This window comes from Micromesistius poutassou (assembly GCF_964030765.1).
Source record: "Micromesistius poutassou genome assembly, chromosome: 10".
NCBI lineage: Eukaryota > Metazoa > Chordata > Actinopteri > Gadiformes > Gadidae > Micromesistius > Micromesistius poutassou.
In genome coordinates, this window is record NC_140280.1 from 7,413,250 (window position 1) to 7,554,143 (window position 140,894).

General features: G+C 44.2%; 14 protein-coding genes across 17 annotated transcripts; 9 read left to right on the forward strand and 5 right to left on the reverse strand.

The window, feature by feature from the left end:
- Window positions 1-22,159: 22,159 nt before the first annotated feature.
- Window positions 22,160-28,141, forward strand: LOC311353910 (actin-binding protein WASF3-like; the record flags this gene model as incomplete). The annotated part of the gene is made up of 8 exons (XM_084473706.1): window positions 22,160-22,292; window positions 23,421-23,555; window positions 23,970-24,123; window positions 24,396-24,513; window positions 25,060-25,244; window positions 26,284-26,502; window positions 26,983-27,293; window positions 27,990-28,141. The coding sequence occupies 8 exons, from the start codon at window positions 22,160-22,162 to the stop codon at window positions 28,139-28,141; spliced, it is 1,407 nt and encodes a 468-aa protein (XP_084329832.1).
- A 1,032-nt stretch (window positions 28,142-29,173) lies between these two features.
- On the forward strand, window positions 29,174-37,534 carry LOC311353949 (V-type proton ATPase catalytic subunit A-like). The gene is made up of 15 exons (XM_084473735.1): window positions 29,174-29,244; window positions 30,268-30,367; window positions 30,674-30,802; window positions 31,155-31,369; window positions 31,636-31,773; window positions 31,979-32,130; window positions 32,694-32,856; window positions 33,459-33,567; window positions 33,957-34,079; window positions 34,195-34,309; window positions 34,538-34,601; window positions 34,751-34,954; window positions 35,133-35,227; window positions 35,544-35,715; window positions 36,537-37,534. Exons 2-15 carry the CDS (start codon window positions 30,286-30,288, stop codon window positions 36,627-36,629), a joined length of 1,854 nt encoding a protein of 617 aa, XP_084329861.1. The 5' UTR covers window positions 29,174-29,244; window positions 30,268-30,285; the 3' UTR covers window positions 36,630-37,534.
- Window positions 37,535-41,090: 3,556 nt separating this feature from the next.
- On the forward strand, window positions 41,091-45,453 carry zdhhc23a (zDHHC palmitoyltransferase 23a; the record flags this gene model as incomplete). The annotated part of the gene is made up of 4 exons (XM_084473707.1): window positions 41,091-41,225; window positions 41,667-42,269; window positions 44,283-44,450; window positions 45,174-45,453. The coding sequence occupies exons 1-4, from the start codon at window positions 41,107-41,109 to the stop codon at window positions 45,451-45,453; spliced, it is 1,170 nt and encodes a 389-aa protein (XP_084329833.1). The 5' UTR covers window positions 41,091-41,106.
- A 3,714-nt stretch (window positions 45,454-49,167) lies between these two features.
- On the forward strand, window positions 49,168-50,836 carry LOC311354038 (lipocalin). The gene is made up of 6 exons (XM_084473829.1): window positions 49,168-49,256; window positions 49,802-49,941; window positions 50,044-50,123; window positions 50,329-50,442; window positions 50,525-50,626; window positions 50,748-50,836. The coding sequence occupies exons 2-6, from the start codon at window positions 49,802-49,804 to the stop codon at window positions 50,765-50,767; spliced, it is 456 nt and encodes a 151-aa protein (XP_084329955.1). The 5' UTR covers window positions 49,168-49,256; the 3' UTR covers window positions 50,768-50,836.
- A 207-nt stretch (window positions 50,837-51,043) lies between these two features.
- Window positions 51,044-58,464, reverse strand: LOC311354162 (zinc finger Y-chromosomal protein 1). The gene is made up of 7 exons (XM_084473959.1): window positions 58,267-58,464; window positions 56,420-56,516; window positions 55,689-56,003; window positions 55,101-55,250; window positions 54,537-54,656; window positions 53,980-54,123; window positions 51,044-53,882 (listed from the first exon to the last, which is right to left on the reverse strand). The coding sequence occupies exons 2-7, from the start codon at window positions 56,484-56,486 to the stop codon at window positions 52,510-52,512; spliced, it is 2,169 nt and encodes a 722-aa protein (XP_084330085.1). The 5' UTR covers window positions 56,487-56,516; window positions 58,267-58,464; the 3' UTR covers window positions 51,044-52,509.
- A 461-nt stretch (window positions 58,465-58,925) lies between these two features.
- Window positions 58,926-61,227, reverse strand: LOC311354088 (diamine acetyltransferase 1-like). Its single transcript, XM_084473884.1, has 6 exons — window positions 60,883-61,227; window positions 60,706-60,757; window positions 60,539-60,622; window positions 60,303-60,404; window positions 60,080-60,120; window positions 58,926-59,714 (listed from the first exon to the last, which is right to left on the reverse strand). The coding sequence occupies exons 1-6, from the start codon at window positions 60,946-60,948 to the stop codon at window positions 59,544-59,546; spliced, it is 516 nt and encodes a 171-aa protein (XP_084330010.1). The 5' UTR covers window positions 60,949-61,227; the 3' UTR covers window positions 58,926-59,543.
- A 951-nt stretch (window positions 61,228-62,178) lies between these two features.
- Window positions 62,179-65,114, reverse strand: prdx4 (peroxiredoxin 4). The gene is made up of 7 exons (XM_084474730.1): window positions 64,852-65,114; window positions 64,176-64,293; window positions 63,967-64,083; window positions 63,424-63,546; window positions 62,522-62,652; window positions 62,346-62,380; window positions 62,179-62,267 (listed from the first exon to the last, which is right to left on the reverse strand). Exons 1-7 carry the CDS (start codon window positions 65,060-65,062, stop codon window positions 62,217-62,219), a joined length of 786 nt encoding a protein of 261 aa, XP_084330856.1. The 5' UTR covers window positions 65,063-65,114; the 3' UTR covers window positions 62,179-62,216.
- Window positions 65,115-65,361: 247 nt separating this feature from the next.
- Window positions 65,362-72,320, reverse strand: LOC311354597 (pyruvate dehydrogenase E1 component subunit alpha, mitochondrial-like). Its single transcript, XM_084474408.1, has 11 exons — window positions 72,205-72,320; window positions 71,707-71,775; window positions 71,422-71,595; window positions 70,936-71,062; window positions 70,488-70,579; window positions 70,177-70,269; window positions 68,363-68,518; window positions 68,107-68,178; window positions 67,925-67,992; window positions 67,414-67,522; window positions 65,362-66,629 (listed from the first exon to the last, which is right to left on the reverse strand). Exons 1-11 carry the CDS (start codon window positions 72,250-72,252, stop codon window positions 66,465-66,467), a joined length of 1,173 nt encoding a protein of 390 aa, XP_084330534.1. The 5' UTR covers window positions 72,253-72,320; the 3' UTR covers window positions 65,362-66,464.
- A 15,925-nt stretch (window positions 72,321-88,245) lies between these two features.
- LOC311354800 (uncharacterized protein) lies at window positions 88,246-95,812 on the forward strand. Of its 4 annotated transcripts, none has more exons than XM_084474653.1 (10): window positions 88,246-88,330; window positions 89,374-89,436; window positions 89,616-90,302; window positions 90,628-91,287; window positions 93,705-93,823; window positions 94,031-94,136; window positions 94,251-94,323; window positions 94,649-94,741; window positions 94,981-95,137; window positions 95,335-95,812. In XM_084474653.1, the coding sequence occupies exons 2-9, from the start codon at window positions 89,396-89,398 to the stop codon at window positions 95,104-95,106; spliced, it is 1,905 nt and encodes a 634-aa protein (XP_084330779.1). In that variant the 5' UTR covers window positions 88,246-88,330; window positions 89,374-89,395; the 3' UTR covers window positions 95,107-95,137; window positions 95,335-95,812. The 4 variants fall into 4 exon arrangements, with proteins under 4 accessions (XP_084330779.1, XP_084330781.1, XP_084330780.1 ...); XM_084474655.1 differs by having other exon boundaries at window positions 94,649-94,726; XM_084474654.1 differs by having other exon boundaries at window positions 94,652-94,741.
- Window positions 95,813-96,051: 239 nt separating this feature from the next.
- Window positions 96,052-100,726, forward strand: LOC311354119 (uncharacterized protein). The gene is made up of 5 exons (XM_084473915.1): window positions 96,052-96,132; window positions 97,213-97,317; window positions 97,689-98,506; window positions 100,105-100,168; window positions 100,531-100,726. Exons 2-5 carry the CDS (start codon window positions 97,222-97,224, stop codon window positions 100,582-100,584), a joined length of 1,032 nt encoding a protein of 343 aa, XP_084330041.1. The 5' UTR covers window positions 96,052-96,132; window positions 97,213-97,221; the 3' UTR covers window positions 100,585-100,726.
- Window positions 100,727-101,105: 379 nt separating this feature from the next.
- On the reverse strand, window positions 101,106-107,840 carry LOC311354033 (lipase member H-like). Its single transcript, XM_084473825.1, has 10 exons — window positions 107,639-107,840; window positions 106,872-107,239; window positions 105,610-105,718; window positions 104,595-104,696; window positions 104,415-104,504; window positions 104,041-104,208; window positions 103,519-103,608; window positions 103,089-103,197; window positions 101,817-101,990; window positions 101,106-101,638 (listed from the first exon to the last, which is right to left on the reverse strand). The coding sequence occupies exons 1-10, from the start codon at window positions 107,694-107,696 to the stop codon at window positions 101,545-101,547; spliced, it is 1,362 nt and encodes a 453-aa protein (XP_084329951.1). The 5' UTR covers window positions 107,697-107,840; the 3' UTR covers window positions 101,106-101,544.
- Window positions 107,841-110,396: 2,556 nt separating this feature from the next.
- Window positions 110,397-115,852, forward strand: LOC311353947 (choline-phosphate cytidylyltransferase B-like). Its single transcript, XM_084473733.1, has 8 exons — window positions 110,397-110,632; window positions 111,772-111,871; window positions 112,600-112,716; window positions 112,950-113,101; window positions 113,254-113,332; window positions 113,932-114,074; window positions 114,714-114,902; window positions 115,250-115,852. The coding sequence occupies exons 1-8, from the start codon at window positions 110,546-110,548 to the stop codon at window positions 115,523-115,525; spliced, it is 1,143 nt and encodes a 380-aa protein (XP_084329859.1). The 5' UTR covers window positions 110,397-110,545; the 3' UTR covers window positions 115,526-115,852.
- Window positions 115,853-116,088: 236 nt separating this feature from the next.
- Window positions 116,089-124,602, forward strand: LOC311353948 (palmitoyltransferase ZDHHC20-B-like). Its single transcript, XM_084473734.1, has 13 exons — window positions 116,089-116,373; window positions 117,468-117,494; window positions 117,850-117,947; window positions 118,257-118,377; window positions 118,728-118,797; window positions 118,927-118,959; window positions 119,660-119,780; window positions 121,403-121,535; window positions 122,452-122,578; window positions 122,826-122,912; window positions 123,065-123,144; window positions 123,567-123,610; window positions 123,715-124,602. Exons 1-12 carry the CDS (start codon window positions 116,256-116,258, stop codon window positions 123,605-123,607), a joined length of 1,056 nt encoding a protein of 351 aa, XP_084329860.1. The 5' UTR covers window positions 116,089-116,255; the 3' UTR covers window positions 123,608-123,610; window positions 123,715-124,602.
- Window positions 124,603-127,027: 2,425 nt separating this feature from the next.
- On the forward strand, window positions 127,028-132,589 carry LOC311354187 (organic solute transporter subunit alpha-like; the record flags this gene model as incomplete). Its single annotated transcript, XM_084473985.1, has 8 exons — window positions 127,028-127,103; window positions 127,710-127,861; window positions 128,267-128,340; window positions 128,948-129,106; window positions 130,567-130,678; window positions 131,385-131,531; window positions 132,012-132,117; window positions 132,426-132,589. 8 exons carry the CDS (start codon window positions 127,028-127,030, stop codon window positions 132,587-132,589), a joined length of 990 nt encoding a protein of 329 aa, XP_084330111.1.
- Window positions 132,590-140,894: the final 8,305 nt, after the last annotated feature.

Below are 140,894 nucleotides of genomic sequence, written 5' to 3' on the forward strand. Positions count from 1 at the left end.
GAAAGAGCGAAACAATGAGGTATAGGCCGACCACCATCTTAATAACGTTAGTAATGTTCGAGAGCAAAGAGAGGGAAACAATGAGGGATAGATCAACCCGCCATCTTAATAGCATTAGTTATTTTAGCAAGGAAAGTGAGCGAAACAACGCGGGATACATCAACCGCCATCTTAATAACGTTAGTTATGTTAGCGATGAAAGTAAGCTAAACAATGAGAGCTAGATCAACCGCCATCTGGATGAAACTATATTGAATTATGTATGAATATATTTAGTTTGTATTCCCAAGTTTTAGTCTCCATTTAAATCTAATCCATTCAAATACAAGTACGCCATTCATGCTTTGAATGAATACTGATGCCTGCACCAAAGTGAATTGAACATTTGTATGGTGACGAAAACAACCATGCCACCAGTAAGATAAAATAGAACAATAAGCTCAAGTAACACCTCAAGTAGTTATTGAAGAGCATTACACACACACACACACACACACACACACACACACACACACACACACACACACACACACAAGTTGCATGTGTGTTTTATCTGTCTTTGTGTCTGACTACGTGTGATCAACAATGCTTCTAGAAAGTAGAAAGTCACAGTTCACAATTAATGACAATCACCCCCCCCCCCCCTCCCCCCACCTAGCCCGCCCCGACCAGCTCACCCTTCACCCCCAGATTCAATCCGGGCAGGTGCAGCCCATCAGAAAGAGAGAGAGCAAGAGACAGAGAGAGATCGAGAGACAGGGAGAGACAGTGAGAGAGAGAGGGAGAGAGAGGGAGAGGGGCGTCCCACCTCTTCATGCTGGCTCAGCTGGGGAGAGGAAGGGGGCCGATTGATGGGTGCTCTCCAGAAAGCCATCACCTGCTCGGCCCGCCCTGCCAACCCCACCACTCCTGCCAAAGAGAGGCTGTGTGAGGGTGCCCCCCCCCCCCCCCCTCCTCCACACAGCGGCCCCCAACACTGACCCCCAAAACCTGGAGGGAGAGACACACACACACACACACACGGAGAGCGACAGAGATAGACGGAAAGAAAGAGAGAGATAGAGATGATAGACGGCAGAAAGAAGGATGTGAAGTCTCTAACCTCGCAGCCTCCATCCACCACTGCAACTCGGTCCAGCCTTTTTACCCCCCCCTTCTCTTCTCTTTCCTCCATCCCCAGTGTTGTTTTTTCAGAGAGTGAATGCGGCTGACGGCGGCAGCAAAATGTACATTTGTCATGCCCATAGAGGGGCTGTGCAGTGGGCTGGAAGAGGCTTTGAGCCTGTGTGTGGACAGGGGAGCCCGGGATGAGGTGGTGTGCATTGATGGGCGTTGTGCCCCTCCTTGCCTCCCCCCCCCCCCCCCCCCCCCCCCCCCCCCCCTCTCTCTCCCTCCCCCGCACCCCCCCCCCCCCCTCCTCCACCCTCCCCACTATTGTGGCCCGTGAGTGAATGTATCCTCCCTGCTTACAGCGCTGGAATGCCTCCTCCTCCGCCGCCTCCTCCTCCTCCTCCTCCCAGGGCCAGTGTGATGGATGGGGCCTTGTATCGGCCACTCTCCTGCTCCTCCCTGCTCCTCCCTCCCTCTCCGCGACGGCCTTTCAGCCTTTCAGCACATCCTTTTATCCCCCGGCCAATAAAAGTCAGCGATGCTCCATCAGCTGTTGTGAGGGATCTGAGGGCCCTCTCTGATTTTATTTACCAGGAGCGTGTCCCGTATCAACAGGCGCAGAGGGGCCCTCTCTCTCCTCTCCCACCCCCAACACCCCCCCCCCCCCCTCCCCCCTCGCATGCGGCATGCATGCGGCATGCGAGGGGGGTGTGTTGGGGGTGGGAGGGAGCAGGTGGAGCGGAGCACGGAGGAGTCGTCGACATACACATTTAGAAAGTTATATCGGGCGTATCCTCCCGTTTTTCTTTAAATGTAAAGCGGGGGTGTTATTGTTGCCATTGTTGCTCTGGGTTTGCCATTTGATGGATATATATATATATATATATATACATAGCCATCTTTTGAAGATGCCTCCTTCCTTGAAGCTGGTCTCTCGAGTTGTGTTGCCGGCTTGGCGTTAAATGATCCCATGAATTATGCATGTTCAGTGCATAAAACATGCTAAATGGGCTTTATATGCATGAGGTTTTCATTACGGGACAACGAGTAGTCCATCTTTGCCTTGAGTCTGGTGGTGACTGCAGTTCAATTACCATATTGCCACTTCTGAGTGCAATTAACCAATTAGATGGGAGAAACACACAATATGATTACTGCAGATTAAGGGTTAGCGTTAAATGTTTGAATGGGTGTTAATGTTAAGGCATAACAATCCAAATTCACAATAATAACAAAAGAAAAAAACAATGACCCAATTGGTTGCTGCGCTAAATCTGGTAGCTGTATTTTTTTCACCTTTATTTTTAACCATGAGAGAAAATGGATTCATAATATATGTTAGAACACTGACCAGAATGACAAGCCGTTTAATATAACAGAAAACATGAGGATATCATCAGGTGACACGGAACATATCAAAACTGCCTCAAATTTCAAGCACAACAAATTCATCAAAGAAGGTATAATTTTAATTGCTTTTCAAATGTTTGATTCAAGAAAGGAGGAAATGTTAAAAAACATTTCAGTCATAAATCACCCATGTCATAGATTTCACCATGTATTGCAGAACATGGTTACACTCCACTCTTTTCTGGTGCTCCCTGCTGTAGGATTTAAAGCATAACATACGGGTGTCAGATACAGAACACCAACAGCATACCAACATTGGACAACAGGGAGCACTATACAATCCCCCATGGGGTACATCAGATACCCCTACTCATTGTGTAGGTTACATACAGTACAGAGCAGAACCAAAGCAGGGGGAGGCTGGGGTGGTGGTGTAGGGTGGTGGAGTCTGTGTGCGTTTAATTGGACTGTGTGAGCTGTCAGCTGATAGAAGACAGATCACAGTGCCATGCAAGAACTACCTACGGCCATTCTTTGCTACTTGCAAACAATATATAACTATAAATATACATTTTAACTTTTAACTTTTTAAAAACTTTTTAAGTATAACAGAAGTTTCCAGTTGCAAAAAGTAAGAAAATATTATGACTTAAATATGACAATATATCTTGATACATGAGATTCATATCTGTATATATTGGCAGAAATGTATTTTGTCCATGCAGTGCGTCATATAAAGTTAGAGTATGGCTATTTCAAGTGAGAGTAGGGCTGTTTAAAAAGCATTATTCAGTAGGGTGTTACATAAGAAGTTTCAAGCTGTAATAAAACAGGGAAAATTGCTCATTACTCTTCTAGGGCACCAGTCAACCCCACTCCACAGTCCACCTAAACCACCCTCTAAACATACCATCGTCCTCTTACATCCCAAACTCACTGCGACTGTTTTAGGAAAACCACAACAGCCTTCAAACACACCTGGGCCGTTCCTTTACATGGATATCCACAACAGCCTCCAATCCCACAGTACAGTTCTGTTACATGGATATCCACAACAGCCTCTAATCCCACAGTACAGTTCTGTTACATGGATATCCACAACAGCCTCTAATCCCACAGTACAGTTCTGTTAAATGGATATCCACAACAGCCTCTAATCCCACAGTACAGTTCTGTTACATGGATATCCACAACAGCCTCTAATCCCACAGTACAGTTCTGTTACATGGATATCCACAACAGCCTCTAATCCCACAGTACAGTTCTGTTACATGGATTTCCACAACAGCCTCTAAACACACTGCTGTTGTTTTATCTTGTCTAGATCAGCCTCCACATAATGTACGCACGGTTTGGATAAAAGGGTCCACTGAATGTCAGATATCTAATTATATTCATCTATAAACCTCCAAACCACTGGCAGCGATCACTGCTGAGTGCACCTCAGCATGCAGACCATTTCACTTAAAATAAAATAAAACAATGAAGAAATATTTATTATCCAATATTCAACCACATTAAATTGATCTAATTGGTAATGTTTCCTTCTCAACATTTCAAATTGACATTGCACCATAGAAAATATTTTGAAAAAAATTCTATGCAATTATTTGCTTAAAAAAATACTACTTTATTTTATAAAAGGGTATGGATATTTCACATTTAAACAGAAAAATAGGGAAAAATAAAATGTACAGTCAAGTTTACAGTAAAGCATACAGTAGAGTAAATTGTACAAAATTGAAGTCTCCGGTCTGATAGTCTTTTTTGCTTAGGAAGTTTCCCAACTGAATGAAGTGACCCAGACGAAGATGGCAGCCATGATAAGAGCTGGGCTATTTCTCTGAATGCAAAGGGAAGGTAATTGAAGGCCTTCTTTCTTATCTCCTTTAGGGATCACTGGACCGTCCTTTACGAAAGGAAAGGAGATAGTGCCGTCCCCCCAATTCCTTGTGGCTGCAGAATTGTAAGCGTCATGCCGTTTTTCAATCTCACATTATTATGCCAATGCCACAAAGCACAAGAGCAAATAAGTCTTATTCGTTGACATCTTCATCACTCTCTGTGTTCAATCTAAACTCCATAACACATAAAGTATGGGGAAATAGAATGAGTGAGAGAGAATGAGACACAGAGAGAGAGAGAGAGAGAGAGAGAGAGAGAGAGAGTGATGCAGCGGGCACCCGCACTCAGTTGCCCAACACTCTTGACAAACACCCAAGGCTCGTGTGCTGAACTTGAACGTGACTCAGGACAATGGTCAGGGCTTTAGCTGGATTAGAGCCTCCTAATCCCACTTGACAATGTGCTCCCTAATGGCTGGCGACACAATGATGGAAGGAGTTCATTCCCCAAGATGGCTACTTAACACGGCCACCTCTGTGGCACTGAGGCTGCTGACTCAAACTCACTCTTTAAGTTACACACTCTGTTTGTTAACCTGCATATCAGTTTTGGTTTGGATACACACTGGTCTGGGAAGAGGAAACACCCTTGAAAAGAGATGTCTCATGTAGCATTGATTTGTGATAAATGATTCATTATGATGGACAGAAAAGGAACTCCTTGGAGTTGATAGATATTATAATTATGTAATGAAATAATGATAATAATATTTCTCAACCCAAAGGAACTTGTACAGACACACACAGACTTACAAAGACATACACTAACACACACACACACACACACACACACACACACACACACACACACACACACACACACACACACACCGATTTTTATATTTCAACTTCATATATATATATACATATACATGCATATTTTGGCATAGAGCGTGTACGGATATCATTAAATAACAATGTACAAGTTCAAAAATGCACTTGTAAAGCAGTTTATGGCATTTGTTTACTATAAAAAATATTAATAATAATTTGAAAATAATAAGCAATATTGAGAGAAGCCTGAGTTCAATCTGATGGTGATAAAGGCTTTCACTTTAGTTATCATATCATATTGATATTGCTGATATAATGGTTCATCATCTTCTCAATCAGTATTAACTCCACAACACAACGTCAAAATCCATTTAAGTACTTAAGTCTGAGGAGGAAAACTTCAACTCTTTTCCGAGATCTTGTTTGACATCTTAAAAAGCAGTTTGGAACTGTGTGTAAATGTTGCCTTTGTGTGGTGGATGTTGGTGAGTCCAAATGTTCCTGGTGGTAATCATTCTCAATACAAACCTCTCGAAGCGCCGGGGAATGGCAGAGGCATTAAAAACATTAAAGGGAAAAAGGGCAGTAATGAATTTAGAGGAAAATGGACATTAATGGCGTTAGCATTACTCATGTTCCAGATAACAAATTATTGGAAATTTGACAAGCACACCAAATTATCTCGTGGTGGCCGTCGGGAGCAGGTTGAAGTTCTCTCTACCTGCGGGAGAAAGACAATTTCTGCTCATTTGACTATTTTTAACAATAGAACCGACCCATTAAGAAAAATTAATGTCATTATGAAGTCTCTATGAAAATGACAAATAACAGCGTTTCGAGCAGCTTTAGGGGCTTTTGACAATAATGAAATTCGCTGTACAGGTAGTGAAAAGAAACACTCCAAGTAATTATTTTCTAGTAGCTTGTTTGTCTGCCATCCGTTCATTTGCTTTCAGCTCAATTATCTGACTCTGTGAGCATGTGGAGGCGAACAGTGGCTCGTGGGCCGCCGAGCGAGGGCCCTAATTGGCCAATTACCGTCCCGATTCGAGGCTTTTAGCTCCGCTGGAGAGTGGCGGAAAAAAACCTGCGCGCTGCGTAAAACTATGAGGACCCCAAATGCACGCACGTACACACGCATGAGCTCGCGCACAAATACATGCACACACACACACACACGCATGCGCTCGCGCACAAATACACGCACGCACACGCACGCACGCGCGCACACACACACACGCTGACTGTTTAAAGCCAAACAAAAGCCTCTGCTTCGGTGTTCAGCATGGAATATATTGCAGAGGTTTGTTGGAAGAAGAAGAAGAAGAAGAAGAAGAAGAAGAAGAAGAAGAAGAAAACAAAAACAGCGAGGGTAAAACAAAACCAAAAAATGCACAACATGCAAGTTTGCAGTTTGACAAGTTTGACAGTTTGACAACAATCAGTGGCACGTGTGAAGAGACACACATGGACGATGGTAGGATTAGGGTACACTGCTTTGGTGGTGTAGGAGGGTGTTCTAGGATAGGGTGGTGTAGAAAACGACTATGGTGGTGGAGGACATGGTGGTTTAAGACGGTGTATGATAGTTTTGGTGGTAAAGTAGACCGCTAAAGGGTGTAAGGGTGTACACTATAGTGTCCAACATCACCCTAGTATCCTACAGCACTAAGGTGGTGTAGGATACTATGTTGGTGTAAGACACTTCTAGGGTGTAGGAAATGACCTGGGGGGTGTAGGACACTAGTGTGGTGTAGGACACTAGGGTGGTGTAGGACACTTCTAGGGTGTAGGAAATGAACTGGGGGTGTAGGACACTAGGGTGGTGTAGGTCACTACTAGGGTGGGACATTAGGGTGGGATGTTAGGATGGTGTAGGACACTTATAGCTGGTATGGTGTGGCAAACTTCTAGGGTTTAGGAAACGATAAGGGTGTAGGGCGGTGTAGGATACTATGGGTTAGGATACTAGGGTGGTGTAGTATGGGTAAGGATACTAGGGTGGTGTAGGATACTATGGGTTAGGATACTCGGGTGGTGTAGTATACTACGGGTAAGGATACTAGGGTGGTGTAGGATACTCAGTTGGTGTAGGATACCATTAGGATGGTTTAAGCAGGTGAGGGTAGATACGTATTTCTCATACAAACATTCTCAAAGATCTGCGACCTGGTAATGCTCTTTGTATGAGAAAGATGAATTCAGAGATTGACTCAGTCATTTCGAGTTGGACAATGGATTTGTTGTTTAACCATTCAGAGGGTAAAGCCTTAAGACAGATTGTTTCATAACAATCCCTGCAGACTATCTCTAACCGTTTTTTTGGTGACCTGCAAAACAACACAACTGTCCCGAAGCATCACTAGGTTCATAATGTGTCGTCTAACCAGTGTTCAGCAAACTCAAATCAGGTTCAACTCACCACCTTTATAATTTGCAAACATCAACCCTGGTCCATGCCCCTCCAGCTCACCCACCTCCTCCTCCTCTTCTTCCTCACCCTCCTCCTCTTCCTCCTCCTCCTCGCCAATTGTCCCCCCCCCCTCCCCCCAACCCCCACCTCGCTGCAACATTCTGCCAGGCAGCCCGTGGATCATGGAGCTGGTGTTAATTAAAGCCTCTTTCAGATCATTTTCTTGCTCAAGTGGCGCTGCAGCAGTACCCATTAGTCAGAAAGCTGCGTTATCTGAATTTCCAAATACAGCTCGGCGTTTATTAAAGTGAAATTCATCCGTTGATTCTCCGCTTCCCTGTGGCCCCCGTGTCCCCCTCTCTCCCTCTCACGGGGCCCACCTGCTCAGAGAGTCCTGCGGGCCAATTACACCCCGACGACCCCGGCCACTAAACAGCCAGGTAATTGCGTTAATAAAAAAAAATTAACAGCGGCAGCATGAGGATCATTATGTAAAAATACCCCATAATGAAGCATTAGCCGCGATTTCATTTGGATTAAAATCAGCCGTCGCAATTCCGGGGTGACCGCGTGACGGCTAAAAATACCCACTACCGACATGTTTAATTTCTTGCTCTTTTCATGCGGCTGATTGCTACTCAGCTCGGCAAAGTCTTCAAATAGAAATCCTTTAAGCTTGTAAGATGTTGCGCAAACACACTTGATGAAGTGCTGAGTGTTTGACTCCGAGTCAGAAGGACCCGGGATTCGATCCCGCACCTGCCCACCCGTATGAGGGATTCATTGAGCAGCACGGCTGACTGCGGCTCTGCTAAATGCTAAACAGAAGCTTAATAATGAGTGTAATTAGTGCTAATGTTTAGTCCCCTCGAGACAGGCCCATTCCACTGGGACATGGAGGCAACAGGGTCAGCTAAGCTACCCTGAAGTATGTTGGGATAGGCCTGCCGCCTTGCTCAGGGAGCTTTGGAGCAAGGCTCTGAAGGAGGATTTATACTTTCGAACAGGTTATGTAACAATCTTTAATCTGTCGCTAAAATGACTTGATTAATATCAATGAAGGACAAGGAAAATGTCACTGAGCCGGACTTTCAGCTGTTCTGACTAACAGCGTGGATTATATTGTACCTGTATAGCCTACCACCGATCAACACGCACACGCACACGCACACACACACACACACACACACACACACACACACACACACACACACACACACACACACACACACACACACACACACACACACACCTTGCAGACTATCATTTCGGAGAGAGTAAATAAAAACCTACATCAAGCAGTAATGCAGCTGTGATGTACATGTGTGATGGGAAAAGCACCAGAGATGATAGATTCCCCCCCCCCACACACACACACACACACACACACACACACTGGGCTGGTTTTATCAACACATCAGCCGGTGTTGCTCTCTGAGCAGCAGCATTTTAAAGCATTATCCTGATCCATCCCAACTGCCGCTAGACACCATCGCAGCAGCCTGTGTCCTAACGTTGAGCGGGTCAGGGGGCTAACCCCTATCTGAAGAGCCCGTTCATACTCCCCCCACCCCCTCTCTACTAATGGACACCACGTCCGCAATTTGGTGGATTTCATCCCGGGGGGTTTGAGATGACAGAATGTCTGTGTCTATCCTGCGGAGTTTGGCCGCATTAAAAGACTATTGTGTGAGAGACGCCGCGGTGGTGGCTGTGTGGCTGTGTGCGGGCTGCAGGTGACGGTGGGAGAGGAGGGTGGTGTTTGGCTTAAATGCTCCGTTTATTTGTCACCCTGATTTAAAAGGTTGATTCAATATGAACTGTGGACGCTGGACCCCGTGGTTCACCTGAGTTAGTTAGTTTCTGAACATGTTGAAGAACACCACCTCCATTAGGTTTGGAAACATTTAAAAATGCATCTTCGTTCATTTTTAAATTGTTAAATGAACAAAGAAGTTGGACAGCACAGTAAAGACTGCCCTTCTCTCAGAGCAAATGCTGCTTCCTCATCTGCTCTCTCTCTCATTGTTTACTACATCTTTACAAACATTACACCCAACGTTATTGTTAGGTTTTGCCAAAAGTTGGCAAAGGTTGATGCAATACTAAATAAGATTCATCACAATAGTCGTATGACCTTGAATGGTCTATATTGCGACACCTTATGGCATTTTCTGCAAGTGCAGGTTTGTTTTTACCGAACTTTTTTCGATTAATACTTAATAATGGCAACAGAACGTCAAATATTAACTATTGCCAAACCCCCTAATAAGAATAGGCCTACATAGCTGTAGGCTTACATATTAATTCGATAACAGCTATTTTGATTATAGCTGTGAGCATAATGTTTGAGAATCCGCTGAGACAATATAAGAACAAGTGGGAAATCATAAACAATTCAGAGTGCAACTACATTATCGTGCAGCGATTTACACAACTGCAAAATGTCCTGCACTCGAACCCAGCACGCTGGGTTCAAACAAAGCTTGCAAAACAAGAGCGAAGCGTCATAAACAACTTAAAAGGCTTGGAATTAATTAATCAATTATTAACCCATGTAATAAGGTAAACAGAGACTGTCCTACCGCGATGTTTAGCTTTATGTCATTAAAGTGAGTCAATTAAGGACCAAGTCCAGCTGCTTCTCGCTATCAAAAAAATCAGGCTGCAAATGGTTGAACATAACGTTATGCATATACCTGGGAGACCAGACACACGTGGTATAGACTTAAGTATTATTATTATTTCAGGTATTCTTATTCAATTATAATATTAATAGAAGGCAACATAAAGCAAGCAATTGTCCTCATCGATGCGTTTAATTGGTGTGCCTCGAGGAAGCGTCGTATATACGTTTAAATAATAATCCTAATAATCAGAACAAACACACGCTTCAAGGTGTTGATTCAACCCAATGACTCGATTGGAATCGGATCCGATAAGCCAGTGATTGCATTAATCAATGTAGGCCTAATAATGTACAATACCATAACGAGTTATCTATAAATAGCAGTGGGCCTACTATATATATATATAAAACATAGACCTATAAGCAAGACCTACAATGCAGATTGTCTGGTACCTATCTCTAACATCATACATCTCTACAATTACGGTGGCCGATCAGAAGATTTTAATAGAAGATTAGAAAAAAGCAAGACCAACCATTTAATATTTAAATAAATCAAATCTTGAATATAAATAAATATATAGCCAATTAGTAATGCAAAACAACAATGAATCCCATTTTCTCTTCTGTCGCACAATGTTCTGTTTTGGGCATTTCAAGAAATCAAATAAAACTCATAAACACAGAATTAGTCCATATGCAATATAGATTGAGTCTATATCTTTATCTTTATATAGTATTTATAGAGCAGTATGATCACATTTGAACTACCTAACTCACAGATCAAGAATAAAAGGAAAAAATGAATAATCACTAATCACTTTTTTGTTTTTTTACCTTATTTATCATCAATGTAAAATATATACCAAAATAAATCAATTGTTTCCCTTGGGTTATCACAGACTAAGAACGTTCTTCCTTGTCTCTATGGACCAGACCCTATTAGTGTTTACAAACTCAGAGTTAAAAAGAAAAAAAAACATTTAGAATGAAGTCTGGACCCCGAGATACCCCCTGCAGAGAGCCCAGTGCCCCCCATCCCTCCGCCGCCCCATTCACCACCAGCACTAAAATAAACACGCAAAAGACCACATTGTCACCCACAACCGAAACTGTCGCTGAAAAGATCTCTAAACCGTTCTTCATCGGCGGTGGACATCCAGCCAGAGGAAGTTGAATCCGAAACCCTAATTAGGAAGTAAGGGACGTCAGCGCTGAATGCCCCCCATGGGTTCCAAGCTTGTTTTTTTAAAATCAGTCAACCGTTGCACAATTATCCACCTGCTACTCCCAATGATGGACTGTTTTGTTGGGGGGGGGTGGTGGGGGGGGTCTCCTTCCTTTAAACAGAGTATAAATGGCTTTTCAATGTAAGGCACGGCGCCCCGGGACATGCCGTCCGCTGGCCACTGGGGTGCTGAATGGAGCCCCTGAATGACCCGGCTCCAGGTTGGTGAAATGTACCCTGTGTAAACACGTCCTCTTCTTCCCCAAACACAGAGCCACGCCGATGCCGAAACAGATGGCAGAGAGTGGACGAACAAGAATAAGTAAATAACATGGCAGAGTGTGTTTACTTGTTTTTGTTGAACCCTTGCCCGTATCATTGGTTCTTTTGCACACCACAGAGCCAGTAGCTACACATTTAACACTGCCGCCGCCTCCCCTTCACCCTTTGACCTTTCCATTCATGTCACGGAGCCACGCCATTGGCTGAGCGACGGCTGGTGGCGTGGGTGGGAGGGAGGAGAGGAGGGGAGTGCACACCTGTGGAATGGGCAGGTGACTCGGGGCCCTTTCACACAGCTCCACCCCCATGGCTGACATGAAGGTTTAAACCCATTGAAAGAAAAAAGCCAAGATTAGTGTTTCTTTATACTGGCCTGCGTCAAACATATTAATCTTTAGCTGTTCATCTGACTGTGAATCTTTTGGGAGGGCTGTTTCTAAGGACCAGTGTGTGCACAATTGACAGAGCCAGCATTACAAAGAGACTTCTTCACATAGATACTTTCCTCCAGGATGCTTGTTTTTGTCATTTCAAAAAACATTTCGAAAGTCTTTCTATATATTTTTAGCGGCATGAATATTGAAGAAAAATGTTTGGAAATATCCCGCATTTTCACAACATCTAAGTTAAGCTAATAACAATAGCTTCCCCTATTGAAGTCTCAGTGAACTCTCCTTTTGAATACTATATAGCCGCAAGAAAAACAATTCCATTAAGCCCACAATCCCCAACAAAGCCCCACAGAGGACTGGGAGTCCTTAGCCCAAATAGAAAACCAATTGTTTGGAATGGAGTTGAGTGGACTATATATCGGTTTATAGAAACTCTGTGGCCGGTATTAAACGCAGTTCTCAAGGAAGGAAAATGGAAGACAAAGGGCGGCAGAGTGGGGTGTTTGCCCAGGTCAAATTGTGTCAACCTGGGTTACATTCAGATGAGTGCACCGGTGGAAACCGGCTTGAAAAAGGCTTGTGCCGGGCCCGGTTTAAAGAGAGACCACCGGCTTTCATGTCACGTCCTTGATGTGGTTCTGTCTCCGTTCAGCCATGTAGTCTCAGCTGACAGACACACTGCTGGTCTGGACACCCTTGATTCCTTTCCAGATCTGTCCGATGGTTGTGTCCCAGTGTGTGTCCCTGTGTGTGCGACGGGAAAACATGCCTGCAGCGGTGGAGGGCCACGGTTTGTGCGGTTGTCGGTTGCAGTCGAAGAGTCACGATATACTCTTCAACTGATTTATAAATGAATCTCCACAGACCAAGAGAGTAAAAGAAGAGTTTATTCTGCCTGCCTCATCGAACAAAGCAGCTTGTGTCTCATTTGTTTGACTATGGTTTGGAACCACAACACAACAAGAGAATTGTTTTGAAGAGGGTGCAAAGGAAGTTTATTAATGTATTCAACAATTATCTATTAATCCTTTAGCAGTACCTGCTCAGAATATCAAAGAGTACGTTGGGGTAAGGGCATCTTGATCAATGATTTTTGCAGGTAGTCCACGGACATTTGGGATTGAACCCAGAACCTTTTCATCTATTGGTGTAAGATATAGAACTAATGGTTTAACAAGATGGTTGGAACCTAATCGTGCTGAAAACAAATGTGTATTTAAACTGGGCGAATTATTCAAATTAATTGCTTTCACATCTGTGAATAGAAGTGTAGAGGATGTTATTATGTAATTGAAATGTGTTCTCAGATAGATCTACAGTCCTGAGGGACGTTTAGCATAACCCCCTGGATCATTTGTGTGGGATTATTCATGACATGCAAACAAGTATGGCTTCACTGATTCATTCAAACTGTGTACAGTGACATTGTACTTACAGCTTACATATAGTACACATATACAGGTATGTTCTTTACTGCTTCACCAGGGATAAATTTTATCCGTAGGACGCACAGCGACATCTTCATTCACAAACACATTTCCTCTTAAAGAAAAAGCAGCATCTTTTCTTTCAAATTATAGGCACACACAATATCTCACCACATACACACAATCACATTCTAGCTAGATATATAGATACTTTATTGATCCCAGGGGAAATTCAACACGTCACATTCTGGCCATCCACACGCCTTGTATATCAGCTTCAAAACAGCAGGCACGATCAGTAAAGGACACACATAAACTGATAAGCCAAAAATGCATGGAAGTAGAGGTCCAGAGGTCTACTTCAGCGCCTCTCTGCATCCACAGGTTCTATCCTTCCAAGAATAATAAAAATGTCTTTAACCTCAGCAGAGAGACGGAGCTTAGGGTATAGGAAGGGGGGTGTTGCATATAGAGATTATGGGGTTAACCAGCTAGGTTTGGGCTTAAACCAGAGCTTTTAGGTGTTATCGACGGACCCCTGTGGTAACTGAAGCCAGCTGCATGCTTGTGGTGAATATGTTTTTCACAGCAAATGCATATAGAGCTCTAAATAAACATAACCAACATTTTGAAAAATGTACTTGATCAACAAATTTATTGAGTCCAGACTATTCATTAATACATAATAATATAAATACATATGCTATTCAGATTGTAAGATGAATTGTATTTATGTGCTTTAATTAGGTTACTGGGATTCCATTTTTGAATTACAAGGATATTTAAGTGTTGAATTACATGTGTAGGCCTACTTTAATAATGGGTTATTATCAAGTAATTTATATAAAAACGGTGATGTAAGACATTTCCTGCCCAAATCAAAGCTTAGATATATAATTTATATTAGGCAATTATTATATATATATATATTATATTATATATTATATATTATTATTATTATTATTATTATTATTATTATTATCTTAATAATCCTCCTGATGGTAAACTCTTTTTCCAAGTCTGCTTCTTCTTGTGTGACACAATTTAAGCTTTAACAATTAAAGTAGGAAAAACGATATGTTTAACCGTATTTAGTTCTGCTGTAATAGTTATGGACTTTTGACAGCTATCCAGGATTTCAACATCGATGCTTTAAATCCACCTGACGCACAGAACACACACACAGCTTCTAAAGTTAACCCAATAGTCCACCTTGTGGTCGTTTCATACTACTGCATGTTTGCGTGTCTAACGTCGAAATGTGTTTTTATGTTTTTAGTATTTCTGGTGTAAACATAAACACAAAGCACAGAGGAGGCATTACACAGACTGTGATTATTTGATAATTTAGCTATAACCGTTTTATTAACAGCACAATTCTTACCAAATGTTTGATACCTAATATATCAGATAAAAAAGTCTTTCATAATTTGTACATTTAAACTCATCACATTTGCAGAGTGTATTTAACAGCTGAATATGACAACATGGTTTTTAATTTCTAAATAAATTAAATCTTACTCCCAGGAATTTCCTTTTCTCCCATTTCAAGTAAATGTGCTCATTATCATTAGAAATAACAAGGCTACTTGAGTATCTCAAAAATATGTGGCAATACATGGTAGATGTTATATAAAATTAAAACAAATTTTTAACATTAAATACTTGTGTGCAAAGTGTAGTGTATCCTTTGTTGACATGTGGCAGCTCGTTAAATGAAGTGATTTGATAGTCAACATGACCTCTTTTGTAACCTATTTCCAAATGTATCAAAGTGTCACTCTCTATCACAGATCAATATCTTTTTACATTATGACTGTTGTTGATGATGCTGAACCTTCTGCTTCCTCCTACAAACTGTTATGTACATATATGGTCGTAAGGACGCAGGTACTCACTGTCTATGTGACCTCTTCCGAGAGGTTGCAGGGCCAGAGATAAGGGCGTCAATGGGAATGTTTAGAACCGTTGCAGCAACACTTCACCTATGTATAATGTTACATTATCATTGAAAGTGCATCATGTGACATTTGTATGGTACACTGTGTTAATGTGATGCTATGAGTCCAAAGCACTATAGATAAGCCTGACCCGGGGCCAGACCGCCATGAAACCAGGCAATACAGGATCCATCCAGCTCTTATTAGCCAGACGGATCCTCATATCATATGCTGCTAATGTGGGAGCAGCCATGTAAAACAACGCTGAAGGCCAGTGGTGATGGGTTTTAATGCCATGCTAAGCTAATCCACCGGCATCATCTGATCCGACTCATTTCAACTGTAACTGCAGGATACTGTTTGTGCAACTCAGGTCACCGTTGCAGTCTGAAAGAGCTTCACAGCCGATATAAAAAGCAGAGTAGTGGGAGAAAGCAGAGTAGTGTAGCTCCAATAGGGAAGCCAAAGCAAAGAAGCCCTATAACAACATGGTACCAAAAGTAAAGGTAAAGTAAAAGTGTATCTCAAATCATGAATCATCATTAGAATATTGCAAAACATATTTATCTATTTTGAATATCTGTTCTGTTCACGTCAAATCCTTGAAGGCCCCCTGGGGTCTCAGATTGTGTGTGTGTGTGTGTGTGTGTGTGTGTGTGTGTGTGTGTGTGTGTGTGTGTGTCGGGGATCCACTTCACTGATATAATGTGCTTGTTTAATGCGTAGACAAACACACATACACAATGAGATTCCTTTACACACGCACACACACACACACGCACACACACACACACACACACACACACATGCATTTAGACACTCATTAGCCCATACTAATACAATAAGTGTCAGCTCCCATTACACGGTGCCTGGGAGGATGTCAGGATTGGACATCGACCAAATCTCATCACACAGAGGGTGACAACACCCCCACCCCTCCCCAGCCCCCCTGAAAGATTTTTAATCTTCCAGTCACAATGTTGGATTGTTTTACCCCGCGCTCGTTCGTTTAAACCCAAAACACGAAGAATGCACCCAGACGCGGACAGATTATCATTCATTATGAATTATTAGACTCATTCATTTACATTTTCCTTGAAGCGCAACGTTGTGATGCGTCGGGCGGATCCTTGTGTTAAGTGGGGAGGGGAAAGAGGGGCAGCTGGTTAAGGATTTAAAGCCCCCCTCCCTCGCTCCTCTCTTTCATGGCCATCCTCTTGTCTCACCCGTGAACAGCACACACACAGGCTTGTAGCAAATCTTAATTAAGACCGCTAATTCTGCATGCAGTCGCACGACCGGCGCTGTGGGTTCACGTGACGCGGCGCTTAACACCGCATGGGGGCACGGATCCTCTGTCCCACCATCTTCTGCTGGTGGTGGTGGTGGTGGTGGAGCGGTGAGGGGCGAAGTTGGAGATGGGGGAAGGGATGTGGTGGAGGTGGAGGTGGTGATAGGGATTGCTATTGTGGTGGTGATGGTGATGGGCTGGTGGAGGTGGAGGTGGTGTTGGGGGTGGTGGTGAAGGTGGTGATGGTGATGGGGTGTTGGTGTTGATGGTGGTGGTGGGGATGGGGTGGTGGTGGTGGGGATGGCGGTGATGGGTAGGTGGTGATGGTATCGGGGTGGTGGTGGTGGTGATGATGATAGGGTGCTGGTGGTAGTGCTGGTGTAATTTAGTTGAAAATAAGAGTATGTTTGATTTTGCAAACAGATATTCTAAACTAGCAGGAGGTAAGCGCCTCCATTCATGTCCATCTCTGGGGGAGGTGTACACGTGAGCATGTGGTAGATAAAACGTGCACTCTCCTCTCTACACCAGATGCCCTGATGGAAGACCCCTGACAGACGGGTCCAAAATGAGCGTGACGTGCACTGCGTACGACTGACAAGGAGGTCATCGTTATCTCCCCATGCTTAAGCTAGCAATACATACATAATCAACTAGTTATACATACATAATCAACTAGTTATACATACATAATCAACTAGTTATACATACATAATCAACTAGTTATACATACATAATCAACTAGTTATACATACGTAAGCAACTATTTATAAATACGTAATATACTAGTTATACATATATAGTCAAGTAGTTATACATGTGTAATCAACTAGTTATAAATATGTGTCGCTAACAGCTATAAATAGATAATTACTAATGATAAATAACTAGCAACAATTTTAGAAGTCAGTCAACAACAAACAACAATAAAAATTTCTGGCGATCGTGTTCATGAACTTGAATATGTAAAGTCTGAACACATTTGTTAAGATTCAAAGCAGATGCCATGCACAGCACAGAAACAAAGAAGAAAGAAGAAAATATGTGCAAAGTATCGAATATGTTTACGGCAGGATCAGGAGCCTATGAACTATTCCCCACGACCAGTGATCGATCTACACTCCTGACACCGACCGCTCCATCACTAAACCACACATCACAAATCACACTTATGAACCTCTGTCTCTCGGTGGCCTGACCTTTGACCCGAGTTCTTCCTGCGTGACAAAGGTGTCAGTGATGGTGAGTTAAACAGCAAGGGGGAGGAGGAGCAGGAGCAGGAGGAGGAGGAGGAGGAGGAACCGTTTGGACCACAGGGTACGGGCTAATCACATTAGGGTGCAGGGGGAGCTCCGGGAAGTAGACAGAACCGTGACCGCCGGGCCAGTGCCGCACTGCCACGACTAATCCCTTTAGGACGCCACCACGCCTCCGACGCTGGGAACGAAGAAAACTCTTTCCCAGGAATCACTTCACCTGTATGGTAACACAGGGAGGGGGTCACCCTGCGGTTGTTGTTGTCACCCTGTGACGATGAGCAGGAGGGAACACAGTCCCACGTACATCGTGATTTAGTGTGTTTTTGTTGTTTTCGCTTTGTTTTTGATGATCTTCTCGAGGCCGGGGTCGCACGCCAAAAAAATACACCAATCACCAACCTGAGTGGCAGGGACAGCCAGATGATCACACTGAGATTGTCTCTCATGAGCAGCACTGTTCTAGTGAAGCCTCTACTATCAGTCCCATCAAACGGTGAGAAGGTGGGGAACGACGGAGCGAGGGAGGAAGGAAGGAGAGGTTGGGGAGCTACAGAGAAGGAGGTGGGGGGGGGGGGGGTGTTAGTAGCAGGATAGAGCCTTCTTCATCTGCTATTGTAAGTGCACCCGAGTTCAACCTTAATGTAAACCTTGGCAGGCAGCAGATGAATGGGATGCTCTCTATAAAAACCCATCCTGCTGCTTAATCCGCCAGATGGCCCCTGGAGCTCCACAGCGCTCCAGAGACCGGCCACTGACTGGGAGGGGGTGGGGGGGGGGGGATGGTTCCTCCTTGGGTGCCTGGGGGGGGAACCTGTACTAGAAAACCCCTAACTCACCTTAGCAACGCTGGGAGAGGGCCGTCAGAATAGATCCATCAAGCTTCTCCTTAAGCTCATCCCTTCATCCGTGTCTCTCCGTCTCGCTCCCTTTCTCTCTTTCCCTCTCTCTTTCTTTCCCTCGGTCCCTCTTTCTCCCCTCACTCTCCCCCACTCTCCCTCCCTCCCTTTCCTTACGGGTGAGTGGGTCTCATCTGTCTTGTTTCTTTAAGGGTGGGTTGGGGGATTAAGTGGAGTGGTAAAACCGTGATTTAATGATCTTTCCATGGACTTGTTCACCACTGAAATGCATGAGAGAAAACAAGACGAGCCACTGGAGGAGTCACCCCCTCGGAGGGCGGGATCCGAGGCCATGCGAGGCTTTTGATAGCTTAAGCTCGGGGTGCTTATTTTTCACGCTGCCATGTGATTCGCTTTGGTGTTTTTGGTGCTGGGAAAAACCTGGGAGTGGTGGTATGTCCCCTTCAATAGGGGCTGTGGCTGGAAACAAAGGGCCCCCCGAGCAAACAATGTGATAATTAGTATATGATAGCTCAATAACGATAACGCAGCGGGAATGTTAATGAAGTTTAAAAACACATGGGAAAATGAGCAGATATAAAGGACTATATTAAACAGATCAACACCCCTCCTCGCCATTTTAAAGGAATTGTAAAGAGTGATATACATACATAAACATGAACACACAAAACCATTGTCCCGTTTTTTGTTTGATACCCCTTTTCAATGTATGAAGAAAAACAACATTTGTTTAAGAATACAAGCAATTCCTCCATCCCATTGTGTTTTTGCAGCTTGTATATGTGTGTTTTTGTATGGTGTGTGTTTGTGTTTTTCTGTCTGTGTGTTTTGTATCGTATTCACATGCTGGCTTCATTTCTCGTGAACAAGCTGAGCTAAGGACTATTTTAAAAAATAACCCGGGCAAAGGGGTGGGAAAGTTTCTGGAAACCTGTTGCTTTCCAATAACAGAAGGAAAACCATTCCTCACAATTACCTCACTTACTTAAGCCAATCATTGGCCCAGTTGCCATGGTAATTATGGAACGGTAGAAAAGTATGAATCTGCATTACTACACAGTATTTTTTACAGCTAAATGAAGCCACAATAAGTTGAAAACAATGTAGGCAGATATTTGTTTTGAGGGAGATGCACACTAATAGTCCAAACAGCATTGTTGTGGGAAAACAAGTAAATGATACAATGAGGCCAGTTAGCACCTATTGGGGTTAATACTTTTAATCTGTTCAGAGATTATGGGATGTCAGACGTGAAGACCACTGTGCTGTGGTTCAAACCCATTATCTCTCTGAGAGGGGGCCTCACCCACACACACTCTAAAGAAATGACTAATCATGGTATGATGGTTGGATAGCAGTGGTGCTGTGGGCCTAGAATATGGGCCTACATTCACGGGTATAGACCTAAATGAGTAAACCCAAGTATTCTTCAAAACCAATCATGTTGTCTACTGCCGAGCCAAAATGAGTAAAATTGGGATTTGACAATACTTGTCAGACCATAATAAAATGTGTATTGGTGATGTAAAACAGGAATACTGATGGTTTGTTTAAGTGCACTCACAGAATTGAAAGCTGTCTGACTTACGCACTGGTGTCAGTGTTAGCATAACCATGTACTTACATAACGAATGGTTTCATAGTGAGCTAGGGGGTTAAGCCTATAGATCTAGGCTACATAACCCCCCCCCCACTCCATCCATCCAGATGAAGCCATCTGTTAGTGAAAACATGCCATGCAGTTAAAGTCATTTGCTAAATATGACAGACCAGGTTCAGACATGCATACAGAAAGGTCAGAAAGTAAAGCTTAATTTTTGGATACTACAAAATTTGTAACAGCAAACAGCACCTGAAGGGATGATTGCAAGAGATGCGTGTAGGCCTACTTTTTTTCAGGGATATTAACCGATCAGCTTTAGTTGTCAGTTAATAGTTGATCACTAGTCGATAATCATAGTTGATCATCTTTACCCTCCATTCGATTTGTAATAGGCTTAAGGATGCATCAATAATATAGCAATATCATTTTTGTAATTTACTTGTTGATCATGATAAGATTGCCTACATAGGCAATGTCATTTATAATTTATAATTTACCTCGTTGCATAGTAGCATTTATTTACCAAATAGTATCATCATTGATTAAAAAGAGGACTAGTGACGTATCCACAACACGTGGCTTACCTACTGCGCTTTACTCAACAGCCTGACAAGATTGCTGTGTTGGACGTGATTGGACGACAGGAGTAAATCTGTCTGCCAAATCCCTTAGCCAAAGAGCTGCTTTAGCCAGGACAACGTTATGCAGTGTGCAGCGTCCTGTTTAGGACGAATGTATTCAATTCACAAGTAGGTTACTACAAACAGGGCACGAATTCGTATGTTTTTTTTAGTTTGGAAAGTTTTCGCTACGACGTTAGAGAAGTACGCTCACTAATGAATTGTTCAATGGTAGCTCGCGGCGATACGCTTTGCTGTTATTAATCAGTCACAACCTACAGTGGGACAGGAGACATTAGAAAGACGAGCGGTGGATGTTAAAATGAAGAGGTTATATAAAAGATGCTACGGGAAGTAAGACGAGGAGGTTGATCATTGAAGGACTTGATCGTCACTGCCGCGACACAAGGTAGGTCTACAGGAGATAACTGTGTGTGTGTGTGTGTGTGTGTGTGTGTGTGTGTGTGTGTGTGTGTGTGTGTGTTCGGATTCATGCAACAGCTGTTGTAGGATAGACTACAACTACCGCAAAGACACTTCTTGCCATCTGTATATTTTGTATCTCTCTCTCTAAAAAAACAACAACCAGTGCTCTATAAGTACAGTAATCCTATGAATTGACTTGAATTAACTAAATGGACAGTTAACAGTTCATTACACGGAACATTCCTTCAGCTGCCACTCATTACCCTGGTCGAGTTGGCTGCTTGATATTCATTGTATTTAATCATGAGACACACATTCATCCACAGTAACAGACACTAAATACAGGTCATCAAGGAGCAGGCAGGTGTTAGACCTTGTGCATGCAGGCATCATGTCCATTAGTTAATGCTCTAATATTAACACTCTGGCAGATTATCCTGCCCCCTAGCACTACTGCTGTTCGATATTGGTGTTATATTATATGTGTGTCATATGTGTGTTCTAACCTCTTAGTGTGTCTCTCTCTCTCTCTCTCTCTCTCTCTCTCTCTCTCTCTCTCTCTCTCTCTCTCTCTCTCTCTCTCTCTCTCTCTCTCTCTCTCTCTCTCTCTCTCTCTCTCTGCCAGGCGGGGTGGTCGAGATGTGAGGGGTTGTTATGCCGCTGGTCAAGAGGAACATCGAGCCGCGCCATCTCTGCCAGGGTGCCTTGCCCGAGGGCATCGGCGGGGAGCTGGAGTATGTCACCAACAACTCCCTGTCTGCCATCATCCGCCAGCTCAGCTGCCTCAGTGAGTTCCACTGTCTGATGGCCTCCACAGTCCTACCGCACAGACACCAGAAAATAACAACCATTATCCACCAGGTGTTGACTAAGTGTCCCCGTTACAAAGGTGGGGCAGGATTGTCGTTTTTGAATACCATGTGGCGAATGACAAAAACAAACACACCTTGAATTATCTTTATGGTTAATATCTTGTGTTGAATTGATTAAATGGATTTGGGTGCTGCTGCTTTGTGTTTGATAGCTAATTGGACATGCAACTTATATCCTAAGTGAATTACAAATGAGGCTGAGAAGAAACAAATTCAAAAGACGTTCAACAGGGTGAGGGTGATAAATAGGAACCCTATTTATTAGTGCCAAAATAATGTATTTGTATTAAGGGAAACCAAACCATATCTGGTTCAGGAACACTGTTGTTTACTGTGTGTGTGTGTGTGTGTGTGTGTGTGTGTGTGTGTGTGTGTGTGTGTGTGTGTGAGAGAGACAGGATTTAGTGAAGTTAGAGGGGCTTAGGATTTCGGGTAAAGCTTTAGAGGAGAATAAAGCCAGTCAGGAGTGCATAGACACAGACCATGATTCTACTGTTTGCCTCACTTCCAGTCGGTTTTGGGCAGCATGGTGTAGTGGCTAGGAGGGCCACTTGTCTCCGTAGTGGCTAGGAGGGCCACTTGTCTCCCTGAAGACAACATTTTCTGGGTTCCATCCCCATTGTCTGCAGTGCTGCACCCAGTAGGCATCCCTGAGCAGGATAGCCTAACCCCTACCTGGTTCGTAATGAGCTGATTTAAAATCCACTTGATTTTGATAAAAACATCCGCTAAATAATGAAATGGCACTAACTCCAAACTAGAAGACCATCTGTAATCCATACATTACTGAGGAATGGGCTACTGGAACACATGTGAGGATTCAAACAAGCAACCCTTCAGTCCACATATGATAAAATACAATCTAAATAAAAGCTGAAACATCCTTGATCCATGTTAATTTAAATGAATTGTATGTTTGTATTGTATTGTATTTTGTATTTTGTTAGTTGTTAAACAAACTAAATCGTTAATTGTCAACATTGACACTGACACTGAATTCCATCATATTCTATCTAACTTATTTATATTTCCTCTGGTTTCAGGTAAACATGCAGAGGATGTTTTCGGAGAGCTGTTCGACGAGGCAAACACCTTCTATGTGCGCGCCAACTCCCTGCAGGACCGCGTCGACCGCCTGGCCGTCAAGGTCACCCAGCTGGACTCCAGCGTGGAGGAGGGTGGGTCTGGGGGTCCGGGGCCCTAGGGGGCTAGACGGGGGTCTGGTCCCTATAGGGGGCTGGCCATGAATGGCTCAGGGTGACTAGGCTGTTTGTCTGATTCCCGTTCCAGCTAACCTGTAAACCCATGAGGTCTACAGGTTAGATGACCACAATCTAACCTGTAGACCTCATTGAGCAGCGATTCCCTTACCACTGCCTGCACCGTGATGACGTTAATGACCTTATAGTAGGATTAAGAAAATGTAGCAAATAATTTAGAAGTTTTCAGACATAAACCTATAGTTCTTTATGATACACAAACCTCCTTCAATAGGCACTTTTTATGCAACCAAAAATCAAGATTTTACATTTGAATCTTAATACGTTAAAGAACGTCACTTGTGTTATTGTGTTCCTCTCTGTGCACCACAGTGTCTCTGCAGGACATTAACATGAGAAAAGCGTTCAGGAGCTCCACCCACCAGGACCAGCAGGTGGTGTCCAAGAGCAGCACACCCAGCTCCGTGGACCACCTGTACAGCGCCAGCGAACCGGCCCCACCCCTTGGCGGCCTCACCGCCTACAGGTAACGCCTGGAAACTGTAGTAATGTACCGGAAGAGAGTAAGAGAATGTTTTAATTAAGAGAATTGGTGGTTCCAGTGGGAATTGAACCCCTTACCCTGGCAGTATTAACACCGCTCCCCACCATTTGAGATGGGGAAAGAATTTAGATGATTCTTCATGAGAATCACCTGTCTTTATTCTTTCACACCTTCATACAAATTAACTATCTCAGTGAGCAGTGAGGTTATATGTAGTCTATGTGGTAACTGCAGTTCTGTGAACCCTGCTACAGAGAGGACAACGTAGATGCCATGAAGTTCTACACGGACCCCTCGTACTTCTTCGACCTGTGGAAGGAGAAGATGCTGCAGGACACGGAGGAGAAGAAGAAGGAGCGAAGGAGGCTCAGAGTGAGTCTCTTCCTTTAACTCAGCGCTCTCCATCAAGCAGCTTGGTTTTTTATAACTTTACTGTAAACATGACAACAGCGTAAGAAGCATGAGCTTTTTGTGTCTTTATGGTGATAATAATGACATGGAATGACATGTTATATCTCCTATGGGGGATTAATTAAGTTGTATCGTATCATAACATTGGACTGCAGGTTGGAATCTAACCTGTGGCCACTACGAGGTGCATTGGTTACGGGGTGAGTGGGTTTAGCCACCGATACCAGAGTGGGACAAAAAGTTGGATGGACGTGATTTGAACGAAAATGCCCCAAAAGTTTAAGTATTGTTATTGGGTGGAATGTGTGATGGAAACATCAGACCCCCATGGAAAGGGTGCGTGTTTCAAGACCTCAAGTTAAGGTCTTTCAATTGGAGCCAAGGCCAAATCATTTCCCCATTGGTTGCTGAAATAGCTGTATGATGTATGAAGTGGGGGAAAACAATCTAATAAGCAGATAGAGGATATCTTCTAACAAGGACATAACAAGTGTCTTCCCTATGAAGGAGCAGAAGCGTTTCGTGGACAGCAGCACGCTGCAGCGCGAGGCCAAGAAAGTGCGGAAGGCAGGGAACCGCCGGCAGGAGTGGAACATGATGGCGTTCGACAAGGAGCTCCGCCCGGACCACCGCCGTGCCCAGAGCCTCCGGCGGGGGGCCTCGTTTGAGGGGTCTCTGTCTCCAGAGAGCAGGCATGTCTTCTGTATTCTTTAGGTGCCACGGAGCCAAATCAATTAAATTAAATTATGAAAGGAAACGGATAAAAGCTTTTAAAATAAATCTGCTTTGTTTAGAAATGTGAGATAGTGATATACTTAGATCTTTGTGAGCCATGTCGTGGCAATTCCCTTTAACAGAGATTGCGTCTAGGCCAGATGAGATTCCCACTGCAAAAAAGCACACAATACATTGGAAAGCAACTATCCTAGGTTTAATGCATGCATACATTAGACTCCTCTCTAGCAGAGTGAGTCCAGAATACAGTTTGACAGAGTTATTTATACTGTTTCAGATCCTCCCCATATTGCAGCTGTCAATAATCAAATCAAGTAATGTTTGCCCAAAACACAGAGTTGCCTGTGTTCTTATCAAGCAGAAGAGTGCTTAAGAGGATGTCTTCTCCCTTGTGACCGGTTTACCCAAGTACGAAGGTTAACACTATTGGTTGACTCTAAGGAAGGTAGGCCGGCGACCCATAGAGAAGGGAAGGTGGGACCGCTGACCACAGCACAAGGGCATTGATTCCAAGGAGGAAGGTGGGACAGCTGACCAGAGCACATGGGATAACATTTTGACGACATCACTCACTTGTGAGGTGGCTGAATCAAACACAAAAGGTCAATGAATAGTCGACTCTGGGGAAAGGCAGGATGGCAAGACAATACGCGAGAGGAAAGAACAAGGCCTAAGTTATAAAAACAAACAACATGTAGATTTTTCCATCACAGCCACTACACTGAGAATACATATTCTATCATTATATATGTATTTACAAATTATTATCCTGGTCATGTATTTGTATTTATTTAAGTTTTTACATGTTACAATGTAAATGTTTTTTTACTAAATGCATCTATCTCTCCTGTACTGCAACATTATACATTGAGCCCGAACCATTTTAGGAATTCCCCAAAACTGCACATTTCATTCTCTGAGGTGGTTAAAGCAACATTATTTCCCTCTCAAGGCAGTCAAAGTAAGTAGCGTTTCTTCCTGTTCCTGACTATTCAGACCGGACCTCCCAGACTTCCCGGTCCCCCCCTGCCCGCCGCATGCCACCCATCATCCCAAGGGGCATGGCTACGTGGCGGCCAACCACTCACCCCCAGCAGAGCACGAGTATCAAAGCATCGAAGCGCACTACGGGGATGGGGCTCTGGGATACACCAAGAAACGAAGTCACTCGGCTGAGCCAATCAACGGCTTTCCTCTGCCTCCTGTGGACTACAAGTACGGTGGCCGGGTTGAAGGGTTTTGGGCGATGGCTATAGAATCGTCCTAGTTGTAGATATAACAATGAATTATTTTTTTGTTTATTTTAATGCACTATATAAAATATTACATTTAATGAAGTGCATTTATCAAACCGAAACACTGGGGGAAAAAAACAAAAAACAAAGGAAACGAGATGAGTTGAATTGAAGTTTTACATATGAACTCTTTTGTTTGTACGTATATATATATATATGTTCATGTTCATAATGACAAACTAACCCTGTATCTCTACCTGTCTAAACTAACCCTGTATCTCTGCCTGTCTAAACTAACCCGGTATCTCTACCTGTCTAAACTAACCCTGTATCTCTACCAGTCTAAACTAACCCTGTATCTCTACCAGTCTAAACGAACCCTGTATCTCTACCTGTCTAAAATAACCTGTATCTCTCTACCTGTAGAACAACGTAACCTGTGTCTCTCTCTACCTGCCAGGTCAGAGTTCCCCACCAGCTCCAGACACCCACCCTCAGGTCCCCCCATCCCCTCCACCCTGACCGCCTTCGCCTCTCCCGTGGGTGCTCTGCCCTCCACCCCTCACGTTGGCCCAGGCTACTCCCTCCCGCCCATACCTGCCCCAGGTAGTCGCCTGGCCATGGCTCCGCCCCCTCCCGGACCCCCACCTCCTCCCCTCCCACCGGCCCCTCCCCCCCACATGGCGGGGTATGGTAAGGGAGGCTCGATGGCGTTGGACTCCAAGCCCGGGGGAGATGCCAGGAGTGACCTGCTTTCAGCTATACACATGGGTGAGCGGGATAGGAGAAAAGCTATGTGGAAGAAGGCTCTGAGTCAATCCTGGAAGTGATATCGGTTTACCAATGGCTTGCTTTGACAGAGCATGTTTTAAGAGCCAGATGTGAATATTATATTATATTATATTACATTATATAAGATGTGCCTCATCATCCTAGATACACAGGATGTAGGCCTACAGAAGTACAGGGCAGTTGCAGTAGGCTAATACAAATTGAAATTATTCATTCTTAACGATGTGCAAATGGCCAGTAATGATGATGTATAATACACATTATATGACCTATTGGATTAGATCAGATTATGTGTTGGACAGGAATCCAGTTGAAGAAGGTTAATTTTCGACATTGAATTACATATTGGATTAGATTAGATTATGTGTTGGACAGGAATCCATCTGAAGAAGGCTTGTTTTAGACCTTATGTTACACAATGATTATTTTATCTTATTATACTATGTGTTTGACAGGAATCCAGTTGAAGAAGGTTCATATTAGACATATTACATATTGGATTAGAGTAGATTATGTGTTGGACAGGAATCCATCTGAAGAAGGTTCATATTAGACATATTACATATTGGATTAGAGTAGATTATGTGTTGGACAGGAATCCATCTGAAGAAGGTTTGTATTACACATTCTGTTACACAATGTGTATTATATTATATGACATTATGTGTTGCACAGGAATCCAGCTGAAGCAGGTTCAGGAGCTTCAAGAGCAGCACAACAAGCCAGTTGGGAATGACGTGGCGACCATTCTGTCCCGACGCATCGCTGTGGAGTACAGCGACTCCGACGATGACTCTGAGCTCGAGGACAATGATTGGTCGGATTAACCGATCAACTGAACCTTGGGGTCTAACGATCTCGGATCCACCGACAATGCTAAAACTGAACTTCTGGGCGAAAGCCTTGCATGTAACGCTTGTCTACAGAACCCAGCCACCCGGCAACAAACAGGGTGTATGTGGCGCCATCTGGTGGACTTATTCTTAAAAATTGTATGTTCTTCCAAAATGTGATAGGTAGTAGGCCTACATCGTTATTTATTTATTTGCTTGTTATTTATTTAAGTCAGTTTATTTCAAAGCTATGTGGACAAGTTCAACTTGTCAACTATTTCAGGTTTTGTATCTTTTGTGTGGTTAGCAACAATAAATGGTAGCTAGTGTCAGTTCATACATGTCTGAATGTTTTGTTCTGATTGTATATGGATATATGAATGCTGTTCATAAATATAAATCCTATATAACAATGGTTAGGCCCTAGTTCTTTCCATTCAGCCAAAGGAATAATTCAGGTAGAATCGGGCCTTATCTGGCTCATTTTATACGTTTCAAATGTCAGACCCTATGATTCTAAATAATTATTAATTATTATGATTTTATGAAGTGTTTTCTGTCTTATGAAGGGGTGACTTTAAGAAAATGTTTAAAATTGTCTGAACCTGCCTCAAAACAGTTCAGAATAAGGTTTAGCAAAGATATGCATCGATTATTACAATTTATGTAAATGTATTTATTTAATATTGGTGTCATGACCAAAGTGCTCAAAAATATGAACGATCGAATGCATAATAAATCAATAAAAGGTATTTAATTGTACCGTGCCATTTCAAAAAGGCCTGAATAATGTCAAAATGGTCAGCTCCCCTAACTTATTGTGAAAATAAAAAACAATTTATTCATAATAATATACATATTCAAAAAATGGTGTATTGTAACCTGCATATTAAATTAATGCAAATTAAAGAGTCGATGTGCCTGAGTCCCATTCTATGTGCTCTTATCTATGTCCGAACCGTGTTCCGGACGCCAGTCACATTCTACTCACCGCAGCTCTATGTCTGACAGTTTAGCTCTTATTGTGAAGCTCCTCCCCATTCCTGAATCATCTTCAGTACGGTGGAAGCAACCTGGACCATTCACATCAACACAAGGTATGTGTGTATCAAATCGCTATAATTCTTATTTTGTTTAACATTAACTGCCTCACATTCTGCCGTTGTTTGCCGTTTATTCTTGAAGTAATCTGAATTAGCAATCGATATCTCGAAGCTATCAAGTGAGTGGCTAGCTGGTCACATGACCCTCAAATCACTCAAATCAGCTTTGCGACTTAAATACAACCACGCTCATTACGACCAACGAGGTAAGCTAATGTATGAATCACTAAAGTTAGCTATATATTGTTTGTGTGCCTTCATCTCAAATGACATGGTACTGTTCTTGCAGTGGAAGAAGAAAGTCGCCGTACCTTGTCCTTGACTTGCTCGGCTACTGTACAGGCTGATCGTAGCGTAGCGCTCGTGGGTCGTTTGATTGGCTAGTTGTAATTGCACTACGTAAGCACATTAAAGTTGTAAGACGTAGAAACATTAAAGTTGTACTACGTAGGCACATTAAAGTTGTAGTAGGCCTACGTATTATCCAATTCGCTTGTAGCTTGAAATTAGATCGACATGTCTGTACTCATGATTGTATCTCAATGATTGTATTAATGTTATCAATAAAATCGAATCCTATAACTGAGATATTGCGCAAATAAAGACTAACTCCGTAACTCTCCCCTTTGTCACATTTGGTCACATGTCATGTTTGGTCACATGTCATTTTTCTTTTCACGTTAAACGGCTTTGTTATCTTAGTTATCTAAAGATCTTAGTACTTAAAGTACTGTACTGTACTTACTTAAAGTACAGTAAAGTATGACTTTTCGTTTGACAGACGAAATAACCAAAAGCACGGTAAGAACACATCAAGGAACCTCATTTGTTGACACTTGGCTATTCGATGCTGTCGTAGTGGACAATGTCATAATTTGGGAAGTACGTTCTGGCATCTTATGGGTCAGTACAGGCCACCTTAACTTCTGTTGCTTTTGACTCTGTGTTGTTGTTTAGTATTTTATGTGTCTGTCACAGTCTGTGTCTCTTAAAATGCATTTTCTAATCATCTGACAGTGAAAAGTTTGGGTCAGGATGGACACGGCTAATCTCCCCATGATCAAGGATGAGGAGAGGGAAAGCCAGTTTGGATATGTACACGGCGTTTCCGGTCCAGGTGTGGAAAATGTCACTATTACACTATTGTTATTGTGCACTATTATTACGTGTGTGTGATTTGTCCTTGGCAATAAAACCAGTCGTCTAAATCATGAATCTAAAACACCCTGATAACAATTTAAAACAGATGAAGTGTGTGTGTGTGTGTGTGTGTGTGTGTGTGTGTGTGTGTGTGTGTGTGTGTGTGTGTGTGTGTGTGTGTGTGTGTGTGTGTGTGTGTGTGTTGTTTGCCTATGAAAGGTACTTGATGTTTTGTAATGTTCTCTTGTCATCTCTCTACATCCATTGCTGTTACCCTGGACAGTGGTGACAGCCACTTCAATGGCGGGAGCGGCCATGTACGAGCTGGTGCGCGTGGGCCACAGTGAGCTGGTGGGAGAGATCATCAGGCTGGAGGGGGACATGGCCACTATCCAGGTCTACGAAGAGACTTGTATCCCTTACTCAAAACGTCTTTTGGTGTCCAGGTCTGGGTCATTGTCTAGATGTGATCCTGTGTCCAGGTCTGGGTCATTGTCCAGTTGTGAATCTGCGTCTAGGTCTGGGTCATTGTCTAGTTGTGATTCTGCATCTAGGTGCCTGTCTTTCTAGGTATTGGTCTTTGTCTAGATGTGATTCTGTGTCTAGGTATGGGTCTTTGTCTAGATGTGATTCTGTGTCTAGGTGTGGGTCTTGGTCTAGTTGTGATTCTGTGTCTAGGTGTGGGTCTTGGTCTAGATGTGATTCTGTGTGGGTCAATGTCTAGTTGTGGTCTCTTGTTGTACCTCCTGAACCTGGTGTCACAGCGGGTGTGTCCGTGGGAGACCCTGTCCTCCGCACGGGGAAGCCCCTCTCGGTGGAGCTGGGCCCGGGCATCATGGGCTCCATCTTCGACGGGATCCAGCGGCCGCTGAAGGACATCAACGACCTCACTCAGAGCATCTACATCCCCAGAGGGGTCAACATCGGAGCCCTGAACAGAGACATCAAGTGGGAGTTTACCCCCGGTCAGAGCATCAGAGTAAGAGAGGGATAGACACACCTCGCACCTTCACATTCAGTTAACTGAATAGTGGTCTTCAAACACTGGGTTGCGACCCATAAGTGGGTATTGGTGGTATTGAGGACCAATGGGTTGTGGGCTGGCCAAATACTCTTTATTTTGTCCTGTCGTTTATAAGGATATTTGGTTTTATTGTATGTTGTTGTTACGACCAAATACTCCTTCAGGGATGAATAACGTAGGCCTACCTGTCTAATCTTTAACTTTGATTTCTCTATCTCTAGGCTGGCAGCCACATTACAGGTGGGGACATCTATGGGACAGTGTATGAGAACTCGCTCATCAAACACAAGCTGATGCTCCCTCCACGGAACAGGGGGACCGTGACGTATGTCGCACCGGCAGGAAATTACGACGTCACTGTGAGTCGCTTCTTTCAAAATAAAAGTCCCCTCTCCGTAAAGTTCGTTTATGTAGGAAGCTTATGAAGCCCTTTCAGACTAGAGTTGTGATTAACTAATATACAAATAATAATACATCTTTATGAATACATTTTTTTCTGACTCGTTTCAGTTGACTAGGCTCCCAACAAGACGGTTGTTTTTTGGTTCTGTCTTGTTTCGTTAGGATGTGGTTCTTGAGCTGGAGTTTGAAGGCGTGAAGGATAAGTTCAGCATGATGCAGGTGTGGCCTGTGCGCCAAGTCCGGCCAGTAACGGAGAAGCTGCCAGCCAATCACCCACTGCTCACCGGTCAGAGAGTGCTTGACGCTCTGTTTCCGTGAGTAGTTGTGTTTCGTGGACATTAATAAAAAAACAAAAATATATATTTTGCTTAATTCCAGATAATACTGTCTACAGATGGTTAATCTACAGATGGTAAATAAATAACGTCTAGAATGTGTTCTGTTCAGTTTCACAGTTGGTTCTAGTTTTGCATAACAAAACCATTCTAGTAGAACTGCTCATGTTTAAAATTTTGCCTTAATATGTGTTCCGGAGTGTGTGTATCTCGTTGACTTTTCTAAATTGACTTTACTTGATGGGTAGAGGGGGGACAGGGGAAGTGTATCCCTCTGACAAAAACTTGTATACCTGATTGAATATTGTTGGCCTTTAAACGCATATCTGAAAGAATCAAGCAAATAATGTACTGTACTGCTAAATAACGATGCACTGATTTGAAGCATGAATTACAATTTTAAATATCACTAAAATGTAAACATTTAAATTCTATGAAATCCCTTTTAAAATCTTACAAACTGTGTAGCCTTATATTGACCTTAGTGGACCTCTACTGATAACTTCTCATTCGCATATGCTGATCCTAATGTCCTGCTCCAGGTGTGTGCAGGGCGGGACCACGGCTATCCCCGGAGCTTTCGGCTGCGGCAAGACGGTCATCTCTCAGTCCCTGTCCAAGTACTCCAACAGCGAGGTCATCATCTACGTGGGCTGTGGAGAGCGAGGGAATGAGATGTCAGAAGTACTACGAGACTTCCCTGAGGTGGGTCGAAGAACTGTGGATCTGAGACCAATTTGGCTGGGCCTCCATGAGCTATGTTCACCTTGCGGCCATCTTGGCTCTAATTCAGCATCCAGTTTCCACAAAAGAAAATGGCTACTAAGGAATACGTTTGTATCCACTGGATGAGATCGCCAAATGACACCTATGTGTCATTTTTTTTTTTTTGAGTCACATCTGTGACTCAAAGAATCATAGGTTTCATGGTTGTAGGACAAAATGGCATGCATTTGTGGATATATATTCACGTATTCATTTGGTTAACGGTTCACAAATGTTGACATGGAAAATGTATTGTTTGCTTTTTCCACATATTTTAAACCGGTTCATCTGTTGAAAAAGGGTTTATTCACTGAGTGCCGCGGGACTATTGATTAACCAATCAGCGGCACAGGCAGGACTAACGCTTGTTGAGCATTATCAAGCTGTACGTTGGAACCAAGGAGGAGTAAAAACAACAAAGTGGAGTGTTTCACGCATCAGTGACTGTTGACTTAAAAGTATCAAATGGCAAATGACACATGGCCAGTAGGTAAATCCTCGTGTCTTATCATGAAAGTGTGGTTTGTGTTGCTTCGCAATAGCTGACCATGGAGGTGGACGGCAAGATAGAGAGCATAATGAAGAGAACGGCCCTGGTCGCCAACACATCAAACATGCCCGTAGCCGCCAGAGAAGCATCCATCTACACAGGTAACGGTCACGGCCCCTTTTAAGATGCTCCTGTTTACACTATTGACGCTAGGATTAAAAAAAATTCTTCCTCTCATTACGCAGATAGTGCACATACCTTTTTTATACATATGCACATTTAAATAAGTTAGAATCCACCATTTTTGATTAAATCCGCATACCTGCACAGGTAGAGGCGGCGCACGTATTAATTTCATCAAAAGTAAATCTATTCCACAATTCTATATAACGCACATAATGTTGCATATAGTATACTTTTATACAAACTCTACTGCACTAACTTGCTTTGGATGAAAGTGTTTGTTAAAATGCTAAATATTGGGGACCTATACCAAATTTTGGGTCAGTAGGCCTGCTGGGTTGACTCTGTTTTTGTGCTGCGTCCGCAGGCATCACCCTGTCTGAGTACTTCAGGGACATGGGCTACAACGTCAGCATGATGGCCGACTCCACCTCCCGATGGGCCGAGGCCCTGAGAGAAATCTCCGGAAGACTGGCTGAGATGCCCGCTGGTGAGTGGAGCTGACGGGTTGAGATGTTTCAAGAAGATTTTAAATGGACTGTTCTTTATTATCAGTGTGTTTGCTAATCCTCCTGTATGCTACCTTTTTGTGCCGCGGTGAACAGACAGCGGTTACCCGGCCTACCTGGGCGCGCGGCTTGCCTCCTTCTACGAGCGAGCGGGGCGAGTCAAGTGCCTGGGGAACCCGGAGAGGGAGGGCAGTGTCAGCATCGTCGGAGCGTGAGTTGTACACAGTATTGTGTTGTTTTTTTTCCCCATCTTGCTGTTTGGTTACAGCTCATCTGTTCAATGGACCAGCCTGCTGGTTTTAAATGGATATATGAACGAAATCAATGGCTGCCATGCGTTGTATATTGCATACAATCTATGGATGTAATGTATTACATCCATGAACTTTATACAGTATAAAGTTGTGAGATGTTCCTCCACTCTTTTAATTTCTTGCAGTGTATCGCCCCCCGGTGGTGACTTCTCAGATCCTGTTACCTCAGCAACCTTGGGTATTGTACAGGTGCGTTGCGAGTTACTGATTTAGTAAGGACTTGCTTATTTTTTTAACATGCATTAAACCACACATTAGAGTTAAGGTCACGCTATTATTAAATACAAATGGAGATGGCAAAGCCCTACATTGTGGTTCCATTCCCTCACCGCTGCCAGGTGTTCTGGGGTCTGGACAAGAAGCTGGCCCAGAGGAAGCACTTCCCCTCGGTCAACTGGCTGATCAGCTACAGCAAGTACACGCGGGCACTGGACGACCACTACGACAAGCACTTCCCTGAGTTTGTGCCGCTGCGCACCAAGGCCAAAGAGATCCTACAGGAGGAGGAGGACCTGGCCGAGATTGTACAGCTGGTCGGCAAGGTAACGGCCCCCCTCGTATACAACGGAGAAACATTGTTGATTATAGTTGAATCCAAAAGTTTTGGACCAGATGTATCATTGATTATGTATTGTGTTTTGTTTTGTTTTTTTACTTTAATGTGTTTAATGTAAAGCTCATTGACTCAATTTCCGCATTTACGTTTTTGTGTTTGTTCAGGCCTCCCTTGCCGAAAGCGACAAAATCACTTTAGAAGTGGCTAAACTCATCAAGGATGACTTCCTACAGCAGAATGGATACACACCTTATGACAGGTAAAACACCTGGCTCTGCATCTCCCACACCTGCCTCATTGACTCACTTTACATAGCTCATCTGCACATCTGGCACACCTTGTGACAGTTAACCCCTCTGCCTTGCAAAAGCAAAGGGCGTAACAACATTTTTAGAACAATTAAGATCTGCATTATCATATGGATTCATGTCATCAGTCATGGTTGAAGGTTTTGCGGACTTTCATAGCTTTATTATTGCTGTGCATTTCATTTGAAATTACAGTTTGATTTTAGATTTAAATAATTTAAGTGTGGCACAGTAAAAATTCTCTCCTCTCTCCTGCTTGGGGCTCAGGTTCTGTCCGTTCTACAAGACGGTGGGCATCCTGTCCAACATGATCGCGTTCTACGACCTGGCGCGTCACGCAGTGGAGACCACAGCGCAGAGCGACCACAAGATCACCTGGACCATGATCCGGGAGAGCATGGGAGAGATCCTGTACAAGATCAGCACCATGAAGTTCAAGGTCTCTGTGCTGTGTCCTCCCCCTCCCTGGACCAGGAATTTAGTGGTGTCTTGTCCTCTCCCTCCCTAGACCAGGACTTTAGTGGTGTCTTGTCCTCTCCCTCCCTGGACCAGGAATTTAGTGGTGTCTTGTCCTCTCCCTCCCTGAACCAGGACTTTAGTGGTGTCTTGCCCTCCCTGGACCAGGACTTTAGTGGTGTTGTGTCCTCTCCCTCCCTGGACCAGGACTTTAGTGGTGTTGTGTCCTCTCCCTCCCTGGATCAGGACTTGAGTGGTGTCTTGTCCTCTCCCTCCCTGGACCAGGACTTTAGTGGTGTCTTGTCCTCTCCCTCCCTGGACCAGGACTTTAGTGGTGTTGTGTCCTCTCCCTCCCTGGACCAGGACTTTAGTGGTGTCTTGTCCTCTCCCTCCCTGGACCAGGACTTTAGTGGTGTCTTGTCCTCTCCCTCCCTGGACCAGGACTTTAGTGGTGTTGTGTCCTCTCCCTCCCTGGACCAGGACTTAAGTTTATTGGGATTATTTGGATTTAAGATGCTGTGTTGTTGTTTTTTAACCTCCACTCTGGATCTGATGTTTTAGCTTTTAATTGGTTGATCAATTTGATCAATATCAAGTGGCGAGTCATGAGTGTGACTCCAGGCTGAAAGGTACTGCGTTCGATTCTGAATGTCTATCTGTCTGTCTACTGCTATGTCTGGAGGTCTCCTTGAGTATGGCCCAACTCTGACCTGCTCTTTTAATGTCATTGATCTGAATTTACTGTAAATTGGATAAAAGCATCTACATAATGACTAAAATGTACATTTTATTTTTTAATTGCAGGACCCGGTGAAGGATGGTGAGGCTAAAATCAAAGCAGACTACGCCCAGCTCCTGGAAGAAATGCAGAATGCCTTCCGTTCACTGGAGGACTAAAGCTATTCCTCCTCATCTTTCTCAGTGTAGTGTGTGTGTGTGTGTGTGTGTGTGGTACATATCAAAGTGGTCCCTCATACAACCCCCACCCCTAATCGACCAATCAGTACTCTGTGTTTCACACCCTCAAAACATTCTGTTTAATTGACATATCGACTTAGAATCGGTTGATGTCACAGCTCTTCCTGTGTGTGTGTGTGTGTGTGTGTGTGTGTGTGTGTGTGTGTGTGTGTGTGTGTGTGTGTGTGTGTGTGTGTGTGTGTGTGTGTGTGTGTGTGTGTGTGTGTGTGTGTGTGTGTGTGTGTGTGTGTGTGTGTGTGTGTGTGTGAGACATATCGAAGTGGTCCCTCGTACAACCCCCTTCCCCCAATCGACCAAAAAGTACTCTGCTTTTCACACCCTCGATACATTCCGCTTTATTGACATATCGTCTTAGATTTGGTTGATGTCAACCCAACCGTCGATTGTGTGATTCCAAGGATATGGGAAGGGAATCAACAAGATCATCTTCAAATGGTGTTGGGTCTTTTTCTGTGTTGGACTTATCCTGACAAGATCTGTCTGCTTGGGAGTCATCATGAGTTAAGTTGCGATCACCCCAATCAATCAGATGGTAATCAATGAATGGTGTTACCTGTACTATACTGGCAACTAAAAATTGGACCAGCCGGTGTGACTAACACACAAAAATAATCGCACAGCGAACTCAACAGTACAGATAAAGGGGTAAAGGGATGGAAAAGCCCATATTTATCTGTTGTCTTCTACCTCCCAGGAGTGATGGTAATATTGTCTTGGTTTGCACTCTTATTGTGAAAAATGTAGAACAAATGAGATTGTCATGCTGTTCAGTTTACGGTGTTTTATTGTATAACGGTTTACTTTGAACTATAAATACATTGATGTGGAAATTGCGTCTTCTTACTGACACACATACATACTGTACATACATATTTATACATTTCCAGTCACTAGTCTTTTTAACATTTATTTCTTGCCATCTTAAATTAAAGTTAGATAAGATTTGGGAATTATACAAATTAAAGAAAAGGTTAGGTTGTTTGAACATGGTTCTAGCCCTCACAGACCACAACTCCCAAGAACTTAAACAGGGCTCCATTTCACTATCAGATGTCATGTTGAGCAGCCATTTGTGAAATCAAAAGGGGAAAGGGGTCCACTCAGACGCATGATCGACAGATTAACTCTATCCTACCAGTTCACACAGTCAATCAGTAAACTCCTTCCAGGTGTTTGTGATGTCACAAAAACGTAGATAAAGTAATGACTAATCCAGCTGACCCCTGGTGGTAAAACCGGGGCCCTTTTTAAATAGTTAAAAGTGGCCATCTTTGAGTGTACATGTGATCTGACTTCTGTACCCCAAAATATTTTGTTCACACTTAAAACTATTGTTTTAAAGTTGGACATAGAACATTGAAACAGGAAAAACTCTTTTCATTATTTTGAAGGCTTTTTTTTTTTTATGAATCAGTACAATGGCATCAGAAAACACACCAGTCGTAGTAGTAAAAGGCCCATATCAGGACGGTCTTGGTCATTTTCCAATAAAGGAAGCATTCTAGTGGTGGTATGAAAGCAAAAACCGACCAGTCTACGAAGAGCATCCTCCGAGTCCTCACTTCTGCGGCTGGCACCAGCTTAACCAGCCAAGGAGTGGTCTGCTCTAGTTTGATTTATTTCTAATTTTTACAATGGATGCCACATGGTGAGTGTATGAATGCCGTTACTGCATTACTCCTATCAAAATACATAAACTCTCTTTATCCATGCTTCCGGGGCTCCATCAGAGCTAATGGATGCTCTCTCAGGAGCTGGGTAAAGCCTCTTCCTCCACATTGATTTTTCTTTTTCTTTGGATACCATCATTCACATAGGACATTAGCAGATATCACCTCTGACTACCTCTACTAAAGCGCTCTCAACCCTAAGCATTTTTAATTGTAAACCAGATGTACTCTCAGGAGCGTATTCAAATTGTACATGCACAAAAGGCCTGGTGTCTCTTGCACAAGGTTGTGTTGATAAAATCTGTTCATGGTTTTTAATATAATATTTCTATTTATGCTATTGCTGGTCTCAAGTGTATGATTAGATTATGTGTTTTTGTTCCCTTGGGCAAAGGAAGCGATTGGATCTGGTAGTCAAGTGCCACAAAATAACCACCCACTGTCTCAGTTAAACAGTGCATGGAAATGGACTTTGTTGGTTCAACTGCTTTTCCTTCTGATAGTATACTTTAAAATATATGTATTTATGATTAGGTTATAATGGTAGCCTTCCATGGTTTTGATTGTTAATTAAGATACATTATAAAATAAAAACGTGCATTGTTAAACCATGTTCCACTCTATGTAATGCATAATGAACACGCTTTAAAAAAGTATTAATTCATTTTAAGCACTGAATTATGTCAGGGGAAAGCTTAAGCCTGGGTCTTGCGTCTCATCTCACACACACACACACACACACACACACACACACACACACACACACACACACACACACACACACACACAGACGCATACACACAGACGCATACACATACATACACACACACACACACACACACACACACACACAGACGCATACACATACATACACACACACACACACACACACACACACACACACACACACACACACACACACACTTCTAGAGTGTTCTCATAGAGGTCAGGTGGATCTGGGGAGGAAACTTGAGTCAACAGGGTGGGGCCTCCCACTCTGGGTCTCCTGGTCTTCACTCTTCCCCGTTTCAGAGTGTCTTCTCATGTTCCCAGCGTGGATCCTCATCTCATCTCTGCCACCACCACCACCACCACCACCACCGTGGAATTACAAAGACTCGTGGACTCAGGACAACCAGACCCTCACACACACAGCTGTGGAGGACTCCAACTCAACTTTGGCATGGGATTCGGCTGTACCTATATTTACCAGTTATTATAAAGCCAGAAATCCTCAATAGGAATACCGACGGGGTGCTGGGAAGAGCCCGAGCACGGCCGTGGCTCAACTCACACTGTTGTATGACAGCTGACTCCTCGATGGGCGCGCCAAAGGAAGGTGGAGAGCAATGCGACCACAGACCAAAGCACTTGTTATCAGGAATCCCAGTTATGTAGCCTGCCCTTCTCAAAGTGTCTATGCAGTGTTAGGAGTCCTTCAGCGGTGGCTTGCTATAAGACAAACATCACCTCGTCTCTCTGCTGCAACCAGGGGAGAAATCTGGCTTACTTGTGTTCCCAGCTTGGATGATTAAGACATAATTACATTAAGGCTGTCGACTTAAGAGCCTTCCGCTGTTAAAGAAGACTTGATTTTGTTGTTGGGAATAGCTTGTTAAAGAAGAAGATGAAGATCTGACTTTTTCGGGTACTTCACTCATCGGAGGTGTGCAAACCTGAATTAAGCCTCATTTGCGTATAAATTAAAAGGTGAGTGAATTTTCTTTAATACTTGTATCATCATATTGTGCATGATAATGCACTTTCTTTGTATAGCACATTTCAGTATGTGGCTTTAAATAATCAAGAAAGTGCTTAAATTCAAATAATATTTTAATCATGTATCTTATTTTATGGACTTGTATAGAGATCTTTTATGCTCAACGTAAATAGTTATCTCATCATTATATAGACCCAGGGTCGTTAGCCCAGATAGTGTTCCCTGTGGACACAGTGGCCTTGTTTCAACAAATGAAATAAGTGTTTAGGGAATTAATAGATCAGGGAAATAATCCAATTATGAAAGAAATATGTGAATATGTAATCACCTACCAAATAACACCTGGACAATCTAAAAGGGTTTTAAAGAGGACATGGCAACACACATGGTTTGTTATTTCAATAGCTATCCATTTCGAGCATCCACTGTATGTTATATTTTGCACAGATGAGTCGGAGTGCTACAAAATGTGAAAGGGACTTCCGTGTTGCTACCAGTGTATGTAGACTGTTCCCCTAACAAAGCTCCCCCTATGGCCATCAGAGCATGGCCGCACATGGTATGTGCTTGTATATACTTTTTATTTAGTCTCTTTTCTTTTATTTTGTAGTGTCGTGTGCACCTTTTCTTAGATGTTGTGGGATACCTTTACGCAGACGTTCAGTCTCATCAGTACACAGAGAGCATCAATCAATAAAGCTGCAGGAAGCTCATTGATCAGCCAACTTCCTTTACCATTACAACAAGGACCATTTATCATTCCCCTCATTCCTTCAACTACTTAGCGAGGCAACAAGGGGGGCAACTGATTCATCGCATGTAGCAAAGTTACATAAATCTCTGTATCCTTTCCAATTTTGCCAAGTCAACAGTATTAATATTGTGTTGAACACCACTGAGTATCGCTGTATCGTGAACAACATCGTAAAAGTCACGTTGAGCCATGTTGAGCTGTATCACAAGTCTGTTGGCAGGTGGCTGCAAGGCCGCTCCTGGGTGATCCATCATGAAATGGGAGAAGTTGAAGCCCCCAGAGCCAGACGACTCCATGTGCTGCTGCGAGTGTGACTGCCACCAGTATGGATGTTACTGCCACTGTGAGGACCTGGACGAGGCCTGCAACAGGTGAGGACTGAGGAGGCGCTGCTTGAATTTTGAGGCCTTGGAAGTGGCTCTCTTTAATGAGGTTCATCTCCTGATAACAGTTTCCTGATAAAACTGAAATAGTCTTCTTTGGCGCAAAGGCTCAGAGACAGAAAGTTGCTGCTCAGCTCAGTTCTCTGTCTCTGGAGAACAAAAGTGAATCCAGAAATCTGGGTGTAATCATAGATGGTGGTCTACATTCGAAGAGCCATATCAATCACATCACAAAATCAAATGGAAAAATAAGAACTGGACAGAGTAACTAGAGAATTCAGAAGGACGAGACACACTATGTAAAAAGGCCTTGAACCTTGTCAAAGGCAATCAATGATTGTAATGTCCCTCCCCTGGGTCTTTCACCTGCTCAAACTAGTATCAAACTTTTGGCAACCTCGTCAACACTGTCTTTGTCTCTCGGCCCAGGTGGCTGAAGGGTCCTTCCGAAGGCCACAGGCCGTCTGTGCTGAACGCTGTGATCGACAGGTTGGAGGTCTCCATGGTTCCCGCCCTAGTTTTTCTCCCGCTGCTGCTACGCCTGGCGGCCCTCCACGTCCTGCTGGGCGTGGTGGTGCTCAGCACTCTGCCCTGCCTCCTGCTCTGGTACTACTATGCCACGCATCGCCGCAAGAAACGCACCCTCTTCTTCCTCACCCTCTCCCTCTACTCCCTGGCCTACATGTACTACCTCTTCCTTACCGAGATCCTGCCTCGGGGGGACGTGGGCCCCAACCAGGTGTTGGTCGTGACGGCCGGGGTGGTGATCACCATTGCCTCGCTGGTTCGTACCAAGAGGGGGCCGGGGTTCGTGGTGGCAGAGGCGGTTCCGGTGGTGCCGGACAAACGTAGCACTGAGATGAACAGAGGTGGGCATCCTGAGGTGAGGAGCACAGGGGAGGAGCCGCAGGCCCTGGTGGTGAAGGGCCAGGGAAGCAGATGTGCGGTGTGTAAAGTGGTACGGCCACCACGTGCAGGACACTGCCGGATCTGTGGGTCCTGCGTCCAGAGACTGGACCACCACTGCATCTGGTGGGTTCTGAGAGATTCCAAGTCCTGCTTTAACGTGGGATGGTGTTAATGTGTTTAGTGTAGTGTGCATGCCTTTCCCACAAGAGGGAGGTGTTCAATTCCCTGGTGGACTAGTGCTCAAGGGTTCAGATTCCAGGTCCTTCCTCTGCCTGCTGCTGCAGGACTCACATGTCATGTATTTGATATTTTACCTCGTTAGTAAAGCGGCAATCCCTGCCTGCTAGGCTAGAGACCAGGGTTCGATTCCCCAATGGGTAGCTCTCATCGAGATTATTAGGACAAACTGCACCCCTGTTATTTTCCAAGAGGTAATATTTACTATTCCTATTTAGTTTCTTTGGCCGATGCTTTTATCCAATGTGAATTACAGTGCATTTCAGCATCTTGCTCAAGGATGTCTACATGTTAGGCTGTGGACATTGGGGATCGAACCCAGAACCTTGGACCTGGTTGTCTTATGTCGCTTTTCCACTGACAGTACCAGCTCGACTCGACTCGCCTTGACCCGCCTTTTTTGCGTTTCCATTGGCAAAAAAAGTACCCGGTACCTAGTACCGGGTACTTTTTTTAGTACTACCTCCGTCGAGGTTCCAAGCGAGCGGAGTAGGTACTTTTGTGTGACGTAAACAGGCTGCTGGCAACTGATTGGCCAGCAGCTGTAAATGGGAATAATCATTCAAAGTTAAGTTGTGTCCGGTGTGGTTGGAGTCCACGGACCCGCTCCCGAGGGGGACACTGATCAGCGTTTCACCCTGTGTGTCGCTCCTTTCCCGGGGCTAGGCTGTGCGTGGTTGTGTGTGTCCGGCGTGGTTGTGTGTGTCCGGCGTGGCTGGAGTCCACGGATCCACTCCCGAGGATCAGCGTTTCGCTGTTTTGTTTTACTGTGCATTCACACCGCACATTGAAACGTGTCGCGGGGCGACATGTTTCAATGCAAAGGTACGTAGAGACGTGTATCGGGCGAAATTTGTCGCAGCAAAAACCTGCAGCAAGATTTGATTGACGGCGCGACATTTTTCCCTGTCACAGGTGAGCGCGTTCACGTGGATTTGCAGCGCGACAAGTTTTGCAGAAGTTGAAATATTTTAACTTCTCCGGGCATTCACGTGAGACAGCCAATCAGCGTTCACTCCCTGTGGGTAACGTGGGTGAAGTAACGTAAAACAGCCAATCACCGTTCAACCGGCTGGGCCAACCTTTCGTTGCACTCCGCAGTGAACCGCAGCTTGGAGAAGAAATTGATTGTTGCCGTTTGTGACTCCCGGAGCTCTATATATAATATATGATATTATATATATAATATATAAATATCTATATAATATAATATATACAATATATATAATATCATGGCACAAAGCGGTGTGCGCCTCTGGATTATTATTATTAACCCATAAATGACGGGCATTCCGACGTCTCTCCCTCTTCCACAACAGGTACAGACACGCAATGGTGGTGATCTCGGCCATGGTTGATGAGACTGAATTGGCAAAATTCGCCCCGCGACACGTTTCAATGTGCGGTGTGAACACACAGTTATGCACAGCGACAGATTTAGATTTGTCGCGCGACAACATTCGCCTGTTCGCGCGAACAGGCGAAAAATGTGTCAGATTCAGATTTCCCGGGAATCGCGTCTCCCGTGATAAAAAATGACGACCCGCCCATGTTGGAGAGGTTCTTTTCTACGACCCGCCCACATTGAAGAGGTTTTTTTTTAGATGGAAACGCGACGTGCCTGGAACAAAACCGAGTCGAGTCGAGCTGGTACTGTCGGTGGAAAAGCGGCATTATGCTACCAAATTATACTTTTTATACAGTAGAAACAAAATGTATTTAATTCCACAGAATCAAGACAAATAGGTCAACAACAGCATTAATTTCTCAAGTTCTTCTCAACAAACCTGTGTATAAAAGTGCATGAGGTTCAGTGGGTGTGGATTCAAGTTCACCGGTCGCTGTGTTGTCTTGTGTTGTTGTGTATGTGTGGTGTGTCTATCTCACTGCGTACCGTAGGATAAACAGCTGTGTTGGAAAGAGCAACCACCGCTGCTTCCTGTTCACCCTGTCTGTGTTTTTGTTGACCTCCGTGTATGGGATTACTATGGTCCTGCACAGCCTGTGTCCTCACCAGCACCTTCTCACTGCCCTGCTCTACTGCCCTGGTGTCTACAACCAGTACAGGTACACTGTACTCTATACTCAACCAGTACAGGTACATCATACTCTATCACTTCCAGCACCTCATCACACACCTACTCTACTGTCCTGGGGTCTACAACCAGTACAGGTACACTGTACTCTGTACAGGTACCCCATACTCTATACAGGTACCTCATACTCTATACAGGTACCTCATACTCTAAACTGGTACCCCATACTCTATACAGGTACCTCATACTCTAAACTGGTACCCCATACTCTATACAGGTACCCCATACTCTATGCAGGTACCTCATACTCTAAACAGGTCCTCTATACAGGTACCCCATACTCTATGCAGGTACCCCATATGCTGTACAGGTACCCCATAATCGATACAGGTACCCCATACTCTATACAGGTACCCCATACTCTATACAGGTGCCCCATACTCTATACAGGTACCCCATACTCTATGCAGGTACTCTATACAGGTACCCCATACTCTATACAGGTACTCTATACAGGTACCCCATACTCTATGCAGGTACCCCATACTCTATACTGGTACCCCATACTGTATACAGGGTCCCCATACTCTAAACAGGTACCTCATACTCTGGCAGGGATCCAGATGTTTGCAATACGTAGAGATGCATGAGCACAAGAAAAGTCACAATGCTCCAGTCCTACTCCAACAGAACCAGCATCACCAGGTCAAAGGTCCGAGGTGCTGAACCTCTCCTGTTGTGTTGTTCTCCCCAGCACGGCGCTGTGCTTCACCTGTGCCTGGTACAGCAGCATGGTGACCATGGGTCTGCTCCACCTGCTGTTCTTCCAGGTCCTGAACATCAGCTTCAACGTAACGGAGCGTGAGGCCCAGGTCGCCCTGCGCTATAAGACGGGTCGCCGCCATCTGTTCGGCCTGGTGGTCGACACCGGCGAGTACTACAGGGGATTCTTCCACAACTGGCTGGAGTTCCTCACCATGACGGACAGCGCTGCGAGCGGCTGGGCCCCAATCAGACCGGCTAACTTGGTCTGAATCAGGACCTCAGGACCATAGGTTTTCCTCAGTGTCCGTGAGCAGGTCTCAGATCATGGCAGCCACTGCATTTCTATAGACTTTTAACAAACAATGTATTCTTCCACTGTTCAATTGTAGAGGATTCCTTTTTTTATGGATTTTTTTATGAATTTGAAAAAAAAACTGAATTGCTTTAATCTAATCTGGCTGCAACCATCTCTATGACGTCACCTAGATACCACCATCTCGAGGTCTTCCACAATATAATATGTTTGTCATTCAAGTTCTGCTACCTTGTAATTGAATAGAATAGACTAATACAAAAGGCTATGTATAGCATGCATACAATACTAACTTTTCCGAAATAATGTCAGAAAAAAGTTTTGTTAATCCGGTTCCATATGCAGTAATTCCCAGAATAGAAAAGCAACTCTCTGCAAATCATGTGCATAAATAATTGATTCATACTAGATGGATGCATGTCATGAATATAGACACTTATATGTACCTCCCATACAATCATAGATCTCCATTAAGCATTGAATAGGATTTGAGTCAAAATCGACCAACTATGCCCTAGAGACTATGCTATGCAATGCACCTTTCTGCAACAACCCTTTCTACAACTTTGCTTAATTTTTGCTTTTTACATTTTCTGATACAGTTAAATATCTTCCTTTCTTTGTATACTATATGTACTACATATTACTGTATATCAGAATCAGAATCAGAATCTTATTTATTGCCAAGTATGTTTACACATGCAAGGAATTCTTTTTGGTGTGGTGGTGCAAAAACAAACAACAAACAAACATAGTGCAAAAAGAGAAGACAGTGCAAATAACAAACAAATATAGTGCAAAAAAGAGACGACAGAATGAGGTAATAACAGAATGAGGTAGTATGATGAAGTATAATATCAGACAAAAATGAGTGCAGTTGTAGGGACTTAAGTGTGTTGGAGGGGGTGAATGAGAGTCAGTGTCATTGAGCCCGAGATCTGTTTAACAGTCCAAATGCGGATGGGAAGAAGCTGTTCTTGTGGCGGGAGGTTTTAGTTCTGATGGAGCGCAGCCTCCTGCCAGAGGGAAGTGGCTCAAAAAGTTTGTGTCTGGGATGAGATGGGTCAGCCACAATCTTCCCAGCACGCCTCAGGGACCTGGAGTCGTACAGGTTCTGGAGGGATGGGAGGTTGCAGCCGATGACCTTCTCGGCGGTACGAATGATACGCTGCAGACCACTCCTGTCCTTGACAGTGGTGGCAGCGTACCAGGTGGTGATGGAGGAGGTGAGGATTGACTCGATGATGGCTGTGTAGAAGTGCACCATCATCGTCTTTGGCAGGTGGAATTTCTTCAGCTGCCGCAGGAAGTACATCCTCTGGTGGGCTTTTTTGATCAGGGATCTGACGTTCAGATCCCATTTAAAGTCTTGGGTGATGATGGTACCCAGGAAGCGGTAGGACTCCACAGAGTCGACTGGGGAGCCAAACAGGATGACAGGGGAGAGTGGGGCTGGGTTCTTCCTGAAGTCAACCACTATCTCCACTGTCTTTAGAGAGTTAAGCTCCAGGTTGTTCTGGCTGCACCAGGTCACCAGATGGTCAATCTCCCACCTATAGGCGGACTCGTCCCCGTCTGAGATGAGCCCGATGAGCGTGGTGTCGTCCGCAAACTTCAGGAGCTTGAAACATATGTATATGACATTACTTAGTATATATATTACTACATACAACTTACTGGTAGTACGTAATGAGATGCCTTTGAAACAATGCCAATGCAAGCCTGACCTCTGGTGGCAATGTCTGATGTTTATATCCATCTCTTGAGCACTTACCTCTCATTTACTGTAAAGTACATTCGATCAAAATAATGACAAGAAAGAAATGTCATACTCATTTCCGTAATAGGAACCACATCCATGTAAAGCCAAGATCAGAGTGTGATTATTAATAAAGAAAGACAAAGTATTAACATAAATGTATTGGAAAACAATGTCTTTAGAACATGCCAGGTTTGAGTTTGACCTTAGAGAAGAATGGTATAATCAATATTATTATTGGTTATGTAATGTTATGCCCCACCCACACACAGTTTTCTTATTATTTGATGCTACCCAATTAACTCCCTTAAATGTAGATCATAAAATTCACCTAGCAGCCATCTAGGTTCTAAAGGCTACATCAGTGGTGGAACTGAATGCAGAATGAAATAAAAAAGGCTGCATGGTGACAAAGGCCCATAGACAGGGGCAAAGTGTTTGTACCTTATCCCGGTTATGTTGGCAGAAGTGCCCGGAAGGAATGACTGCATGAGTGTGGGTGTGTGCATGTGTCCACATCTGTCAACTGAGATTCCAAGAGGCAATGGAGTTGGGGGCCCTCCTTAATGGAAACATATTTTGACACCTGATAACTGCACAACAGGCCTCTGTAGCTTCAAGAAAAAACACGCATGTGTACTTTTTATAATGGACTGCACGTATATAATATATAAGTGTTCACGACTAGGGTTGTTTCAACCCCGGAGCTATGCAGCGAGAAGAGCAGCAGTCATCAGGCTAAGCTTTAGGTGATTTATGACCTTTGACCTTGAAAATGTGTCAGCCTTATAACGATCTCAAACTAAAAGTACAACTTCACTCATTTTATGCTCAGTGGCTCATATCGCTAGTCGCCACATTGGTAAATACACAAAGGAACCAACACAATGGGGGATCTAGGATACTTATGAAGTTAGTTAGAAAATGTGCAGTCATTTACACAGGGGACACAATATTTGTAATTCTGTGATTTTGCATGATTTTTCAACTCATTGTTAAAACCCTGATTTTAACAATGTTTAAGATAGCATCAAAAGATTAGTGAGAGACCAGCACCTGCACCAGAGACGAAAGGTGATGTTATCAATCTTCATAGATAGACAGGTAGCTCAGGGCACATTACATATCTACCTGGCAACAGGCCCAGACTGGCACTCTATAGGGTCAATATCCTCTGAGATGCCTGGCTCATCTGCAAACCAACAGACTTTGAAATAATAAATAATACCTTTATTAAGTTGGCATTGTTAAAAAAGTGGATATACACAAATCCAAAGTGATTAAATACACACACAAATATGCATGCACATGCACACACACACATAAATATACAGAAATACACTCGCTCACACACACACACACACACACACACACACACACACACACACACACACATAAACACAGACATACAAACATGCACACACAAAAATACAAATACACACGCACACACATAAATACACACACTCACACACACGCACAGCATACGTGACCATGCTGTTTACATTTGTTTCTGCTGACAAGTGAATTTGTGTTGTCTATGTCAGGTCAACAGAAGCTAGTGGAACACACCACACACACATTCTGCAATGTTTACCACTTCCTGTTTATCACCTTCAGCTGCTTTTAATGATTAGTCGCCATAAAATACCTCAGGTATTTCAACTCACATGTGGAGAACATTACGTAACAGCCACAAATGGGCTCAATTGCTCTGCACGTTTAAACCCATTCCCGCTCTGGGCTGTGTGTGTGTGTGTGTGTGTGTGTGTGTGTGTGTGTGTGTGTGTGTGTGTGTGTGTGTGTGTGTGTGTGTGTGCGCGCGCACTCCCCTACTGTACTATATATAGGGGGTGACCCGCAAACCCTAGACCCAGAAATCGTATTCAGACAGAATCGGCATAACTATGGCAACAGCGTTGTTGAGTGTTTTTGGGATACTGCTGTGCTCCCTACTTGTGACCTCTGATGTTGTACCTCAGGACAACTTTAACATCCAGGCGGTAAGACACTTAGTTACTGTAGCTGATAATCAATAATATTAACCAATTTATGATCAATTTAAACGCATCTAGCTTCCTAGGTAATATGATCCGGTGATGAGGCAGATTGAATACTTTTGTTGTCTCGTTCTACTTTATTGTATCACGAACAATTAGATCCTATATTAATAGGCATTATTATTGTATATACAGTAGTATATACAGTGCATATACATATAGCAATGTTTTTTTTCTCTTGAACTTACTTGGCATTCGTTAATTCCATAATTTCTTTAGGCTACTTTGTTTGGATGTGCTCTTACACCTTAATTTGATGAAGTCCATAGCTAATGATGGAATCGTGACGAAACCAGGCCGTTATTTCTGCTAAAGTCTTGCTTATAGGCTAGTTATGCTTCTGCGCAGAGAAAAAATAAAGACCAATCACAAGGCTGAATGCTACATTATCTTTGGCTGTGAATTTAGATCATATGGATGAATCATTTGAGGATCATGTTTGAGTAAATATGTAACCCTAACCCCACGGGTGTGTCTGCATATTAAAGATGGCGGGGAAATGGTATTTGATCGGCTTCGCCACCAACGCACAGTGGTTCGTTGACCACCGAGCCAGCATGAAGATGGGCACCGCCATGCTGACCCCTACCGCCGCCGGGGACCTGGACATGTCCTACGCTAGTCTCAGGTAGTATAGTCGCCTAGCGACTATAATATAAATATACTCAATTAATAACTTTTTCTAATAATATAACCTAATAATATGAGCCTATTATTTATTAATTCTCAGATCTGACGCATCGTGTTGGAGAATGAGCCACCTGGCAAAGAAGACAGACGTTCCTGGAAAGTTCGTGTTCAAGAGCGAGCGTGAGTCTCCCTCACAAATACACGTGCATGCATCCACACGCACGCACACACACACACACACACACACACACACACACACACACACACACACACACACACACACACACACACACACACACACACACACACACACACACACACACACACACACACACACACACACACACACACACACAAAATCCGTGTTATTTTCCCCTTCTGCCAGGCATGGACAACGACAACGACATGCGCGTGGTCGACGTCAAGTATGATGAGTACGCGTTCATCTACACCCTCAAGACCAACGGCGGCGTTTCCACCGTCCTTAACAAATTATACGGTAAAACATTCCTCAATTTGAACAAAATCTTTCATAAGAGCACTCACAAAACAGTTCACTAAACTGATGTCTGCCTTGACAGGCCGAGGAACCCAGCTCAACCCCCAATTGTTGGAAAAGTTCAGGCAGTTTTCCCTGGAGAACGGTATTCTGCCCGAAAACATTGCCATCCTCCCTCAAAACGGTAGGCTACCCCAAATATATCTCCGTCATATATAACAAACATTAGTTAAATGCCAATGTCAATCCAAAATCAACAAAAGGCGTTTTACCTTCGTTTTACCTTCTTTTTCTCTTCTTTCTAGGGGAGTGCCCTGAGCCCTGATCGCTGCCTTCTTGGGTTACCGCGAGAAGCATCTTCTCTGCATGTGGCGCCGAGACTACTTGTTGCCCCACTGACGCAGATTTACAATTGTATTTTTACTTGAGTGAAAAAAGTAAAATAAAAACTATTTGGTGCACATTCGTTGTCATTTAATCAAAAGATGGGTTTAAAATGGATCACAGTCACTAACTAAGACTAAGTAACATAATTTTTTTTTAGCATTTTGAGGAATATAGCCTATATAATTCATTTAGACCTACAAGTTATTACAAAGCTTGCTGATGTGATATATAAAATATTCCAACATGCAGGTAAAATACTTGGCTTTTATTACCTTTTTTCTTAACAAATACATTGAAGTACATCGATAACAACACAGTTTTGATTTTGTTTCTGTAAAGTGTTTTACATCTACACACTTTTTACAGAGTTGTGTACAAAACAATAATTTACGTCCCATAGAAGTCTAGTTACATGTAACTATACAACACATTGTAAATGATGAAATAAATATAAAAACAAAAAAAAGTCACAGGTGAAATAAAAAGAAAAGCCATAGTACAGATACATCATCAGACCCTGCCGTCTGACGCTGAGCCTAACAACACGGTTCCCTTTCCATCGACAATGGTCAGTTACTCGGACATGAGTTCAGTTTGTCTCTTTAATTAAAAACGTTGCACCATGTTTACCGTTATCTAACCCTATTAAGGCCCGACAGAAAGAAATCCTCACAGATGTGGTGGGTCGTGACATTGTCAGCTCCCACAGACAGATACCGCTGCTCGTATCACCCACTCATTTTATTGCAGTATAAACATCAAAAACAAAAAGGAAACTTTTTTTTATTTGATAATCCCCCAACACCACTGGTTATGGCGTCATTTAACCACGACGGGGCGTGAGAATGGGAATATTAGTGTAATGATTGAATATAGTGATACCCAAGTCCTGGAGCTGGGCATGGACTGGTTGATTTACTATTGTTGACAGTTTCAGTATTTCACATCACCAAGTCAATCCTAAAACAAGATGCCATGAACGTTAACTAGTATAATAATTCATTTTTGTACGATCAGTGCCTTTTTATATATTTTTGCGACACATGGGAAGGAAAACGTTAGACAAATAGTTGGAAGCCGATGGAAGCACAAAGAAATTACCAAATCATTACTGCATCCATCATCGTGTTACAAAATAAAAATTGGCAAGTGCTTTTGAATAGGTTTTTCTCAACCATAAACATGAGGTCTGGTTGAGTGAAAATGCTAATGTTTCCGCGTGAAACATGTATTTTTTACGACGGCAGAAATAATCAGGACCAGTGTGGTTTAGAGCAGTATGTTACCTGTAAAACAACCTAAAAAAAACAGGGTGTATCTACAAAATGAGGTTCTCCGCACCTTGCATGTGTCATGCACACTGACAGACATGCACCCCGAAGTGCAAGCCTCACAAGGACGACCCCCCCGCCCCCCCCCCACCACCCACCCACCCCCCGGCCTGTTCTGTCAGATGAGAGCCCAACGGTATGTACACGTTCACACATTTCTGACGACCAATTGTCTGACGGAAGGCTGGTTTAGAAGGAGCAGGAAAACAACAACAACGAACGGACTAAGTGCAGCGCCCCACAGAGCGCCGGAGGGAGCTGCAAATCCTGGAGGAGGAATCCGAAGGGTGGCAGCTCCCGGGCTACCGGGGGGGGTGTGTCCTTTACTGGCGTACCGCGACTGCGTCTGTCACTCCTGCACCACGTCCTTGTGGTGCCGCAGGATGTGCTGGTTCTTCTCCGAGGGCCGGCGGAAGCCCTTGGAGCAGATGTGGCAGCGGTGCGGGTAGTCCTTGGTGTGGATGGAGATGACGTGGCGCTTGAAGCCCGACGCGTCGCCCGTGCTATAGTCACAGTACTGGCACTGGTAGATCCTGCACTCCTTCTGCCCCTTCCCCATCACCACGGTCACACTGCTGGCCAGGCTGGCCGCGCTCACCCGAGCAGGCGGCGTCGACGGGGGCACCGCCCCGCCCGACCCCCCGCTGGCGGCGGCCGCCTTCTTAGGCGGGGCCGGCGGGGGGGAGTGGGGGGCCTCCACCGTCCTCTTGACCTCGGCCTTTTCCGGTGACTGCTGCTGCTGCTGCTGCTGCTGCTGCTGCTGCTGCTGTTGCTGCTGCTGCTCCTTGGTGTGCACCGACAGGATGTGGCGACTGAGCACGAAGGGGTCGGCGATCTTGAAGTTGCAGTGGCGGCACTGGTGCAGCTTCTTCGTGCGGTGCGACAGCGAGTGCTTCTTCAGCTCCGACGGCCGGTGGAAGCCCTTGCCGCACACGGCGCACTTGTGGGGATAGTCTTTGGTGTGCACTGAGATGATGTGGCGCTTCAGGTCGCTGGAGTTGGAGCTCTTGTGGTCGCAGTGGTCGCAGTGGTGCGTCTTGTTCTCCTCGTGCGTGAGCGCGTGCTGCATCAGCTCCTCCTCTTCGGCGAAGGTCTGGAAGCAGCGCTCGCACTTGTAGGGCATCTCCTTGCTGTGCTTGGTCTTGATGTGGGTCTTCAGGTTCGACGAGTCCGCCGACTTGTAGTCGCAGTACAGGCACGAGTACGGCTTCTCGCCCGTGTGCGTGCGCATGTGCTTCTTGAGCTCCGACGGGTGGCGGAAGCCCTTGCCACACTCCACGCAGATGTGCGGGAAGCTCTTGCTGTGCACCGCCAGCAGGTGGCGGTTGAGCAGGCCCTGCTCCGCCGTCTCATAGTCACAGAACTTGCACTTGTGCATCTTGTTGGCGGGCGGCGGCGAGGCCGGCTGGCCCTTGGGCTCGCGGTGGTGGTGCTGCAGACGGTGGGAGAACAGCGCCGCCTGCTGGTGGAACTCCTTGCCGCACACCTCGCACTCGAATGACGCCTTGCTGCTCAGCGTGTGCACCTCCATGTGGTTGTGGAGGCTCACCTTCTTGTTTGTGGTGAACTCGCAGTCGGTGCACTGGTACTTCTTGCGGGTGAGCACCTCCTGGTGGTGGTTCTTGGTGTGGCGCTTCAGGAACCCCCGCGACTTGAACTTCTTACCACACAGCATGCAGGGGTAGACGGTGAGGGGCTGGCCGTAGGGCCCGATGATGATGGCTGCAGCGGGGCGGAGGCGGGGGAAAGAGACAGGTGAAAACGTGGAACATAAGCAGACACAGGCAGACATTCTGGTTGTCAACGGCAGCAGCCCTACCTGTCTGCACCTGGCGGGGCTCTGACCGCCGCCTGTTCTTGCTGCGCTGGCGGTTCAGGTCGTCCACGCCGTCTGACTCGTCAATGTGGAGCAGCGCGCTGGCAGCTCCGTTGCGGTTCTCACAGCTCTCGCTCTCCTCTGCGCCTGCAGCACACACACACACACACACACTTGATATTTGTATCTTTGTTCACAAAGGACCAGTCACTCTACAATATAAACATTTACATATGTTTTACTCATAGGATGCTATCTCTCCTATCATGTATAAGGATGTAGAAAGCAAGCTGTGCTTCCTCCAGATAAGGCACACACACAACAAAAAGACATGTAGCTAATTTTGAGTAGTTTAGTGTCTAGTCTCTTTTGACTTCCAGCCGAAAGCTACTCGGTTTGATCCCCACGGTCAGCATTCTACCTGTAGTTCATCCCAGAGCAAGATTTCCCGAACCCAAACCTGCTCATTTATTTTTATTTATTTTTTTTATTTACTGAAAGTCGCCTTGGATAAAGTGTCAGCTAAATTACTGAATAGTAGATTCTAGTGGTTGACATACTATGATTTCCATGGTGGTGGGAGTCGCCCACGGACATATAGACCATCTTCTCTCTGATTGGCTGGTTGCCTGTTAGGGCCATGCTCTCCGTGTCGCCATCGCTGATGTCAACAGATTCTCCTGCAGAAACAACACTCAATTAATTCTCTGGTGGCTGAAACAGAAAATGACTTCTCAATTATACTCTCATGGCTCAAGAAATACATCCAAAATTATTATTCTGAAGAAAAAATAAAGACGACTTGATTATTTCTCTAAAGAACATCACATAATGCTCATACCTTATCCAACCGTCACCACCAATAAACACCACATAATTGAATGAATAACAATATCACTGTTGAAAACTACATTAGACAATAAATATAGACAATAAATATCAATGGAAAATTGGTTCAATTTTCGAACCCTGACTTAAAAGTTTAGGTGAAATTATCATTCTGTGTAGCGACACGGCCAACGCCTACAGCCTAGGCCGCCTCACCAATGCTACTTTTCACCCTACTTCTTTACCAGCCTTTCAGCAGTGTAATTCAAGCTGAAGCGTGAGTTTCCGGCGCTCACCCATGTCGTCCTCCCCAGAGTCTGCCTTGAAGATGTAGACCTTGATGACCTCCTGGCCATCCTCATCCTTCTCCACCTCCTGATCCTCCACCGCCCCCTCCACCGTCACCTCTGTCCCGTCGTCAGACACCATCTTACCCGCCTCGTCCACTGGGTGAAGGGATGGAGATAGAGAGTTTAGAGAGTGTTGAAACAATGGCAGGGCCTTCCTACCCTATTGACTTAACTGGGTTACTATAGATGTACAATGTCTGGTTAGCCAGATACTAAAAACTGCCTTCGGACAACAAAAGTCTAAATACTAAGATCAATTACATTTTAATTCCAGACTTTCGACTTATATTTCCTACCATAGTATGGTGCGATAACACTTGGGATAACAAATTGACCCAATTAATTAAGTACTCCCTATCCATTATTTACTGCAATTAGGAAAGTAGGGAAATGACTTGGCAATCAGTCAATGGGATTAAGCATGTCGTCGTGGCTGTTTATTGCCTTTCCTGTTATACCTCTCTATGCAACACTGTCACACAAGCAACGTTTCAAAAACACACTAATAAAAGCGGTCTGAAAAATAAAACCTACATGATATCATCAGGTAGTCCCCGCATCCGTCCTGGTCGTCCTCCTGCTGTTCGTGGTCCAGACCATCCTCCATGGCAACGCCCTCCTCGTCCTCCTCCTCCTCGCCCTCCAGGGCCATCACGCATGTCTCCACGGCAACGTCCTCGTCCTCCTCGCAGTGCACGTAGTCGGACACGACGTCCTCGACCGCGTCCTGTATCACCAGCTCCTCGGAGGCGAAGCGATGCACCGCCATGCCCTCGCCCTCGCCCTCCGACACCAGCACCGTCTCTTGAAGCTCCACGACAAACTCCTGCCCACCGCCACAACCCTCATCTGGGGGGAAGAAGGGGAACAGGGAGGGGGTCACGAACAGGCATCCACACGTATCGGACAGGGACTACACACTAAGATATGCATTGTGTGAATTGGCTTAAAGGGGACATGTAATACCACCAGGTGTGAGTGTGATTAGCCATTACAAGACGTTTTGGAAATGTGCCGCTTCTGACATCACAGGCGGGTGTGTCCACCTAGATGTACGACGGATAGATGAACAACGTTTTGCTACAGTACACTGGGTAGGCTGGTAGACGGATCTATCCAGCACACATCTAGGTGGACACACCCACCTGTGATGTTAGGAGGAGGAGGAGGTCTGATGGCAAACCCCACCACCTTAACTAACACATTTTCTGCGGGAAACCCTGTACAGTATAGTAACAGTATGTAGTAGCAGAGTGAGGTTTTACCCGATCCGTGCAGGATTATTTTGGGCTCCTGAGTGTGTATTGCGAGCCGGGCGTCATCCTCATCCATTGTCCTCGCACTGCATTTGTCTCCGGAGGGCTGAGAACGAGTTAACATTTGTTTGAGCATAAAATAACACACGTCCACTGCACACACAACAACCACACCAACAACAGCCGCCTATCTTCAGACCTCATGACTTAGCGCACAATGATTTACGATTTGTTTTCATAATCAGAGACGATTGCCCTCAAAGAAACTATGGAGGTAGCCTTGAGGTGAGCAGAAGGGAGCGAGAGGGAAAAGCAGCACGTAAACAATGAGTACACAATCAGTGAGTGCACTTTAGATAATGGTATAGATAAATCAAACAATGGTCACCCACAAGATGAGGTTTGATCTGCGTGTGATTGGACAGATTTCACAACATTGTTTCCATGTTTGTTGTAAATGGACAAGCACTTCGTGCCTCTTGCACTTGTTAAGGCGCTAAGGCCTTCTACCAGTGAAAGTAGTGCAGACATAACGAAAGTGTACATTACAATTGATTGTTTTTGGTGTGATGAATAGGTGATCTAATACTGAGTAAGAAAAATAGTTTAAGTCTATATATCTCACACACTAATGCCAAAACATGCACAGCTAGCACTACTACATTGTGAAAGCATTTATGATGGACATTTAACATAGAAAACTGGAAAGCATTTATGCTGCATGATATGAAAGAATACAAAAACATACAAAACAACGTGTATGGGAGTGAATTGTTTTAATACCATACAGCATGATTTATTATGAAACAAACTGTGCGTCTTGTAGTGCAATGCTGTAACCATAAGCTAACACAGGCTTTATTATTTCTGCGGCAGGGGGAGTATTTGAAAACGAAATTGCCTATAGGGGACAATGCCTTCTCAAAGCAAAGACATTGTCCTGCTTGTAGCCTACATTTACCCAAGGCAGATGCGCGACAGTAAGAGAGTAAAGAGCGTTGTAAACAATGGTCTTTTGAGAGACAGTTGTATTGAGAAAGGGTTTTGAGAGAGGCCGGCGGGGTGCCATTTAATTATCGCTGCAAGAACCATCCCCCACCTCCAGGTGGGAAATGACAACGGTGTGTATCTGGACTGCGCACAAGCGCGTGAGCAGCCGAACGCAGTGCAGAGATGTATGAAAGATGCTCGCGTGCTTTTTAATAACGGCGCTTTAGTATTAGCATGCTAATTAAAAAATAGGGCATATAGCATTCAACGTGTATCGTAGTCTATCTACCTAAGCGAAAATAGCGCTAATTATGGGACGGCGACAGAAAACCTATAAACAAAATAGGTAATGCGGGACACCTGTGATGATATTAAACTGCATTTTCTCCCCGGCATAGTTCACGTTTGTATCCAGCAGCGCACTTACCCCTCATGTGACCATATACTGTGTCTGTTAGCACGGGTGCAGGGACGCCTTTTGCACGACTAATGTCCGACACTGCCGTGGTCCGTGCGCCATTTTTTAGCAATAGCCAACAGCAGCATGTAATTAGATAACGGTGAAAACAATACCCGTTTTCAAGATATAAACCATTGCTCTGTGCATTACACAGCTTCCACGCAAATATTTCATTGAATTGCAATCACAGAAACGTACAAATTCCTGTTTCGAGCGGGCTAAATAGCTAGCTTAGGCCCCCTCTGATGGTTACGGCCTCTCACTAAAGGCCTGGGCCTAAAGAAGGCCCTGGCCTCTCCCACAGAATAAAAACAAAGCGTATACGATGTCTCACGGGTACCCGGAGACCAATGTGCACAAAGGCCTACAGTGGTCTCTAAATAATGCGAGAAAAATACATGCATACCCGTTTTATGCGGGAAGGATGGCCTCTACCCGCTTCTCGGTTTCCCTAGGCCGCCTTGTTTCCCCAGACTCGGGCAGGATTGGATCGGGAATTTGGTATCGTCAGGGCGGGCCAGAGAGAGGCAGAGAAGGAGGGGCCGATTGTTTAGGGAGCTCCACTGAAACTCGGACGTCTAAAGCCAAATATTCTCATGCTACAGCCCCCTGCTCCGCCGGCTCCGAGGCCGCCGTCAGCACTACACGTCACAGCCACAAACTTGTAGGAAAATGCGGAAGGGTTGTGGAAAACCAACTGGTAGCCACCGAGTTGAAGGCCATCATTTTCAAACCGGTTTTTTCACCCTCCCCAAAAAAGTTTCAACATATAATAATCTAGTCACGTTTAGCCAGGTAACTTGGCCTAAAGCACAAATCCTAATTATTAATAGCATATGTCCACCATTTGCAGTTTGCCTCTTCCAAATGTGTCCGTTAAATGATTCCATACAAATCTTATTAAAATATTATCTTATATTGACACATTATCCTAAATATCCCCAACTGACAGATACACAATCTTGTACTCATATTCTATTTATATGTTCAATTTAAATAATATAATCGGCCTGTCCACAATAGTGGGTGAACATTTCAACAAATAAAATGCCAGTAAGTCTTGGGTTTGTTTACATCTCTTTAATGAAGTCTTAAAATCAATATTTTTCTTTTGCAAAAAATCAAATATTCCATTACATTAAAAAAAAAAAATGCAAATACATAGCCTAAGTATCAAGCAGACACAACTGAATATGTTGAAAACAAAACAAACGACAGATCACTCTGAACAGTGTGCATTAGACATGCATCCAAGCAACAAAGGTCAAAGTTAATGTTAGTTTTAAATCAGGCATATCACCCAAAGGGCAAGTTATTTTATATATTCCATTCAGCTTTAGTTATTTTTAGGATTTTATTAATGATTAGATTACATGTTGAAAGCTGCAGCATACTAGTTGACGGTCTAAACACAACATAAGGGTTAAAAATAGTGTCATAGTATAATAAAACACATAGATTAAGTGCCATTGAATATTACATTTATACTAGCTATAAAAGCAGTTTATACTCCCTTTCCATCATTGAACATTTCCCTTCTTAGATTATGTTCCACAGATACCATTTTCAATGGTTACACATACAGAAGAAAAAACAACAACTTTTGCCTAATGCAGTTATTGTAAGCCTGGCAAATCACTGCAGGCATCAACTGGATTCTAATCAATCATGTTGAATCATCTCTTATTTTGGGGCAGTCATCTTCTTCAGGTCTTCCTTTTCAATGGCGAACAGGCGCCACCCCTCCTCTTGTGACAGGTCGGCGGCTCCGCGCCGCTTGTAGAACTCGATGGACGGAGTGTTGGTCGCGGCCACGATGAAATGCATGCTGCTGCAGCGGGTCTTCACCGCAGTCTGGACAACGCACACACAACACATCTTTAGCTTGGATTTATACGCCATATCTGTGCAATATCCAAGTATTTGAGCCACTCAGTTCAAGTGACATATATCTTCGTATATTTTTTCTGCCACTTCATAACTATATTTCATATGCTCATTTCTCTTCATGTTTTTACCCTCATTATTTTTTTTGTATTTATATTATTATTTACCATCTGTTGTAGAGAGTTTGTGCCAATTTCCTTCAGGATTGATGAAGTACTGTACGGTATCAATTAAGAATCTGAACATTAACTAACATTAATGCTAGCTGAGTAAGCTCAGAGTTGGTTACATATAATCAACTATTGGTGGCTTATACATGAAGGCCATCATACCTCGCTCAGGAGTCTCAGGATGTGGGAGCCCATGCCAAAACCTGTTAAATTCAAAATAAATGTTAGTAATCACACACAGGAAATGTAGTTTTCAAATTAGCCGAAGTACAGTAGTCAGTGTAAAGTGGCCATCTACATAGAGCATGGAATCTGCTACTAAACAGCCCTAACCCTAACAGGGATCCAGTGAACTCTGCACTGTAGGTCTATATCATTAACTCACCTCGAAACTCCTCCATGACATAGAAATCCTCTAAATAGAGAAGCTTTCCAATCCAAGGGTCATACGTGAAGTAATACATGGCAAAGGCCACCACAGTGAAGCCTAAAATAAGAAAGATAGAAATGCTTGAACTCAATCAACTGGTTTATTTTCGACGTTAGGTTATTAGGCCTACATCAAAACAGCAGGTATAATAATGTATTAGAGAGGGGAAACAAAAGTGTGTATAGGCCTACCTTCTGAGCTTTGCTTTTCTTTGGGGACTTCGCCAACAAAACAGTGGTAGAAGGGGTGCTCGCCAAATCCGTCTTCGAGCAGTTCTGTTAGAATATTCATAGTTAAAGCTACATTTCCATGCTGGGCCTTATTAATCCCAGGCAGATTTAACGAGGAAGACACGCACCTTTCTCGGTTAGGATGACCTGTTCTTCCATTTCTTCATATTTAGCAAGTTCCTTAGCAGATCGATAGATCGAACGTCACAAACATATACAAACATTAACCTATTATCTAAGAAGTCCGTAAAAACTCTGTATTCGTCATAAACATCATACTAAAACAGAAAACGTATCTTAATTACCTTGATCATTCGCAATATATCGGACACGTCGTTGGGTTCGGCCTTTCGTAATATGAAGTTAGCCATTTTCTCTTTTTACCTTTTTTACCTTTACTGATAATTCCTCTAAACGTAAAAATGTGTAAAACTTGTTTCTTCATTCGATCCTCAGGAGTTCAACCCCCGACAAAAAGAGAAAAAACAAATAATATGGAATTACATGGGATCAGTGCGTGCTGCGCTGAGCCTTCTCCGAGGCGGACTAACAGACGTTCTTCCTGTTGACCAGAAAGCAGAAGCGGACTCATTAGCATGTACTCCTCTAGTACACTGCGTACGGGTGATGTGCTTCCCCCTATACTTCCTTATCTTTATGTTGTTCACGCATTTAACCTGACCGCTGACGAAATGTGTTAATGATTCACCAGACCTTGTGAACCGGTTAATCGTTTCTGAAGAACAAAACTCAGTTGAACTCTGCGATTCAATTGAATCTAAATGTTCCCGTTTGATTAAAAAAAAAAGTGTTAACCTACTTTTTGTGGTCTATGGTGGTTATGAATGCCACACATTAGAATAATAGATGTTATGCAAGTAAACACTTTAAGATTATCAACATAATCTCAGCTCTTTATGACGTCACCTCCGGGGTTCTAATAATTAACATAATCCGCCTAGAAAGCGCGTTAACTGTCATGTGAGGCAAGTCTCTGACCGGTGATGACACGGTAATAAAAAGTTGTCATGGTAATTGTGTCAATTTCATAACTAAACGTATATAGACGCTAACATCGTTTCCTTTCCATTTGTTTTGTGTGCAGCTATAGTTATTTCGGAACGAGAAGCTCCATGCATGTGTACAGAATATTATCTTTCGGGAACTATTATTTGACCGTTTATTCAGATACTCATGGTATCAAATTCATGTCATAAAGTAAATTGATTGGGTAGGACGTGTGTCAAAGGGTAATGTTACAATATTCAAGAGTGATTAAGAGGACCTTGGAAACCGCAGAATCAGCAGTGCTTGCATTTCTGTGAACAAGAAAGGCTAGAATGCTGCTTCCTGATTACTCAATTTTTTTTGAATAAACTCATCTTGAAACCGATGTTCCTCAACTTCCTCAATCCATTTATTACAATATTTATATGATCATATGAGGAGTTTAAGCAGTGCATTACAAAATACCCAAACCAAGTTTTCCCATGAGCAAATTTTCAGTTTCTTTTCTCTCCGATGTTCAAGTGCTCATTTGGCTGTTGAAATGAAAAGATAGAAAAGGTACATCTCTCTTAGTAAATACAACAAAGTCAACATCTTAGGAGAAGGGGTTTTATTTTGGGTCGCTGGTGGCCTAATTGAGTTTATCAAAGTATTTGAGCTTTCCAGAGGGGTCCGGAATGATCTGGGAAAGAGAATGAATCAATTAGTACACAAAGAAAGGCCCAATGTACAGGCACACACACTTAATTTAGACACTTACCGTGTCACTGCCTGGTTTCCATCCCGCAGGACAAACTGAAGAAGACACAATATTAAAAAGTTAGAGAAAAGTGATCTGAAGTTAACAACCAAATAATATTAACACATGTTATATAAAAAAAAATCATCCTGTATTTTAAGTGGTTATATTTTTTTTGCAGGATGAGGCTGTGGTACCTTCTCCGTGCTTGTCTGTGTACTGGAAGGCCTGTACCAATCGTAGAGTCTCGTCCACAGAGCGTCCGACAGGGAGATCGTTCATGGTGATCTGTCTCAGCATTCCCTTATCGTCGATGATGAACAGACCCCTAGAGCACAACACACCGCCACTCAAAACTAACCCACAACATGACCCTGACAAGACCTTCTACATACATGTGAATGTCTTGATATGTATTTCAAAGTAAGTGTTGAAACAAGCTAGCTTGCTGTGTGTTAGCCCTTTATCTACTAGTGGTCAATTCCCTTAAATATTGAAACTATACAGGAAGCCACGTTTATTCGATTGTGGATTGCCGTTTGCTCCCATCTAGTGGATGGGTTTGAAACAAGTGATGTATTTACTTCACTAGTGGATGAATTTAGCCAACTTCTTGACAGAATTGTTTTTGACACCAACTAAAGAATGTGCATATCCATGAACTAAAATGCTAATGAATCTCCAACGTGCTCATTTCCAGTTAAATGATAAGGAGATAGCCGATTAATCAAACAATAATTTTTTGTCTATAAAATGTCATAATAATAGCGAAGGCCATCACAAGTTACCAGAGTCCAAAGTGATGTGTTAAATGTGCTTGCTTTATCTGACAATCAGCCGTGAACAAAATCAACTATTCTTTTTAAAATGATCCATGAAGCAAATTGAATTTAAGCAAATTTAACTACTACAATAAACAGCAAATGTTTGCTTTTTTACTTGATAAATACCTTAAATAATTATCAAAATTGGATTGGATTCAATTTATTTTCTGTCATACCTCAGTGTGTATATGAGGGTATCCTAGCCCCAGTGATGTCATACCTCAATGTGTATATGAGAGTATCCTACCCCCAGTGACTGTGTGATGAGGTCATACCTCAGTGTGTGGCCCTGGTCCTCCAGGAACACGCCGTAGTCTTTGGCGATCTGGTGTGTGAGGTCAGACAACAGGGGGATCTTCATGTTTCCAAGTCCGCCCTGCTTCCTGGGCGTGTTGATCCTTTTAATACAAATAATTTGTGGTAATTGGTAAATTGATAGGAAAAAGTTACCAAATCATAAGAGTCCAATGGGAACAATTCATTAGGCAATCGACAGATCGATTAGATAGATTTCTAATCACTTTGGGATAGAATAACATTTAAGTATTTCATCTTCATCCTGCTCATCAATACTTGTCCGAAACCTTAAATGATTCCTCTTTCTACATCAGAAGAAGTAGACTTTGAACAGCAATAGTCAGAAAGCATCTGATAAAGCTACCACTGTTCCCTGTCAGTAAAACATTGGCTACATTCCCATTTGTCATAAAGTTAAGTTAAATGAAAAATAGGACAGCGCCTGAGTCCACCTTCTAGAAATATATGATTCAACAACACATTACATTTTTATTGGGTTTTAATGTATAAGCCTGTTTTACCAGGCCAGGTGCGTGAACTGGGAGTCAACGGAGCAGGCGACCACCTCCGCGTTGATGGCATGAAACTCATGGACGCGATCACTGAACGCAATGATCTCAGTGGGGCAGACAAATGTGCTGGGGAAGAATACAGGATAGTTTTGCATTAGGACTGTCCTGTGAATAAGCAGAAGTTAGAATGAAAGCCGTGAGTGCAGAATCCGACTCACAAGTCCAGGGGGTAGAAGAAGAAGACAAGGTATTTTCCCTTGTAGTCTGTCAGTTTCAGCTCTTTGAATTCACCGTTTATGACAGCTGTTCCTTCCCAGTGTGGTGATGGTTTGGAAACTTTCGGAGGGAAAACATAAAAAAAGAATGCATTTATAAAAATATCAGCTATGGGACATTTACAGAATTTCCACCAGTGAAGCAATGTAATTCATAACTTTTCATTTTCAACGATTTACCTCCTTATTTCTGTTAAAAGGAAAGAAATAAAGGCTACATGAAAACCTAAATTTTAACTTAAAATTACACCGCCCATAATGGAGATGATCTTTGTTGGTGTACCATTACCCGAGTTTTGTAGAATGACGTGTCTTCTCACAGCCATATGTATAAAAGGTAACCTCATAACTATGGCCTAGCAAATTAAACGATAAGCACCCAGCATTTATATTGTATTTTCGACGATGTGCATACATTGTTTACAATTAAGACAGAAGTTACTGAGATTTTCGAGCTGTTTTTCGCTATTGTTCCTTATGGTGCACTGCTACTAACGGGTACATACATGCCCTAGCACCGTGCAGCAGCTGCTGCAGACAGCACCATTCCTCATGGGTTATACATCATAGGCATCCCATAACTAGCTTGAATGGATAATGAACATTAAAAAGCGCTTACTTTTAGCTTTGCTGAGGTGCAGGGAATGATCTGACACAGGGACACGGAAAGCTTCCCCCGGGTAAACATGTCCTCCCGCATAGTTGTGGCATTCTTGCTCCTTTTTGCCGTTAGCTCTCTCTTCTGCAGAATTAAATTTGGCAATGATGAGAAGGCCACAAAGCGTGTAAAAAAGCCCCCTCATGGTGCCCGGATAGCCCCTCACTTCCATGGTGCCGCGGTTACAACAACACGTAGTCAACCGTCTGGATACTGAAGGCAAAGCGCACACCGCCAAATGTTTTACAACTTCTTCCGGTATTGCATTTCCAAATAAAAGTCGAGAATTGTATGAATTATACTGATAGGGGAAGTGTTTTTAGGATTCATTGTAAGTATTTAGTTGCAATCGCAATGTGAATACTTGACTTTGAACAAAACCATTACTTTGTAACTTGAGTTTAACACAATTTGTAGAAAATATGTCATCTCATTGAGGTTCCAGACTAGAAAACAAACATTCACAATGCACACCTTTCAAATGTATTTTATTTTCAGGACATACATACGGTTGATAATAAAACATGGTGTTCAATCAATGCAACATTGCTTCTTGCTGTGACATCTTAACCGTAACAGCGTATGTGACCATATATTATCCATCCCAGTCCAAAGAACAATGCTAATATTTTATGGAACGGCATTAACTTTTCTTTTAATAATTTAAACTAATAGGCGTCCCTTAAATCCGCCGACATGTGTCCCATATATTTTCAGATTAAAGTTCAGATGAAGTATTCCAATAAAATATTCATCTTCAAACCATGACAATGGTATATAATGTAGTTGTAATCGTCTCTTTAAAATGGGAAATTTTTTGAAACAAAAGTCTTGCTAAAAGGCAGCATATGGTCACAATAATCGACTTACTGAAGCTCATATAACCCCCTCAGTCACTAAATGTACATTTTGTGACATAGTGTTGCACAAATATTCTACAATGGTGAACAAGTTGGGAGTGTATGAAATCGAAATCAAGTTCTGAAAAGCAACTACAGCAACACTTCCGATTTGGCAAAATGAACCGATAAAAGTAAACTTTATTATTTTCCCTTAATTGCTCAGCCTCCATTTGACCATTTCCCCTAAGGAGGAAGAGGGTTATCTGCTGATTGAGTTATGATCTAGAGCTTTGGTACTGTTATTGCACCATGGTTTATTAACTAACTTGAACTGAAATAGTGACTTAACCTCAACCATTCATTACAATGACTCCTGCACCAGTAGCATCAAACCTCATCCGAGTACTTTATCTTTAGATACAACTTTCCCCTCCTTGACAAATTACCCCAGTGTTTAGATCGGCAGCATCATGGCCGGTTTTAAGCTGAGAAATCCTCATCTCAACTTCAAAACTGTCTTGACACTCAATACAGACTTGTGTTCATTAAAGGCTAGCTAAGGCCCCATCATTGACTATGAAAGTCCGGACTGGTCGTGTAACAAATATGTAGAGAATTAATTTTGAAGGATGAGTGGCTGGAACAAGGCATGTGACTTGAGAAAGGTGTTACTTTATCAAGATAGAGAGCGATAGACAGAGGAGAGAGGAAGATGAGGAAGAGAGAGCTCCACTAGCTGATGGACTTGAGCTTGCTCCAGATGTTGACGCCGCGTACGTCCATGGGGGGTTCTTGGTGGAAGATGTGGTTGCACAGCTCCTCCAGGGGGGGCTCGGGGTCTGTGGTGGCGAACTGGGCCGCGTCTTCGATCTCCTTCCTCACAGACACGTCGATCTCCTACACACACAAAAGAAAGAAAGAAAGAAAGAGGAGGCCACAGACAGACAGGGTTAACAGTAGCCGTTGTGTCAAACAGTCGGTCCAATAGTACACATTGTCAAAACGTAATTATATTTATATGCTACATTATATCCATTCGTTTTTTTATTTAGTTTTGCACACGCGCAAACAAGTTGAAATGTATCATCGGGACTAATAAATTGAGCCAAAACTACAATTAAAAATATTAAAACAACATAAATAACCAGTATGCAAAAGAAGCGCTCTGTATTGGCATAACACACTGACTCTTTGCGACATCCGTGGCCATGAAAGTAGCGCCGTCTACGGCTTAACTCACAAGCTCAGACAGGGGGTCCAGCTACAGTGGACAGCACTTTTATTAAGTCTAGGTTTCAGTCAAGCCTTTGCTTCACATTGTAGGAAATATGATGACATGCAAGGTCTATGGCTGCACTCGCTTGGCTTTACATAATGCTTCGGTTACACCATTTAGTCATTGAAAATTGCTCTTGCTCATCTCCCATTAAACTGTTAACCTATCGTTTTTGAGTCACATGATTAGGGCATAAATCTGCCAAAAATGACAGATCATTGGGTACATCTCGCAATGTGGGTTGAATAACCTGTGTTTAGGGCCTTCTCTATGGCTCAATCATAGCCTTTGATCACTCATCGTCACAATCAGACGATGGTTCACTTTTGGTAGTAAACCATCACACAGGGACACCATTGTAAGACTCTTAACAGTAATGGAAGGTTAGGGAAAGTCCCAGGTTACCTTGAGCTCATCTACACTGGCCATGTTGTTGCTGAGCATGCGGTCCTTCAGCATGGAGATGGGGTCACTCTTGCTGCGCACTTCCTGGATCTCGTCACGGGTACGGTAGCTGTCAGAGAACACACAAAGAGGGCAGTGACTTAGGGTTAGGAGGCAATATCAATCAAGTTTCGCCATTTATACAGATTCGGTGCATACCAGTGAACCCGTACATGTTGATAAAGTGACCATATTAGAGTCATGGTGCTATTTGTACTATGATCGTACTAGAACAACAGATATAGTACCATTATCGTCACATTTTACAGTAAAAATGTGCATCGCATTTGGAATATCCTATAAATAATTTGCAACTACACATGGCAATTGACATATTGCTACTCTCTAACTCATCCTTAAACATTTGGTAAAAAAAACAATACTGTTCTAAACACTAGAATTGGCTATTGAGCTAATACTCGCCACTTTGGATACTGCTGAAGTAGTCAATATGGAAGAGGTGGCTCCTTACCTGACACCTGGATCACTCATGCTGTGTCCATGGTAACGGTAGGTCTGCAGTTCCATGAGGATGGGACCCTGGTAGTGAGGTAGAGGCAGATGAGCTCAGTGCTGACAGGTCAGATGTCTGATTGATGACTCAACAGTGCATTACTGAAATGTGACCGCTAAATAATGAAGTGAATCGTTTACCTTTCCGGCTCGACAGTGATCGGCTGCGAATTTCGTGGCCTCCCGGACACAGAGGAGGTCCATACCATCCACCTTAGAAACAAAAGAACAACTAACCATATTAGAATCATTATTAGGGGGAAAACATTATTTTAAGCTTCTCTTATTATCTATATATTTTGTCAACATGTATTTCATGGCTAATCAACGTCCAAGCTGGTGGTAAAATAGGGCCCCTTGAATAACTAAACCAGCAACAGATGAGAGCAGTCTTTACCCTCAGACCAGGGATGTAGTCTCCTCTCTTGTAGTAGTCGGTGCTGGCGGAGGAGCGCTCCACTGAAGTCCCCATGCCATACTTGTTGTTCTCACAGATGAATATGGCAGGCAGCTTCCACAGAGCCGCCATGTTGTACGTCTCGAAGATCTGACCCTGTGACGTGAAGGATCTCAGTATTAACAGATCAGTTGGTTAATACGTGGATTCCCCTTTGCTGGCTGCACCAGTAGAGTAGGAACTCAATGATCTATTCTTAAATGTTAGGGATGGAACAGTTCTCATCACGGTTTTGGGTTCGGTAAGGTACATTTTTGGGAAAGCAGAGCATGTCTATAGAAATCTTCAATATATATTAAAGGGTTCTCCCCAAACAATGCAACAGTGGCCCACAGCCACCATCCATCATTTAAAAATCTGGGTGTCGCGACAAAAAAGTTTATTACCATAGCAGACTGTTATAATTAGTAGGTAGACCTTTTTCAATATAGGAGGGGGTATGCGAATAGTTGGCTAATTTTTTTAGACATTTAGCAGGCGCTTTTATCCTAAGCAACTTACAACGTGGTAGAAAATAGAAAGGGCATACTGCACATGACAAAGTAATGTATGTAATGTACACTCATGGATGGTACGTGACCAAGGACATACCAATACTGCGATAAAGCGGCGAAAAAAGGGGTGCAAACTAATTTGTTAGGGTGGCACCAAATTAAAAAAAAATGAATGGCACCAGTGCCACCAGTAGAAAATGTTAGTCTTGAGCCCTGCCAGGACAACGACTTCACACCAGCTGTGTGACCTAACCTTAACCTTTTTTCCACCAATAACTTTATTTGAAGGCTGCGCATGCCTTTGACTGAAATCTGTGAGGCAAATGAAGCGAACAATATATACATGCCCAGAACCGTGACTAGGGAGCCCAATGGTTCAGATTTTCCCTTGAACCATTCCAGGGCCTGAATTTTAGTGCAGGATTGCGCATCATTTAATCGATTCCTACAAATCGATCAAATATGATGCGGGCTGTGTGAATGAAGCGTTTCAGTGTATAGAACAAATGTGGCACAATTCAATTCAGCAGAAGAGCTAAAATGCACTACCGAGCACCAATGGAGAGAATTTTGAGTGTCGTTTGGGCGTAATCCCTGTGGGTTTTTTTTGTGTACGATAATGTCCTCAAAGCCCATGCAGTGCAATAAAGCGATCTAAAGTGGGGAGAGAAAGGCTTCCTCAGCGGTCCAACTCGCCCAGGTGAAGCAGAGTTACCGGCTGGAACCGGGGTATCGCTCGGTTCCAGTCGTTACAGTGTTTCAGATTTGAGTATAAACCGCTAGAGTTGGACTGCCGATTGTCCTAGTCGTTCACAGCATTAGATCTCTTTGAGTACTCAGTACTCAAAAAAAGTCTCTAAAAAACGAGCTGTGCTTTAATTCACTCAGTGTAAATAGAAGCACAGCTCGGGCCTTTTTTTGGTGTCAATATACGTTCGCAACTTCCTAGTCATAAATAATAGTAATAAATACAACTCCATCTGGTTATATGCTGCTTCTCCAATCCCTTTCCTGTAAGAGCTTGGCCATAACAGTTCTAACAGAATATATCCACGGCTGAAATATAACAACGGTGAAATGAATTCCTTGATTTGCGTAAATGACAGTAGTATTCTGTATTCTAATTCTGATTAAATGCATTGGCCCTGTGCTATTTTCCCCATATAGCCTGATTAATCTCCATATGAAAATGAATTACAATTTCAAACTACAGTGGTTTAAAGACTTGTCGTTAATCAAATACGAGTATGTGAGTCCTACCTGGTTTGCAGCTCCGTCTCCGTACAGAGAGACACAGAGCTCGTTCCTCCCTTGGTTTTTACAGGCCAGAGCTACACCGGCTCCCAGTGGAACCTGGGGTGGACAGATAACATCCAGATTGACCATTTACGCACTGAGATTATACTTTTAACAAAAGAGACTTAAGAGTTGTATATATAATCAATATATCCTCAAAGTAGTATAAATCGCAAAGTACTATTCAACATTATTATTATCCTTATTAATTAATAAATGAGTCAAAGTGAACAATACCCCAACAATTTCAGAAGCAGGTTATGTGAAGTCCTTACCTGAGCTCCAACGATACCGTTCCCGCCATAGAAGTTCTTGGTGTACATGTGCATGGAGCCCCCCTTGCCCTTAGCAATACCTCCTCTCCTGCCTGGGGGAGGGAGACCGAAGCATGGGGTGAAAAACCATCATCGTCATAAAAGGGGCCCCATCTACAATGCCTCCTCCCATCTACACAACACAGGCTGTATAGAAAATGGCCATTTAGCCTTAATAATGATTCTTCAAACATGTGAATACTACACACACACACACACACACACACACACACACACACACACACACACACACACACACACACACACACACACACACACACACACACACACACACACACGCTGGATAGGGGCATGAGGGCACGAGGGGAGCCGTCTCATCTGGAAGACAGTGTGTGCCATCAAGACATCCTCTGCTGGGTCCGAGGTTCCATTGCCAGTAACAACCTACCGGTGAGCTCGGCCATGATCTCCCTGACGGTCCCGCCCCTGGTGAGGGTGTACCCGTGGGCGCGGTAGGCCGTGATCAGGTGGTCTGTCAGGTTGATGCCTGCTTCAATGCCCACTGCACACGCCTCCTACAGGACACGTTACAACACATGGTCCATATTCAATATGTCTTAAAGATCAGAAGGCTAATCCTGCATATTTAAATAAGACCATAACTCTGCTGAGTAAAGCTAGCTTGTGGCTCTGACATTTCCCAAAGTGTGATGCACATAATCACATAACATAAATAATCACCAAATCAAATTTGAGAGCGTTGCCATTTGCTAAGAATCTGTTTGTCATGATATCTAATCATGTATTTTACAAGAGCCAGTGGCTAACTGGATATGGAATGGAATGTGGAGTACTACCATAACCAGAGTGTCCACTTAATTAGGATGTTAAATGTTGTATATGCCGTTTATAACTAGTACAGAGGAAACCTCACCTGTCCGTCGTACAGGTGGCAGAAGCCTCTGATGATCTTCTGCTTGTAGAGCTGGTCGGCCTTCAGCTCCATTCGCCTAATGGTCTGCATGGTGCGGTAGTACTTGAGACCCTCATCCCGGGTCATCACCACCTCCGTAGCCGGGGACTCGTCCAACTTGTGGACGTCACATTTCTACTCGTATGGGGGGAGAACCAAAGTTATACGAGGTGCATGATGAGAGTTGATCTCGGATTTTACGACGATAATAATAAAGCTTCAGGGGAAGCTTGTTCGGATGCGCACCTTGATTTCAAAGGAAGCCTGCTGGGTGAAGTCGGCGTAGGTACGGGCTGACGCGACCGCTGCGGTCCCCTGACAAGTGAAGGTTAGGAATGCTTTAATAAAATACTTGAATTTTTCCACACAAATTACCTCTAGTTAAAAAGCAGTTGTATTTAACATGGGGACAAGATACCATACACATCCCCGTTGACAGCGTGTATAACATTATTATTACTACCACGTCCAAGTCTCGAATATGTATGCGGTTTTAACGAAAATAAAGGGTATGGAAGACACGGTGTACAAAGACAATGTCAGTGGAGTGTCATGTGAGTAAGAACGAGAAATAACACAAGAAACACACAAAAAAACCATCCCAGCAGCCGGTGCAGACGCTAGCCCGGGTAGCTACAGTCCGGCCTCTGGTAGATATGACAAGGTCAGAAGACCTATGAACACCGTAATTTAGGCACAAATCCCATTCCCATTCAACCACAGGCCTTGTGCAGAAGTACATACATTCCTCTGGACGCATGTCCTCAGCACTGTGGAGATATTGGTCAGCATCTTCCTGTCGCGTCCGGAGCCACAAGTCAGAACTTCACTGGTCTGTCGCTCTGTCCTTCTTCTCGGGGAACCGTTTTCCTGTTGTGCTTGTTCTGACCTCAAGACCAGTGTTGCCAGATTGGGCCATATTTCCCCTCACAAACTGGCAACCCTGGCTACATTGCGTTGGAGCCAGGGTTGCCAGATTGGGCGGGAAATCTGTCCCAAGCTGGCAACACTGCTGGAGACAGCGGCTGGGATTAAAGCGACGCCCCATGTCGGACGGGAGGTTCGCAGCATCCAAATGCGGCTGCAGCGGATCTGATTAATGTGATGTAGAAAAAGGCTCGGCGTCGACAAATGCCCTTGTATATTTATAATACGACTCTACTAATATACAATCATTTGATACTCGGTGTGGAGTCGTTTTTGGAGAAATGACATAGCTGCATATTTAAACAGGTTGTTTTTTTTGTGCGCATTACAGACACAACGTAATTTCGGAACAACCCCTGGTCCCCCCCCCCCCCCACAGAGCATCCCTCTCTTCATCCATACACACACACACACACACACACACACACACACACACACACACACACACACACACACACACACGTCTTTCAGCGTGTCGTAGACACATCCACATCCGCGGATTATAATGACATTCAGTGAGGTTTAATACCAACGTTGAGATTTGTTTTCCTCCTCGTGAGATCCCTGGATGCACAATGGCAGCGTGATAGCGTTACAGCGTTACAGCGTTATAGCGCAGATCGCCCAGGCGCTGAAAAAGCCGGAGCTTGCATTTCACCGACGGCTGGAGACGCTGCGGTCTGGCAGTATTCCCTTTATTCTGGGTGGAATCCACCGGTGACAGCATCCATGGCGAAGACAGTGACTACATCACCGACACTCATAACAGGTTGGCCTATACCAAAAATATTGATCATTCATATTAATATGAATTTTATCCGGTGATAGAGAGGGGTATGTTTTGTGTTTGATATGCGAATGACGCACCTCGCACATGCGTCTTTTTTACACTCTCAAGCCTTCACATAGAGAACCAAAATGTAGCCTACTGCTTAATATCGTTTGTTAAATTTGCTCAATACTTTCATTGTGATTACATACATACACATTATAAAGGTTGTAAAGGTAAATATTAGCAGCGCAGAATTCAGTTTCTCACGACCTCATGCCGTGACGAATGTTTCTTGTACCCAGACGTTTTTAAGTAGGTTACAGTATTAAGATGATTTCTGTGGCATATGGCTTCGTGTGGATGTAAATGAGGGGATTACACTAAAGATTGTCATCTTTTGTTGCCTTGTAGACTGGCATTGGAATCTCAACTTTTAGTCCATTTACTACTCTGGCCTATGGTTGGAAAATTTATTTTTAAACATGTAAAGTTATTTTATAACATGTTTAAAATGTATAGTTATTATGTATGTCCTTCAGTTACAAATTAACCAATATAATTAGTCTGAACGTTTTTTTTGTGTTTGTGTCTGCGTTTGTTAGAGTTGTGTGTTAATGTGTGTGTGTGTGTGTGTGTGTGTGTGTGTGTGTGTGTGTGTGTGTGTGTGTGTGTGTGTGTGTGTGTGTGTGTGTGTGTGTGTGTGTGTGTGTACGAGTGCCTGTGTTTATGGTTTATGTGTGACTGAGTGAAATCACTTAGCCTTCCCAATCGAAACCTCTCACGCTACTTTTATCCTCATCATAGGCAGAATTCTGCAAAATTGAGTTTTAGGATTTTCCTCTATCAATGCTGCCTCTTCTCCCTCCCGCCCCAGGTGACCCGATGACCCCAACATCACCCTGTCTCCTCCCCGACAAGAAGTCCCACAGCAGCGGGAACAGCTCTCCGGCCCGCGTGGGCTCCGCTGGAAAGACAAGTAGGACACACTCTCGCAAACACAGTCTCACACACACACACACACACACACACACACACACACACGTAAACTCTCTCTCACACACACACACACACACACACACACACACACACACACACACACACACACACACACACACACACACACACACACACTGTTGTATATTCAGTGCATTCAATAATCTCTATCATTAGTTTTATGAAACAATGCACATTTGGTAGAATAGACCACATTATTATTATGTCAGCACCGATACATCTGCCTATTGTTCGATCACTGCTGCAGTAGCAAAAGCCTTCCATAGCAACAACAAACCGGGATTCAGCATCTATCCTATAAATATCACGCCAAGGGCGAATTGCACTTTCTCTGCACCTCACTCTTCTGTTCGCCCTTGGTGGTCGCACCCCCCTAAGCCATTTCGATCACAGAGACGGAGGGCATGTAGTTACTGCCCTCTGCTGATGATGGGTTGGTACTGCACGCCAAGGCCGTGGCGCTGATGTCATACATACGTTACCGAAAGCTATGCGTGTTTTGCCCATGGACTTATTACCGTACTCTTCTCTCTTATTTGTCTCGTCAGCCCCATCCACAGAACGGAAGCCACAGATCAACGGGCATCCTTCACCTTTACATCTACCATCGAGCCACAACAACCATGATACACTGTGTAAGTCCGAGGACAGATCAAGCATATTCAATCTGTTCAAGTTGTTTTAAATGTTTAACCTCTGTACGTTCGTCTAACGTGTTGTGAATATCTTCCAGTGGAAGGCTACCTGAAGACAGATGACCGAATGCGTTTGGCCAAAGAGAGACGTGAAGAAAGAGAAAAAACCCTGGGTTAGTCTGTTGATTATTTATATGAATATTAGATTACATTATAATTGTTTAAAAAGGGGGCTGTAGGTCACATTTTAGAGCTTTCATTTCAGTGTGAAGAGAAATGAAAGAGTGAAATGATCTGTGAGAATATTGGTTTCTCGTTGACGGAACCCGCCTGAAGATCTCGATGTTAGACATTGTCTCTCTACAGCGGGGCTCACATTGAACACATAGAAAGAGAGTATAAAGTGTGCAGTGTGTTGGTTTCAAATATCTTGCATCCCCCCCCCCCCTCCCCCCTCCCAGCGGCGCGGGACCAGCTGGTGAAGGAGAAGGAGCGGCGTGCGCGGCTGCAGTACGAGCGCACGGTGGAGGAGCGCTGGAGGAGGCTGGAGGAGCAGAGACAGAAGGAGGAGCTAAGGAGGTCCGCCGTCGAGGAGAAGAGGAGGCAGCAACTGGAGGAGGAAAAGGTTTGTACACGGGTCAGCATTAGCAGACCCTTTGACTCCCAACGGGCTTACAGCGAATCCAGATACAAGTCATCGAGGGGGGCCAGAGAAGACCTCCAGATACCGGATCATGTACCGGATCATGGGGGATGGAACCCAGAACCTTTAGGTTTGGAGTTGAGCACCCAACGCACTACACTATACTGATACTCAGTCCTTTCACAACACCCCAAGACAAGAAAATAATAGAATACGGTGCAAAACAACACAGTTCACAATATAGTACACAGTAACACAATACTGCGTAAAACACCACACCACACCTAATTCAACAACACAACACAACAGCACACAGGCCATAAAGGCCGGATGTGTTCGCTTCCCAGGAGCGTTTGGAGGCGCTGATGAAGAGATCTCTGGAGCGGAGCCTGCAGCTGGAGCAGAGGAACCGACGCTGGAACCGAGGATACCCTGTTACAGGGCCAGGTAGGACTGCTGGGGGGTGGGACTACTGGGTTACCCTGTTACTGGGCCAGGTAGGACTACTGGGGGGTGGGACTACTGGGTTACCCTGTTACTGGGCCAGGTAGGACTACTGGGGGGTGGGACTACTGGGTTACCCTGTTACTGGGCCAGGTAGGACTACTGGGGGGTGGGACTACTGGGTTACCCTGTTACTGGGCCAGGTAGGACTACTGGGGGGTGGGACTACTGGGTTACCCTGTTACTGGGCCAGGTAGGACTACTGGGGCAGGTAGGACTAATGAGTTATCCTGTAACTGGGGCAGGTAGGACTACTGGGTTACCCGGTTACTGGGCCAGGTAGGACTAGGTGTGTGTGTGTGTGTGTGTGTGTGTGTGTGTGTGTGTGTGTGTGTGTGTGTGCGTGCGTGTGTGTGTTTGGAGAGCAGAATGCTTACTGCATACAACAGACTGCTGAGGTGCGCATGAGCATGAAGGAGATTGTCAGTGGAGGGAAGGTTACCGCCACACCGCGGGGCTCGGTGATGTAGTGATGTGGTGCTGCGCAGCTACTGCACAACTGTACACCTCAGGCAGCCAACCAATCAATCAATACGATCCATTATAAAGGAGTAATGATCAAGGAATGCTACGCCGTTTCGTCAGGCATTTACCATTCAATACTGGAAATCAAAGAAAAAGTCAATTCTAGTACAAATTATTTTTTGAACACACATTTTTCCTTTTTTATTGGCATTGCTTTCCTGTTTCAAGATATGGTATTCATTTCCAACAAACACGGCCCTTCATGAGTACAAAGTACTCTGTGCTAGCTCAGCGCTAGCGGTATTCAGACTCAGCACTACATCCCCGTGTGGTATAGCATGTCAGCCCAGGTCAGCTATTCCGCGGCAGGACCACAGGTAAAGTCTTTTATAACCTCTGCTGTCTCTGCTTTGCTCTGCTCCGTCCAATCCACTGTAGGTGACAGTGATAACCCACCCCCTCTCTCCGCTGCCTCCGCCCTCCCCCATGGCATTGCCTCCCCCCTTCCTGCTTCCAGCGAATCTGGTAAAGAAACAACGACCCCCCCCCCCAACCCTGGCCCCCAACCCATGCAACCCCCTACCCTGGCCGACCCCACTCCATCCGCTGGTCTCACCAGTCTCCCCTCCTGCTCTGTCCAGAAAATCCCATTCCTCAGTCCAAATCCCAGCTTGCTCTTTTTTTCCCATGATGCATGTTGATAACCAACTTTTCCAGGGGTTTGTTATCATCTGTGGAGGATAAGCTGTGGAAGTGATGCTGTGTTTGATGACATTGTGTGATTTTGTTGTTGTATCTGTAGAGTCGTCGTCTTGTAGGCCGGATTATGTGTTCTGTGAATATTGTAGTCTTCACCTCTTTGGTACTGCGATGGTTGTCTCTTGATGGTGGTGGATTATCTCATCTGACCTTATCTTAAAGGGGAACACACAATTATTATATATTTTTTAAAACACCTGTATATATAAGAAAAAAATGTATGAGCCAAGAGTGACAGTTCCCATTTAAGAGGATGTGCATCACAGCATAACTGCGGTAAACCACTAGCATTATAACAGTGTATTAACTAACTACTTGTACTAACTCACTTTTGTGTTCTACTTCCTAAACACTGCCTTTGTCCACATTGTGCTCTGATTATGAGGCAGAGCCATGACATCATCCCCATCACCTTAATCTCTCCAAGGCACCATTAGGCTGTCTATTTAGGCCATGGACACACTAATGCGGATACTTTTTAGAGCTCATATTTTTCTCTCAGTTTTGACCCTTTGTCCACAACAGCATTTTCATCCACCAAAGTTGTTGTGTGGATGAATATGATTATTATGAAAACACTGGTATGGTGTTTCAGTGTAGGCATGTAGTGGAAGGTTTTGAAAACCCTGTTGCTGTTTTAGTGTGGATGGAAAGTGATGGAAAACCTTTGTCAAAATAACAGTTTTTTATATTTAACACGCCGGTGTCGTGTTGATATGGTCTTAATGGAGACATAAATACCTCCAGTCTGAGTTTGCAAATGAACCAGTAAGAGAACGGCGGGGGGCAGGTTGGACGGAGGTGACAGATTTCCATCTCCCACCACTTACACCAGTATTTCCACCCAAAGCACCTCTCCAGCCCAAACCCAATAATCAAATGGCTTGGTCAAGCATTTTTCACTTCAGCACCGACACACATCCTCAATTAGGACGAGAGGGAGGTCAACTGCCAAACTCAGATATCATAACCAACACTCAAACTCTTCACTTTGACTCTCGATATCCAGCAATCCAATTTTTTCCAACTTTTGCTTAAATTCAAATTGTATTTATTTATTATTATTTGAACATAATCAACACTGTGTTGATTGTGTTGGTTATGAACATTTGGACAGCCTTGGTAGTTGAACACTAACCTGGTCCAAAAAATAAGTACTGTAGAATTAAGGCAGCATGATGGTGTCTCTGTCTGGCCGTTTCTGTTGTGCCTTGGGGTGTACGTGGCTGTGAATGTGTGTGAGTGTCTGTGAACCGTGCAGTCCATGTGTTGTGCTGACCTTTTCATTGTGGCAACGAGGTGAAAAAAACTGTCCATGTCGTTGACTTCTGTTATTTAATTGTTCTTGGTGTTGGCATGTATGTTTTCTGCACTTCATCGTAGCCTAGCCTAGACTTGCCGAGCACACAGGCAACCGAATCATTAGCCACATTATCAATGTAAATCGAATAGTGGATAAAAAAAAAAGATCCTCAGCTTCCTGGTAGGCTCATTTCCTATAAACATTACTGGCTTTTTTCTTCCTGGCGAGGCCTATAATTACCTCCCTCTGTCCAAATCAGATTGGGGTGTGCTGTAGGCTAAGCTGGCCCAGCAAGATGCAGCATCAGCTAATGGTGTCTTCACCCAATATCCCCGGTCTTCTGATGATATCTTAAAAGTTATAAAAGTTCAATTCTACTTAGACAGAGGTGACCTCTGGCACTTTAACCAAGTATAATCTCCTTTCAATGTCGATAGTTCTGTGCATCTGCCTTCACAAACATATGCCACTCATATATATTTCCAAGTGGACACAGGCACACCAAATAAAGGGACAAGTAGTTCTAAAGAAAACTCTAAAAAAGGATTTTAGTATCAGCAATCTCTTTGGACCTTTATTTGCAAAATTAGGTGACCCCCAAAGTCATCCCGACCCACAGGTTGGGAACCACTGGTCTAAACACACGATCAAGGCTACAGTCAGGTGGAGCACATACAGGCATGATGTCCCTCCCGTGTTTCCTTACTTAACTGCACCAGTATTACCTCCACCTTCACATGTGTCCCACCCTGGATTTTGGATGTGTCACAGCCCCATGCAGCCCCCACAGATCACCGTACCGCGGCACACTGAACCCAGCCGACCACAACAGAGCCAGCCTCCAAGGAGGCTCTCAGTCCACCCCCAACACCCCCAAGGTCAGCCGGCCTCCTGGCTGTACACTGAGGGGGGAGGATGTCTGTCATGGTCCATTTGTGGTCCATTTTGGGATTTTGGGGTGCTGTAGTGCTTTGTTGAAACTGTACGCCCTTGAATTAGTATTAGTATATTAGTAATTAGTAATTACATATGACTTTATATTTGTTTGATAAAAATGTTATATTTTAGGTATAGATTATATCTATTTTAAGTGCAGTACTAGTACTTGTATTTCCTGCTTCTGAACGGCATTAAGGACAGTCAGTTATTATATCAGAGAGACAGAAAAGAGACTTTCTGTCAATAACATTCAGTGAGTTGCAGTCAGCACAATTATCAACCGTAGCAGTGGAATGACCCACCTCTCCTTAGTTATTAAGTTCAAACTTCAAAACATTCTCTTTGGCGGTGGGTTCAGAAACAGCGCTTTCGGCGGGACAGACGGACGGCTTCTCCAGCGTTCGGCTCTCCTCTGAGGAGACCAGACTCCCCGGCCCACTCCGGGAGGCAGTTCACCTGCCCCTCCTCCTCCAAGTAAGACCCTCGCTGTGATCTAATTGGTTCAATGCTGCCCTATATAGTGCACTATTTGGGGTGTCTCCATTTTGTAATGCTGTCCAGAGAGTTCAAATCTTGTTCCGTACCTAGTCCACTACCTTATGTGTAACACTGACTCTGCATAATTACATATGCAGACTCTGCATATATCCTATGATGCAAAGCATTTAAAGTTGCAGTGTGTAGAATATAAATATTGATATACACGTATGTTATAAGTAATCCCATGAAAATAAGAATTGTTGCGTTTTTGTTACTTTAGACTGAGCCTTGTATACCTACACATAGGTAGCAAGTCCTCTCCCAGCCACTGTTGTTGCCCGTCATGATGCCACGCCATGTAGCAGCCAAAACCTGACAAACAGCTCTTGAGAGAATATTCACATTTATATAATCTGTCAATGAATCACAGCTAACGTCCATAAAGACAGCCCAATAGTTGCCACTTCATCCTACATGCCACACTTTTAAGATAATACTCACTGGATAATAACTACTTATTCTTTTTCACAGATTGACATCCAAAATGAGAACTGCATCTCCTTGCTCAGCACGCCACCAGACTCCGTCCCCCATAAGACACCAGTCCAACCTCGTAACCAACGGCGACAGATCCAAATCCAGAAGGAGCGGCGGCCACTGTGAGGAATCCAAAATGGACACCTCTGTGAAGAGGAATAGTAATACAGAGAGCCCGGAACCTTCTCCTGTACAAGCGGAGAGAAACAAGGAGAAACCTCTGGTCGATGCTGGGACCAGTAAGGGCGCAGGGAACGAGACTTCAGGTAAGGGTTGGTCCCGTTTTGACAGCTAAAGTGTTAGTGTCACTTTCGGCAGAGTCCCAACCCGACTTTAAGTGTACCACTAAATTGTGATCAAAACCTCTCATAGACCAGCTCATGCAAACGGTAAAACACCGTAAAACGGTATAAATACTGAGCAAAGAGTGCCAGCCCCCTCTTTATACACAATAAATGCTGAAGACGGCTATGGCCAGTGGGAAACAGTGGAAAGAAAAATCAGCAATGCTGCTTATGTGTGTTTATTCAGCATAACACAAATAAAACACCAACACGCAAGCAGGGAGAAAACGCAAGCAGGGAGATGCCAGGCCGCCTGCTACAGCTGGGTGGTCGCCATCGGTGTTTGAACCCAAGACCTTTCGTCTGGGAGTGGGACACGATGATGATGATAATGATGATGATAATGATTATAGTGTGGGATGTTGACGATGAGGATAATGATGATAATGATGATGATGATGATGGTGATGGTGATTCATCTTGATAATAATTTAATAATGAATGAATGACTTTTGTAGCCCCCACAGGGAAGGTGTCTGCTGGCGCGACAAATGCTGAGGAGGCGTCCAGGTTGCTGGCTGAACGCCGGCGCCAGGCCCGAGAGCACAAGGAGCTGGAAGACAAGCGGCAGCAGCAGGAGAAGGAGGAGCGGTGAGCCTTACTTACACTGTGTCTGTGTGTGTGTACGTGTGTGCGTGTGTGTCTGTGTGTGTGTGTGTGTGTGTGTGTGTATGTGTGTGTGCGTGCGTGTGTGAGTGTGAGGTTAACCTTATGACTTAAGGAGGAGGAGAGGAGCCGATTGGAGGAACGGCAATGAGAAAAAGGCAATGAGAAAATATGAACCGCATGAAAATAAATTAAAAGGAATAAGAAAGCATAAAATGAAAGGAACTTTTGCAGTAGTAGAGTGGTTAGATATATGTGATACGACATGAATGTGATATCATTTGATGTTCCATGCTATTTGCCTGTATCCGTGGGCCTATAACTCCTCCCTTTCTCCACCAGACTGAAGGCAGAAACACTGAGAAAGGAGCTCCAGAAGAGGCTCCGGCTGGAGAAGGAGGAGAGGGACAAACAGGAGAAACTGAACCGGCAGCGAGAGGAGGAGGAGAAGAAACGACAGAAGGAGGCGCAGGACAAGGAGCTGCAGATCCAGAAGGAGATCGAGGTCAGAGTTTGTCTGTCTGTCCATTTGCATGTTGCACAACCAATGCTCTACTCATGCATTAAAGGCAGGGAAGGCAATTTGGATAAACCAGCCAATAAGCTAGATTTTGAAAGTACCCAACCGACAAGATCCCACCCTTCCCTTTAGGCTTCCTTCTAAAGCCACTACCTGGAACACATGACTAGCCCGCTAGTCTCAGCAATAGGTCTGAACGGCCTTGTGGAAGACTCTGCTAATGAGGACAATGGACAATGAGTCCACGGGCATAGTCCACTCAGGTAGCTGGGTAGGAAGGAAGACAGACAGGTTGGCCCTCCAATCATTTCATTCGGGCCGAATGAAATGATTAGACGGGCTAATGCCAGGCGTGCAACAGCCACATTAATGTCTTACATGCAGTTTCCACCATTTATTTCATTAGATGTTCACGGTAGTATCCTATGCTTACCGGGAGCCTAGTGGCAGACCTCTGGACATGGGGAGGGATTTAAATGACATAGCCAGTTATCTGTATCTTGATGTCCACACACTACTAAATACTGTAAGATCCGATGACAATATGAGAATACGACATGGCACAACGGATCACAAAGTGATCATGAGATCTGATCTGGGAGTGTCCACATCTGACCGTTAATGCTTCCCCATCCTATCTGGCTGGGCCAGATAGGATCACGGAGGTTGTGTGGAAAAGATAAACAAGTCCCTATCTCTCTGTCTGTCTATATATTTCTGCCTTTTTTTTGTCCTTCAACAGAAAGAAAAATGTAAGGAAGAGGATGGAGAGGAGACTGAAAGGCAGCGCCAGGAGCGGGAGATCCAGAAGATACAGGAGGAGGAGGAGAGAAACCTCAGGAAGAAGGTTCACCCATTTCTCTAAACTCTAAACACACCAACAACCGTTTCATTGTGCATTTATTTTACTTTACTTACTTAATGACTTATTAAACATCCTTGTGTGTTTGTACAGCGCATTGAGGAGATCATGAAGAGAACGAGGAAGGGAGAGGCCGACTTGAAGGTATTGTGAGAGGGGGGTGACCCTGGCGGAGTCACGTCGTAACGTGGCCGCCAACAGCCAAGATGGCCACCCTTCGCTGTCTTTGCTTCAATTCTTTGTTTTTGTAAAATGTCCTTATTAAACTCTTAATTTGGTCATACTCTGTGGGTTTTGTGTCCTAATTACTGCCACATGGTCTCTGTTCCATATTGAATCAGGAGGGACAAGTGGAGATGGTGTCTCTCTCAATACCAGGTACAGTAAGTCCTTTGGTCAATGTCCAAACCGCTGTCGCTTAGCTCCTTATCCCTGCCTGCACCGACCCTCCGCCTCAGACCCGTGATACTGATGAACGCTGGCTCGGTATCAAATCTGTCTTGCTATATTTGAGCATGTCCAGAAGGTTATTTTCCCGCTGTTGGCTGTGCTTGGTTAGTGTTCTCCTTGTTTTCATTTCAATGAAACCGCATGACACGTTTCACACAGCATATGAATAATATACTCAAGATATTATCAATGGTGTTGATGTGAGATATTTTGAACTACTAGCCATTTCAAAATAAAAGGAACCAAAATGGTTCCATGATGACAGTTGAGATCCTTCGATGACAGTTGAGATCACAAAATCAAATGAATTCCTGCAAGCGACAAGGCCTTCATTTGAGTTCATGAACTGAAAAAACACATTTTGGATTAATGAGCAATGGCAACTCCTTCTCTATTTGTAACTCTGTGCAGGGCACCTCAGGCACTGAGCTAATGACTGGGTGTATTTATAGGTACTACACACGGGACGCATGAGTAAAATGGGCCAGTTTCTGAACGTCCTTGGCCAGGTCTGTGTCGGAGGGGTGGGTCAGTACAATGTTGTATTCTTTGTTCTCAACAGGGGAGCTCAGGACCAACGTTCACACTAGTGAAATGGCAAACGAGCAAGCCATCCAAAAGGTCACATTGCAGGTCAGAGCCCAGCTAGCAGCCCAGGCCAACATGAAGAACCAGGGCTCCCCAAAGAAAGAGGTGAAGACAGAAACAACCACGATGCAGAAGGAGCAGACGAGAGGGCCGGTCGAAGCGAACGGCCTCCCTAAGCAGGAGAGTGTCACCAAGAACGCTCCAGAACAGGGAGTGGTCCTCAAGGCGGCCAGCTCACCCCAGGACGCCCAAGTGACCACAAACGTTGTCGTGAGTGAGCAAGAAAGACAAGAGCAGGAAGTCGATCGCAAACCCGAGGAGAAAGACGTCACGCAGGGAATCCCCCAAACAACAAACAGAGAGCTGACGAAGCCAGCCGAAGCCAAAGTACAGCAACGAGACAGCGTGGTGACCAACGAGAAGAACGCTGAGCACCTTGCCAACACCAAGACCCAAAACCAACGCAACGCCGCCGAGGGTGGCCGAGGGAACAGCGTCAGGGTGGAGGGGAGCGCTGCGGGGGCGTCGACCCCTGAGCGCAGGGTCCATGGGGGGTCGGGGGAGACGAAGGACACCCTGAGAGCGTCTCTCAAGCTGCTGTCAGTGGGACGTCCCACCACGCCCAGCATCACCCTGGAGCCGCTGAACGCCAGGGGCCCAGGGTCTGGGGACGAGGTCCAGTCCATGGAAGTCAGGTGAGAACCCCCCCCCCCCCACAGCCCCCTCTCTCCCAGGGTGTTGGAAGCATCCAGAAGGAGGGTGACTAGAGCTGGTTGTATGATGTATGAGCATGGCTGACATCACCCCCTTGGTTGTGTTGATACTAATGAGGACGAGGTTCTGGTGCAGTTCATATGTTGCTGGATCTTAAAAGTCTATTATTTAACCAGATGTCGTATTTGGGAATATTATAAACTGTAACATACTAGTACACAGTTTAACATTACCAAATTTGTTCCTTCAAAAATGTATACTGAAAAAAAAAACATATGACCATTATGTTATAATACCTCATATATGGTCTATGACTCCTAATTGGGAACCATGATTTTGAATTCAAATATAGATAGTATAACTTCCTTCATAGTGTTGGCTCTTGTTATCAAACCATTAACAGACCACAGTATGAGGATGGACTGGGAGTGGTAGTAGCACTAGGAGATCCCAGAGCAGAATAGGCTTTCTGGTGACTGGAAGGGTCGAGCTGCTTTCAACTCAAACTGCTTTCCGACAAACTGGTTTTCACCTCCAATGGTTGCAAACCCCCACCCAGGAGAGGATTTAAACGTTTCAGGATTTGGCTAAATGCAAGGGGGGGCATTCCTTATATATGAACAAAACACCTTCTAATGTTTCAGCCCGGTATCGAAAGAGGAACTGATCTCCATCCCTGAGTTCTCACCAATAAACGAGACCCAGATCCACAGCGTGAGCAACAGCTGTGCCCTGGAAGACCTGTTAGACCTGACCGGCACCGCGGCCTACTCCAGACTCACCTCGGACAGCCACGGAGGTGGAGACCTCAACAAGAACCTGATCCAGGGTGTGGTCAGCCCCATGGCCGAGTCCAAAGCAATTCACACCTCCTCGTCCACAGTCGTATCCTCCAAGAAACTCAGCATCCAGTAGAGCAGGGGAGAGCTCTCTAAGGTCCATGGGGTCTGAGAGATGGTGTGTGGGGTTGAGGTGTATATGAGTGTGTGTGTGTGTGTGTGTGTGTGTGTGTGTGTGTGTGTGTGTGTGTGTGTGTGTGTGTGTGAATGGGTTAGGGTTTGTGTATAGGTATGTGTGTGTGTGTGTGTGTGTGTGTGTGTGTGTGTGTGTGTGTGTGTGTGTGTGTGTGTGTTTGTGTACAAAAATCTACAGGCTCAGGTATCTCTAATGCGGTTGGACTGAAAGTATTCAGTAGTTTATTAGTTTAGAGAGAGTGAGAGACAGATAGAGAGAGAGAGAGAGAGAGAGAGAGAGAGAGAGAGAGAGAGAGAGAATGACAGCGAAATGTGATCATGTAATGATTGTGTGTGTGTGTGTGTGTGTGTGTGTGTGTGTGTGTGTGTGTGTGTGTGTGTGTGTGTGTGTGTGTGTATTTTTGTGTATTTGTGTGTGTGTGTGTGTGTGTGTGTGTGTGTGTGTGTGTGTGTGTGTGTGTGTGTGTGTGTTTGTGCGTGCGTTTGTGTGTGTTTGTACACCCAATAGTTCAAGGTAGACAAGGGTAGATCAACAACTAAATAACACTTTTCTCGGGCACCTCACTCATCCAGAATGTTAGAAAACAGAGTCCATCACACCTCGTGTCCTTGCTCATCTCTGTGGTAATATTATGTCTAGTGTCTTGTTGGATGAGGCTGCTGCAAGGCTAACCCTGAAGGCTGCGTTAAGTGCTTATCTGTCCACATTCTTTATCAAACCCAAAAGTAGTCCACAGACAGACAGGCATGGCAATGCAGTGCACGTCTATTCCACCCCCTGATTGGCTACTTCTCTCCGATACTGACATCCTTAGCTCTTTTATAATGGCACAACGACGCCTCTTAGCTTCTTTTAAGCACGCATGTGGGAGTGAGACATATTGAATTCCAATTGATCTGATCAGCAGATCCACAGTCAACTGTGAAAGCTTGTTGAGATGAAATCAGACCGGATCTGCCGCTAAAGTTGCCTGTTTATGATTGGTTGATGCTTTGATTACACACTCAATTTATTGAAAATAGTCAATAAATGTGACACCTCTGTAATTGGGAGTTGTTATTTACAACCACAAATGTTGTATTTATGTTCCAGTTACTGCCTTTTCATGGAGGGTTCTGTTCACAAGAAAACCTAATCTATTCATAAATACCATAATGCGACAACATATGATTGTTTTACATATATGCCACTTCTGTTTTTTTTCTTATTCCAAAAATAATGTTGAGAAAACAATCTATATTTTATTTTGCATGTTGCACTATTCTATTAACTGTTCATTGTTAGCAGTTCAGGGAGGATCTATATCAAAGACAAATGTATCTTTAAAGTCCTCAATATCTTAGCAATCAGTATCTCAGTATTTGCTGTAAGAAATTATTCGTGTCTTGATTTTTGTCCTGCCCCCAATTATCTATGTCCCTATATGTAAATGAAGGACTTTGTAAAGAGGCAGTGTGTACAATTTAGACTGTAGACTTTAGTGAAATAGTTTAGTTGAATGTTCTCAAAATACACTTTAACAATGTAAACTTGACAACAGCTAGTGGAATCGTACACAGTGATGTTTCAATGTAATTTGCCATATAACATATATTTTGAGATGTCTCTGAGACTTGCAAGATTTTCTTCTGGCCATTGAGTTTTCAGGATGTTGACAATCAGGTTTGTTGCCGTATTGTATAATGCATTATCTGTATGTACCTTTTACTTTGGCTATAGCAGCTGTAGACTGTGGGCCATGCAGCAACATTTGGGTCTGGGTCTAACTGCACCAAGACTGCACCATTCACTGTAATAATGACTGGCACTGAGAGTGACTTCATGAGCTGACAAAAGTTAATATTGTTATATGGAGTCCATTAAAAACTCTAAAATACATGTATCAAGAAATAAAATAGCCATAGTATCTACCTTAGGATTTTAGAATTTAGGAGGAAGATATATATATATATATATATACATATAGATATATATATATATATATATATAGATATATACATTCAGGTTTTAATGTAAAGACATTAATGGTAGTCCTCATACAATACATATCTTAGAATCAACAATTAAAGTCACCTTATATCTGAAACAAATATAACAATTGTACTCATTCTGTGCATGACCAGCATGTTAGGCCTACTTCATCTGATTCAATAAAAGCTGAAATGCCTACTTTTGCTGATGTGTTGATTAAGCTGCTCTCCGACTTCCTTTGACATACAAAATGCAAAAATACATGAAACTTGTTTAGGAGGTAGGCTTTAGTACATCCAATTGATTAACTTTGCTCAGATTAGGCTACTTGACGATTGATTTGCATTTGAATCATGTTAGGCCTACCACTAGACAGAAACTGATTCATAATAAAACACCAAGTTTAAATAGTAGGTAGTAGGTAGTAGGTACCCTCCGAGGGTAATCAACTTAGTCAAAGAGGAAGATTATCAACTGTTGGTGTGGATTGGTCTTAAAAAGTGAAGTCAACCCTGCAGTAAGGGACACCAACAGCTGGGTTTAAATAGAAGCTGTTGTTCTGTAGAAGCGCCTGCAGCTGTTTGAGAAGCCCTGGTGTCACGTTCTAACTTTTAGAGGCCTCTTCAAAACAACAATACTTTATGGTGTCATGGTGTCAAAGTATCAGAGAGAGTATAATTTTAAACTTTTAAAAGTATTGAAAGTGGTTCAGAGTGCTGCGAGACTTCTCCAGACCGATAGGCGGTGCCTCACCTCGCAAACGTTCCTGAAATAGCGGAATGAAGTAAGTCAGGACGAAGGCGAGTCAGCTACTGATCCGAAGTATCGCTGGAAGCCTCCACGTAAAAGACGCTACTAAGGGGTACGTAATGTTAATTTCGTACTTCAAATGTGTCGTGTCTATGCTTGTTCATCTCTATGTAAGATTATAAATCGAATGAGTGGTTAGACGTGTGCAAAACGAATGTAATCGACCTGGTAGCATTAGCAACACGCTAACGCCAAGTTTACTAGTTGGACCGTCGCATTTGCAAAACGGAATGCCTGTATAATTGTTCATCTATGTTAGAGTACATTGAACGTAATGTTAAAGATTTAAAACTCAACATAACAACTTAATGAAGTAATAGCATTAACGTTAATGGGGAATCGATATAGAGTAAAGTCCTATTGAGTGACTTAAGGTTTTCTCCCTCTGTAATGCTAAAAATAGAAAACGGCTGAATTAATGACTTGCTGTAACCTAGTCTCGGTTACACCCAATCCCTGTTTGTGGTTAATGATCCACCACCTTGGTACAACAACACGGAACGCGTTGGCTTTGGGCCACGCAGGGCGAGGCCCGTAACGAGTCAATGGAGGACTTGTGTGTCTGACCGAGCCCTGCGTAGATCCTGGTTATTGGTAACCTATACCAGAGCCGCACACGAGACCCTGAATGTACGGACATTTGTTATGTCAAACTTGGGGCTCATTAAAATTACAACGTTCGTTTGATTGTATGTTGTCGTACCAGCTCATCTGATGTAATATTATGTTGCCGAAGGTTAAATGTTGTGATTAAGTTTAGTTGTTGCGTGTAAAGGGTCGTGTTCAGCTATCTTTTTGGTGAACTATCACTGTAGCTATTTTGGTTTTGTCCTCGGGTACACAAACTGCATGAATGCGTGTGGACTGTATTGTAGTTTTCATTTCGACAGCCAATGATTCGAATATAAATTGTTGCACTGCTGTCATTCGATGTTTTTATGCTGGTTTGTGATGCAGTAGATATTATGAAATTATTTGTGCAATGTTGTTTCTATCATGGGGTCCAATCTCTCCTTGGACAATCATTTTAACCTACGATCGAACCCACTAGGGATTTGGAAGTATGCAGAAATTAACATGTAATTTCCTCCATAGATTACGTTTTTCACAACCGAAGATGGTCCGACCTCAGTTTGGACCACCACGCTTCAAGTCCAGGTATTTATTTTCTCAAATAATATAATGAATATTGTATCAGAATCTCTAAATCGTGTGCTTATTTAAACATATCTTCGGGATTTTGAAATACCCTCATATTTAATTATCCCACCCAGGCTGTGTGTGTGTGTCAACCCTGGAAATCCTGGAATAATGGGTTATTTATTTATTTTCACTAGATCCTACGACGATGACCCTCCTTTTGAACCCCGGGACGACCATTTCAGCCGGAGAGACGGTCTGGACTACACTGGAAAGGCCCCTCGCAGCTGGAGGGGATCCAGAGGAGGCAGAGGAAGGCCCCCCTTCACCAAACGCACCCCACTAATGGCAGAGCGTAGGGAGCCGGCCCATGGCGGCTGGAGACCTCCGCACCAGGACTCCTTCCAATCATCCTACTCCCACCAAATTGACCCCCACCACGGCCACAGGAGGCCGTCCCCGTCAAGGCCCAACCCGCCCCTCGATTCCCCGCATCGCCCTGCCCTACACAGCCCCCCTCACGCCTCCCCTGGCCACAGGGGCCCCTCGTACCACGAGGGACACTCAGACGGAGGTCACAGGTCCCCCTCGCCCTGGCACTTCAACAAGTCCCCGGCCCACCGGAGGCCGGGGTCCTCTGGCCCTTACCGAGGCTCCTTCAGGGGCCCCAACAGGCACCCAGGTGGCCCCCACGGAGAGCAACGCAACCTCGATCACAGGGGACATTACAGTCCCAGGGAGAGGCAGAGCGATCACCCAGCTCACGGTTCTAAGCGCTGGGGTGGAGACGGAGAATTCTCCCATCAGCACAATGGAGAGTACGGGCCCCCTAGCCCTCAGAGGAAACCCAGGGAGTTTCAAAGGCGAAACTCCTATCCAGAGAGGTACAAAAGAACAGCCCCCATGTGGGCTGGGTGAAGGTTTAAAGGGGAGGCCCGATAAAAATGTATTCTGCTCTGCCCAAGTCCCGGGTAGTTAAAGGGTAAGCCTGGAAACGGGATCACGGGGGGTTTTCACCTGCTTCTGAGAAGAGCCACTGTAATTGCTGTAATTACTGAATGAAAAAAGTATCCCTCCTAATGAGTTTCATACAATCCTGGCATTATGGTGGGAGGGCAGCGAGTTGAGCTAAAGGTTAAGTGTCTCCCGCTACACCTGGCCATGGATCTGCCGTTGTAATGTTTTCTGTATTGTTTGATGGCTGTGCAGGTGGTCTGGTGAGCAGGACCCCCGGAGACCACGCGGGGAGGTGGAGAGAGAAGGGAACAGACCCCTCATGGATAGGGCTCAGCAAAGCCACTCCCACCCGCCCCCATACAGATCTCCTGCATGGAAAGGAACGCCTCCGCCTTCAGCCGCCTCGTCCTTCCACAGCAGCCCTCGGGAGAGGCCAGGCATGGTGCCACCTCGCAAAAGGAGGTTGCCAGATCTTAACGAGCCCTTCGTAGGGGCCCCGCCAGAGCACGGCCACTTCAAGCTGGCCCGAAGAGGGCGGACCAGCCTCTTGGCCCCGCCCGTTGGTTTCGGCTGCAGGCCGCTGGTGCCCGGCGGCGACCGGAGACGCACATTTCCTCCCGGCCGACCGATGAGAATGAATCCCCCCGTCACAAGGAGGGTGGCCCCCGCCCCACCTCCACCTGTCAAGGCCCAGGCCGCGGAACCCGAGGTGAAGAGCTCCAGCTCCATCCTCGCCAGCCGCAAGGAGCGCTTCCAGGCCGACGCGGCGCCCCTGCGGAACCTGGAGCTCAGGAGGATCAAGCCGCCGCAGGAGTCCCCGAGCAAAGAGGAAAGCCGGGCAAGCAAGTCCCCCAAAGGGTCTGACACGGAGAGCGAACAGGTGGAGTCCCGACGGTCTGTGAGCACACGCAGGTATGGTATACTCCTATTGCACCGTGCAGGGGCTTGATAAGGGTTGGGCTGTGAAGAAACGTTACCATGTCAAAAGTTGAATGGAAAAAAAAAAGGAGAATATCATGATCTTTTAAATGATGTGCAAGAATGAAGCTGCTGCTTGAAACCAGCTTCCGATGCGTGGGGCGAAGGGCCTTCTGCAAGGGTCAAAGGTTCGAGAGGTGTTTCACTGCCGTATACACACCCAAATGTGCTGAAGAAAAGTTACTATGTTAAGATCAAGTGCATCCGCACCGTATTCTCTGCGTATGTTGAAGCTCTGGCAACTGATTAGTCCCGCAGCGACTGGCAAAGGTGTGTCTGAGATGAAGGGTGGAAGACATCGGAGCTGTTATGAAGAGGAGAGTTAAATGGAAATGAAGGCTAATGTTACCTTACCATTACCGTATGATCACATGACCTAATGGGAATGAAGAGGAAAGTAGCACTGAAGAATATCTCCACAACGCAGCCGAAAGGCATGGATCGTAGGATAACAGGTTTCAACCAAAGTTACCTCATTAAATGTCTGCGTCATTGCCCTCTGCCTTCAACTACTAACCCATCTCCTTTAACTACTCTTCAAAGATCTACACAATTTCCTAATTTAGAAAAGATTCCATCCAACCGAAAATTCCCAGCTGCAAAATATATCTCCTGAAGGATGCAAGAAAAATGCATACGTCATTGATTGTTCATTCCTAAAACAAAATTGGCCTTCATAAGAAACGGTGCCAAAAACAACAAAGTGCATGCAAAAAAGCCTGGACTTCAGATACTAAAATACCCCCCCCCCCCCCCCAAAAAAAAACGATCCAAAGAAAATAATTTCCCACAAATTCATACTAGAGATGGCATTACATGTATGCACCCCCCCCCCCCTTCTGCCCATATTGTTGACTTGAGATGCAGTCCAAATGCACGACCAATTGGAGGATTGCAAGTTCTATTGAAGAGACCATATCCGATATGCATAATCATACATATGATTGATCCTGGAGAACACCACCAAAGACCCTCAACAGAGTAAAGCCATACAAGGCAAAGACTAGATGGATGAATATGTGTACACGGTTGAACCTTGGATGCTAATTGCTTAGAAGGCTATGATGAGCGAAACACTAACTCGGACCATGAAGTCGTGCCACAATCGCCGATAACTTAATAACACCATAAGTCTGATGGACCTTTCAATAGGCCGACCAGTGCTGCAGTTGGGCATTCTGTCAAGTCGAAGCCAAATATTCTGTCAAGTCAAAGCTAAAAGAAAAGTCAAATTCTCACGATGGATAAGCAACCTCTTATTCTAATGTAATCCCGAATCCTTGAGCGTATACCCTGTTTTCCACATTATCACAAGAAGTCCCAACCCATTGGACAGGAGTCCTTGGATGTGGTTAACATCTCAACTCATTTAATATCTCAAGAGGGGAAGAAGATGATGGCATGCATGCTAAATTGTAATCTTAAATCAAAGCACGTCATTCTAAACCCTGACCCAACAACTCGATTTTTACTACAAAATAATCATCAAAATCCCAAAGTAGGCCCTTAAAGATGGCCTGCAACCGTGTCCAGCTTATCCCCGTCCGATGTGTTATTGTGATGGCATCACCAGCCCACTGTGCTAAACGGTTCAACAACAAATAAGATTAATATCGCTATGGGGCCGCTCAAGCTGTCACAGGATAACCGGTACACACCCTCCCACAATTGTTCCACCCTGTTTTATTTGGAAGTGAGTCAAAGTCGTAATGGCAGCATTGCAGTCTCACTAGATCTCTAAATCAACGCCTGCGTATGTGAAAACCACCACACGTTTGGACCAGACACCTGAAGCGCCTAGCCAACTCTGATTTGAGATCTCTCCAGCACTGACCAGCTCCCAGCCCTGCCGACTTAAAAAGCCCAATGGGAATCGATAAGTGTCCTCCACGCTGAACCACCGGACAAAGAATCACCGTAGTGACCGCGACTGGACCAACCTGTACCTATCTCGGATTCTCTCCACCGCTGCTCGTGTTATACCCACATGGCGTGACAGAAGACTAGAGGATGTCCAACACTGATAGAGATCAATTAAAGCCCTACAGTCATAAGGCGAGCCTACTGTGTTACAACGGCCGAGTGGAAGGGAGGAGATCTCAGGTTGAGTGAGGTTACTGTAGGAATAACGACGCATGGAGAGGCCGTGGTTGTTTGTAAGTACCCACGTGTTTCGCTATGATGAATGGCAAGAATGTATTCTGAGGGTTAAAAAAAACTTAAATTCCAAAATGATGTTTTTGGACCAATGTTTATTACCCTTTCATTGATTTAAACCAAGTTAATATTTCTATATAAACTCTATAGGTTATATATGTATATGTCTTGACGTGTCGACCACTCTACCTCAGCTGTTCTCCCCCGGACAAGCCTCTGCCGTCGGACCTGGTGGTGGTCTCTCTCTGGCAGGCCGGGTCCAGCACCAAAGACTGCTCTCCCACAAGGGACGAAAGTCCCCATTCTTCCCATGGTAAGGTCCTCCACCAGACCATGGCCACAGGCCAAAGACCTACAGCCCCATTCCTTGTGGATACAAATATCCATTCCCTGATTTTATTCCATGTTGTCATACTGGTATTTATTGCTTGATTTAGTCCCAACGTGGTTGGATCTCGGTATCTCAATGCTCATATGTAACCATCTATAATTGTAATCCTGTTCTCTCTCCTTCTCCCAGATCTCACCTGTGACACAGAGGTCCCTTCTGTCAAGCGCTTCTCCAAGTTTCACGGCTCCAGGCCTTCGCTCGTGGAGCGAACCTACGAAGACAAGAGGCCGATTAGGTATGTTCATCAGGCATAGGCCCTCACCAGAGTCATCCATAGTGGTATAAACGCACTGATGCTGTTGAATCTCAACCACCCTGAAACGTTGTTTACCTGTTGTATTTGGTGCAGGCCTTTGGATGCTGCACTGGAGAGCCATCGATATGACCGGTCGTTCAGGAAACCAGGACAAGTACCAAGCCAGGTCAGAATTTAACCTGCTCATGTATTAACTTAGCTCACTTTCACGCGGGCATTTTGTTGCATATGTGCTGGATTACCACCATGTGCCCTAAATATACAGGGCACTAGAACCTTTTCTACTGTAACGAAAATGTGCAGTTTCAGACAACTGTTGCATAACAGCTTAGAAACTGTCCAGAAAATCTAAAATGTGAACCAAGCACACTAAACCGGACGGGCCAGAAATAATGTATTTAGCTTTATACCTTCCAGATAACCAGAGAGTCCTATCCAGAATGCATCACGTGTATATACATGCTCATAACATCTGCTCATGTCTATTCCAGCAGAGGCCTCCCTTTGCCAATGGGCCAAGAAGGATGGGCCCTTCCGATCAGCCGTTCAATGTCAGGAAGCCTCTCATGGTATGCAGTCATTCTGTAAGAAGAATACTCTCATTAATTAATACTCTCATTCATTAACTCATATACTAATGTTTATTTAGGGATTGGAAAGTGTAGTGCCTAGGGTGTGTGACTCCTAGCCGAAAGGTCACGGGTTCGATCCCCAATGCCCACCGCATGCCTTACCTTTTGTTATCCTTGAAATGATGATGTAAAACATGTGCAGTTTGGAGGCTTGGAGACTACTTCATTTAATCCTGATTCTGTTCCCTCAGGAGAGCTTTGTGCCGCGGCCGTTCCCCCAGCACAAGCCGGCCTTCAGGAAGAGCCAGAGCATACGCTCCAAGTACCGCAACATGCAGGTCATGAGGCAGCGGGGGCCAAGCCAGCAGCGCTGGTGACCCCCCTCCACCCCCACCACCACCACCACTGGTACGTAAACAACCTCAATGAATGAACAAAGTGTATGAATGAGACTTGTCGGTAATCCTCACATTTACAGATAGTCTTTATATATTTTTTATTTTTTAATAATGTAAAGGCACTTTGGACTTATTATACTATACTTTAAGGGTCGGTCAAGGAACAGCATTACTTGTTTACTTATTTTTCTCTTTTTCCCTTTCCAGTACGAAGCCTGGTTCTGCACACTTGATGTCGACGGCTCTGCCCGTCTCACACGGCGTGGCGCTGCTCTTTTTATATTGCACACTGCTCATTAACCTAGCCTAGCTGTATATTACTGGAATAGGGCTGCTGTTGTCTGAGAACTGCTACACGACATTTATGTAATTTAATACATTTTTTTTGTATGCGGTATTGGCTCTTTTCATCTTTTTTTGGTTGATGGATCTTCTTGGGATGATGTTGACAATTTTGTTCATGTGATTCAATCGTATTTCCCCGCAACGGGACAACCGTTTTTGGGCTTGAGTCAAAGATTATAATATTTAATATAATCCAAGTCTGTGTGTCGCTTTTTTTTTTTTAAGTGAGCATTTATATTTGGGAGTAGTTGTAGTAGGTTTTCTAAGCCTAATGCTTAAACAATCATATGAAGCTTTTCATTTGAAACGTCAAATAAAGTGGACTGGACTTGGATTCTCATTCTTCTGTGTGTCGTTCTTGTCAAAGTTGGAAAACATTTTATGTTCTGAACAGTAGCCTAATTAAAATGAATATTGAGGACCGACCGAACTTTTTAGATTCTTTAAAACAAATATATAAAAATATAACGCACACCACAATGCAAGTTCTGTTGTGTTTCACACACAGTGCCACCATAGTGGGCGACTGTCGCTACACTGTCTTGGGCTATTTGTGGCCCTCTGAAGTCAACATAACAGCCCGCAGCCCACCAGTAGGTTACAATGGTGTCCCGTTACTACTATGGACGTTCAATTGACGGGTAACAGAGGTCCAACACGGTGAGCCCACTAACCGTAATATAAAGTGCACTAACATGGAAGGGAATGGTCTTTTAAGTGTATATAATATATCATTTAATATATTGTCTAACCGAGTATGTCTCTTTGTAAATTAAGTCTGGACATTCACAATGCAACCGTCAACTGTCCTGATAATATAAGCGCTTTTCTAATTGTATCTACTATATGGGAATTTAATATTTGACTTAAATGACTGAAATTATTATGATTGTTGCCTTCCTGCTGCCTAATTTAAATCATCTGGAGATATGGTTTTATAGAGGCTGTCACCGTGAAAGGGTCGTGTCCCGGGACAGCTGTAGCCCTGCTCCTTGTTGACGGGTACAGCTGCAGTATCATTTAACACTGACGTGTTTAACATGCTCAATAAAAGATTAACCAGGAGAGTATCGAGTCCTACCGACGAGTATCCACGCCGTTAACACTTGACAGAAGCGTTTCTTATAGAAATCAACAAGACTCATGTCTCATTTCAACTTCATTGATTTGATTTGGCTGGTCAATCGCCACAGATTAAGCAATGATATGGAGCATTGTATGACGTTAGCACGTAGGCCTATAACATCAGAGTGGGTTTACTTCAGCGACCAGTGTTTACAATCTGGACTGAAGCGTGTCAACATATCATGTCCCGTTCGTCCTTGTGGTATTTTTAACCGTTTTCAGTTCAGGCATAATATGCCGATAATATTACATAGTGTGCGCAGACCGACAAATATAACAAACAAATTGGTTCATTAAACATTCAACTCCAGTGGCCTTAAAGTAGTAAAGTAAAATGTGAATTTCCTCATGACCTTTCGTTCTTACAAATTGTAAAAAATAAAAATAAACAGCCCTTGAAATTTAAAGTGCTGAAAATATTGCTACTCCTGCATGCAAGCATGTGTGTGTGACACAAACACAAACACACTTAACTCAATAATAATAATTCAAGGCCATTTTATATTTAAAGGGTTATTTAAATACAAAATAAACATGATGTAATAATGCACACACATGTGTGTGCACGGACACACACACACACACACACACGGTATGAGCCAAGTGTCTGTACAGGTGGACCCCATGATGGAGGTGGACAGACAGACCACTAGACAGAGAGAAGGGCGGGAGTCTCTCTCTTTCACGCTAAGAGAAACCACTCAGAATTCCACCTCATCTGTAAGCACACACACACACACACACACACACACACACACACACACACACACACACACACACACACACACACACACACACACACACACACACACACACACACACACACAATAACTGTCCTTTGGAGATCATACCCTTGCTTAATGCATTTCTGTAACCAGGCCATCAACAATGATTTAGGCAAATACATATGTTGGCAACTTTTACCCAGTATGACTGACTGACATTCATACAAAATACACCTAGAGTTTAAATTACAGTTGATCAGCTAGACAATGTGATGGGATGGGATGGGATATTGTCTTCCTGTCAGAAGAATATCTGTAGAAATGTTTAGCGTAGACCTTTGTAGATTAACAATAAGTTCTCCACAGCCAGCTAAACCCACCTCCTCCAAGGCACCCACCAACGTCCCTTTCCCCTTGCCCTGCTGTGGGGGTCCCGGCGGCCCGGGAGCCCGCCCCCATCTCTCAGCCCTGTCCGCCAAAGTCTTCTGTGCTGTCCTGCACCCACCACCACTACCAGCCCTGGCAGGCCCTGGGCCCGGCAGCCGACCCCCATGCCAGGGTCCACCAGCCCAGGTTCCCCCAGCCCAGGGTCCACCATCCCAGGGTCCACCAGTCCAGGGTCCAGCCCAGGGTCCAGCTCAGGATTCAGCCCAGGGTCCAGCTCAGGATTCAGCCCAGGATCCACCAGCCCAGGATCCACCAGTCGAGGGTCCAGCCCAGGGTCCACCAGCCCAGGGTCCACCAGCCCAGGGTCCCCCAGCCCAGGATCCACCAGCCGAGGGTCCAGCCCAGGATCCACCAGCCGAGGGTCCAGCCCAGGGTCCACCAGCCCAGGATTCAGCCCAGGGTCCACCAGCCCAGGATCCACCAGCCGAGGGTCCAGCCCAGGGTCCAGTCCAGAGTCCCCCAGCCCATAGTCCAGCCCAGGTTCCAGCCCAGGATTCAGCCCAGGGCCCCCAAGCCCAGGCTCCAGCCCAGCATCCAGCCCATGGTCCAGCCCAGCATCCAGCCCAGGGTCCAGCCCAGGGTCCAGCCCACGGTCCAGCCCAGGGTCCAGCCCAGGCTCCAGCCCAGGCTTCAGCCCAGGGTCCAGCCCAGGGTCCCAGCACCAGGTCTCTTGTTCAGCTGCACAGTGAGCTACAGAGCCTCCGGGGGGACCTGGATCACATGAAGAGCCAGCATAAGTAATACTAATAATAATGTTATTAATAATAACTTTACGATACCCCTTACTTATGTAGCAGCTTCTATTAATAACAGCAATTAACATGTTTATTTTGTATAGTGCTTCTCAAAGTACTCAAAAACAGGTTACAGCAAGAACAAAATCACATAAGACCATGCATCAAAAGCAAGTTGGAGAAGATTTTTGAGGGAAGGTTTTGAGGGAAGACTTGAAGTAGGAGACTGCGTCCCGGATGGGTTGAGGGAGAGAATTCCAGAGGGAGGGAGCGGTAATTGAGAGGCCCTGTCGCCCCTGTTCTGTGTTTGATCATGGTGGGAGGTGCTAGGAGGTTTCCATCAGCAGATCGGAGGGCTTTGGTGGGTGCCAGGAAGCAATCAGTGAGGTAGCATACAAGGTTATGGAGATCTATGTAGGCTTGAGGAGCAGTTTAAAGTCCATGTGCTCGTTGATGAGGAGACGTGGAGGGATCTCAGGACGGAGTTGGTATCTGGTGACTGGTAGGAGTGTGTTACTGTGCTGATAAGTGGAGTGATGGTGGGAAGTCAGGCCATGTCCAGGTTGGAGGTGGCAGGGTTCCAGAGATAGTGAGTCCAGTGGTGCAGTCCAAGACAAGAATGTGACGGGTGTGTGAGTGGGGGAAGTGACCTAAAGTGAATGCAGTTGAGTAGTTTGAGGAATTCAATGGCTGTTCTACAGTGAGTGAATTCAATGTGTGTGTTGAAAGGAAGCAGGATAGAAGCAGAGTTTGGTGAGGAAATTGGAGAGGCCGGAAAAGGATGGGTTGGGTTTGGGCGGACTGGAGATGACAGCAGTGACAAGGGGTATAGGACAAGAAGGTTTGAATGCCAGGTATTCAAATGAGTACAGAGATGGGATGCAGATGAAAGCGGTTTTGATTACATCACAAAGGATATATCAATTCCACCGCCTGTCCATTGGCCCGTGGATTTTCCACATTTGTGGATCCAGGGAGTGCTGTTTGGTTATGGAAAAGTAGTCCAAGGATTCATGCGAAGTTTCAGTGAGGCAGAGAAACTCCAGTTTATTATCATTGATCAATTTGTAGAATAGAATATAGAATTGTTTTTGTTGTTGTTTTGAGTTGACCACAGCAAGATTACGATGATGTTGCTTTTTGTGGGGTAGTTTTGATTTTGCTAAGGTTTGCAGACTGTCCATGTTGGCTGGCTTTTTGATGTGGTGATGTCATAAGGAAGTTGATGAGTGTTGAGGGAATTATAGGGACGAGATGGCGTTCAGCAGAGGAAAAGCCCTAGATTAATCTGGATTATAGGAACAGACACAGTAAAATGAGAGGAGACAGAAATAACATTATCATTTAAAATTAGAATTGAAATAAAGCATTGTAGTAATAGTATGCAAATAAGCAGTAACACTCTTATTTACTTACTTACTTACTTACTTACTGTCAACATCATACTACTACACACTACTAGTATATCTGTCAGCCATATATACATAAGTGTTATTTTTTTGTTTTTGTAGGCTGTATTACAGAATACAATAAGTGTGTTTGGAGAATCGTTGTGGCTATATTCTGACCCTAGTGATCTTTTGTTTCCTTTTGTGTTTTAGCAAAGAGATCAAACTGTTGATGAATGAACTAGATGAGGAGAAGAGGGTTCGCTTGACATTACAGGTAAGAAAGTAACAAGGGTTTGAATTGTGTGAATGCCTTTTAAATCGTCTTTTTTAAATCTCTGAAAAATCTAATCTTTCAAAATGAGAGTAGTGAGTTGTGTGTCACCATGTTTATATCATAATACATATAATCTGTCATTATACATATTATTTTACATTTTTAATTGAGGTCTTAGAATATATGTAAAATGTGTCATATTGTGTTGTATCGGTTACTGTTTTAACTGTAGATGTAGTCGACGTTATGAAATCCATTTTATTTTGAAGCTGAAATATATTGTTTACTCTATTGAATGTTGAATTCCATTCTTACTCACTGATGCTTTATGTAAATGTTGGTTTTGTTTTTGTTTGTTTTAGATGGAGGTACAGCGGATGAAGAAACAAATGTTGAAATTACTGGATCGTAAATAACCTCAGTTAGGTCTCCTCTGAACCAGAAATACTTTGCATTGAAGTAACTGGGTAAGATACATTGGCCTGAACTGATTGGAAACATACGTTGGAAATTGTATTCTTGTTTAATAAATATCTGTAAAAATGTACATAAATAATATTATCAAAGCCATATAGAAGTATAATTTATGAAAATACAAATGTTGGCCGCTTTTAGCTAGAAAAATTTGCCAATATTGTTAATAAGACATGACAAACTTAATTGATCCTCTTTGGCAACATACCAAAAAGGATGGGAATTGAACCCACATATGCAGGGGAAAATGGATTAACATATCATCGCTTTAACGGCTCCGTCACTTCATCAGTCAATCCATCAGTCAGGTTCAATATATTTGATAAACTAACTTATTTTAAAACATGAACGGCATATGAACGGTGGAATATGCTAATGTATAAAATAATCTTTTTTTTAAGAAAAAAAAATACTAGTAACACAGCAATAATTAACATACAATATTTTAATGCAGAAGTTTAAATCCTTTCAACTTTCCATATCCAAAGAGGAAAAGACGTGATCTAAATTCTTGTGTATCTCTTAAAAAAATAAATTACAATGGATCTTTCATGGCGTAAAAAAAATGGCTGCTGCACAAATAAACACAAATAAATATCAGTGAGAGAGAAATACTTCAGATAAGTGAATTTAAATCAATGAAGGTTGATCAAGGTTGATTGGTTAAAGTATCTACTGAGGTCATTAGTGTGTGTGTGTGTGTGTGTGTGTGTGTGTGTGTGTGTGTGTGTGTGTGTGTGTGTGTATGTGTGTGGTGTGTTGTCTTTTAAATGCCAAAGTAGGTAGTCAGTTGGCTGAATTGCACCCTATTTCTATGTGGTCAGCTTAGCCCTGACCCGTTGGTTCGTGAGGCCCCTTGGGTGTTCTCAAGTGCCCATGAACTTCTGGAATCCAACCAGGCCTCAGAAGTTTGAATCCACACAGGGAATAGGTCTGAAGGTGACCTCTTCCTTCTCCTTCATCAGGAGGTCGTAGCGACAAAGAGGGCTTGATATTCTGAGACAACATAGAGAAGGGAGATTTCGGTACAAAATGTGGCAATTATTTTGATATGCGTGTAATATTGAAAACAGAAAAGTTGGGTGCTTGGTGAAAAAGCACCCAACTTTTTACCCATCAACAATTTGTAACATGTCAACCTTTTGATGGGATCTGAAAACGTATGACGTTCTACCTGGGGGAGTCTTCGAGGCGTCGGAGGCGAAGTTGGAGAACCCGTAGTTTATGCTTCGGCCCGAAGACGATGGCAGAGGAGAACCTGACGGACATCTTCTCCACCGTCTCCACGACTCCGTCAAACTGGGCCAGCAGCTGAGTGTCCGTGTACTTCTCAAACTTCAATGCCTTACTAATAATCGGAAAAAATATATAATTAAATATTATGTTTTAATATTTCAGAAAACAGGCAAATTGATAGTTAGAAATCAGTTATGTCACAATGTGTTTTACCGTGTATATTATTAAGTTATGGGTTTGAATATGAAAATAAAGACTATGGTTATGGTTACGACAGAAAGTTGGGGGTCAAGTAGGTAATGTTTGGAATTACGGTGCAGGGTTAGGGTGCCTAGTGTTAGGTTTACTATATAAAGGTGATGTTTAGGGTGCCTTTAGGTTTAGCACAGAAATGTAATGTTTATGGAGGCTAGGGTTAGGTTTAGTACAGAAAGGTTAGGTTTGGGGTGCCTATAGTTAGGTTAAGTAAAGATAGGTGATGTTTAGGAAGGCTAGGCTTAGGGCTATTACAGAAAGCTAATGTTTAGGAAGTCTAGGGTAAGGGCTAGGAGCAGAAAGGTAATATTTAAGGAAAATAGGATAAAGGCTAAGGGCAGAAAGGTATTGTTTACTTTAGGGGCCGACAGTAATGTTACAGTTTTTCACAATTGTTTAAGCACATTAATTGGAACATCAGACATAATGTGCACAACCTGAAACTCATGTACCAACTGCCAAACCAATTCTGCTGAACTCCAACCACATTTTCTGCTTTAGGCTCAGATGCCCATTCCAAACCACACATTTTTCACAACACTACACACAATTCTCATCTTGCACACTCTTCCTGAATTCCCTCTCTTGGTGTTCACACAGAGCGCACAGATGATTATAAATGTCTACTCATATGATGTATGTGTTTGTCATTTGAAAAGAAAATACCATTTAGTGAAGAGTTAACACTGTTTTGAGGGCAAAGTGTGCTTTTGCAAGAGAAGTGTAGGATTTAGCATTTTGTGTGTGAGTTTTGAGATTTGTGTTTAGGGTTTTGAGAAAGTGAGGTAGTCTATCAGGAAATGTGTTCAAGCAATTGTGAAAAACTGTAAGTAAGTCTGAGGTTAGGGCTTGGGGCATGAAGTAATGTTTAGGGTCAGGCCAGAAAAGTTATTTCTAGGGTTAGGGTTAGCAGAATCATAATGTTCAGGGCAAAACAATTATGTTTAATACTTACTGGTCAATGGTGGCCTTAGCCGTTTGGTTTTTGCCGTAGAGTTTGATGGTGATGTAGCCCCACTGCACCTCCTGATTCCACGTCATGATGTCAAACCCATAGTTTGTTTCTGAGGACGAGAACACGTTAGAACATCCTCTTTATGGTTCAAATAATTGATGGATAAGCTTGTAAATTTAACCACAAGCAGCAGTAACAGTAATGAAATGCCTGAATTCAATGCTACATAATAAGGGTTGCTGTTAGATGTATAGCTTGGTTCTACCAGTTTATCTTGCAAGGTCTGTGCTCTTTCCATTTTCTTGTGAAGCATGGCGTGTATGTGCGTAAAACATAATAAAATATACAAATTAATACGGCTGAAAGGGAAAAATGTATAAATATGTAGAAATAAAATATTTTTGCATATGCAGCCGTTTTGATGACTTACTGCAGAACGGTTCCGCACCGTTTGTGTTGAAGAAAAATTTGGTTTGTCCCAGTCTCAGCAAGGAGTCCTTCCATGCTACCACGTCATACCCTGGACCGGACCGAGACAAGGTTGGACAGACATTTAAAGAATTGAATTGAAAAACTCAATATAGTGCATAATGAAAATTACACTTTCTTGTTATATATATATATTATTATATTAGAAAACAGTGTGCAATACATATGTTTTTGAGTCAACTAGAATAAAAGAGAATTAAGGAATGTGTTTCTGAATCTTTATTAGTATCCCAATGAGGAAGTGCAACTATTAATAACCAGTATTGAATGCTGGTTATTAATAGGTGATTGCACTACAATGAGTGTGGAAAAAACAAGAATGTTGTTAAAATGACCAGGAATGATGTAAGAAGTATAAAAATAGAGATGGCACTAATGTGCAGGGGACCGATGGTCAGAAGTGGGTGAACTACATGGATAATGTGGTGTAGATGTTAGTGGTGGGAAGCGTGTTGCTGCTAACCAAATACGGGGCATCCTTGTGCGCCAAACTGAGTGCAGTCTGTGCATTGGGCGTCCAGGAAGTCATCGTAAGTGGCGCACGGGAAGGCCCTGATTTCACACGCTTGCCGCAGAGACTCCATGAAGAGATACGTTGATCTCTGGTGGTCACACTTAAAATAGGCAGACCCTGGAAATTAAAATACAGTTAGAGTGTCACACAAATTAGACACAGCGTGAGTATTGATTTCAATTAGATTGCTTTTAAGACAAAGTGTAAAGTCAGGAAAATATTTTCTCACAATGAAAAATGTGTACGATTGCATATTTGAGCGGTTTTAGGGGAAAGTTTGCACCAAAAGCCCAGTCCGCTATATGAAACACTAGAAACCTCACCTTTCAGGATTGTTTTTGGACAGCCTGGTTGGTCTGCGCCCCCGTTGGGATAGAAATCGATGTGACCCAGCTGCTCTCGCAGTCCGAGAGCTGTAAACACAATCAGTTATTTTTACACACATCAGAGCTAATCAAAGAGAAGGCCATTGATCAAAGCAGGCCACAGAGGTAGCAGCATACCGTCTATATCCGTGTGGATGACGTCCACAAACTGGGCGTCGCTGATGTCCAGGCGGTGTTCTGGGGGCTTCCCAGCGAACATGGGCCCAGCGGCATCCAACCCTGCAGACACACACACACACACACACACACACACACACACACACACACACACACACACACACACACACACACACACACACACACACACACACACACACACACAGACCCAGCCACCACCCCCTCGCCCACGCACACATACACACGCACAAAGCAGCCAAACAGGTAAAACCAAGTTAGCTGGTGGGGGTTTTTATATAGCTTTTTTCAAGTTAACAAATAATTTTCAGATACGATTTGTAGCTTAGGTTACTGTGGGTCAATTACAACTGTGAGGCAAAGAAAGAATTATAAAATAGCAACTTAGAATTTTGTAACAACTTGACTTCAGTCACTGGTTTGAAATGCTTATTCACTGTTTAATTTCTGCTTGCTTGGATACTGGGTTGCTGATTCGTGGCATATAATGTTTTCAGTTTCTAGTTGTATCATTGTCTAATGTGGCCTGGGATTCAGATTATTGTTTGGAAAACCGTTCTGATTCATAAGAACTTGTGGTTGAGGTCTGTTGTTTAATGGGTGGAATTTCCCGTCTGTTGTCCAAATATAGGTCTTGGCATGAGCTCGGGCGACAGAGGGAGAAAGAGATGGAGAGACAGAGAGTCAGAGAGTCAGAGAGACAGAGAGTCAGAGAGTCAAAGAGACAGAGAGACAGAGACAGAGAGTCAGAGTCAAAGAGACAGAGAGACAGAGAGACAGAGAGACAGAAAGTCAGAGAGACAGAGAGACAGAGAGTCAGAGAGTCAAAGAGACAGAGAGACAGAGAGTCAGAGAGACAGAGAGACAGAGAGACAGAAAGTCAGAGAGACAGAGAGACAGAGACAGAAAGACAGAGAGAGAGAGAGAGAGACAGAGAGACAGAGAGACAGAGTCAGAGTCAGAGTCAGAGTCAGAGTCAAAGTCAGAGTCTGCTCACCTGTGATTCTTCCAATACTCCCGTTCAGTTCAGCTCCTACGAAGCCAGATATGTGCGCTCCCAAACTGATCCCTATCATGTGAATGGAGCCGAGTGAGGCACCATGTTCCTGGACAGAAGGAGAGCTCATTCAGTCAATGGCAGGGATGGATCCTGGGCAGTGAAGGAACGGTCTGGCGCAGCGTTTCTTATTGGGTCAGACTCGGGACCCAAATGGGCCGTGATCCAGTGGGCAGTGGGTCACGGCCTGACAACGCACAAAACACGCAGAACTCTCTGAGCCCAACGGAACTGGTGAGCCTCCAGGATCAGAGTGAGAGAGTGGTGGTCGGGTTCCTTTTGGGTTGGAGTCTAGTGGTTAGGGTGTTTAACTCCCAGCTGCAATGTTCTGGGTTTGATTCCCAATGTCTGCCATCTAACTTTAAACATACTTGAGCAAGATACCCTAACCCCTAATTGCTCCTAACATGCATCTAGAATAAAATTACACTGTAAGTCACTTGGGATAAAAGAGGCTGCTTGCTAGAATGACCAAATAGTCAACTGGTCAGTCTGCTAGTGGCAAAGAGATTCTAGGATGAGTTATTGTAACCAGACAGAAAACCCCTAACCACAACAGTAGTGGGAGAGGACTCATATGTGAACTACAGGACCATGTAAGGAAATATAGACAAATATATTCAGATTCAGGTCATTAGGGGGCGTTATGGTCTATAGACATCATCAAGGATGCTTACAGGGAGGTTGTAGACATTTGGGAATGAACCCAGAAGCTTTTCAGCTGGGAGTTGAACACCCTAGCCACTTCACTATCCTAGCCCCATTATATCCTCACAAACAACTGTGTATCAACTCAAGTTCTCAATGTAATTGCATCCAAGTCAATAGTTCCCATCCTTTTTTACCCTTGACACACTCTTAAGCTCCGAAATCGCTCCGTAATAGCCCACTGAATGAATGTGCCAACGCACAACACTAAGGCATTATTAGTAGTTTTCCCGTGGCTATGGATCATTAGGAAGTCTGTTTGTATACCCAGGATATTTATGAGACCTTATAGGAGATTTATGAGATATTTATCAAACCTTTTACATAATTAGTTTTGAATCCAAAAAGCATTATCACGTATCTCTGCGGCCTCATATGCGTATCAAGCAACCCCAATTTTGGACCCGACCCAGAGGTTGGGAACCAGTGATCACTACTGAAGTTCTGCCTCATTACATCCAAATCACGCAGCCCATAACAGACCACAGCCCAACCTGCATGGTCCTGATGAAGGCGGTGAGGTTGGCGGCGGTGGCTTGCGTGTTCCTCACGGATCGGAAGTAGTCGATATTGGTGGCGCCGTAGTTCCAGTCCACCACCACCACATTGCGGTCCTCACGTGCCAGCACCAGCTCCGCCATGGGCAGCAGCCACACGGGGGGCGACCCGGTGGGCCGGAAGCCGTGGATGATGAAGGTGGTGGGCAGCGACAGGTTCATCATGGGGGCCCCCGAGTGGGGTAGGCGGCGGCCGCACTTGGGGTTGGCCCGGGAGAATAGCAGCAGGCGGACCTCCACCTCCGTGCCCACGATGGCGTGGTGGAGGTCGAGGTCGGTGAAGGTGTCGCATGCCTGGCCTGGTGCTGGGAGGGGTGATGGGGAGGTGGAGGTGAAGGTGGTATGGTTGGAGTGGTGGTCGGGTGGGAAGGTTGGGGGTGGGGGTAGGAATACAGAGAGAAAGAGTGAAAGGGCATGGTAGGAATGACAGAGGGTGAGGTAGGACAGAGGAAGAGAGATGAGAGGGAAAGGGGGGAGATAAAGAGAGAGAGGGGGAGAGGTGGGGGGAGGAAAAGGGGCCACAAAGTAGAGAGAACATGTGAGGAACATAGAGAGGGAGAGAGAGAAAGGGGATCTTAATGACCTCACCTAAACAAGCCAGTTTTTCAACCAAATGACAACATTTATGTAGTCTTCAGTTTCAGTTTCACCACGCACTACAGATACAATCAAAAATTCCTTTACACTTAAACAAAATACCTTACCTTTGTCAACCCACATACTGATCACCAAGGCGGACAATAGACATGTTGGAGCGTACATCTTTTGGATCCAAAAACACTCGACCCAGACTGAAACAAACAACCGAGCTCAACAGCTGCAGACAGACCACAAGTGTAGAGGAGGACACCACCACAACACCAGGCAGTTACGACCAGTTTGGATCTTAGACCTGACACGACGCGTCCCACAAACACCCTCCAGTGTCAACCCTCCCGTCTACTTCATGTGTATGCGTCCTGAAGACACCCTCTGGGTTCCAGGAAGGGGCAGTTCCAATGAACTCCTCCTCCTCCACTCCAATGTCTAACTCCACAGCGGCCCCGCCCCTTCTGGGCCCCAGCCCAGCCTGACTCTGTACACAGGTGAAGGATTCCGGTCCGCAGTGTCATCAAGCACCTGTTAGGTAAAACCTGGGGGCGTTGTCATATGTCAGGAGACCCGTCACCGGCGTCACCTGATCATTCCCGCTCATCTCAGGCCTGTATTTCCAGACTCTTGTTTTGCTCAACGAAGGACTTTATTGAGAATCTTCCAGGGCAGGGTAGGCTAGTGGTTAGGGTGTTGGACTCGCTGCTTAAAGCATCTGGGTTCCAATTGGCCGCAGACTCATGGCCCAGTACACTTTTCATTAATAACACTGGCTACAAGTCACTTGGGTTGTGACTCGTTCTTTCACAGTAAAAGGGCATGTCACAAAACAACACACCCTCTCCAATCCTGCTAGACGGCCTCCTAGTCTCGCCTACCAAATGAAAAAACGGGAGGTTTCACCTCAGCTGTTCAGGCCTGTGGTGAGAGCTCAACTTCACTGTGGGAACCGCTGCTTTAGGAGGAGTTCTTCATGCTTTTGATTTTGATTTTCACGTTTCAGGAGTTTATACTTATCATGATACAACTTGTATCATACAAGTACTACTATAACTACAACTACCACTGCTAATCAAATATTAGTTCAGCCCTATTAATAAACTGAGACTGAGACAATCCATTTCTTTGTACACTTAATAAATCAATGTAACTCTAGAACCCACCAGTCCACTTCCATTCCACTATCTGTGTCACGTTTGTTTGTTAGTGTGCATGTTTGACCGGGGGCCTCGTGCGAGTCCTAGCGTGTCCCAGGATGGTGCGATAAAAAAGCCCATGAGCAAGAGAGCCTGGAGATACCTCAACATGGATTAGCTCAACATTAGCTCAGGTGGTAGAGGGTTGTCTGGTAACCACAACTTTGGTGGTTCAATCCCCGGCCACTCCTAGCTGAGTGGTGTGGTGTGCCTGAGCAGGACTCCTCACCCTACTTGCTCCTGACGAGGCTGTTGCCCTGCATGGTTGACTCTGCTGTCGGTGTGTGAATGTCAGTCTGTAAAGTGTGAAATGCTTAGGTTAAATGTGCTATATAAATGAGGACCATTTATTTACCATTCTTCCCACACCCCTCTTTGTCTTAATCTCTAAGCACTCACCTTGCTCTCTCCCCTCTGACTCTCTCACTTTCTCTCTCCCCCTCCTCTACTGTCCTGCCCCTCCCTGACACCCACACACACACACACAATGCGCTATATGAATGAGGACCATTTATTTACCATTCTTCCTACACCCCTCTTTGTCTTAATCTCTAAGCACTCACCTTGCTCTCTCCCCTCTGACTCTCTCACTTTCTCTCTCCCCCTCCTCTACTGTACTGTCTCCTCTACCCTGACACACACACACACACACACACACACACACACACACACACAGTATTATATTGTATGCACAATGTAAATCATTTCCACATTCTCAAGCAAACTCATTCACCTGTACATTATTAGACATCACTGCTCACTCAGTCCTGTCCGAGCTGGGCGTCACCATTCATTCACGGCTTTTTCACCATTGCAATAAGAATATTAACAACGGTTCTCGGTTATTGCATAATTTTATATCAATAAGAACAACTTGAAGTTGTACATAACTTCAGCTCACACGATTGTAACCTCCAAGCCTACTGTATATAGGCCAATTCTTATAGGAATACTTAAGAATCACAATTATGGAGCCTATAGTTAAGATATGTATGCTATTCTAATGAACCTACATTATTCAGCATTGTTTTGTTATTATGCTATTTGATTGATACAATGAAACATTTGTTAATCTCTGTTGATCTAATCTTCAATTCATGAAATCCAAGTTTGATTCAATATAACGACTCAACTTCTCAGCCACGACCCTCTGCCTTGGCTCATAAACGTTACGTCCACTAGCGATCAGTCCTCTAAAAATTTGGCTATCATGCATCTCTACTATGAAAAGTTTATTAGGTGATAATTTACCACTTGGTGGCGACAAAACCTTGATAGTTACATTTTTAACACAAGTTGCTTAGAAAGTTTTCACTACAGAAATTGCATGACGAGAGGCAAAGAAAGACAGTCCCAGCGGCCTGCTCTGTGGTGGGACATCGTGTTCCTAGGAGTCCAAAGACTGACCGTCAGGTTAAACGCAGCGTAGCCTACTGTTTTAAATTATATTTGCGTATTAAAGAAGCAGCGACATCGCCACAATAAAAAAACAATGTTTCTCAGACAACAATACAATGTAGGACCTATACAAAACAAAAAATATATATTTTAACATAAATATATGCAATGACATAGTTTTTAATTCCGCTTACTGCCCTGCCCGGGCCTGATGTGTTGAATCGTATCGATAAGTGCGATCTGAACTCCCTGCTGTCCTGAACTTTGGTCTCCACGGTTTCTCGTCACCGGGTCACGGAATGTAGAGCTAAACCCGCAGAAACGTGGAGATCGCTGGTTCAGCCGGGCAGCCTGCAGTCGGTGTGGCACTACTGACAGGTGGAATCCGGGTCTCTTCAAGTAAATCAGGAAGACAAACTGCTGAAGATGGGGGGAAGGAAACGAGGACGTGGTGGAAATGGTGGCGTCGCCCCCCAACAGGGGCCACAAAAGCCCAGGGGAGGCAACGGAAGGGTGAGGCTGCTTTTTTCTGGTGCAATAAAATGACACATTTTGGAAAGTTAAATGATTCTGTCGATCAGTCAACTGTCAGGATCTAATTCCCTATTGAGAGATCACATGTAGGCCTACTAGTTATTTTACTGCTCAATTGATGACATTGATGACATCATTTACATTCTACAATGATTTCTGTGAATAATTCTGTATGCTGAATTATTCACAGGGAAATGTGTGTGTGTGTGTGTGTGTGTGTGTGTGTGTGTGTGTGTGTGTGTGTGTGTGTGTGTGTGTGTGTGTGTGTGTGTGTGTGTGTGTGTGTGTGTGTGTTGCGTGAGTATATGGGTGTTGTGTGGATTTGTATTTAGGAGCAAGAGGTCAATTTACCGAGGTGGTATGATGGTTTAAACATATAATTATAAACAGGCATTCCGCAATGCCTGATTAGATTAGTAGGCTGATTAGGCTATTATATGTCATATTTTTTTTATTATGATGATAAACTACAGTAATCCCTTCGGCCAGTATACCATTGGGTAGGATTATACTCAATAACAGGTACCATTGCCAGTCATTCTCACTGCTAATACATTAGCCTACTTTAGTGTGTGTTTTAGGCCATTGCCCAGTTATTGTTTAGGCACTGTTATTGTGCATATTTGCAGCAATTAAGTTACTTTTATGATATGTATATGAATCCTATCCTTCTATAGAAGTGTGTGTCCCAATGTTATACTCAACCTATTACTATATATATTACTATAACTATACTTATTACCACCCAAAATACAAAAAACTGGGTAAAATGACTTCAAGCTTAGTTATATGCTCCAGCTCAAGATAGCCATACTGATGGTACAACTGAACAAACAAGTTCTGCACTGGGATTATATCATGTCTATTTGATGGTTTCTAAGCTACAATATGACTCAATACACAATGGAAATAAGCCTTCAGGCTTTATTGTGTCATCCCTGACTATTTATGTATTTTAATGTATGACACAGAGTGCTGTTCATATTTTATATCAAAATGGTCAAATAAAATCAATCAATCAGTCCACCTCACCCATTAGTCAATCCTTCATTAACTTTTGATTGCTGTATGGTATTGGAGAAATGTCTTCATTCTTTCTTTATTCCGTCTTCATGCAGGCTCTGAGGGAGCCGGCCATCTTTGCCAAGGCTAACGGCTGTACCTCCGAGCCCCCTCCTGAGAAGCTAACGCTGGCCCAGGCACGGAGAGGGACCCCAGGTACTCATGTCCACCTGCTCCCTGCTGACAGAGGGGGCAGGGTAGTGTAGTGGCTAGTAAGGGGTTCAACTCCCAACCTAAAGGTACTGGGTTTGATCGGGTAAAAGGGAACTTATAAACTGACTAACTAACTAAATAGTAACTGATAACCGGCAAGGCTTATGGGTAACCATAGTTACCCAGTGATAATGCAGAGTGATATGATCTTTGACATGGATGGGTAGATCCGATTTATATCCGTTTTGCTTTGTATTATCTTGACTAATAAAACCTAAGATACATGCAATTTGCAATAATAAAAGTCTTAATTCTTTATTCATACAAAATAGTAACACATGTCCATAAAATGTAACTAAAGTGGCAGTGTCGAAGATCTCCAAAGATTTTATTTAATTAAAAGTCAGTTAAATCACTATCTTTGGCCCAATGAGATAGCATAATGGTTATTTAGCCCATGGTCCACTGATGAAAGCCCTTGCATTTGCGGTATTATGAAAGTTACACACTGGGTGTCCATGGCGACGGAATGCCCAATGCATTTGAATGACAGTGGTTGTTCCACCAGAGAGGGTAGGGCAGAGCTATCGTAGTGGACTCTTGAAAGCACTTGCGCACAGTTTTGCCGCCAAATAAAACAAATCGGAGATCTTCGAGATTGTACTTTAACAATAGAAAACAGTAGCAACAGAAATAAATCCACAGTTTTCTCTCAAACTTTCATTTTCCAGCGAACCGTCCAGTTAGAGTTTACGCAGATGGCATCTTTGACCTGTTTCATTCGGGCCACGCACGCGCTCTCATGCAAGCCAAGAACCTGTTCCCGAACACACACTTGATAGTGGGAGGTAAGGTATAACGCCCTCTGTGAACTCTGTGAACTCTATGACAAATCTCTATCATTTTATAGACAAGCACTTCATTAAATCTGCTTGTTGAATCCGAGGTTTGCTCTTACTGTGTTCTGTTTTCACTGTTAGGTTTTTCTGTATTCATTTTTTATCCACTTTGTTAACTTGGTTAAACCAAAGTACTATATAAATACCGACTATTGTCATAGTGATTTCATATTCCCGGACAGTGTGCAGCGATGAGCTCACCCACAAGTACAAGGGCTACACGGTGATGACGGAGGACGAGCGCTACGACGCGCTACGTCACTGCCGCTACGTGGACGAGGTGGTCCGTGACGCCCCCTGGACCCTCAGCCCAGAGTTCCTCAGGGACCATACGGTCAGTGTGTCTCTGGAGACAAGGGGGTGGGGGTGGTGGTGCCGTGGTGTGGTGGGTGTTGGTGGTTCCATATTGACTTTGTGGTGATGGTCAACAGAAGGAGGTGATGGAGGCGGTTTAGGTGGTGATGTGGTGTGTGTTTGTGGTTCCAGATTGACTTTGTGGCTCACGATGATATCCCGTACACCTCGGCAGGATCGGAGGACGTCTACAAACACATCAAGGAAGCAGGTGCACACACACACACACACACACACACACACACACACACACACACAGCCACGGTGTGTGGTGACTGGAGTTTTTACCATGGCTGTGTCTACGTGTGTCTTTGTGGAATGTGTGTCTATATATGTGAATGTTTATGTATGTGTGTGTGTGTGTGTGTGTGTGTGTGTACGTGTGTATTTGTGTATGTGTGTGAGAGAGTGTGTTAATGCATGTGTCTCTGTATATGTATGCGATTTACAATAAGGGCATTCAACTATGAACTTCCAGGACCTCAGCAGCTGCAAGTCTTAATACTTGTCTTGTGTATGTGTGTATGTGTGGGTCTATTTATTAATGTGTGTCTTGTATATGTGTGTATGTGTGGGTCTATGTATTAATGCGTGTCTTGTGTATGTGTTTATGTGTGTGTCTATGTATTAATGCGTGTCTTGTGTATGTTTGTATGTGTGTGTGTGTGTGTGTATGTATTAATGCGTATCTTGTGTATGTGTGTGTGTATGTATTAATGTGTGCCTTGTGTGTGTGTATGTATTAATGCGTGTCTTGTGTGTGTGTGTATGTATTAATGCGTGTCTTGTGTGTGTGTGTGTGTACCTCAGGGATGTTCGTGGCCACGCAGCGTACGGAGGGGATCTCCACCTCGGACCTGATCACTCGTATCGTCCGGGACTACGACGTCTACGCCCGCCGTAACCTGCAGAGGGGGTACACCGCCCGGGAGCTCAACGTGGGCTTCATCAACGTAAGTCAGAAGGTTCATAACCTGGGAGAAAGCGAGGAAAGGATAACTTTCACATTGATTTTTTACTGACTAATTATTTTTGACTAATTCTTTCTGTAGTCTAACCCTTTCTCACGTTTCAACCATTCCTGTCCTGTGCAACTCAGCTTATATACATATATATTCTTATATATACAAAAAACATCATATAAATAAACAATTGAATATATATAAGAATAAATATAATCAATATATATATTTATAAGTAGATATTTATTTATATATAAGCTATATTGTTTATATATAAAAGAATATATAAACAATATAGCATACTTTATATTATATTCTTAAATCCAAGTTAATCTATGTAGCATATGTATGCATTTATTTATAATTTATTTATTATTCCATTGTACTGTACCTCTATCATAGTCGTATAAACATATCCATTCCATCCATTTTCTTACATCCACTCCATATATTATTTTATTATTTCACTGCCTGACTAATTTGTACACTGCTACAGTTTATATATAACTTATTTTTACATGTCACATGTCTGTACATTAAAGTGCATCCTTATCCGAAGCATGTTTGTCCTCCAGAGCTGACTCTGATTAGCGCACGCTAACTCTCGCTCCGTGTGTCTCCGCGGGCCAGGACAAGAAGTACCGCCTGCAGAACCAGGTGGACAAGATGAAGGAGACGGTGCGCACAGTGGAGGAGAAGTCCAAGCAGTTAGTGTACCGCGTGGAGGAGAAGAGTGTGGACCTCATCCACAAGTGGGAGGAGAAGAGCCGCGAGTTCATCGGCAGCTTCCTGGAGCTCTTCGGCCCAGACGGAGCCTGGGTAGGCCTGATCTACCACCCTCCCTTATCCTCCTCTGCATCGTTTCAATCAGTCTTTAATGAGATTCACTGTCCTGTAATAGGTTCACTCACATATCCTGAATAAGTGGATAAAGGATAATAGGATAAAAGATAACATACACTCCATGAGCCGAGTTGATCCTAGGGCTAGGGCTTACTCAGTTCCGCATTCAAATATTTAAAACAAAAGATTGTTCTATATTAAGATAAGTTATAAATCTCTATCACATCATTCTAACAGACTGTTCACAACTGTTCACCCAGCGTGGCACCCTCTCTCTCACTCCATGTCTCTCCTCCTCCCCCTCTCCCCCCTCTCTTCCCCAGAATGCCATCCAGGAACGTAGTGGGCGGATGCTGCAGGCTCTCTCCCCCTACACCTCCCCTCGGGGGTCCCCCAGCAGCAGTCCCACCAGGAGACGCTCCCTCTCCCCCACATCTCCCATCTCCTCCTCCTCCCCTCCCTCCTCCGTCTCCACCCCCTCCTCCCCCACCTCACGCCGGAAGAAGAAGGGGGGCTCCTCGTCCCGTAAAGCAGGAGCCGGCACTGACCTCAGACCTACCCGGCAACACGGAGGCCAATCAGGAAAATTGTATTCATGAATTAAATGATGCTGTCGTTAACGTGTCCAGCAAAGTTTTTAATAATTGATAGAAGAGAAGAGAATAGATGTGGTTTGATAAAATTCTGCTTTTTAAAACTACTTCTGACTGTGATCTGCTGAAGAGCGTGTGGGCGTATTTATGACATATTTAAGAAAAAAAAGAAAAAATCTAAATGTGTCTGGTACTTAGGTATAAATCTGGTGAAGATATGTGTATCTGAATGTGCAATAAAGTAATTTGCATGACATACTTTTGACAATTAGCCTAATGGGCGTAAACTCTATCTTTTATAACTACATTTGTTTTGCTTTCTTGCTTGAAATGTTAAATGTCCAAAAGTTTTAAATAACGTGTCATAGTATACGTACATTAGAAAGAACCATGGAAAAGTATGACAGTAAAAAATGATCTCAACTATAACAGCTTTTTGTTTTTCTTGAAAACGTTAAGGTTATAGTCGAAAATAACGTCCAGAGCAAATAAAAAAATAGGTCTTATATTAGTGTAGTCTGTTAAACCTATTTTCCCTAAGCCTTTGTGTACAATGGAGTATTTGTGAACACTTTGTGAATGGGCTACAAATAAATATAAACATACACTTCGTACACACCACACAGAGTCCGTCCTGGGATCGGACCCCCCTGCCTGCCCTCTCCATCAACCTTGGAGCCGTCCCTTTAAATATGTGACGTCAGCGCTAAATGTCCTGTCTACACGCGGATTAAAGATGGCTCCCTCTTATGTGGTGAAGTCCTGCAAAAAGCTCCTCAACTGGATACCTGTCGTTTTTATAAATCTTGTTGTTTTCTGGTCTTATTATGCATATGTCGTGGAGCTATGTGTGTGTAAGTACATGTATTCATATTCATGTTAGTAATAATTTGTAACTCATAGTTGGCTAGTGTTGCCAACTCCTGTCAGTTGAATGGAAAATGTTTTGTAGAACAACAAGTTTTTATTAAATTAACTTAAACATAACCTGAAGTGCGCGGGGGCACAATTATAAACATTCCACTTGTTCGTTCCTAGGGATGGAGAGGTGCAGTATAAAGTCTGTTTGGTATAACCAGTCATGTAAAACAGCATGTTTTGAACAGCTCCCTTAGAACCGCTCTTTATGCCATTGGCTACTTTAAACCCATTTAACTAGTTTATAAAATGTTTAAGTCGCATGTAAACAGTTCAACTTGGCCATTCAATTGTATGATGGATTTAAACCAGTTTCAGAGTCAAATTCAGTAATACGACTCTATAACAATTAGTAACTGCTTACGTTACATATTATAGAACTTAAAATTGCAAAGAGATACATACATAAAATGTCTAACATCAAGTCTGTCATAATTGAAAATCGACCGTGTTTTTCACAATTTTAATTTCACTAACGTTCATATAATACCCTCTCCATATGCAAATAGAGCACGTCGATATGCAATGCCAATAATACGTCCTCATGCATTTATGTAAGCGTCAGCTCAATGAATGAGAGACCACTGTAACCGAATGCATTGCCCTTGTTATAGCCTATGCTGCATTGTATAATATATATAATAATAATAATAATAATAATAATAATAATAATAATGATAATAATAAAGTGTAGGCCTACATATGGAAACAAACGTTTTAAACGTTATTGTAAGTAGATAAGTAGGACGACTGCCTGTACTGGGTAACCACTACTTCTGTATCACCAGGCGTGTTGCTAGGGGACCGGGACAGTAGAACCAGGGCACCGAACAAAGCGTCCTCTGATTGGTTGGTCGAGCCGGTCGTGCCAGGCGGCTGAAGGGGACATGGATGGGGATGTGGGGGGCAGGTCAAAGATATGCTATAGCTCGGCCTTTATTCTATCGCTTTATTGTATAGGCAATGTGAAACCCTTTATTTATTTATTTCCCATTTCTAAGTTCATTTTTTTTTGCTTTTTCTTAAACAGATACGATCCCCGGAGATGCAGAACGAGGTAAGTCACACATAAATAAGGCCTTCATTCGATTTTCCCCCCAAAATAAATAATGCCTCTATTATAACTAGTATTCCATTCACTGTTATATTTGTTTTATTGTAATTTCTATTGTTAGTGATGTATTAAAGGCTTTATACATGTTAGATTAATTTGATTATAGAATTGCATTTCGTCTTTTACCTTGGCTGGGAAATGGACTATAAACGAATAATAGTTAATAGTTTTCCTCTTGTGTAATAATCATGTCATGAATATTGTATCTCGTGTTTTATTTACCACTGGTCATCTTTCCACTGACAATGATACAGTTCCACTGAATATGTTTGTTTGTTTGTTTGTTTGTTTTGTGAAGTCAGCTACCTGGTCGTGTTTCACGTCTTCTTCTTTCTGTTCATCTGGTCTTACTGGAAGACCATCCTCAGCACGCCAGCCTGTCCCTCCTCCAACGCTGTACGTGTGTGTGTGTGTGTGTGTGTGTGTGTGTGTGTGTGTGTGTGTGTGTGTGTGTGTGTGTGTGTGTGTGTGTGTGTGTGTGTGTGTGTGTGTGCACCAAACACCAAAATCTATCTACATTATTTCATATAGATATATGAGTTAGTGTTATAGACTGTTTCCAATGCAACTTAATTAACAAGGTACACATTGGCAGATTTTCTGTTATCTTCGGATTAGAAAGGTAAATCTTGTCTTTCCATTCCACACCTGTGATGTGGTGTTGGTCTGGTCTGGTCTGGTAATGGTCTGTTTGGGGGGTCCCAGTTTGGTCTTCCCAAGGCAGAGAAGGAGCAGTATGAGAGGGAGCAGAGGTCGGAAGTTCAGCAGGAGCTCTTGAAGAAGGTGGTGCTGGAGATGCCGGTGTACACACGCACAGCAGGGGGCGGTAAGACCTACCGGCGGAAATAATTCCATAAAAACTCAAACTTGTGATGTGACGCTACTTTATGTGACGATATTTTGTAGTTTGTGTGGACTATGTCACCAACTCAATGTTGCACAGAGGTCTGTCAAAGGTAATGGAGTGAGCCCGCAATGCTTTTTGAGGAGATAGTCGTATGAGATGTAAGAAATATCCATCATAAAACGTTTTTTTAATTCATTTTATATAAAGTTTTTTTTCAAGGGCTGTCATACCTTACCAAAGTTGGTTCACAATTTCCATTGATTCAAATAAAATGTAGATTAGGATGGCCACAACTGACAGTTAATTTGCTCATACTTTACTCCCTACAGCTGTGCGGTACTGTGACTCCTGTCAGGTGATAAAACCCGACCGCTGCCACCACTGCTCCACCTGCGAGACGTGAGTAGGCCTCCTGGTTCGGTTTAGTATAGCCCTAAATCACATTGCCATATTCTCCAAGGGCTTCAACAGGCCAACATCATACAACAGCCCCTAACTCTAAGGCTCTGTTTCTCCGTTTTCCTGTAGGTGTGTTCTGAAGATGGACCATCACTGTCCTTGGTAGGACATGTTACTAACTGACTTATCTCAGAGCCACAAGTTCCACAATGCTATAGCCTAACATCTGGGGGCAGACTGCACAATGCCTAGGCCGGACACCAGAGAGTGCCAGGAGTGGAGTGATGCAGTGTTTCCTGTTTTATTATTGATATATTCTTCTTAAGATCCATTTTTTTCACCACCCAACCCTGTATAAGTGGTTTGAAGATGAGGATGAGGAAATGCATTTATTTATGAGTGCAAGGTGAAGGTTTCAGAAGACGATTTCAACAAATGTATTTCTATAGTGACCAGTCTACATGTTAGATTTTAAAACCTTTACATACAATTTGTCTAAGGACATTGGTGACTGGACAATACTTTTGTGGCTTGTTTTTCCACCAGCTAGGTGGTTTAGTTTACCAGGGCCAGCCAAGGTTGCGATAGCTGTTAGCCGAAAAGGGATACCGACTATGGGAAAACCATGCTATGGTTTTAGTTATCAGACCTCTTCCGGTCAGCAATGTGACGTGTGTGCTGGTTCCGCCAGTCAGATTGTTTCCAGTAGACACTCATTCCCAGTTCCCTAAGATTTGCGCTTGTCGGCTGTCAAATCTTGGATGTTAATCCAATGCCTGATTTGTGGGACTACTAACTAACTATCTTACTGGAATGATTTATTCTGTTGTATTATTATGAATTAGCATGCTTTTTTTTTTAGGGTGAACAACTGTGTGGGCTTCTCCAACTACAAGTTCTTTGTGTTGTTCCTTGGCTACGGATTCGTCTACTGTCTGGTCATCTCGGCCACCGTCATCCGATACTTCATCATGTTCTGGAGCGTGAGTTCAAGACACTATTTCATTTCTGATCACAGAGTAATAGAATTAAGGATGTCAGTAGACCCAGAATCGAATGAATGCAAGTATATATTTATTCAATGACACCTCTTCAGAAGTTGGAACATTCTTTAGAATGTCTTGGGGGAGTATGAGTGCTCAGATTTTAAGCAAAAGAAAATGAAACATCCCATTCACTGTCTGCCGTCAGAACTTAATTGAAATTTTAGATATAGGCTGATTTGCAAGACTAGTGATAATGCACAAGCATCTCCAGTGTTATGTTTTAAATCATACTATAACAAAATGACAGATTAAATCATAGATGAAATCAAAAAAAAAAAAAAAAAGTTTATGTATCGTTTAATAGCATATTTTTTACCTTCAAACCCAGATTTTCTCCTTTGAACTATAGATTCCCAATAAAACCACCAAGGCCATCACAATTAACTCTCAGCTGGAAAGGCATTTCTTATATGCAATCATTGTAAGAACTGTGCAGATTACTTTTGTTTCTCCAATGATCCGGCAACTTTTTAAAGTGAAACTTTCGCCTAAAACTCCTTGTCCTTGCGAAACACGTCACAATAGTCAGACACCACAGAAAGTAAACAAAACCCAGCTGCTATATTTAATTTTGACAGCACAAATGTAGAGACAGGTAGTCTAGTGGTTAGGGTGTCCCCGCCGAATGGTTTTGGGTGTGAACCTAAATGTCAGCAGCGTACCTGCTCTTTAATGACATGTATTTAAAATCAAATTCACTCTAAGTGGCTTTGGATAAAGGCCTATGCTAAATAAATAAAGAGTTAATAGTGCAAAGAGAGAACCAAATCATTGTGTTCTCGGAGCTACTACTGGAGGGCTCCATCTCATGGTTGATTCTTGGTGTGCGAGTTAAAACCAAGTCTCTCTCTCCAGGCCACCAGTGCCATTATGCCACTCTCAGTACCAAAGTACTCCTCTCAGTACCACAGCTCTACTCTCCTAGCCTCCCTGTACACAATAGCAGCTGTTATCCAGCTCCTCAGCCAGGGGATAGGATGAGAGCTCCCATTGTCCCCATGAAGAGCTAACTTTACCCTTCACCCTTCCCTTCTTTTGAATGCAGTGAATCCGACAGGATTTATCTTGAGCCATCCTTGTCAATCAATACAACTATTTACAATTAGGTCCTTTAGGACTGTTGCCAACCTTTGACTTTAGGTGTGGCACTAAAATGTAATCTAAACCTTTCGTGAATCACCTCAAATTAAAATGGTAATAAAAATAGATGAACACGTGCAGTGGTTTAGCAAAGAGTGCTAGCGCCCATACACAACTGTTACTGCGAGAAGGCCATTTCTAGTGGGAAACAGGGCATAGCCAGTGCAATAACAAGCCATAATACTACATTTACTGAATAATGTTTATATTTTCAATTATCCTCATAACTATTTATAATATTGTATATTGGTCTTTCAAGAATACTACATGCAATACTACATGCAGTACCGTTGTGTACCACCTGTGATATGCATACCACAGGTTGAAAAACACTGATTAAGGAGATATAGAAAAGTATGATTTTGTCAATTATGTTGAATTTATACATTTTTAACACATTCTCCCTTTATTTTTTACAGAAACAACTTTCCGACACCCACGCCAAGTTCCACATCCTCTTCCTGTTCCTGGTGGCGGCCATGTTCTTCCTCAGCATCCTGTGTCTCTTCAGCTACCACCTCTGGCTGATAGGCCAGAACAGGACCACCAACGGTAACCTAGCAACACCTAGAGCAACTAAGTAATGTCACCTCTGAGCCAATACTTGGCGTTGTTCCAATTCACTTATTGGCTGTGTGCCATCTGCTAGGAATAGGATTCTTAAATATGTGGCAGAGTTGGACTCCCTCCCCCAGATTTAATAAGGAAAGTGTCAGGTTCATTTAAAGACATTCGTTGCCCATCGAAAGGTTCCTTGGTCTGTGTAGGATATCCCATGATGCCGTGTGTCTCTCAGTACCATATATGTTCATGACAGTTAATTTCGCATGACAGTTATTCTTGGAATTTGTTCATAATTTATTATGTTAGTTAGGGCCAGACTTCATGGCAAAAAATGTGCTTGTTTACTATCAACACTGTAACAAGGGTTCTTTCAGATGGTTATCAAGGTCAGGAGACATCCCTGGCACATGAGACGTCTCCATAAGCATACTAATGTGTTAGTATTACTCAAGGTTACATGATGTAAAATTTCCCATTTAAAATATCAAAAAAATGATTAGACCAATTTTATATATTTAGTTGAGTTGTGTACATTATACCAACTGTTTTCAACAACGTTAAAACCCAGAAAGATCCTGTTTTATTCAAGTTGACGGGGCATTGACAGGGTCCCCTGTCACTGCCGTCATCTCCTCTCTCACCTCATTTATACATTTAGGATATCTCCATCTAGCTCACTATGATAAGTGGCTCATGCCCACCACCAAGCTAGTGTGTTGAACATGGTTCACATACATCAAGTTATTTTTTAGTAAGATAATACTATAATTAATAACAATATTTAAGATAGTTTGGACCACGTTACCTCACAAGACCATTAGCAGCTGATGTTACACATTTTACCTTTCTGTTACTTTTAGTATCATAGTTGTCCCCTTTTAATGTTAGATGATCCTTCTTCCAGAGGCGATGCGGTCGCCCATCTTTCGAAATGGTCCGGATAAGAAAGGCTTTTCTCTGGGATTCAGCCGGAACGTCGCGGAGGTGTTTGGAGACAGGAAGATACTCTGGCTGTTTCCTATCTTCTCAGGGTAACTCTTCCTGCACTCCACACTGTGCCATGAGCACTATATTTACTATTAAAATACATGTAACAATTACAGAAAAGTGTTATATTTAGGGAAGTTATGTCTGATGAGTTGACTCTCAAAGTTCTTCAACCCTGACTTTAAAGTATCATTTTGGCATTTGCAGACATTTCCCCACAAATTGGTGTATTTCTTTTAATCCTTTAAACCCTTTGTGGGTGTGTGTGTGTGTGTTTGTTTGTTTTACCAGTCTTGGGGATGGACACACCTTTGTCACACGATTGGTCCACATAGATCCTGAACAAGCCAATCAAATCCTCCAACCAAATGGAAAAATGTAGGTGATGTGGCCAATTAAATCCATTCCATATTATATCTTTGTATTTTATTCCATACAATATCTTCATCATATTCTAATGATCATAAAAACAAGTGAAGCAAATTGATATGTCTACATTTGGCTATTATCTTATTTTTGTCTTATTTCAGCCCGGTGGACGGAGAAAACCATGGCAGCCTACTTGAGAACGGCGTAGCGCACACAGTGGCGGCGACCTCTGAGAAATCTGGTGTGTATTAATCCCGCCAGTGGCCTCCCAGTCCTCTTCAGGGTCACAGTGTAACATGGCTCCATGTCATCAAGAAACCTGTTGACATAGTTTCATGTTGCGGGGGGGGGGGGGGGGGGGGGGAGTAGGAGATAGAGCGGGTTGACTGGTAATCGGAAGGTTGCTAGTTCGATCCCCGGCTCCTCCTAGCTAGAGTGTCGTGGTGTCCCTAAGCAAGACTCCTCACCCTGACTGCTCCTGATGAGCTGGCTGTCGCCCTGCATAGTTGACTCCAGCGTCGGTGTGTGAATGTGTGTATGAATGGTTGTAAATTGCTTTGGATAAAAGCGTCAGCAAAAATGTAAATGTAAAACAAACCATTCTGTAACAACGAATGAATACATATTTGTCATTATTATAACAATCAATGTTGTGCCTTCCAGCTGCAGACCAAACAGTCTCTGTTACCATGGAGAGTGCATAACAGGTACGTGTCCGTGTGTTTTGACTCAGATATTCATAGAGTCATTTTAAAGTTAACCTGCACATTTAAGTATAATGTAAAAGGCCTGATGACGTTCTCATCTTCAGTTTCAGGGCACAGCGCCATTGGTTCTCCCAGCTTACTACGGAGCCCTGCTAGGGTCACATGCTGGGAAATGTGTGTAAATCTGTAGCCTCAATTTAGCCATCCGTACACACTGCTGATAAACTGTAGCCATGGATTACTAAACCGTACACGCAGATTACCGACGCGGGCGTACTTATAACCAAACCGTAGCCACGGATTACATTTGGGAATGTAATGAATGGAAACCAGTGTGCCCATATCGCAAAAAAAATCGGTACATACGGGCTGGGTAATCTGGGTACAGTTTAGTAATCCAACCTCACGGTTCGAGGGTAGAGACTTACACAGAGGTGATGTTCCACCGTTTGAACCCAGCCGGGCTCTGTAACCTGCCAAATATTCGAATAGCTTTTAGGTCGTAGGTTACGTCTCAGTACCCCTTGTTTATCGTTCTCTGGTCGGGTCGTTTGTTTAAATCTTCTTTAGGTTTTTTGCTATCAATGTGATTTTTTCACATTACTGATTTGTTCAAATTTGGCATTCTGTGCCATTAGTAAATCCAGTATTTATAAAAAGAAGAAGATGGTTTACAAGAGTCCCTTTGGCCCACGAGGCAGGGTGTATGTTGAGGGTGATATAGAGGCATTAGCATGCATGAGAGAGATAACCAAACTACTGATTTCACTAACCTACTCATTTGTTTCTTCAAACTGCGCCACCCTACCTCAGGGATTGGCTCTGTGGTTTATCTAATTGTGTTGTCAAATCAAGTTAGATTTGATTTGTTGCTATTTAAAACCTAAGTCCACCTAAGTCATGCTGTTTACAATAATAATGTTTTTATTCTGCGCTACATTCCATATTTGATATATTAGGATGGGATTAGGAAGAAGGATATGAGCACAAGCCTTTTAGGATAATGGATGAGATGATATACACTGCTATAACAGCTGAAGTTGTTAGATTGCCATTGTTCATTGCACTACATATATTTTTTACTTTTATTTATTAGATCATTTATTCAGTGTTAAGCTGCTGTTTTGTGTTTTTTACGTCATTGCATTTTTGCTCACATTGGTTGTGAAGGGAAAGGTGCGTAGTCTAGATAACTATCCAAAGCTTTACAAACATCAAGTCCTTTTTATAAAAAACTAAAAACAAGTATCATATGTGGATCTGATCCTATTCTTATGATTCTTTTAGAAATCTTTTGTTCAAAATGAAAGTAAATGTTTCCTTATTAGGTTGTATAAAATTGTTGTAATTAAATAACGGTTATTGTAATTGTAATTGCAAAACGCCGTGGCTCTAATCCAAAGCCCTTGAAGCTAAAGCTGAAATATTTATTTAAATTATTTTCTTTAGTTTGTAATATTTGTTTATTTATTTGTTTAAAGGATCCCCATTAGCTGATACCATGGCAATCAGCTAATCTTCCTATGAAGGTTGTTTTTCTCAATGTTAATTGCTTACAATTTTGGTTGACATTTGGTCCCAAATGTGTACATTTATACACTTTTCTGCTCCAAACAAAAGATTATCAGTTGCATTTAATTCAGAGAAATGGCACAGGTGTTGATTGTCATGGTGATCGTTGGATCATGGGTTTACCAACTGATAAATACTACATTTAAAACCCTTTAAAACAAAAGTAACTTTGTTTAACGACAAAACTGTAAATTGTATTCCACATTGTCCATAACAAAACATGTTGGATTTCCTCTGCAATACATTCTGTTCTGAGGTGTAAGAAATGTTTTCAAATAACTTTTTTCACTGTCAGGTTGGATATCGCTTATTACTTGTAGTAACTGTCATTTTTTAAATATGCTGTGGTCTTTTTCACAATCACAACTGACACAGTATAAATCAAAACAACTATAGGTATATAGTTAATGGCAAAGGTAGCACATTTATGTACATGGTTCAAAAGCCAAATTAAAATGTCTTGTTTTAAATACCCAATCAAATGTCTTTTCTTTTCATTCTATAAAAGCATAAGCCTACTTTGACACACCTTAACACCTTTACCCAATAGTTTAAGTAGAAAATGTGAAGAAAATAATGAAAATATCTTTAGATAGCAGAGCAATTCATTGTGCTATTTCAATTATTTTGTTCCAGTATGGTTTCAGGTTTCAGTCAGCAGTGGGAGTTTTCTCTACTCTTTATCTCAAACTGTGGCCTGTTAAAGCTTTGTTCCATGCTTGAACCCAAGGAGAACATACAAGAGCTTTCAAAGGTGAATGACCGCAGGTCCTTCCTCTTCATGTGGCGTAGCCGCTAGGTTAAAGTGTAATGGCCCCTAGGAAGGCCCAATAAAAGGCAGTCATAATATATGACTCATATGGGAAAGGGTTAATTACAGTAACTCAAGCACTGATACACGTGCCCTTTGCAAAGCGTTGATCAATGGCCCAATTATGTATTTTCTGTGAAAAAACTAAAGGGAAAGTTCATTTTTGCCTATCACATCACATGAGCCAGACCATATTCAGTATCTTATCTCTGATCTGACCTTGAGATAACAATCGAACGACTGATAACCATCTCAGGTTGAACCATCATGGTCGATCACCCCTGAGCAAATACGTTTGTTTAATTGAAGGGCATAGTCCCTCACCCGTTTATTACCAATGTCTTGTTCAAAGACTGTAGACCAATGGGCCAAGTTCAGGTAATAGTTGTCTGTTAACTCAAATAGGACAAAGGACTTTTATAAATCTAGTCAAATCTAGTTTATTGCATATGTTGTCTTATTTATTATATTCATTCAGGGAAGAAGAGCAATATGTTGTCAAACTGCTCAACTAAACAGACACACTTAATTCTCAATATCAATGTCACACTCTACATCTATCTATCTATCGTGAATCCTTGAACTGGCTGAAATCCCCAATGATTATTTTCTCCTGAAAACCTGACTGGTACCCACTGACTGTACAAGAGACTGTCTCAGAGTACCTGGAAAGTGAATGAATGGTGGAAGAGTCATTGGAGGATGTGACCTCGTAAATGTCTATGTATCATCATACCTTTATTACCCAAAGTTCCCTTTAAGGAAGAGCTAGAACAGCTAAAAGCTTTCTCAGTCAGACCACATGCTACCCAAGCAATCTGTTCGATAAATAAGGAAGGCCTATCCATTTTTACTTTTATTTAATCATTTTGATTTGACTTAAACCTGTACATTCATGTTTTTTTTTATCAGGGATTGATTTTTGTAGGCCTACTGCAGTGATCAAATCGAGTTAGCCTTCAATTTGGGAATCCTTTACGGAACATTTTTCTAATTTTAAAGTATTGTGAGAGCAAAATCTTTACCCTCACATCATGGAGGACGAACACAACGTCACGGTGGATCCAGCCTGTTTACAGGATCCACCGTTTGCTATAAACGTGATAACGGGTAAGTGACCCATATTTCTTTATCTCTCTTTTAAAGATAGTGGCTCATTATCGCTGCCCTAATACACTCAGCAAACAGAAGCCTCAACGGTTCATATCACTCTGCAGGGGATCAGTTGCTTTTGTGTGAATGGAAACACAATGGAATGAATTAATGCACAACCTTCTTTCCCAAAACTCCTACTTGGTGTATCAACACTATCGGGAAGAAAATCAGTTTTAGGTTGAATCTTAAACTATTCTATCCTAGGAAATACAAACACATTTAAACAAATTAAAGAATCTCAGACTGCATCATGGAAGATCCATTCAAGTTCGAAATTTTTCTTTTTTTCTTTAAGAAAAATATTCTAAATATTATAAAAAATTCCTATAGCTGCTGTACATTCTGTCATGTTTTCAATAGGTCATACTTGCTATTTTGGAAACATTTAAAGAAAAATATATTTTTAGCTAATACAAGAGCTTTCAAACAATCAGCTTTAGTCTCACCATAAGTAAATTGGATAAAATTGCTTGGTAAAAGTAAAAATCGAATAAAAACAAATGATTCAATCATCACACGAGTTAACCGATCCTGACTGAGTTGCTTGTGTCTCCGGAACAGAGCTGGGTGTGTTTGGCACCAGCCTCTTCTCCATGCTGACCCTCATGTCGGTCATTTCCCTGCTGCTGTACCTGGAGCAGTGTGTGTACATCTACAGGAAGCTGCCCTACCCCAAGAAGACCACCCTGATGTGGGTCAATGGAGCGGCGCCCGTAAGATCCTCAGCCAGACTCTAATGGATGGAACTGTTTTAACCACCAGAGTAATCCACTCCACTTTACAGGGACCGTTTGAATGCTTCCGCTGGTTTCCTTGTATGGTTATGACTATGGACGATAATAATAAAAATGTATTTATGGGATGCACATCTAAGGAACCGAAAGAAATAAACTGTATCCTCAATATACACACTTGCCCAAAGTAGATTAGTTCAAAGTAGATTAAAAAAGATAGAAAAATTAAAATTAAATAGTTGATGCCTAATTTAAGAGTGATCCATACATTTAAATCTTTAAGGATGTTAACTGAAAAGGCTTCTGGTCAGAGATGTCTCAGCCATCTTCACTCATTGAGATGATGTTAACACACAGTTAAATGTGGTTCCCTGTGTGTTTCAGGCCATCGCCACCATGTCCTGCTTCGGGATGTGGATCCCCAGAGCGGTCATATTCACCGATATGGTTTCCAATAGGTAAGTTCTGTTTTCTGACACTTAACTTGGTGGTAGTTAGAACGGCCTTATCAAAGACTGTATTCCATGATCAATGTGTTTGAAGACAATGGGCCACGGGCAACAACTACCGTCCAATGGTTAGATTCCAAAAGGAAATCATCTTATGAACCTAGCTCTGTTCTTCAGTTACACATTAATCTTGAGGGGGGGGGGGTGGTGTTAGGGCATTATTACAGGATTATGTGTAATTACAAGGATATGGATATTGGTGTCAAACATGTATCTGTAGTTATAACGTGTGTGTGTGTGTGTGTGTGTGTGTGTGTGTGTGTGTGTGTGTCCGTGTGCATGCATGTCTGTGCGTGTGTGTGTTGTATGTGTGTGCTGTGTGTGTGTGTGCATGCTTCTATTGCCGTGTGTGCTTGTTGTTGTTTTTTGTGTGTGCATGTGTTGTGTGTGTGTGCATATTGATTTGTGTGGCTGCGTCTGTGCGTCTGTTGTGTGTGTGTGTGTGTGTGTGTGGGTGCGTCCGTGCATCTGTGTGTTGTGTCTGTGTGTGTGTCTGTGCATGTGCATGTGCTTGCGCGTGTGTTTTGTGTGTGTGTGTGTGTGTGTGTGTGTGCAGTTACTTTGCGGTGGTGGTGTACAAGGTGCTGGTGCTGCTCATCGAGGAGTTCGGGGGCACCGATGCGTTCCTCAAGCGTTACTCCGGAGAGACGTTCAAAATCAGCACGGGACCCTGCTGCTGCTGCTGCCCGTGCCTCCCACGTGTCCCCCTCACACGGTAACACCCCCCTGGTTCACACCCAGACTGTAGGCTGTGTCTCCTACGTGTCCCCCTCACACGGTAACACCCCCCTGGTTCACACCCAGACTGTAGGCTGTGTCTCCTACGTGTCCCCCTCACACGGTAACACCCCCCTGGTTCACACCCAGACTGTAGGCTGTGTCTCCTACGTGTCCCCCTCACACGGTAACACCCCCATGGGTTCACAGCCAGACTGTCAGCCGTGTCTCCCAAGCATCCCCCTCACATGGTAACACCCCCCTGGTCTCACATCCAGACTGCTGGCTGGACCCAGCAGCACCTGCCCCTTCTTAGTAGTAGCAGCGAGTTGTGATGCCATGCTTTCTTCCTTTGTGAAGCTCTATGAATAGCCCTGTGGTTGAAGGGTGCTATATAAATACACTGGCCTTGTTTGTATGAGGGTTGGTGCTTAATTTGTGAGTAAAGGTGAAGTTGTAAAACAAAACTTGGGTGGAAGTCAAAGTGATCCTGCAGCTAAACAGAGTATGTGTAACGGCTGGGTGAGCAACAGGGGAAATAGGACTCAATAGCACGACTCTGGAGGCAAAAGTCTGGGTAGAAAGAATGGTCTTTATGAGCAGATAGGTCGGTACACAGGACATCAGTTGGAGATCAGGCCGATGATCCGGCAGGGAGAACACAATGACATAGTCGGGAGTAAACGGGCCGGACTCACTCAAATATCACTTGGAAAGGCTGGGACACTTTATACAAAGAACGCACCACGCTGACTCAATACACTAGGAAGGGAATGTTAATGAGGGACCGGTGAAAACAATTAAGGTGAGTGAGGATCAGAGATGCGAGAAAGGACAGGGAGTGAAATAATCAATGAAGGAGGGCGAGAAGTGACAGAATAGGGTTAGGGGTTTGAGTCTCACTGGGGCCACCCATGCAAATGATATACGCTCTCACGTTATTGTAAGATGCTATTGATAAAAGTGTGTCATCCAAAAGCCATGCACATGTCTCTATTAGACAATCTATGGAACATCACATTAACCTAATGAAACAATACGTATACCAATATATCAAGTGTTTATGATCAGATTAACCTTAGGGAACAATTCTTATACATCAAGTGTTTATGATCAGATTAACCTTATGGAACAATACCTATACATCAAGTGTTTATGATCACATTAACCTTATGGAACAATTATTATACATAAAGTGTTTATGATCACATTAACCTTATGGAACAATACTTATACATCAAGTGTTTATGATCACATTAACCTTATGGAACAATACTTATACATCAAGTGTTTATGATCAAATCTGTGGTCACTGCCCAGGGACCACAGTTGCAAATGACCTATTCAGCTAACTCTGGTATAGAACCTGTTCTGTAGACTGTACATGGTCCCTGTCAACTAAACCAATAAACTAAACTAATCAATGCGTGTTTGAATGTGTCCTGGTGGTGGGCTCAGGAGGATGATATTCTGGATGAAGGCGGGAACCCTCCAGTATGCCATCCTGAAGACAGCCATGTCCATCCTCTCTGTCATACTGTGGACCAACGGGAACTTTAACCCGTCTGACGTGAGTCCCTCTGTCTCTGCTCCTCCACATCAACAGCATGCCCAGGTGTAAATGCTGGGCCCCCATCTGACCACCAGGTGGATGATTACCATTGCATCTGGGGGATATGTGTTTGGTTGTAAATCACCATTACACGTATCACTGTGATCTTTTACTTGCAGATCACCATTACACATATCACAGTGTTCTCTGTGTTCACTTGTAGATCACCATTACACATATCACTGTGTTCTCTGTGTTTAGTTAAATGTTTATATTGCATCCATTCTCTCAGTTCTACTCAGGTATAGAGATCTCCACCACATATATTACTGTAGTAGCATTGTACATAGTTAGATATCACCACCGCATGTATCACTATTGTCACATTGTACATAGTTACATATCACCAGAACATGTATCACTATTGTCACACTGTGTCTTGTTGGATTGCACCATCATTATGTATCACTATCCTAACATTGTGTATAGCTGGATGTCACCACCACATGTATAACTATCAGCACATTGGGGCTAGTTGGATTTTCACCATCACCATTTTTCACTATCATCAGATTGTGGCTAGTTGGATATCACAATCACTATGTGTCACTACCATCACAATGTTCACAGTTAGATATCACAATCGCTATGTGTCACTATCATCACAATGTTCACAGTTGGATGTCACCGTCACTATGTGTCACTGTCATCACATTGTTTACAGTTGGATGTCACCAGCCCTTCTATTTGGATCAATCCCATTGTGGGCGTCCTCACCATCACGTCTCTTTGGCCCGTCGCCATCATGTTCATGAACACCAACAACAAGCTGCGCAGTGTTAGGATGGTCCAAAAGTACGCCTTTTACCAGGTCAGTGCCCCGTGTCCCAGGAGAGGACTCCGTACATCCACCATGGGCCACGGCATCGGCTCCCAATCTCTGCATTAGGTTGTTCAGAAATATCATTTGTGGAAATAATACTTAGGTGGACAATGCTTTCACTTCACATGCACGCCTGTTGAGAAGTCTTATTAATTACACGCTTTACTACTAACTCATCTCGTATCTTTGGTTAGAAATTGTTTTCATTGTATTTGAACGGACTGAAGATAGTCGAGTGGTTAAGGTGTTTGACTCCCAGTTGAAAGGTTCTGGATTCCAACCCCTACCGGCTCATCAATGACATGGTTCTAAACAAATCATTGTGAGCTGCGCGTGCAAAAATAAATCTATACTGTTCCAGTCCTTTCATGTTTAATCCACACTATGATCATTATCATCATATCGTCATTATCTTTTAACGTTTATTCAACACTGTATGAGGAAGCTAAACATGGGCGTGCTCCTCAGCTGGTCTTGGTGTTGAGTCAGCTGCAGACCTCCATCATCAACATCCTGGCTCTGAACGGGACCATCGCCTGCTCCCCGCCCTTCTCCTCCCAGGCCCGCGGCGCAAGTCAGTCACACCCCGCTTCACACACTCTGAGACAGCTACAGCAGCTGGTATAACACGACATCATCATCATGTTGTGTTTTGTTGTCGGGTGGTTGGTCGACCGGTTGGTGGTTGGTTGAACGGTTGGTTGGGTGGGTGGTGGTTGGTGGTGGTTGGTTGAATGGTTGGTTGGGTGGGTGGTGGTTGGTTGAATGGCTGGTTGGGTGGGTGGTGGTTGATTGGTTGCCATTTCTTTATTTGTTTATTTGTTTATTAGTTTGATCATCTGTTGATGGGGTTTGATGTATTTGTCTACTTGTGTCGTCCAGTGCTGAGCCAGCAGCTGATGATCTGTGAGATGTTCATCATCACTGTGGTCACTCGCTTCTTCTACCGCCGCACCTACGCACCACTGCCCCTCGATGGACAGGAGGACAACCAGCAGAACCATCACATCTGCCTGCAGGACGCAAAGCCTGACCAGGAGGCCTGAGGGAGACGTCACAGACATACCTTACACTACCGTTTCAAATGGGCAGATTCACCTTGCGGCCATTTTGGTACCGATGCAGAATTCCGCATTCGTTTCCCAACCCAAAAGTCAAAGATATATCAAAAAAGGGTACATTTGACATTTTGGCTAGTCTTATCATTGTAAATGTAGTACCTACTCAAAAAAATGTAGAAGTTCATGCACAATGGTTTAAGCTTATGTGAACCACCTAAATACAAGTGAGCTATAACCTTTGCCATTTAAAAATCTTCAAACAGGGACATTTCTGGTGAAAGCCCATGCAAGGGACAAGCTACCAAAAACGGGGAATGTCCCTCGAGAAAAAGGACGTCTGCTAACCCTGTAGATGGATATGAGCCATTGTTTAAGTTTAGTTCAGTAAAGTAACTGATGTTTTTTTTTTTTACAGTACAGGAATATTCTTGTCCTGTGCATCCTGTGAATGTATTGTTTGGAATGTCTCGATTGGAGTAGAAGTAAAAAATATTTATTTGAGATCCTGTGTGTGCGTAGGTTTTGATATTATCATATTATGATATATTAAAGTTGTCATCTTCATTTGTCTGGAAATACCCTGGGGTATTAATGAATATAATTCAGACCTTTATCAGCTGCAGTAATCGTTTCATAACCCTCACTCGTGATATTACCTGAATGAAGTGAACCATTGTCTACTTTAATAGTTATGAACCTCTACACAAGTATGTGATAAGCATGTAATCCTAGCCTCACTATCAAATGACAACAACAAAAAAACACAACAGCTGTTGTGTATAGACTACCTAGTTTCATCATTTAGTCAGAACAGATCATATATATTCATTTTATTCAAGTGATTTATTTCTCAATAGTAGATGTGTTAGTATCATATCTTGTTATAGTCTCTATAGGTTGATATTTAGATCCTTTATTACATTAAGAGCATTTAGCAGATGCTTTTTTCCGGATCAAAATATGATCCGGAATGGAATCTTATAACTAGTACTATCGAATACATGAAAAAAGTAAATGCCAAACCCTAACGGCAGATATACAACTAAATATACTATAATCTATACACTCAATAGTGTATGAAATAATATTGTAGTGTTCCATTACTGTATATCCTGTTTTGTTCCATCCTCCTCCTCCTCTGTAATGAGGTTAGATGTGTGCTGTCATAATGAACTCTGTTCCCTGTCAGATCCGGTCTAAGATAATGGCTTCAAACCTTTGACAAACCTATGACTGTTCCCCTTAGTTTATGCTTAGATTCCTGACCTTAACTGACAATAATATTGTCAGAATTTACATTTTACACTTTGATTATGTTTTATTTCTAATTTCATTTTATGGACAGTTTGATTATAGATGGAAGATTTCAGATCAAGTAAATCATTAGACCACATTGTTGCTGTAAAGCCCTTAGTCACAGTTAGTTTAAAAGCTGTTTATATTAAATTCATTTTATTATCAAGTCTTATTATTATCTAATCTCCCTGTAGATGTTGAGAGTTTAAGTCATTGTGTGCACTTTGTGATATAGAATGTTGAAGTAGAAGTGATTTTTAACACCACGTACATCTCTTTGTTTTCATTGGGATCAATTATTTTACATATGAAAAATGACTTTTGATTCCATATAACCAGATTAGGTTTAGTGAATGTAAACCTTAATCGTATTAACAGGTTATTGGGTTAAACATAAAGCATGTCCGACTAATGCTGCCTGAGCTGTTGATTATGCTAGCTAGGTCGTTAGCCTGATTCTGTTTGAATGAGGGCAAATATAAACACACTGCCTGCTTATTAGTGAGAGGCTGCTTATTGAAGTGTGAGAAGCATGGGGGGAGAGAGGGAACGGGAGCACAGGAGAAAGAGATGGCCATAGAGACACAAAGAGATAAATAGATGGAGTGTGGTGGAGAGAAAGTGGTAGAGAGACAAAGAGTTAAATAGATGTAGAGAGAGATAGGTGAGAGAGCGAGAGAGAGAGTCATAGAGCGATAGAAAGGGGAGAGAGAGTGGTAGAGAGACAGTGAGATCGATAGTGATAGACAGAGAGAGAGAGAGAGAGAGAGAGGAGAGAGAGAGGGGCGTTCGGGGGAGCCTGACGACATGCCCCTGGCTCTGCATTGCTGACGAAAGCTGCTTAGCTCCTCAGTTGCCATGGCAACCGCACAAGACCAGCCAGAGGAGAGAGGGGAAAAAAAAAGGGAGAGAGGCAAAAGGGGAGGGGCATTGAAGGAGAGAGCACTAGAGGAGAAAGAGCAGGATGGGAGGGAGAGAGGCGCGAGAGAGAGAGAGAGAGAGAGAGAGAGAGAGAGAGCGCGATTGAGAGGGATAGAGGGAGGGAGGGCAGAGACAAACCTCCAGTGAATGAGACAGAAAGACGGTGGATTCAGCGGCAGCAGCGTGCGTCTGCAGCGGGACCGAAATAGATCTGAGAGGACTGGATGTGGCGTCAGCTGACCGGCGACCCGTAACGGCAACGAGCAACGTTCACGGCGTTCTCACAGCAGGAGAACAAACAGAGGGAGAGAGAGCGAGCGAGAGCGAGCGAGAGAGAGAGAGACGCAGGAGAGAGGAATAACAAAACACAACAACAAGCCCCCCCGGAACAAAATGGATGTACAGTCGGACGCCGCGGACCCGCCGTCGAGCGAACCCCAGCCCAGCGGCAAGAAGAAAGGCTTCAAGCTGTTCGGCAAACGCAAGCCGGGCAGCATCTTCTCCATCCGCGGCCGGGCGGAGGAGAAGGAGGCTGCGGCGGTGGCCAGGAGCAAGGCGCTGGAGGGATCGCCGGAGAACGCACCTTACTCCCACCACCCGGAGCAGGAGCCCGAGACGGAGCACGCGCCGGAGGTGCGGGGCCCGGGCCCGGGCCCCAACGGCCAGGCGGACGGGGCGCTCCAGGACGAGGGGACGTCCACCATGGCCGCCACCCCCTCCCGCCCCTCCATCTGCTCCATGGGCTCCGTCCGCTCCATGGGCTTCCTGCTGCGGCTGCGGGGCGGCGGCGGGAAGGGGGGCCGGGGGGGCGCGGGGGAGCGGCAGGTGCAGACCGTGTCCCAGCCGCCGCCGGGGCGCCAGCGGCGGGGCATCAAGGGCCTCTTCAGCGGCGTCAAGTTCCCGGCGAACAAGGGCGACCGGGACGAGGACGGGGCGGCGGAGGGGGCGGCGCCGCCCAGCCCGCTGCTGATGTCGTCGCGCTCCAACAGCGTGGAGATCATCAAGGAGCACATGACGCTCACCCCGAGGCCGCCGCCGCGCAACCACAACAGCTCCTCGGAGAGCGAGGGCCCGGAGCCCGACACGCCGCGCGGCTGCGGCTCGGCGGTCGTCCCTCGCACGCCCGTCTCGCTCGGCCCCGGGACCCCGCAGGAGCCCGGCGACGCGGGCCTGAGCTTCCTGCTCGCGGACATCACCTCGCTGCTGACCTTTGACTCCATCACCGCGGGCGGCGACATCATGGCCGACGTGGCGGCCGAGTGGGACAAGGCCAGCGCTGCCATCAGCGCCAGAGACACGGAGGAGAGCACCCCCGCGGGCGCCAGAGCGTCCCCCAAACCCGTCGTCCGCTCGTCCCCCGCGGCGAGGTACCCGCCCCCTACCGTTGGCGCGGTGACGACGACGACGACGAGAACGCCCGCCGCCGCCGCCATCCCCCCCGTGACCCCTCCCCGCACCTTCACGGCCACGGTGAAGCCCGCGCCGGCGCCCTCTTCGTTCGCTCCTCCCGGCGCCGCCGACGTCAGGTGTTCCGCTCTGTCCGGCCACCCGTTCAAACCTCCCTCGGCCGGGGCCTCGGCGTCTCCGGCCGCTGTGCCGAGCACCTTCATCACCGTGAGGTCGTCTGTGCAGAAACCCGCCGCCATGCCCTCATCGTCCCTGGTGACGTTGACCAGCTTTTCCACCCCGCCGGTGAAGACCTCCACCCTGATCACGACCAAACCGCCGCTCTACCCCTCCTCCGCCGCCGACCCGGCTCCTACGAAACCCCCCGGGGTCACGCCCCCCTACAGAAGCCCGCTGACCACCCTGAGCTCCGCCGCGGTGAAGACGCCTGCGGAGGCCCCCGTTGCGGCTGCCGCTCCGGCGTGGGAACCCGGCCATGCGGCTCCGACGCCGTTTACCTTCACTCCAGTAGCCTACAGCCTCCCCTCCAACCTTCCCTTCAGCGCATTCGATAAACTGGATTCTAGAAACGGCCCAAGCTACCAGAGCTCCTCGGCCAAACAACCTCCTTATGTTCTCTCCAGTTTCACCTCAGGGGAGTCTAAGGCCTCTGTGCTGTTGCCCTGTCCCGTTCAGGCCAAACTACCGTCCTCTGCCCCCCCGGCCGTTCTCCCCAAGACGACAGCGCTGCCCCCAGCCCCTTTACCACCTCTGCCCCCTTGCGCTCCAAGCCTCATAACCTCTGAAAAATATGCTCCTTCTTTCGCGGCCCCCTCGGTCGCTTCCAGTTTCTCTTCCACGCCGACTCCCATATCTTCCACTAAACCCCCATCTATCCCTGCACCTGTCCCACCCCGTGCTACCCCGATCGCTCCAGCCGTTCAACCTGCTGCTGTCCCGGCCCACTTGGATAAGACGCCATCTGTCCCTGCTTCAACTCCACTCCCGACATCACAAGCTGCTGTCCCTGCTTCGACACTCTCCTCCACCCCTCGCCCGCCTGCCCTGGCTTCTACTGCCCCTACCCTAGCTTCTAAAACCCCACCACTACCCCTACTCCCACCATTCTTTACAAGTTCCTCTATCACCCCTACCCCGTCTCCTGTTAGCCCAACCCCGTCTCCTGTTAGCCCAACCCCAGCCCCTATGAGTTGTTTTCCAGCTTCTAAAGCCCCTACCTCATCTTTTGTTGTCCCTAGCCCTATCGTCCCAATTACCCGAACTCCAGACCCCCCCATCACCAAACCAGCCCCTGCTGAACCTACCTCATCTTCTATTACCCCAACCCTAGCCCCTATGTCCTGTACCCCTGCTTCCAAACCCTCAATCCCAGCTTCTGTCATCCCTACCCCTATCACCCCTACCCCGTCACCTGTTCCCCAAACTCCAGACGCCGTCGTCACTAAACCAGCCCCTATCACCCCCACACCAGTTTCAATCCCAGTTTCTCTTCCAAAGACTCCTCCTCCACCCACCATCACCCCTGGCCCGGCGCGTGTGCAGGCTTCGATGGAACCTCTGCCAGGGAGCCTGGCTGGGATGAATGACAGGGGGGCTCAGCAACCGGCCAGGAGAGAGGAGACCATCCCGGCCCCAGCAGAGCCTCAACAGACCAGCCTCCCGGGTCCCATCAAAGACAAGAGGCCAGCCCCGGGGAAGCTGGTGGGACTGAGCAAGATACCCATCGTGGGCGGGGGACGGGTGGCGAAGCCGCCCGTCCGGGACGCCCACCCGCCACCGCACGGGGACGACGGAGACAGGAGCCCCGACTCCTCCTCCACACCGGGGCCTACGCCCGCACCCACTCCGGCGTCCTCCCCGGTGGACGAGAGGCCTCGTCTCAGCCCACAAGACGGCAGAGGCAGAGCGGGGGCGGGCATGCCCACCTCCAGACAATCCCACCACCCGGAGGAGAGTCAGCACCCACAGCACCCGCAGCCGCCCAGGGCCATCGCGAGCTCCCCGCGTGACTCCAAGATCCCTGTGAAGCACGGTGCTCAGCCCACATTGCAGCCCAGAGACCCCCCTCGCTCCAAGATCCCCACGTCCAAGGTCCCGGTCCGCAGGCTGGGGGCCAGCAAGCCTGCGGTCACAAGTACCACCGCCCTCCAGATGAGAAAATGAGAAGAGACGGTGCTGTTGTTGACGGTGCAAAGGATAACACATATCATCTGGTTCGGACCACTTTCTCTTTCTTTTTTCCCCTTGGATGATACACCCTGTGCCCGCCCTCTGCTAGCTGAACGATCCCTGTTGTTGTTTTTTTATGATTTTTCTTGGCTTCACCATATATATATATATATATATATATAACTACGCACGCTGGTGGAGGTCAATCAAGCACAGATCTCCTTGATAAGAGACAACGCTGAACAACATCAGCTGTTCCTCGTGTCACCAGGTAGACCGGAAGCGCTCTCGGCTCGTTCGGGACGGACCTGTCCTGGAGGCACGGGCAGTGGAACTATCAACTTTTCTTCCTTTGCAAGAAATACTACAGGCCCACACACACACACACACAAACACACACACACACACATATAACGGACATGTACGGGCAAGTGCCTTTTTCAGGGTGCTTTTTCCTACAGACTCAAAATACAAAGTATTTTCTACAGTCCTTTCAGCTTTTGTTACACTCACTTTTTTAGGGTCGGACCCTTTTTTGTCTTTTCTTTCCAGCAGAACTCTCGATTTAACAACGACAACCTTCTCTGACTCTCTCTCCCTTTCTGGTCATTTGTGATCGCCGAGGCGATCAGCAGGCAGCAACCTCTGCAAGCCAATGCAGCAACCAAATGTACATTCCATGTCTACCCTCGACCCCCCCGGAGCTATGTAGCAGAAACCGAGCCCACTCCAGCAGGAGGACGACGTCTGCGTCTCTTAGCCTGGTGTTTTGAACCACTTCTCTATTGCACTATATACTACATAAATCTATTGAATTGTACAGCGCCTGTGTGTCAGCCTGCTCGAGCGTAACATGAAAACAAAGCACACTGAGACTCTGAGAGAGACTGTGCGGCCCGGCAAGGGGCATGGATATAAAGCGGGTTCTGTGGACGATGAATGGCGGAGGATGACCAGGTGGGTGGGAGGGTGGGGTGGGGTGGGGTGGGGGGTTATGGTGCAAGACTATGGGGTGCTGTCATTGGGTTTCTCATCTCATACGGTACATGCAGTACAGGGGCCCACCCTCGGATGGCTCACACTCACTCTCATCACCATCATGCAATGGCGACAACGCCCATAGCTACATGTCTCTATGTGTCTCTTCTATGTTGTTATGTTTCCTATTTAATCAATAAAAGCGACATGGTTACTCCTTCGGTGAGAGGATTGTACGTTTTAGTGCAATTATATTGATTTTACATTTGGTAATATCTCTGGGCTTCTTGGCATGAAGTTGGGGATTTAGAATGTGACAACGCATCAGTTTAGGGATGGGAACACAGTACACACATATGCATGCTTGTATCCATGTGCAGGTGCATGCATGCGTCCGTGCATGCGTGTATGTACATGTGCATATAAGTGTTAGTGTGTGTGTGTGTGTGTGTGTGTGTGTGTGTGTGTGTGTGTGTGTGTGTGTGTGTGTACATTTGTGTGTGTGTTTGTGAGTGTGTGTTTGAGTGAGTGGGAGCTGCTTGTAGGATAGTATAAGAGAGAGGGGGATGGTAGTATCATGCTAAAGAGAGATATACTTCATTTGAAATGACATTGACAACTCATTGCATGACATTGTTGTTGTCATGCAATGACAACAACAACAACAACAACAACAACAGACCCCCCCCCCCGGGGGAATTAGAGAGGGGGCATTGAAAACATCTCTAACGAGATGCAAACTGGTTCTCACTCCAACAACAGTGGTTCCCAGTTCAGCTATGAGGGTCATGGTGGTAGAGAAAGACCCCCGGCTTCAACTTCTGCTCATTCCAAGCTCACTGACCCAAATACTGACAGCACGGCATGTCATCGCAGCTCGGCCAATCAGCTTACAGAGAAAAAAACGCTCCATGCAGTGCACACGTTATCATGCAAAAATAACGCTTGAATGTATGTCATCAAGGCTCCTCTAAACACCATCTGAAACCTGAGCCCCAACCTGGAATACTGAACACTCAACTGAGTTTTTTATTTGAAAGAGTATCAATAATCAATTTGATACAGACACATGTAATACATAATTAATAACACCCACAATCCCAGCGTTTTTTTTAAACAAACGGTTTCTTCATTCAAATCAGTCTTTGATTTCAACCACAAATAAAAAAGAGGGTACTGAGAACTGAGGGCTGTGGAGGCGGAACCGTTGTGCAGGTTTCACGGCTGACCTCAGTCATGGGGAAGCTTGTGGCTGCGACACAACAAACAGCCCTGTTTCCTGCTGGGGGCCCGGGGGGGTGCGGGGCCCCCGGAGGAGCCGGCTGTCAGAGCAGCACGAGGGTCTGGGAGCATCAGATGGTGGCTGTGGCTCGTTCTCGCTGGGCAAGGAACACTGTGGCCCCTGGAGGCCCCGGGTTCCACGGTGCGACGGGAGATAACAGCGCCGGGTGCATGGAGGTCAGAGGAGGAGGGGGAGGGGGGGGGGGGCGGGGAGATTAGGGGGGAGAGAGAGCGGAGG

Coding starts and splice junctions, on each gene's coding strand:
- LOC311354033 (XM_084473825.1), bottom strand. CDS start 107,696: ATGTACGCTCCAACATGTCTATTGTCCGCCTTGGTGATCAGTATGTGG. Junction 104,697..105,609: donor GAGTATTGGAAGAATCACAG/GTGAGCAGACTC, acceptor GTGTGTCTGCAG/GGTTGGATGCCGCTGGGCCC. Junction 104,209..104,414: donor TCCAAAAACAATCCTGAAAG/GTGAGGTTTCTA, acceptor TTTAATTTCCAG/GGTCTGCCTATTTTAAGTGT.
- LOC311354597 (XM_084474408.1), bottom strand. CDS start 72,252: ATGCTGACCAATATCTCCACAGTGCTGAGGACATGCGTCCAGAGGAAT. Junction 68,519..70,176: donor GAGACGGAGCTGCAAACCAG/GTAGGACTCACA, acceptor TTCACGTCACAG/GGTCAGATCTTCGAGACGTA. Junction 68,179..68,362: donor ACTACATCCCTGGTCTGAGG/GTAAAGACTGCT, acceptor TTTGTTTCTAAG/GTGGATGGTATGGACCTCCT.
- LOC311353948 (XM_084473734.1), top strand. CDS start 116,256: ATGGCTCCCTCTTATGTGGTGAAGTCCTGCAAAAAGCTCCTCAACTGG. Junction 118,960..119,659: donor ATGGACCATCACTGTCCTTG/GTAGGACATGTT, acceptor TTTTTTTTTTAG/GGTGAACAACTGTGTGGGCT. Junction 123,145..123,566: donor GGCGACCTCTGAGAAATCTG/GTGTGTATTAAT, acceptor TGTGCCTTCCAG/CTGCAGACCAAACAGTCTCT.
- LOC311354162 (XM_084473959.1), bottom strand. CDS start 56,486: ATGGATGAGGATGACGCCCGGCTCGCAATACACACTCAGGAGCCCAAA. Junction 56,004..56,419: donor AATAATCCTGCACGGATCGG/GTAAAACCTCAC, acceptor TCTTCCCCCCAG/ATGAGGGTTGTGGCGGTGGG. Junction 54,124..54,536: donor CCACCACCATGGAAATCATA/GTATGTCAACCA, acceptor TGTGTGCTGCAG/GCGCAGAGGAGAGCGAGAGC.
- LOC311354088 (XM_084473884.1), bottom strand. CDS start 60,948: ATGGCTAACTTCATATTACGAAAGGCCGAACCCAACGACGTGTCCGAT. Junction 60,758..60,882: donor ATATATTGCGAATGATCAAG/GTAATTAAGATA, acceptor CGATCTGCTAAG/GAACTTGCTAAATATGAAGA. Junction 60,405..60,538: donor AGAAAAGCAAAGCTCAGAAG/GTAGGCCTATAC, acceptor TTCTTATTTTAG/GCTTCACTGTGGTGGCCTTT.
- LOC311354800 (XM_084474653.1), top strand. CDS start 89,396: ATGGTCCGACCTCAGTTTGGACCACCACGCTTCAAGTCCAG. Junction 90,303..90,627: donor CGAAACTCCTATCCAGAGAG/GTACAAAAGAAC, acceptor ATGGCTGTGCAG/GTGGTCTGGTGAGCAGGACC. Junction 94,324..94,648: donor CAGGACAAGTACCAAGCCAG/GTCAGAATTTAA, acceptor TGTCTATTCCAG/CAGAGGCCTCCCTTTGCCAA.
- prdx4 (XM_084474730.1), bottom strand. CDS start 65,062: ATGGAAGTGAGGGGCTATCCGGGCACCATGAGGGGGCTTTTTTACACG. Junction 64,294..64,851: donor GCACCTCAGCAAAGCTAAAA/GTAAGCGCTTTT, acceptor TCCCTCCGAAAG/TTTCCAAACCATCACCACAC. Junction 63,547..63,966: donor CAGTTCACGCACCTGGCCTG/GTAAAACAGGCT, acceptor TTGTATTAAAAG/GATCAACACGCCCAGGAAGC.
- LOC311354119 (XM_084473915.1), top strand. CDS start 97,222: ATGATGGAGGTGGACAGACAGACCACTAGACAGAGAGAAGGGCGGGAG. Junction 98,507..100,104: donor CACATGAAGAGCCAGCATAA/GTAATACTAATA, acceptor TTTGTGTTTTAG/CAAAGAGATCAAACTGTTGA. Junction 100,169..100,530: donor GGGTTCGCTTGACATTACAG/GTAAGAAAGTAA, acceptor TGTTTGTTTTAG/ATGGAGGTACAGCGGATGAA.
- LOC311353947 (XM_084473733.1), top strand. CDS start 110,546: ATGGGGGGAAGGAAACGAGGACGTGGTGGAAATGGTGGCGTCGCCCCC. Junction 112,717..112,949: donor CACACACTTGATAGTGGGAG/GTAAGGTATAAC, acceptor ATTCCCGGACAG/TGTGCAGCGATGAGCTCACC. Junction 114,075..114,713: donor TCAACGTGGGCTTCATCAAC/GTAAGTCAGAAG, acceptor TCCGCGGGCCAG/GACAAGAAGTACCGCCTGCA.
- LOC311353949 (XM_084473735.1), top strand. CDS start 30,286: ATGGACACGGCTAATCTCCCCATGATCAAGGATGAGGAGAGGGAAAGC. Junction 32,131..32,693: donor GTGCTTGACGCTCTGTTTCC/GTGAGTAGTTGT, acceptor GTCCTGCTCCAG/GTGTGTGCAGGGCGGGACCA. Junction 34,080..34,194: donor ACTGGCTGAGATGCCCGCTG/GTGAGTGGAGCT, acceptor CGCGGTGAACAG/ACAGCGGTTACCCGGCCTAC.
- LOC311354038 (XM_084473829.1), top strand. CDS start 49,802: ATGGCGGGGAAATGGTATTTGATCGGCTTCGCCACCAACGCACAGTGG. Junction 50,443..50,524: donor CGTCCTTAACAAATTATACG/GTAAAACATTCC, acceptor CTGCCTTGACAG/GCCGAGGAACCCAGCTCAAC. Junction 50,627..50,747: donor TGCCATCCTCCCTCAAAACG/GTAGGCTACCCC, acceptor TCTTCTTTCTAG/GGGAGTGCCCTGAGCCCTGA.